Source organism: Crocodylus siamensis, chromosome 4, assembly GCF_052110815.1.
Source record: "Crocodylus siamensis isolate JL-2025a chromosome 4, ASM5211081v1, whole genome shotgun sequence".
Classification (NCBI taxonomy): domain Eukaryota; kingdom Metazoa; phylum Chordata; order Crocodylia; family Crocodylidae; genus Crocodylus; species Crocodylus siamensis.
Window position 1 is genome coordinate 148,623,663 of NC_143398.1, and position 144,179 is coordinate 148,767,841.

Below are 144,179 nucleotides of genomic sequence, written 5' to 3' on the forward strand. Positions count from 1 at the left end.
AAATTTCAGCTGCATTTATTTATATTGATCTGGAAAGTATTTACTTCCAGCACTAAACAAATGTCTTTGTAAACATCAATATTGGTATAAGACTCATAAATATAATCTATATTTCATAATGTGAGCACTGAGCAGCTGTTGCCTTTAGGAATGTACAGACTTTCATTCATCACATCTTTTTTTTTTATTTTTCCCTTAAAAAATCTGCTCTGTGTAAGTGAAATAGCAGTGTTACCATGTAGATATTTTAATGCTTCTTAGTTTGCTACCAAGATGACAATGAATTTGGCTTTAACCAAAGAGAAGCATAGAGTTGGCTGAATCCGCATAAACAGTATTGCAGGAAACTGTTTAAAACATCAGGTCATTGTCATTAAAGCCCCCTGTTGTAGGCCATGACCCTAGGAGGGAAGGATGCATAGAAGAAGTGAACCAATGTATCCAACAGTGGTCCTACCGAGAGGGCTCCAGTTTCCTCGACTGCAACAAATGCTTCAGGGAGAAAGGACTCCTGAAAAGAGACAGCATCCACCTCATGCAGAGAGGTAACTCCCTGTTCTCAGCTAGGATGGCCAATCTTCCATATAGGGCTTTAAACAAAGATTGCTGGGAGATGGGGATACACAGACTGGAGCATGCTTGGGGACTGCCAGAGAAGAAAGCTCCATATTTAGGGACACTAGAAGAACCACTCTCTCAGGAACTGAAGGAACAGTTTTCTATCGGTGTGATAGGAAGTTGAGGGCCTCAATGGGAGGACTCAGGTGCCTGAACACTAACACCAGGAGCATGGGGAACAAGCAGGAGGAGATAGCCCTCCTACTCTCCAGTGGGTATTATGATCTAGTAGGGATTACTGAGACCTGATGGGACTCCTCACATGATTGGAGCATAGCCACTGATGGCTATGCCCTGCATAGAAGGGACTGAGTAGGGAAAAAAGGTGCAGGTGTAGTTCTCTATGTGAAGAAGCAGTATTCCTCCATGGAGGCTGGCATTGGCTCCAAAGAAGAATGATTCAAAACCCTTTGGGTCAGTCTGCTGGGGAGAGGGGGCAGGGCGAGAGAGAGATAACTGTAGGTGTGTGCTACAGACCACCAAACCAAGGGGAGTAACTCAATCTAGAGTGGGTTCAAGAACTGACAGAGCCTGCATGTGCACAGGACATGGTCATCATGGACAACTTCACTTACCCAGAAATCTCTTGGGAGGAACACTCGGCTAAGTCAAAACAGCTGCGTGCCTTTCTGACCTGCATCAAAGAACTTTTTTTGATTGAGGAGGTGGAAGGGCCAGCCAGAGGCAACACTCTTCTAGACTTGGTCCTGGCTAAAGGAGATGACCCAGTGACTAACTTAAACATAGAGGGAAGCCTGGGTGACAGCCACCATGAAAACATTACATTCACTGTCCATCACACAGCAGACAAATTAGATAGCAAGATTGAAGTTTTAGACTTCAAAAATTCAAATTTCAACAAGCTCAGGTCACTAGTAGGGGAAGTGCTATGGGACCAGGGACCAAAGGCAAAAGGAGTGCATGAAGAGTGGTCATTCCTTAAAGACACAATCCTTGAAGTTCAAAGGAAGTCCATTCCCATGCAGAGGAAGAGTAGCAAAAGGGTTGGGAAGCCCTCTTGGCTAAACAGGGAAATCATGGTCCTCTTAAGAAAGAAGAAAGAGGCATGCAAACAATGGAAGCTTGGGGCATGGCCCAAGGAGGACTATACAGCAATGACCCACACTTGTAGGGAACAGATTAGAAGGGATAAGGTTTCAACTGAACTAAAATTAGGAATGGGGATCAAGGACAACAAGAAATGGTTCTTTAGGTATGATAGGAACAGGAAAAAAATAAAAAGGAGTGTGGGACCACTGCTCAACAACTCAGGACAGTTGATTACCAGCACACAGGAGAAAACTGAACTCTTGAATGACTACTGTGCTTCACAGGGCCAACGGGAAAAAACATGCCAGATAGGGTACAGAAGGAGTAGGGTAGCAATGGCCATCTTCCTGCTATTGTTGAAGAACTGGTATGTGATCAATTAAAAAAAAATTAGACATATATAAATCAGTAGGCCCAGATGAACTTCATTAGAGGGTGCTGATGGAGCTGGCCGAAGTCATCACAGAAACCTTGGCAAAGCTCTTCCAAATCTCATGGAACTCTGGAGGGTCATTTTTCATCTGATGAAAACAAGGAAATTGCTGATATTAATGGATCACATGGGTTATCAGCTTCAGTGCCCCAGTCAGGAATTAAAAAGAGCAGGATGTCACAGTGAGTTTAATCCATGGCTTCAGTGAGTGAGGCATTGGGATTTTGGAGACATGGGCTCAAGTGCCTGCTCTCCCTAAATGACATTTGTCAAATCACTTAGGTCCAGACACTTGCTTAACTCCTACTGATTTCAAAGCAAGGATTGTAGAACTGGATTTCAGTCTCTCTGGGCCTCAGTCTCCCTTCAGTATGAAATATATCCCTCCCAAGTATTTGCTGAAACTGCATTTGTACAATAGAACTTTTCCACAATACAAATATGAATCCTCAGTTTTCTTGCGCTATTAACTTGGCTAAATCCCCCTTCCCTTGTCTTTTACCTATGCTTGGTTGTTTCATTTCCCATAGAAGCTAAATTTGAGGAATTCTTAGATCTCAAACAACACATGGAATCCATGTTTGCCAGTGCAGAGAAATGGCAGGATTCATTTGAGCAGGACTCAGACTGTCCTCTAAAGGCTAGCTCTTAGCTAGTACAAATTCCTTCAAAGAAGCACAAACCAGATTAAGAAAACTGGGTGGCAGCTTCCTGGATTTTTTGTAGATATAGTCTACCCAGAGGAGTGTTTAGCACTTAGAGGGGCTGACTGCTCAGCACAGGACTCTGAAAATCATGGTTGACGTGAAATGCTGAGGGATCAGTATCTGATAAACAAGAAGTAATTTGACAGAGAATATGTTGTGCTGTAGTTGAATTAAGATATCAGTCCAAAGTACAAGGCCCTGGAATCAGTGCTCAGAGGAACTGAGAGGTGAAATCAGTCAAACAATGGAATTCCCCCTTAAAAAAAAAAAAAAGATACCTGATTTTCAAATTTTGTTTGGATGAAAATACACAAAATCTAAAATTGTTCATAAACTAGAACTCCCAAGAAAGTTTTGCAGGGAAAATGTGAAACTATTTTTGTTGAAGTGTTGTCAAAACTCAGAACAAGATAAAACAACCTAAATGATTTCATTCTGAGTGCAGAAGGAAGTTCAGCTTCCTGCTGTAACTCAGAACACTTTGCAGGAAGCACTTTGAGTTACAAGGATTCTCCAGACCAAACAGAAGTTTACTGCTCATTCCAGGGGGGAGGGGAATCTACCTGCTTGCTGCCAGCCTGCAGTCAGTTTCTCTTCCCTCCCTTCCTGTGCTATTTTTGGAATGGGAGCAGGAAAAGGGAGCAGAGGGAGCTTGTTCTAGGGATTCCCCAGCTAGTGCTGGAGGGGGGCTCCAATCCACCTGCTCCACCCTCCAGCAGGGGCTGAAAAAACCCCAGACCAAACTTCCTCTGCTCCCTTTTCCCCCTCCCATTCTAAAAACAGCAACAGACTGTGAGGCAGTGCAGACAGAAGTTACTGAAGATGCTCTGTTCTGAAACATCTTCATCTGAACCCTTATGGGATAGGGACCTTTTCAAGTGCTTTGCAGCTATGCACTTCTCTCTGGTCACAGTTACAGATCACTTTCAGGGTCCAGATCCAATAAAAATTGTCACTTCTGTCTGCACTCTTTGAGTAACTCCTAACTTATTTTCACTAACATTTTTGTTGCAGTCAACACTGATGGGTAAATTTTTCCTTTTTTTCTTATCAGGAAAAAGGGTTTGCCAAAAAGGCTTTGATCAGCTGAGAAGAGAGAATGGAGCAAAATGTCCTACCCCACTGAGATATGAATGGCGACTATTCATTCGGGGATGGAGATTGGACAGAGTGTTGCCAGGTCTTAAATATGAAATTATCATATTGGAAGCTCAGAATCATTGTATTTGCTGAAAAACTATTGTACGTTGAAAAAATGCAAAGAAGTATGCAAAGAAGTATGCACATAAGTTTTCTTCTTCTTTACTTTATATTGCTCACTGTAAATTGCCAGTGAGAGAGTAAGAACTGGGTTATCCAAGTTGAAGCATTTCTTTAATTTGAGACAAGCAGTTGTAAAAAACTGTTGATAATAAATGTGAAAGTCAGTTGCTAAAACTTCTTGAGACTGACTTGGGTGTTGCATACGTTATATCAGTTAGCTTCCTTAAAATTGTCATACATTATGAGCACTTTTACTATTATTGATCATACATCATACAAGGGTTGAAATTGTCATACAAATATAATAATTATCATACACCTGGCAATACTGATTGGATAAGAAAGTAGTTGCTACAAAGAAATGCTTTTACGTTGAATCCTTTACCTGGGTGTGGTTTCTCCTTTGGCTCTGAGCTGAATCTGCTCCTGGGTCTCACCACTGAAAAGAACATGCTGAAAGTAGTTGCAACAGCTGAAGTAGAAAGTAGGAACAAGGAGGAGCTACATGTCTTGGTGTGAACTTTGTCCCTAGGGAACTGCATGGCCATGAGCATGAAGGACACCCTTAGAAGTGAATAGGGATGAAATTAATGGGGCTTTGTAAGTAGGTTGCCTAGCCTGCTGCCTTCTGAAGGCAGGTTTTACTCCTGGAGAAGCTCCTCCACCAGTCCCCCCACATCTAACATGATCTATAAGAATCAAATAAACAAAGAAATAAAACAAAACCCTTCTACCCTTCTCTTTAACTCTAGCCCCAGCATACAAGCCTGGTTCCTCCATCAAACAAACTGCTCAGCTCACAGCATGCTTCCTTTCTCCTTGACAGCTTTCTCTTCCTGTGGTATGTTCTCTCATTATCAAAAGGCCCCCACAGCTGAGTGGTTTCAACAGGGCTAGATGCCCTTTCTTAAGGGGACAAACCACCCTACTATGGGCTTATAGAAATCTCATAGGGTCCTTCAAAACCTGCAGAATTGTAATAGGAAAAGTGGGATATGCACCCTGGATAGTTATTTTCAGAACCCATCTATAAATGGCTGACATTCTTTGGCTTCTGTTAGGCAGAAGATTATAGTTTCTAGATTAGACCAGTAGTGCTCAGCCTTTTGGCCCCATGGGCCACATGAATGACACAGGGCCAGGCCAGAGACTGCATCTGACCCACACTTCAGGATCAGCTTGCGTGCCTAGAACCAGACAGTGCTGAGCCCACAGGGCCCTGCATGCCAGAACTGGGGCCCAAGGACCCCTCATTGCCTTGACCTGGCCTTGCACACCAAGATCAAGGCCCCGTACTGCCTCTGCCTAGTTCCATGTATAGGTATCTGGGCCCTGAGACCCTGAGCCATTTCTGCTCAGCCTTGTACATGGAGATTGGGCCCCAGGATTTCATGCTGCCTCTTGCCTGAACTTCATACATAGGGATTAGGGCCCTGGGATCCCTGTGCTGATTGCAGGGATCAGGCTCTGGGGCTACATGCTTCCCAGCCTGTCCCAGACTGCCTGGATCAGGCCCTGTGCCACCTTGAGTGCTGGATCTAGTGCACAGGGCCATGGCCTATGGGGCTCCCCATAGACCTGTGGGAAGCTTTGTGGGCTGGATGATAAGGTGCTGTGGAGCAAGATTTGGACCATGGGCTGGAGGTTGAGCACCCCTGGATTAGACTAGACTTTTTCTTCTTGTTTGAATATATTGCATGGTCTGCCTTCTTCTCTAATAATGGACCAGTTACATACAGTTTCTAAATACTATGCACAGCATCAGCAGTGATTTCTTGGCTCATGGATTTAAGACAAAAAGCAGGAGAAAGCAAACTCTTGAGAAAAATGTGCCAGAATAGAAAAGGCACAGCATTTTCATCTTTCAGGAGATGGGGTCAAACCCAAACCTGAGAGGACCACAAACCAGAAGTGCCATTACTGTGTGTGATAATTCAAAACTTATCTGTGATTCCTGAGGGAGAGAGGGCAAAAGCACAGGTCGAAAGCAGAGGGAGATTGGGGTGCCTGTGGTGTGATCTGTGATTTGCACTATGTTCATTTTTCCCTTTGAATGCAATGTAGCTACTTCAAAGTAACTCATTGCTGCTGCACAGTGGGGTCAAAAATGACCCATGAGCTGCTGGGACTGTGCAGTACTAGCCTGAGTTGATGAAGTTGGACTGGAATATCCAGGACTAGTGTTCTTTAAGTGAAAGACTCCTGGCTTTGGCATTGCCTTCCCCACACTTTTCTTTTTTGTGGGCTAATTCTGATGAACTCTGGGTCACAGTGACAGATCTGATTATTTTATTTATCATTGATGAGCCATGGTGTGGGGTTTCTTTGCTTTAATCTCTGTAACTAAAGCACCCACCTGCCATGAAAATAGCAGCAATAGAAATTACTGCTGTAGAATAGCCCCTTCCTCTCAGCATCCTTTCCACATTCTTTCAATGTTTTCATGTACAACACTCCAGCAGAAACAGCAGACTTTCCCTGCATGAGGCCATCTCTGAGAGAGAAGCTCAGATGTGATGAAGTTGCACGCCAAGTAAAAGGGAAGAGATCAGAAGGCAGAATTGTTTCATCTCAGTTTCTGATTAGTTCATTTTTGGCTGGATTTGTCCATGAACCAAAGAGTACAAACTCCTTGCCTCCCAGATTCCACTGACAGCACAGCCGAAAAGTGAGGAGCAAAAGGATGATGTATTGGAGCAGAACAGATGTGGGTTGTGTTTGGAAGCTGAAATAATGCTTTCCTGAATAATCTAAAATAAAAGCTTCTGATATCTTGGAGCAGGCACTGTTACTGACAGCTGGGCTAGGGTAGGGCTAGGGCAGGTGACCAAGCGCCAGGGACTCAAAGAGTAAAAGGTTAAGGCCAAAGTAAGAAGGTCAAAGCCAAGAAGGTTTGAGCTGAGGGGCTTAGGCCTGGAAGGGGACTGAAGCCCAGTACTGGTGAAAGACAGATGAGAGCCAGCAGGCCCAGGAAGAAGAGAACCTAAGCAAAGCCAGGGGTTTGGCAGGCTACGTGGATTAGTTGCCATCAGGGCTAGTGGACAATCTGAAGGAACACCTGCGAGGCATGGGTGTGTCTGTAGGGCAGAAAGAAGCCATCAGTAGTGCTTTAGGTGACTGGTACCCTGGAGGGGGTTCACTGCTAGTTGCTCCACAGGCAGATCAGGGTAAGGGGCCGAACCTTCCCCTCCCCTGATGTTCTTTCCAAATACTGTGCCTTGATTGCCTGATCAAAAGCTGCGGGGATGGAACTTGCCCCTGACCTGGCTCCAGGCTGCATATGCATATTTCCCCATGCAGCCCAGGGCTGGCTGGCAAGTGTCCCAGTCAGGGGCAGGTGATGCTTACCACACAGTAATTAGCTGTACTGTGCAATAAAGCATCTCATGTAGACACACCCCCTGGGATTTGAATTCAGGTCTTCTAAGTCACAAGCTAGCAAGTCTAACTGCTGGTACAGCTATCATTGGTAGTAGACTTGAGAGTAATTTTTAGGGATTCTGAAAAAAACCAAATGCAGCTTGTGGAACATAGTAAATGGCAAACTCCTAAGGGGACACATCTACCCATGCTATTACTACACATGCTATGTTGTAAGCTTACTGAACAGTAAAATACTGTGCAGTAAGCCTTCCCTGGAACCCTGCTGGGAGCAGATTTACTCCTAGTGAGAGCAGCCTGGTACAGAGCTGCTCCTACCCTGTTCTACCCATTTCAGCAGCCAGGACGCACATTGGTCCAAGACCATGTGGGCCTCACTGCACACCGGAGTCCCCACGCTAAGCATGCCACGCACAGGCTTCCATCAGGCCCAAAAGCCCTGTGCTGGTGGAGAATGGGCAACATGGACAGGGCTGTGATATCTGGAGGCCCCCAGACAAGAATTTGCACACAGGTGACGGATGCATGATGGTCATGATGGACATCATCCTTCACTTGGAGGGACTGATGATGACAACGATGATGACAAGTTGCTCGAGAGAGTCTAGAGGACAGTCATGCAAAAGAATAGAGGACAAGAGAGCAGGCCTTATGAGGAGAGGCTGAGACATGGAATTCTTCAGCCCGGAAAAGCGTAGGCTCAGGGGTGACTTGGTGGCATCCTATAAGTATGTAAGGTGTGTGCATCAGTAACTGGGAGAATGTTTGTTCATCAGGGCACCCCCTGGGAAGACTAGGTCCAACGGTCACAAACTTTTGGAAGAGCATTTTAGGCTGACCATAAGGAAAAACTTCTTTACTGTCTGAGTCCCCGAGGCCTGGAATAGACTCCCTCCAGAGGTGGTTCAGACATTTACTCTGGATTCCTTTAAGAAACGCTTGGATGCCTATTTTGCTGGGATCATTTGACCCCTGCTGGCTGCTTGCCCTTTGGGCAGGGGGCTGGACCTGATGATCTTGTGAGGTCTCTTCCAGCCCTGATGTCTATGAAATCTGTGATGTCTATGAGGTTTCAGTGAATATTAAAATGTCTTCCAGTTCTTTCAGTTGGTCCCCCCTGGGTCTTTTATTCTGGCTCCAGGGGTCTGGCTGACCAATCGGCCCTGACTCGCTGCCACATACCATGCCCACACTGAAACAAGTGCCAGTCCCAGCTCCTTCCAGCTCAGCCATTTTTTTTTCTCTTTTCTTTTTACTGTGGTGTCTCTGCCTGCTGTGGTTTCACTTTCACCGCACTCTTGTTTCCAGTGCGGCATCCCCCTGGCTTCGCTCCTCACTCACCCAAGGTAAGTCTTTTCCACACTGACATAGGCCCTAGTTAAAACTATTACCTAAAAAAATTAGAAGTTAACCAGATAAGAGAGAGTCAGAATCTGGTGTTGTTTTTAAGGTTATGGAAAATTTAGATTAAATCATTTTATCTTTTCTTTTTATGAAATGTTCAATATAAAAATGTAAGTTACCAATTAAAAAAAAAGTTTAAAATGATCTTTTTTTATTTTATACAGCCGTTTTCAATGAAGACAACTGAAATCCAGGGAATTTTTAGTTTCCAGACTTAAAAAAAATCCATTTTTTTAGTAAAATTAATATTTTTGAGAAAGAAGATACATTCACTGAAATTATGTTTTTTGGTGGGTTTTTTTTTTAAGCGTAATTTGCAATTGACAAAAGTTTAGGTGGAACAATTTTGACTAGCCAAACTCCAGACCTTTTGACATTGCTGTTCTGATTAGTTCTTAATGGGTGCATTGTTGGGGCTCAAAGGCTTCTGGGCCCAATTCTGTAATACTGGTGCTTGGCAGAAGTCCTATAATATATATATTGCTGCAGACCTAATCTGAGCTGCAACCAGCTGCAACCTAGCAGAGATCTGATGTATGGTTCACACTGACTGTGACCCATCCTTGGTGAGAGAGAAAAGAAGCCTGGAAATACCCTGTTTGGATGACCAAAGTCAAAACAAGAAGCGGACCAACCAAAATAAGGAATTTGGCTTGGGAGAATGGGAAATGATAAATAGCAAAACTAGCCCCTACCTAAAAATAAAAAGCTAATAGTAACTGGAAAATTCCAGTTGCAAATAATCATATATGGCAAACAGAAATAGGCTTATTAATATGCATTGTAGGGAAGAGTTTATGCTAATTTAGGAACCCCTTCTCAGAACACTTCTGAAGAAAGACTGAAGAGATCCTGTCATCGATCCAAAATCCTATCTCAACATCAGATGCAGGAACGAGGAGTCCCAGACAAGACTTCACGGCTTGATCAACCAGTGAAGCTGTGTTTGCAACATTATGGGGTAGTGAGCAGCATCTGCTTTAACTAGCTACAAGCTTAAAAGTTTTAACTGCTAATACTGCTTCAATTCTAATTAGAGTTGTATCTGTTAAGGTTCAATAAAACTGCTTTTAGTTTAGCATAACCATATCTTCCTCTCCTTGTGGCATGCTAAAATGGGGAAGCATGCTGCTTTGGTGAAATAGTTGCCAGTCAAATGTAGACTCAGGTGATTGCTACATTGCTGTAGTACACTGTAGGGCAATGTAGTAAGTTGCTACAGTGACATAGGACAATTTGTAGACGCCCGCTGTCACTGAAATTCACCTCTCTGCTAATTTCTCATACTCCTAGACCACCAGAATACTTCTTTTACAATACCATTTATCATTTTTGCTAGAGGTGCACTGATACATTGGTCTGTTATCAGATCAGGACCAATATAAAGAAAATTGACTATATTGGAAATCAGCCTGAAGTGGCCAATAATTTGGCCAATAAATGCCCGTGTGTGTGCAGCCGCAGCAAAACACATGGCAACAAGGAGCACAGCCTGGCAACTTAGTCAGCTATGCACAGCTGGTAAGTCTGTTGTGGTGGAAGAGGAGGAGGAAGGGAAGAGGCATGGAGGGGAAGATCAAAGCCCCCCATGGTGAGGGAAGGAATGGGACTGGAGCTGGGGTAGGTGCTGCCCAGTCAGGGCATGGCAGGCGTGGGATGGAGCCATGGCTTATCCAGAGGGCAGTGGGGGGTGGCTTCCATTGCCGCATGCAGCTCATCTAGTGACATGTCTGATCATCCAGCAGCTCCTATTGCTGCTCCTGCTGCTGCTCTTGCTGCTTGTCCAGGACAGCACGGGGTGGGGGGTGACCATGGATCTGCACGGGCTGGGTAGGCTGGGTGGGCTGCAGCTGTGGACTGGGACTGGGGGCCACATTCTTCTGTGCTGCACTCAGGGTGGGCAACAGCAGCACTGGGAGTAGGCTATGGGGGGGCTATGGCAAAATTTGGGGTGGCTACAGCCTCCCCCCATAGGATCCCTCCAAATGCAGCTACCACCTGCTCCAAGTGCAGCTTAATGCAGTACGACCCCCAGCCCCAACCCACAGCTGCAGCCCGCCCTGCTCTGCCCCATGTAGATGCTGGGGCATATGACCCCCCTGTGTCCTCCCGGACAAGTCATGGGAGCAGTGGTGGGATCCACGCCTTCCCCATACAACCCTGGATGAGCCATGGCTCCATCCTATGCCTGCCCCACCCTGGCTAGGCAGCACCTACCCCAGCCCCAGCCCCAGCCCCAGCCCCAGCCCCACTGCCTCCCTCACCATGGAGGGCATTGATCTAACTACCACGCCCCTTCCCTCCCCCCTCCCTCTTCATTACAACAGACTTCCCAGCTGCACGCAGCTGTAGCAGAAATCAGATCAGTATTGTTATTGGCTGATATACCTCCTTAAAAATCAACTATCAGTATTGGCCCCCAAAATCTCTAGTGGTGCACCCCTAATTTTTGCTTGCCATTTACATGTTTCTACCAATTTTGAATTAAAACTTATTGTGTTGAAGATTACACATGGGAATAATAAGTAGATGTATGAGGAGAGATAGGAGCTATTTTGTTTCAGAGAGGAATAGCTCTGATAGTGTTGAGTGAATGGTAACTTTAGTTGCTGTTAGAAGGTTGTGCATTTTTGTTCTATAGTGGGAGGTGAAATTCCAGTTATTGCAGTTTGATATAGAAGGAAAATATAAATATAGAAGGTGTGAATCTCTAGAGTTCTACATCTTTACTTACAGAAATGATCTTAATTTCTTCCATCAAAGCTTGAAGTAAACTGAGTGGCAAAGTTGCAGAAGGCAAGTTCATACACATCTTTAGATTTGCTGCATTTATTTAATTGGAAATCCTGTGGAAAAAAATATAGAGAGAGGCTTTCTTTTTTTCTTTTTTGATATTTTTGTGATATGTCTTGCCAAAATCTGAAAATGGAGATAATAAATAATAACAACTAACACATTCTCTGATTATTTTATAATCTTCAAATGTAGGAGTGGTTGCTTGATGAGGTTGGCTTTTTGGGGGGAGTGGATCTTCCTCTTAAAAGTGGAAGACATTTATAGGGAAAATGAGAAGTCAACTGTCCCAGATCTAATATGTTTTTCCAAGAGGATTCAGATGAATATTTACTTTCTCTGTCCATAAATGCCCTCTGTACTCTAATCAGTAACAGTTTGCACAAATGCAGAGCTCAGGTTAGGATTTAGGGAGCTCCTACTTGGTGATATTAGGGGTAGAGTCCTACTTAACTTTATGCACCAAAATGGCAGTTACCCAGAAGCATTATTGATGTTTTTGGCACTTATGCACAGTTTGCATATTCTGTGTGCAGTGTGGAAATGTAAGTATCCACATGGCTACAGAGTTGGTGTTGTTCTGGCCAAGCAGGTATCTGACTTTACATGTCCATGCTTCAGCATAGGTCCCCAAATCGTAGTTTGGCAAAAACCAAGATAAAATTAAAGTTGGAATTAGAATTTCCTGCCAAATGAAAATTCTGCATTTTGACCATTTCAATGCTGCCTTAATCATCTAAATGTCAGTTATTTCTAGGGATCCTGGTTTTCTCTGATAAAAAATTGCAAATTCTATTAGGAAAAAGCATCACAAATACTTTGATAAAACCCACAAAATCTGAGATTAAAATGAAACACCACTATATATATAGGAGCCAAAGTTTTATTGATGTATTTACAAGTTAAAAGCAATTTGGAAGCCTACCAGTGCCTCAATCACCATAATAAAACTGGCAAATTGCCCATCAAGAATGAGAGGGGAAGGGGGGTTGGCAGGGACAGAACCTGCATCCAGGCCTGAGCTCGCGGCCCTCTGCTTCTGGTCCAACCCTGATCCCCACTGCTCCTACCCACCACTTCAGGTGTGACCCTGCTTCACCCCCCACCCCATTCAGGTCCAAACCAGCCTCCGCCTTCAAGTCCAACCCTACTCCACCCACACTGCTTCAGGTCCAACCCTGTTCCCCCCACTTCCCCCTCTATGCTTTGGGTCCAACCCTGCTCCACCCCCTCCCTCCCCCACTTTGGGTCTGACCTCCACCCCCTTCGGTTCAGGTCTGACCCCATTCCTCACCTCCCCCACTGCTTCAGGTCTGACCCTGCCCCCTACATCTTATTTAGGTCCAACCCCGCTCCCCCTCCTCCCCCAACCCTTTGGGTCCAACTCTTCTATGACAGAGGGGCTCCCACTTTTCCTGAGCTAACCCCACCGCTTCTAAAGTGCTCTACCCAAGTTTTTTGGGGGGGCCTCTGTGGAGGTGGGGTGGAGGGACCTGCCATACCAGAGGCTGGTGAAGGAGGCAGGGCTGACATAGAGGCTCCCACCTTGCCTCGGCTGGCCCTGCCACTTGCAAAGCGCTCATGCTAATTTATTTTTTTTGCCATGTGTGGACGTGGGGCAGAGGGAGCCATGACACAGGAAGGAATAGTCTCTGTCTGAACTTCTATTATTGCTTCCTCTCCTAGTTTCCAGACTTCCCTGCTTCTTATCCCTTTCCTCAATCTTTCTGTCTGATCTGCCCCCAAAGTTCTCCTTTTTAGTAACTTGCAACTCTCTAAGACACAGCCAAATAATCGAGTTATTGCAGAACAAAAGCTATGAAGAGGACATGGAAAATGAACAATGAACTTCTGAGAAACACAGAACCCTCTGCCTGGGTAACAGGTTTTCCAATGATATTGCAGTGTGAGCTAGAAAGAGCTTGCTATGCAAGCATATCTTTCAACAGAAGCCATTCTGTCAACTGCTGAAAATAACATTAACCCAAGCAGAATTTTCCATTAGTCAGTCCAGGCATTATTTTTATCACCCTTGAGTGTGTTTTTTTTTAACAACAGATTAACTCACATATAAAACATTTACAAATAATTGATAATTACAGAAATATATCTGTAACCACCGGGCCTCGAAGAGTCACTCTCAGGCAGCTCTCGCTCAAGTGATAGGTGTTAAGCACCTCACAGGTTCATGCTCTCGCCTGAGCCCATGTCTTCCACCTGACTCTTCAACCCCATGCTCGCCTGCCACAACTTGTTGGACCTGGTGAGAGACAGGAGCCACCAGGCTCCAAAGCTCCTGGGCTGATCAAAGGCTCAGTGGCACCAGGTCCACAGCCCCAAGGAGCCCAGCAGAAATCTCCCTTACCCAGGTGTGTTGGGAAGGGAGGGGCAGAGAACTCTCATGCCGGTATAAAGATCCCGGGACAGGAAAGCTGGAGGAGCGCAGAACCAGAAAGCGGAGGAGGAGGAGATGGAGTGAGCCAACACACACTGCAGGGAACTCTGAAAGCGACGTGGAGTGATGGTAGGAGATTCTGGTAGACAGTAAAAACCCCAGCTGGAGTTTAGAGCCAAGTCTACTGGACCCTGCGGGGAGTAGAACTGTTTGTTTACGGGGAGCTGGTGGAGCCCGGCAGTGAGAATGGTATCATAATAACACTATTGACTTTTGTGGTACCGTAATGCATGTAATAGTGGCACAAGCCAATAAGATGGACTCAAGGTGCTAAAAGAAATCATGGCAATCTCCACAGGAGGCTATCAGAGAAAGAGAGAGAGAATAAAAATAAATAAATAAATAAATAATAAAAAAAAATAATGGCATTAAATGAAACTTTAAAGCCGCAAAAAATTGGGCACCGAGAAGCCAGGAAATTCCAATGGTTCAGTTCTCAACAAAATGTTCACTTACTCGAATCACACATACCAGACAATTTATATTCCCACTTTCCTTGTTACACATGAAATTCCACATATTATTGCTTTTATTATTAGCACATTACCATACGATTTACAGAGTGACTGGATTAGCATGGAAATCACTTTACTGGATCATGCCAGTGGTCCATCCAGTCTAGTATTGCATCTCCAATAGTAGCGAGTGCTAGCAACTTCATAGGAAAGCGCACAAAATCCTGTTTGCCGAGGGTTTTGAGTGCAATCTTTAACAGATAGAGACTGTCACAAATGCTGAAACATGTCAACCAAATGTGGGAGGGGTCTAGGATGTCAACTCTGAGTCACGTTACCTGTCCAATCCCTCCATGATCTTGCTAAATTCTTGGCTTCAGTAACAGCCCATGGCAGTGAGTCCTGAGGTTTAGTTATGCGGTGGGTGAATAAAGCATTTCCTTTTATTGTTTCTAGATTTGCCACCCCTCAGTTTCAGCAAATGGCCTCCTGGTCTCGTCTTCTAAGACAGGAAAAACATAGGCTTCTTCTCTAGGCAAGTTACTCCACCAAAACCTTTCACAATCCAAATGTCCTGGCCTTAGGGCTATGTATTTAACATCAGATTCTAAGAGGGGACAAGCATTTGCATCCCAGTGAAGCCATTAAAAAGGGAATGTGCCTAGAACAACAGGGGTCAGGCTCAATTAACTATCCTGGGATCTCAGAGCAGCCTAAGGGAGACTTTGGTGGGGTCCAAAAATACCCCACTGCAATACCTCTATGTGCTTTCCAACGGGCTCAGCCTACCCATCAAGGGGTGAATTCCATGATATGCCACAGCTGGTGAACTGCCCATCCACGGGAACCACTAACACTCAGCGCCCTGGACAACAGATATACGAAGAGAAGGGAAACAAAGTCTCTGCCCCAAGCAGAGATGGTGAGTGCTGCCCAGAGCTTCCCACAGTGGGTGATGTTTCAGAAACAGGGATGGGACACACAAGACGAGCAGATCTGGCAGAGTCTGAGAACGACACAGAGGAAGGGAGAGCTGAGGCGGAGCAGCTGGAACTGGTCATAAACTACTGCGAGACCATTTCAGGCTGGACATAAGGAAGAATTTCTTTACTGTCCGAGCCCCCAAGGTCTGGAATAGCCTGCCATCGGAGGTGGTTCAAGCACCTACACTGAACGCCTTCAAGAGCAAATTGGATGCTTATCTTGCTGAGATCCTATGGCCCCAGCTGACTTCCTGCCCTTTGGGCGGGGGGCTGGACTCGATGATCTTGCAAGGTCCCTTCCAGCCCTAATGTCTATGAAATCTATGAAATCTATGAAATCTAACAAAGAGGGACTGGCCACACGAAGGTCAATTTTGGTTTAGATAGTGGCTGCAAACAACAGGAGCAGTGACACAGGCCAGGAGAGCCTTCTCTGTTTTCTTGTTTTCTTTTTGGTCTTTTGTTGATTGTTTGATTGGAACAGAGGACATGTGGCTGGACCAACTGGCTGGCCAGCACCCGGTGGAACGGACGAGGGTGTAGGGGTGGCGGAGCCCTCAGGAACGTAGGACCCTGTGGGACGTCGGTGGGACTACTAATTGGACTACACATGCAGGTATATGAACCAACTCCGTTAACATCAAGTCATGGCAGGAGAAACGTGGGCATGTAGATCATCAATTAGTACCAATAATACCCTAGTTGAGTGACAGACGACGCCATACAGGTCCACAAGGGATGGCAATACATGACAGACCTCAGTGTCCGGGGTTGTCCTTCGACTGCACTTGTTGGCCCGTGGCTCACCTGGCGGTTACTCACAGGGCTCCACCACCCCTACACCCCAGCCTCACGCCTCCTGTGGAGAGATGTCCATCTAGCAGCCGCCCCCTTCTTTGGGGGGGGCAGAGAAGAGGCACACACAACTGGAGCCTCGTATTCCTAGGCTTGCCTAGCCATCACCCTTCCTTCGAGGGAAAACCTAAGGACAGGACCCTCTGAGACTCCATCACGGCCTCTGGACCTGGGGACCCACTTCCCCTCCTGTACACTCGGAACCTAGAAAGATAACCAAAAAAAAATTCCTCAACAAAATCACTGGGCAACCTGCCCTTCTAGCTTCCCTTCTACCCCTCCCAGGTCTCTGAGGAGAATGGGTAGTCTTTTTCCTCCCGTTGCCTCAGCATCTGCTCTCCCACCTGCTCAATGACCCATCTAGGTCTGGTGGTGATATCCGCCCTGACAGCAACCCCTCCGGGGTTCTCCCGGGGTCCTCTTCTCCCTGATAGGACTTCTTCAGCGCCCCGTCATCCCCTCACTCCAACCTGTGGTCCGCTTCTTCTCCCCAGGTTGTTCTGGTGATGTCCTCAGACGGCGTTCCGGATGTTCCCTTGCCGTCCCATGTGAGTTGTCATTGAGGGGCTCTGCCTCATTCTGCCCATGCTTTCTTCAGCTGGCTCCGACCCCTGGGTCCTGTGGGGAGTGACTTCTCTGCTGCCGGCATCGGCAGCAGTTCTTCTCCGTGACCCTCCACCGCTCCACAGCGTGTGCCATCATTTTTATTCTTGCCAGCTGGTGTTTAATGCTGATGTCACTGGCCAGCAGCAGCTGACGAGCTGCGCGGGCTCTTCCTTCCACCCCTCATGCACTGCGCTCTGAGCTGCCGGTGAGTATTCCTCATTACGTTGTTTCCCGGGACAATATCATTGGCGTGTTAGAGTCAAATTGTAGCTGTGATGGTCTAACAGATGTGCAAGAGACAAGGAGTTTTTGTTGGGGGTTGACATCTTTTATTGGACCAACTGCATAGAACAATGTGTTCTATATGCTGTTCTATGTTTTACTTAGCTCAACCTGTGTCTGCTTCTATCCCAGACCTGGGGAAAGGTACATTGTGTCTGAAAGCTTTTCTAAAATCTCTCCCAACTATGCAATTGGTTAAAACATATATATATAAACCCCCAAAAGATCCTTGTCTTCTGTACAAATATATGAATTATTTAGTAAATACAAAATATTTTATATTTTTTTATTTTAAAATAATTGCATACATGTTCTAATACCTAAAAATATAATTAACTTTTGTTTTAATTATTCTTTCTGGCGGCTCTGCCCCAACTGGTCCCTACCCAGCCTCTCACTGCCCTGGGAACAGTGGATGCTACTTCCTGGGAAAAGAAATTCCAGTCTAGCGGGAGGCAGGTATTGAGAAAAAAGCTGTTGTTTTTTATTAGGCAGCCCCCAAACTGTGTGAATAGAGAAGCTCCTGGAAAGGGATGATGAAGATTAGGAAGCACCAAGATCAAGAAGGCACAAGCCACCTCTGCTCTGTGCTTGTGCTCCAGGCTATACTAAAGTAGGTATATCTCCATGCTGTACAGGGGGATTAGACCCTTTCCATTTTCTCTATTAAAAATGCACACCATTATCTGATGTGCTGTTTATGGAAGGAAAGCAAAAAGAATGAGGAATTGCATCCCTGTTCTCAGCCTCCCCCGACAACATGCACCGGGCCTCAGTTAGTCATGATATAACTCCCAGGGCAAATGCAGACCAGAAATGTTCAAAGTTAAAGAATGGTAATATGATTCATTAGTAGGGGTGTGCAAAGCGGGCCTTATTTTATTTGGATTTGGCCTGAATCAGAAACAGTGATTCAAGTTGTTGATTCAGATCACTGTCCCTGATTCATTTCAGCCAAATCCACATCTGAAAATTCAATGCTGATTAGGAGAATCAGTGAGTCAGATGTAGACACAGCTTTAAATGTTTTTTCTACATAACTCAAGGTACCAGCGTGGCTGATGAACACTGCTGTGCTGGGGCACATGGAGCATCCCACAGGAGCATGGTGGGGGGGGGGGCTCCATGTGTTCGTGGCAAACCTGGTCCACTTCTGGGTCCACTTCTGGGTCTACTAGGAGGTGCACTGTGGCCTCCCCCCAGCTTGGCCATTGGCCACAGGTGGAACCTTGGGTACCCCCCCCCCAAACCCAGGAGGCACCAGTCGCTGAGCCAGGGGGAGCACAGGGGGGCCCTGCGTACTCCCCGGTGGACCCGGATGTTCTTCTGGTCCACTTCCAGGTCTGTTACTGAGCACATTGGAGAGACCCCTGTGCTTCTGTGGTACACTCCATCAACCCCAGCATCACAGCACTCATGAGCTGCCTACCTAGAAGTATGTCTATACTTTTAAAGCTGTGTCTATGTCTTAATTTTTCCAAATCTCTCCAAATCGATTTGGAGGGATTAAAGGCTCTCCTGATTTGATTCAGATTCAGAGATTTGGCCACCGAATCAGGTCGAATCTCCACCAAATCAAATCAGGGACCGAAGCTTTGCTCAGCCCTATTCATTAGTTGCTGGAACTGTCACCTGGTTAACTCCATGACTCTGGGCACGTTACTGTGTCTTTAAATGGAATGCGTTTTGCAAGAAGTGCTTTGAGGCAGGAAAGGGAATTTGGGGCACAGAAGTACAAGTAGAAGTGCAGAAGAAAAGAAGAGAGAGAGTGAGCAAGAGAGAGAACTGTGTGTGCTGCTGAAAGTAAATTTGCTCAGCCTTCCTGTCTGACAGTTACAACTGAAGGCAGTGTGTGAGCCTTATAAACTGGGCAGATTCAAGATATTAGAATCAAAGTAAGTGGAGAGTAGAGAGAGTGGGATGCCTAGCCATGGGATAAAGGGAAAATTCTGGTCTTACCTCAGCTAGGAAGTGAAAGTTTTTATTATAACAATGGTGGATCTTGTAGAGTCTGCCCTGAGCCCTCTGGCCTTGAGTGCCTTGCGAGAATTTGCATTGGTTGTAACTACATCAGTTTAATTGCACTGGAATACCACCTTCACCTTTCATGTGGTTGTGAACTTTTTGTGTTCCTTTTGATAGAATACATGGGTTCAGAGGATTTTAGCATTAAAGCTGATCATTAATGTTATGATTAGGCAGGTTTCCATTGAGTGTGGAAACATTTTTTCAGGAATGTACTATTTTGAAGCATTTGTAGAGAGAATTTTCTCATCACCAAGATGGAGCTTCTTGGGAAATGAAAAACAAAACTCACAGCAGGATAGCCAACAGCCTGGTAGTGGGGCAGTTATCTGGACAGTGGCAGACTGCCCTACTGTAGCCTAAGTTGAACAGAACAGGGATTTGCACCTGGGTTTCCTAATCCCAAAGCTGTTTGCAGATTTGTTATTGCTTCTTGATTCTACATGAAACACTTAATAGGCTGTGCATCTGTCCTCAATGTGGAGCAGGGATGTTCTTGTAATCTTGAGATTTTATAGGGCAGGAAAACTGTTTCCACCCCTATTTGACTTGGTGCTGTCATTGTACAACGCTAGACAATGAAATGTGTTTTGGAGGCCTCAGACTGAGACCTTGGCCCGATTAGTTCCACGATAAAAACTATGATTAAAAATTATACAAATACAGAAAATGATGGAAACTTAGTTAAAGAATGAGAAGTATTAAGCAGTGCTTTCCTTTTCACAGGTTTAATTCTCTTTTCCTTTAGTTGCAAAGTTTTTATAAGCTTTCCTCTCCCCACCAAGCAACAGTCCTTTGGATTATATTACCAAATCTATACTGTTCTTTAGGGAGAAAAGAGAAAAGATAGAAAAGATCATTGAGACAGGCTGGTTGCTATTGTTAAACACAGATCCTGCTTCGTTTAAGGCATAGTGAGACAGACAAAGGAGGAAAGGAAGGAATAGCACAGGTACAAAATGCAGATTCTCTCTCTGGCATTGATTTGGGTTATGTCGACATCATACAAAGCAGTGCAGCATGGAGATACCACTGCTAGTTCTAAACTAGCTAGCATGTGTACTAGGGACATGGTAAAACAGCATACTTGCAGTGTGGTGCTACTGTAGTTATTGCTGCTTCTTCCCAAGCTAACTCTCAATGCTGGAAAATTTCTAGCCCAGAACAATGTCTTATGAGCACCTTGGAGTCAGCATAGGGCTAGCTGTGGTACCTCTCCTAGACGCTTTTCTGGTTATGGGCTCAAGCAGTTTATAGCTCAGGCTTTTTTTTTTTTTTAATAGAAGGCAAAGACAAAGTGATAAGAATGAGAAAAAAAAAAGATGTGGAAGGAAAATGACCTCAGACAGAGAAGGAACATCCTGAAACCAAGCCTCTGGATACTGTAGGTCTAGTTCACGAATTCAGCCAAAGCAAGATCCTCCATTTCTTTCATTTGGTCCAACCCAGACAGGGTCCCTCTCAGAGTCAGGACAAGGAAGGTCCATTGTGTTATGATGGATCCCTGTACACCACAAAATGGTCCCTCTCTTGGCCATCTGTGAGGCATGGGACACAGTATAGGAAAGGTCGGAGCTCTGTATATAAGCCCTTCACATCAGGTCAAGTAAATGGGCAGCCTCCTGCCTTGTTATCATTTTTTAATTGTATCATCAAAGATGTGCCAGGTGAGGTAGGTAGGCAGTTAGTCCTGAGATGGGTGGGCAGGCCAACGATTTGACTGGCCCTGAGACACCCACTTGTTACACTTACTCACCTAAGGATTGCCGATTTCTGAACTAAGAAAAAATATTGTTTTGCTAAGGAGCATCTATGTTTTTATAAAGCTAGAGGTCATTCCTCCTCACAACAATGCAAATTCAGAAACACTCTGATGATTCAATTTGCTAGACAGTCCTGTGCTTAAGTAGCTTCATTGCTCAACTCCTTCCAGCACCATTATTGCTACTATTCTCATACAAGCTGCAGGATCTGCTGATTGTGGGATTTCATCCTTTGGGCCCAAATCAGTGGGGAATCATTGCTGCTGTCACCCTTTATGCAGGAGTGATGAGGTGAGACATACATCTCCAGATGCCTTCCTGCTGTGATAAGATCATTAGTAGGACCACTCCCTTGCTAGCCAGACCATTACGTTAACTTCCATGTAATGTGAAGGTGCAATAATACAGTGGTGGACACAATGAAATAAGTGACTTGCTGAGGAGTATCATGTGCATTATTCCAAAGGTATTTGACATACCCAATTCTACTCACAACCACCACAGGAGTGGCTGCAGGACTTCCAGAAGTGGCATGGCTGCTTTTTGGTGAGTGAGATCAGCTGTGGGGGCCCATCCAGTCAGTGGGACTGGCTGCAGGGGGATCCTCCCCACCAGTTAGTGGGATTGGCTGCTGTGGGACCCCCCACCACTCCCCCCCGGTCACTGATTGGTATCAGGCACGTGCCCCCCCTACTCAAGAGGCACCGGTCACCCGTGACTATATGAACTGCCTTACGTAGAGGCCCCGGAGTATATACTGTGAAAGAGGAGCCATACAGTGCCTTGCTTTCAGTTACCCTGCCTGTACCTTTAGATTCATAGGATTCTGGCTGGAACCTTGTCAAGCACCAGGGTGGACACAGAGCCTGGGGACAGCACCTGTGCTGGCCTCAGCAGTATAAAAACCTGCCTTGTGCTGGCCCCAGCAATATAAAATCTGCCCTAGTGAGCAGCTCAAGGCTACTTACCCTCAGGAGCTTCTGAGGCCCGGCCACATGGTATCTGGGGACACTACCCTTGTGCCAGCTGGACTGCTGAAGCAGCCTTAACCTGTTGTGGCCTCTGCCCGCTCTACCCACTGCAGCAGTCTGGCAGTGGGGGCTGCTGCCTGGCCGTGACCTGCTGACATCTGCAACAGAATCCCCACTCCTTCAACCTGTGGCCCATGGCTGCGTGCTTGCCAGACCTGGCAGCCTAGGCTGTGGTATGGGCACTGCAGCAGAGCCTCCTGCACCTCTGGGCCAGCTGCCAGTGGGCTATGGCTGCACAGCTGGCTGTTGGACAGCACTACTGTCATGTCTCCTGGTGCTCCCACTCTGCCATCTGGGAAGCTGTTGCCCAGAAGATGTGCTCTTTGCAGTGGCATACTTTGAACTATCAAAGCATTTCTTCCTGGGCTCAAATGGCCAAGAGGTCATCTACCTTGTTTGCTCTCTAGCTGGATCCCCCATGCTAGCCCTGGACAGGTCCCCTGCCCGGGTCTCGCCACTTGTCTCACCAGCAGAGATCCTGGTGTTCCTGTTTAAAAATTGTAATTTATCTGATAAGAAACCCAAATTATCTCATTAAAAACCCCAGAATCTGTGTTCTTTCATCATTAAAATGAAATGCCACTATATAGAGAGTGATCAGTTGGGTAGTGTTTTATTTATCTATTTACAAGTTTAAAGCAATTTGGAAGCCTACCAGTGTCACTATCATCATAATAAAATGGATTCCAAATGTCTATACAATTTGTCATTTACTTAGGGGTTTTTTGTCATAGAAAAATTAGAGCTGCCCCTACCCCTTTCGCTCACCAGCATGTGCAGCGCTGAGCAGCACTGCTATGCCAGTGCCCTGCCCCTGCCCTTGCCCCTCACTCTCAACCCACAACCCCCACCCCCCAAGCCCCTCACCCCTGACCCACAGACCCCACCTGCCTCCACTAGCTCCCTCCCAGCCACAGCTCTGTTCCAGAACCAGGACATGAGTCCAGCTGCAGCTGTCCCACATGCTGCTTTCTGGCTCAGGGACCACACAGACCTCCTGCAGGACCCAAACTGCTTTGAGATGCTGCAAGAGGCACGTGCATGCTTGTCTGGATGCGTGTTTAGGTTTTCTTGTTATCTAATTGTTTTTAGGTTTCTCGTTCTAATTCCCATTCTCCCCACTCCAGTCTTTCTGGTGAAAATTTCCATTTTGACTCAGAAGATACAATAGTTCATTGCACAAGTATTTTGCATGAATAAATATTTTGCCTAATTTGATTTTTTGGACTGTTAAGGTCAGAGTTCTAGGATTTAGCCTTGGAATTATCCAAGGATATGTCTATATTTTGTTCCCAGTGTAGCCAGGGACACTCCCAAGTTTACCCTACCCACCCACTCTCCCCTGCTTGTACCAAGCCCCTCTGCAGATGCTTTCAAGACCTCTATCTATGTGTTTGAGAACACAGATGCATTCCTGGGTTTGGCATATGTGAGTGGGAGAAGGGTTCTTAGGAATGTCCCTTCTGGGGACAGCAAGGGGCACTATGGAGATGGGTACTAAAGTTAACAGGTCTAAATTGCAGGAAGACTCTCTCTTAGAGTCTGTTTGATTGCAGTTAAAAATTAAAACAAGGCCTCCAAAACAACTCTTTACCAGGAGAAGCAACACATTACTTTGACCCAGCTCTGTAGCATCTGTATGGATTGGATGCTTCGGCAGGACTTTTTAGCTGAGTCAATCAGCTATTAGATAAAAACACCAAAAAGCCCCACTGAAGTGCCCAATCTCCGAGGACATTGGGTGAGCCAGGTCCAATTAATGCACTGCCTCTGCTGGGTATGTGCTGGGCATGGTGCAGAAGTGCACCAAGTTTGAAGTAAAGCGCCATTTTAAAAAAATGTCTGCAAGCAGCCAAAAAGGCTAAGCAGATGTAAACCCACTTCTGCATGGAGTGAACTCTAACACTTGAATAGCTGACTTCAGACCACAAAGTGTAGCTTGCTTACTCATATATTCTGTCTTGGCCCCACAGTCAGATGCAGTTAATGGCTTCACACACATGAAAAGATCTCGCTTGTCATAAAGTATAAAATCGATACTGTCTAATAAATAAGGGAAGTATTTTTGCAAGTACAAATAAACAAGCCAGACAGGGAAATGAAAAACCTTTCTAGCCAAAGTATCAGCTGTCACTGTGTCAATAGCAGGGTTGGATCAAAAGAGGAATGAATCAGAGAGGCAAAAGGATTTCATTTTTTGTGACCTGCTGGGTGCTCAGCTGTTGCACAGTACTTAGTCTTCACCACAAGTGCTTTACAAAGGGCACTCTTTGACTCCACTTTACATATGGGAACCTGAGACAAGAATAGATTAAGAGACTCAATCAAGGTCTCACAATGAGTCACTGACAAAGATAGACATAAAGGCTGCTTGCAGACATTAAAACAAGGCCTCCAAAACAACTCTTTACCAGGAGAAGCAACACATTACTTTGACCCAGCTCTGTAGCATCTGTATGGATTGGATGCTTCAGCAGGACTTTTTAGCTGAGTCAATCAGCTATTAGATAAAAACACCAAAAAGCCCCACTGAAGTGCCCAATCTCCGAGGACATTGGGTGAGCCAGGTCCAATTAATGCACTGCCTCTGCTGGGTATGTGCTGGGCATGGTGCAGAAGTGCACCAAGTTTGAAGTAAAGCGCCATTTTAAAAAAATGTCTGCAAGCAGCCAAAAAGGCTAAGCAGATCTCTTAAATTCTCATTAATAGGGTCACTTACTAATCACTAATTGTTGCGCTGTGGTGTCACTTCCTGTTTACTGGCAAATGGCGAGGGAGGCACTCTCCTGTTTTACACCACAGAGAGCACTCTGCTATTGGCAAACAGGGATCAGGTTGGGTCACACTGGCTTGGGCTGAGTAGTAACCTGTGGCCTAGAGATGAGGGTCTTAGTTTTAGCTCTCCAGCCTGCTGAGATCTCCAGGCTCAGCTCTCCATTTAGTTTGAAGAGAAAGAGCAAATTGCTCTCAGGTTGCGCCTACATCTGACACATTTGCATTCAATAGGAGTATTTACAACCAAACTAAGTGCCTGAAACTAAAGACTGACGATGAAAGGGCTGACACTGCTCTTCCTTCTGCACCCACTTCTCCCACCCTTCACCAGTGATTAACGCTAGTTCTGTGGAAGCTCTGTGATAGCCTCTCTGATCTGTCCTTCCACCATAGACAGCCAGACTAGCTCTAGAGACTCTAGCAGTGTGGCTTTGGTGTTCTCAGTTTTGAAAATGCTAGAGTGAAATAATTAACAACTACTACAAAGCCTGGGACAGCCAATCTCTCTTAAATGAATGAGTTTGCTGTGTAGAGACATAGATCAAGGTGAGGCATAAGGAAAGCGGCAGGTCATGAGAGAGGAGGAACCTTCCCTGCTTGCCTTCTCTGGGCCGTGACAGCTCGACACTCAAACCTTCTAACCCCATCTCCCTTTGTCTTTCATTGTGAAATACTGTGCCATAAGATTTAAACCAGTCATAGGAATTTTGGCTGGACTGGCACGGAGTCAAAGTTCACTTAATCCAAAATCCTGTCTCTGCTTCTGGCCAGCCCAAAATGTGTCAGAAGAAAGTGTCACAAAATCAGCAGTGGGCAGATATGAGATAAAATGCCCCAGAGAAAGTCTCATCCTAATCTGTGTTTGAGTCTCAAGGGATGAGAAGTTTTCTTCCTTTCAAATTCCTTCTTATTAGAGAAAACAATGATAATCCAGGCTGTTGTTATTAACAGATGTGTCTAACCCCTCTTTAATTCTTGCTAAATCCTTGACCTCAGTGACACCCTGCAATAGCAAATCCAACAACCTAATTCCTCTGCATGGGAAAAAAAAATTCCTTTCATCAATTTTGAATTTGCCACCTATAAGTTTTAATAGTTGTCAACTAGCCCTCATGCTATAGAACAGGAAAAACAGAAGCTGCCACCTGTTTTCTTTAGACCAAGGATGTCAACGATACAGGCCATGGGCCAGAATCCAGCCTTTGGAACCTCATCATCTGGTCCCCAGTGTTGCCCCTGTGTCTAAAGTTGACCCACATGCTACAAGCAGCACATGCTGGACCGGTCCCATACACAGCACCTAGGACTACACTGCATGCGGTAGTCATTCCAGCTGGTCCAGGACCCATGTTGCAAACAGCACCTGTCAGGGACTGGCTGGGGTGTGCTCTGCATGCAGTGGAGGTCCCCATGCAGCTACAGCAGGTGCCTTGTGCAGTGCAGTCTTGAATTGACCAAAACAGGCACTGCCTGCACTGAATCCAGAATGCAAAGGAGAGGAGGGTGGGGGGAGACAGTGGACCCAATCCAGCCCATGGAGCCAGCCCCACACCATTCATCCAGCTCATGAGGCAGATGAGTTTGACACCCCTGCTCTAAGCCATCCATGCAGGGGAATCTCCTTTGCATGACACCTCCTGACAAGTTAAGGGAGAACCTTTCTCTGAAGCAACTGTTTGCCTTTGGACACTGGACACAGTGGGTACCAGCAGGAGGAAGAATATTAAATCAGAGTGATTAAATAAATTATTTAAGTTGCTTGAAAAAAAGTCATTAAATCCAATCAGGCTGAGGCCTTGTGCAACTAATTTGACTATTCTATTTAAACTTTAAATTCTAATTTGGGGAAATAAATGACAAATTTGGGGTTGGGGGGTTCTTTTCTTTTTTCTTTTTTTGGTTAATGACACATTTGCCGTGTTTGAATTTTGTCAAAAAATGTAGACCAGAATAATTCAAATGAAAGTGCTGATCTTTCAGACATTTAAGCAGGCAGATAGGTTTCCTCGTGAGTATGCTATTCATTTCAGTGGGACTAGCCATCCACTTAAAATTCATCACATGTATAATGTTGACAGCATTAAGTTTTTTCCTCTCAGGCACTTAGATGAAGGATTTTCATTAGCATCTGAATTATATGGAATTTTAAATACCACTGATTTCACACCGCAAACCATGATGGAGGAATACAGCTTGACTCAAGTGTTTCAGCTCTCTAAAGTTGTGGAATGTCAGTATATCAGAAGGTGGTGTTTTGGTTTCAAAGACAGAACAGGCTATTTTCTTATCCACTTAATGTTTGGAATTATGGTGCTGTCAGAGTGAGATTATTAATGGTCCCCTGGACTTGTTTTTCTTAGTATAGGTGGTTATTTTAAAAAGAAAACTTCTTTACAGCAGAAATCCATCCTCAATATGCAATATGACATTCTAATATTTAGGAAGTTAATTAAAGAAGCAAAGTGCCCACTTCAGTAATTTAAAACGATGTGTTGGGAGGAAAATAAAGAAATGGCAATGTGCAAGTAAAATATATTACTTCAGTGTTTTGCTTTTTTAAATGCTTAAATGCAAAAACAAATCAATATTGAAACAAAAATGAAATTTTATTTTCTTAAAAGCATTATATTTATCCACCCTGAATCACATTATGGTTTTTATGGTGCTGTGCTTGGGAGTATCATATTTAGAAAGCAGAAGCAATAGCATATTGACTTAAAGGATCAGTCACACAGCAGTAATCGTGAATTGTGAGTAGTGAATACTCAGTCATAGAAACACAAGTATGCAAGTAAATCCGCTGGCTCCAATATATTCTTGCAAACCACTCATCAAAGAGCAGCAGCTCCTGAACAAGTCTGTAAAAAGTGAGAGTTGTTTGCAGTGATCAGAGAAAGAGACTGAAATGATCAAATAACTAGTTTGCTGTAAAATGTTCATACAATTCTATTATGAGCAGAGAACAATTTATAGAAACACTTTCTCTCCTGAGCTTCTCACTTCAGGCCTAAGTGCTGCCCTTTGGCAGGCGAGACAAATTGGTTGATTACTGCAAGTCTGTACCCAATCTATGGGTCATTACCATATGTGAAGATAAAACCTAGGACAATGCTATATCCTTGCATGTGTACAAAACTTCAGGCAGCCTGTCACACAGGCCTGGCCTGGCTCCTCACCAAGACTTCATCAGGGATAGCTGGGGGGCACACATGACCAAGGGGTCTTCCTTCCTCCACCCACTCCCCCCATGCAAGCATCTTGACACCAGCAGAGTCTTCCACATCTGGAGTGGGTTTGGATAAAAGAACCATGTTGCACCAGCTCTCTGTGGGATGCATTATTTTCCCACTTGCTCAGGGAAGCAGTCTAAGGCATTTAAAACTGAGCACATTAGGCAAAATACATTCCTCTAAATACTTGTTCCAGTTTTTATCAGAACACACTTTGTCACCTACAGTTCACACACTCTAGACAGAGAATGAACTTTGGTGGAGAATATCATGTGCAAAAAACACAGTTAAAGTCATCTAAGCAAGTATTCATAATGGAAATGAACTATTTCCCCAAGTATAATTCAGAAAAGATATTGCATGCTTCTCTGAGCACAGAAACACAGCTCTGGTTTTGTATGCTATGACCGGGCTACAGATGTGACTAAATGTAAAAGTGAATGAATCACAGGAAATTGCAATCCACTCACGGATGAGCCAAGAGACTTTCCATCTGTCAGAGAAATTACTGGGTATGAATTATTCACTCATTCCTGGGGTTTATATTGATCTATAAAGCCCTGCATGATTTGGGCTCTGCCTAAAGAAAGTGGCTAGTAATGTTTTCTTCTCTGCGTTTCTCTGGGCGGCAATGCTGTTTTCTCAGTGCAATTCTATATTTCTTTGTCAACTCCAGGCTGAATTATTGCAATACCTTCTAAGCAGGATTCTCTATGAGTATCATTTACAAAGTTCAGTTGATGCAAAATATGGTAGGCACCTTATCTAGCACAGGGCTGTTCAGCTTATCAGGGACCACATTCCACATGGGTCACATCAGTATAGGCCAGATGCCCTCCTGGAGCTTCATGCTGTATGAGCGCATTATGCACTTCAACTGATCTATGCATGGGAGTACCTCCTCTCTCCCACTGTGCTTCACAGTGCCAAACACAGGCATTCCCTCCCTCTCCCCTTCCTCTTCCCCCACTGTGCTGAACAGTGTCTTACACAGACACTTCTGACCCCAACTGTACTGCACTGAACAGTGCCATGTGTGGGTACTCCCCATACACAATGCCCCTAGGCTACGGGCCACACTGCCATACCCTATGTCACCCTGGGGGTGGGAGTGGAAGTAAGGGGATGGGGATTCTGGAGCCTGGGTTGCTGCTGCTGGTACATCCAGAGTAATGGGAGAGAGTAGCTGCTGGGGCCATGAGTTAACCAAATCCAAGTGGATTTCGACAGGCTGGGGAGGTGGGCGGCACAGAATAGGACACAGTTTAACAAGGATGTGTGTCATGTGTTGCACCTGGGGAGGAAGAATCATCAGCACTCCTATAGTCTGGGAGGGACTGTTTTAAGCAGCACAACTGCGGAAAGAGACCTCGGAGTCATAATCGACTCCAAAATGAACATGAGTCACCAATGTGATGAGGTAATAAGTAAAGCAGTTACTGCACACTTTCTTGCAAAAGTAGGTGCATCACAGCCAGGTCCAGGAGGGTGATACTTCCCTTAGATGCGACATTGGTCAGACTGCAGCTGGAGTACTGCGTCTAGTTTTGGGTGCCGCACTTCAGGACAGATGTGGATAACCTGGAAAGGGTTCAGAGGAGCACCACGCACCTGGTTAGAGGCCTACAGAAAAAACCCTAAGTGGACCAATTGGGAGACCTGAACCTCTTTAGCCTCCACAAGAGGAGGCTGAGAGGTGATCTTGTGGCCGCCTACAAACTCATCGGGGGGGGTCAGCAGGAAGTGGAGGATACAATGTTTACCAGGGCAACAGTCAGGGTAACTAGAAACAATGGACACAAGTTAAAAGAGAGCAAATTCAGGCTGGACATCAGGAAAAAGCTCTTTACAGTGGGAGTTGCCAAAATATGGAATAGGCTTCCAAGGGAAGTGGTGTTATTCCCTTCTTTGGAAATATTCAAAAGGAAATTGAACAGACACCTGGATGGGGTCATCTGACCCCAGCAATCTTTCCTGCCCAGTGCAGGGGGTCAGACTTGATGATCTAATAGGTCCTTTCTGACCCTAATAATTATGAAACTATAACACCTGGGGCAGCATGCAGCCCATGGACCAGAAGTTGAACTTCCCTCTTCTATAACAGCATCTTTAACCAGGTATTATGGGTGAGTGAAAGTTTCCATTACAGCATTTATTTAATGAAAAAGTGAATAATTGGTCAATCAAATGTTTGTGGGAAATAGTTGTTTTTAAAAGTTTTGAATTTTTCATTGGAACTGAAAACATTCCATTGGTTCTATTGGTCAGCCAACAAATAATATATACATATATATTTTTAACCTTGTCAGGCAAAACTATTTGATATTTTAGATGGGAAAAATGGTTTTCAGTAAAGAATTAAAATATTCTGCTGAATGTGAAATAATTTTGGTGTTGCTGGCAACATAGTCCATGGGGGAAAAAAATCAATTTCTTAATCATCTCTGTGGATTATACCAGTGTTCCAGAAAAGGTTCCAAGTGTATTTTTGGATGCAATTCAAAAGGCTGGTTTTTGCTAATAGACACCTTTTTAAGATGAGTCCGAGATGCCTAAGACCCTCACTTTGTCTCTCTCCCATGCTCTGCCTAACCCCAATTCATCAAGGCACTGAGGTGCACAGGTTTAACTTGAACTCTGTGCCTACTTCTGTTGATTTCAATGAGACAGCAGGTTAAATGCTCTGAACTCAGCCCTCTGTCTCTTATTTAGTCACATGTGCTCATCTGTGTATCTTGAGCTGAGAGGCCCAAAGCTAGTACCTATGGGGAGTTTTGCCTGGAGGCAAAACACAGGTTTTGGATTTTTTTAAATCTCTCCTCACAGAACCTCTCCAGGCCTTTAATAAGATCATCGCTCCTCTCTGATTTCCTTCCAGTAATTCTATGTTTTCTATGTGTGCCACTCTGAAGGACTTACGTAGGGGATGTTTTCCACACATAAAGAGCCACTTCACTCCAAATGCTTTCCTTTGACTACATGTAGACTTGACACAGGAGCCCCTGGGTAAATTCTGTGCTCTGAACACATTGGGGTAAGTGATTCAATCAGTTCCTTCTGGCTTTCAAATCCAGGGCTCTGAAAATGAACATCACTTTACCTTGAGTAAGCCAGGAAGAAACTAACCAGCTAACAGACAAAAGCAGAACAAAAGTAAAGATCCAGTGGGAGAGGTAGTAAACAGCACAAAAGATTTTATTCAAGAGCAGTAAACAACATACCATTACAGAACCTATGTCTATAACATCTACTCTGTGCCCTTGGGTCCCAGGGATGGGGTACTCACTGAGACCTCCATACCTTTGGGGTTCTGTCCTTGAGTCCCAGTTCAGCAGAGACTGGTGGGCTGGTAAACTGCTTTATCTTTATTAGGAACAGGATTCATCAACTCACATGCTCACAGCTTGCAAGGAGAACTACAACTACCCACCACCACAAACTGCACCCACAGGGCATCAGGGGGAGAGACTGGGTCATTCCACTGCTGGCCCCTTAAAAGTACATCCCATATACCACAATGTCTGTCTCTTAATGATAGCTACTATCTGTCTAGCTAACTGCTGCCAAGCCCCAACAGGCAGCCCAGCAGTAGCCCAGGAAGGCAGGATGTACTGAAGGAAAAAAAACCAGCAGCACGCCTGATTTTTTTCTTCTTCTTCTTCCCTAGAGCCTGCCTGCCTACCTGAGCTGTGCAGGGTCCTGGTGATTCCCTCTGCAGATGTGGTGCTCCCTGGGGCTGCCCAGGCCAGTTGCCTGCCGGCAGGTACTGCCTGGAGGGAAGCACCAGCCTCCCCACTTTCCTCCACCAGCTTAGGGACTACTCAGCCTGCTGGCAGCTCACTCTCCCCTCCCCACCTCTGGAGAGGCAGGTAAGGACACAGGTGTACATGACATGGGGGTTTACTTCACCCTAAATTGAAGCAGTGTTTTTTTGTTTTGTTTTGTTTTTTTTAAATCAATTTAAACCCCAGTGTTGTCTACAAATGCCCTAACAAACCAACTCCCTATTTCCAGCTCCCTCAGCTTCCTGTTAGGAAGCCTAAGTTATAACTTCTGTCACTGCAGAAGAGAGTGCACTTTTCCTCCAGAGTGTGCTTCACTGACTGGCTCACAAAACAGCCACCATCTTCACAGATCTCAGGCACCTGCAAGTGCCAAACACAAGCAACACATTTATAAAAGTTACATGGTTTACATGCATCTCTAAAATAGAGACAGGAAAAGAATTGGGAGGGATGAATGCTACCTTTTCCTTGCCCAAGGTAGAAGGGCAAAGGGATTCGATATGTAAAGATGTCTGTGTCTGAAAAGCATGATGAGAACAAAGGAAAAAAATCCAATATGATGTGACAAGAACACTGAGACAGAGCAGGTATGGGAAGCAAAATACTGTCTGGAGGATCCTCCAGGACTGCCTGACTGTCTCAGGAGAATCATTTCAGGAAATTCACTCAAAAAAATGAAGTTGGCCAAGATGGAGGGTGGGGTGGGGATGTAAAACACAAATCCTAAACATTTCAGTTCATTATTTATTAGATGAAACTTTTATACTTCATCTTTTAAAATGACATGTTGTTGTATTTAAAAAGTTACCAAAATGAGGGGAAAACATTAAAAAGGGTGGGGAGGCTAAAGAACTTGAAATTAAAAATAATAACTAACAAGAAGATATTTTGTATTGACCCAAAACAATTCTTTTTCACCAAAATAACTCCATAATTTCTGCTTTACTTCAATCTAAGCTAGATTTTTTTTCCAGGTTTTTGTTTTGGCTTCTGACCTGCAAATCCATCATATACCCAGCTCCGTTGGAGGGCAGGGAGGATAAGGGTACAGACACAAGGCTGTGATGGATTATAGGTGAGCCCTGATCTCAAATGAATGGAAGGAACTATGGAGGCAGCTTCAGGGGACAGAGGACATCTGGAAGGAGGAAGGCATGGACAGAATTAATTTCCTGCATGAGTGCTGCATGGGAACTGTCAACTCCAGACAAGGTGAACCTCTGATTTAGTCTGGCAGGTCTTTCAGGCTCACCTATGTAAATCCAGCCCTGTGTCTTGCTGAAGAATAACACAAATTGAGGAACCCACATTTTTAACCTTGTACATCTTTGACGTATAAAATCCATTAATTCAAAAGGGTTTTAAATGAACACTTTTCTTTGTTCTTCTGAGTGACTCAGGAGAAGTAGCTGCTGTAGGCAGGAGGTAGGCACCAGCTGGCAGGAGGGAATCTTGTTTGCTCCAGACAATTGTATCATCTTTAGTGACTCACAAAGGAAATCTGATATAGACTAAATGCTGTAGAAACTGCTCTTGGTTTCTGCTGATGTATACCCTTTGGCCCTGACCACTGCAACTTGCCCAGGTGTAATCATATGTTGTTGTCTGGAGCAAGGAAAGAACCAAAACCTTTGGAACTGAGCAAGCGACTCTACTGCCGCAGCAAAAGGACCTGACTCTTCCAGTGAAGACTGCTTCCTGTGCACCACACTGATACAGAGCTTGCTTTCTACCAAAGCAGAGGCAGACCACCATACTGACAATGCTAGGAGCAAGCCTGCAACCCCCCTCCAACACCTTCTGCACTGCACCAACTATCAGCCTGGTCTTTAGAGCCTGTTTCTCTTTTCTAATCTAGTGTTGAGGAAGGTTATGCCATATTACTTTTTTACATAAACCCATGTATACCCCAGCTCCCTTAGGAAGTACCTTGGCAATACAATTGCACCACTGCCATTGCATGGCTGCCAAACAGAGGCTGGCAAGTCACAAAACTTTTGGAGGGTCTTTTTGGACGGCAGCTTTGATGACTGTATAATTATCTCAGATATTTAGCTGGAATTCACAAGACATTTTTGGGTTTAGGGTGCCAGGCTGTAAGAATTGTCACAAGGATTACCTTTCCTATTAGTGGAGATTCATTGTTTTTCATACTGAGTCCAAGGTAGAACCCAGAATTAAAAGAGGTAGGTACCTGGGAACTGAAGCCCACAGAGGAGTGAAGTGAGCTTTTTTCAATCTCAGGAGAGATCCAAGGAGTCTGAAGGAAAGAGTCAGCTTGGGTCTAAGTTTTCTGGAGTGATTCACACATCCTTATTTCCATTCTGATTTTTAACTTTGACAGCACAGCCACACATTTTATTAAAGTTCAATTTACAACAGAAGATTAATAAATGAATATTCGGTGCTTTAACAATCGTTTCATTAATTCTTCCAGAGTTCACAAAGCAATAGTTTGTTCAAGTCCTTCCTTACAACTTTACTTCCCATGGTACCTACCAAAAACTGTGAAAACAGTTAGGCAGATGGTGTACCTAGACCAGCAGCTAGCACAATGCAGTCCTTGTCCGTGACTGAGGTTCTAAGGTCCTAAGACATACAGATAATAAAAGCTCACAACACATTCAATTAGTGTGCTTGGAATTATTAATAACACATACAAGGCATGCTTGCAACATGCTAATAATAGCTATTCATTATTTACTACCACACCATAAACTGTATGTAAATAGAGCCTGACATTAAAGTGTAGCCAACAACACAGTTCCAGCTTTTATCAGGAATGGGGAATCTGGCAGTGCTAAAGGAAAAGGAGCAACTTGGCCAAAAACAAACAAACAAAAGCAGACCTGAGTTATTACAGCCCCCAGAGGAAAAAAGAGCCAGAGTTGTCATTAAGCTTTGGTGTTACTGTCAGATATTATGATGATGGGCAGCAGTATAAAACTCCAAAACAGGCAGAAAGGAGACTTGTCAGGCAATAGGATGGTATATAGAAATTAGAAGTATGTTCCTTATGCACCCATGCAGTCAGACCAGCAAACTCGGTGTAAGGATAGCAGAGGGTTTGATGATCTCCAGTTTGTACCTGGCGAGTCATTTCTCCTTGTGCACAGCAAGTGTAAAATGGTGCTCCGCTGTGGCAGCATACTACACCTGCTGCAAATGTTGACAAAGGATAAGAATTGACCTTCTTTTCCGTGTCTGATGTAAGAATGGACTTCCTACAAGGAAGGCCTTGGAGCAGCTGCCTAGGTGTGAAGTTTTTTTCTGGGACCATGTATAGCCTGGGCTTTTATCATGTTAAGTCATGAATGTGGCCCCAGCAAATTAGCTGGAGTGTCATCTTACTAGGAGCCAAGGGTCTCCTTGCCAGGTTGTAAAAGCCCCTAGTTCTCAATGATTTTAATGGGGCTGACTCAAAGCTTTGAAAGAGTGAGTGAAGAAAGGAGGGCAAGTTATGGGATGGCATTGCCTTTGTCACTGGGATGGATCCCACCTGCTTACCAGAAAAAATAAACTCACTGCAACCATTGCTCCATCCCTGCTACAGTACTTTGCCACCCTCCAAAACTACCGAATTTTTTTTTTGGAATGCTACATGGCTGGTGCTGTAGGGATGAAATATTCAGTAGCACTGCTATTCCTGCCTGTAAGAGTAGGATGTAACAGGCAAGATAACATTATGGGGAGTCAAACTGGGCTTCTTCCAACCCTGAAATTTGACAGCTTCTATGCAAATTGTCTTGTCAAGAGGACAAGGCACATTTTATCATCTGTGGATCTGCATGAATATTTCTGTCTTTTTTATCAATTAACTCTACAAAACAGCAGTGATTTATTTCTCTAGATCCTAATCAGAGGCATGTGTGAATAATTGATACAAATTATCTTATTTTTGCAGCCATACAATGTTTGTCATAAACCTTTCCTGCCTCTGTGAGGGTGACATGCTAGAAGATACTGTACATTGTGTCTTACCAGATGAAAAGCATGTCAGCCCTAACCTAGTGCACTTTAAGAATTGTACTGAATTAATTTCCCCCAGGCTGGCTCTGTGCAGTGTAAAGTCTGTCTGGAATGCAAAACAGCCCTGAGTTTCAATGGTGTATTAAGAGGTCTGGGAGGGAAAGTAATGATCAATAGCATTTAAGCTTAAATCAAATTGAAAAAACATTATGCAGTATAGCATGATCTTTAATTGAGCAATTGGAGTAAAATACGAAAAGGCAACATTACAAGGTTTGTTGGGCAGTGTCACGGTTTTGAAATGCTTTTCTTTGAGAAAAAATGATAGATGTTTTTGATGAGAGAGAGATACTGAGGTCAATGCTCACCCTAGTTTGTTTTCAAGAACGTGGGTTGATCATTTTCTAGTCCGAGGTGCTTTGCAAACAGCTGTGCAAGTTGTAAGTAGTGAGAAACTGTGCAAAAGGAAGTTTTCTCTTTGGATTAAAGGAAAGATGAAAACTTGCTTATTTGTTGCTGCTTATATCCCATAGATAAATTATAGTCCTTATGAACTCTTCCCTGTAAATCATCAGCTGTTAACAACCCAATAAGGAGCTTTCTAACAGGTCCCTTTTCCTTTATTACTTTATTAGGGCTTGGGTTTTTTTTGTTTTTTTTTATAGGAAATAACACAAAACCATTTCTTTGTCCCACCCCAAGTAGAAATTCCTCCCAAAGTTGCATAAGTCTGACGCATAGGAAAGTCATTATTCAGCCCTGTTTTAAAAACATATTTAAAGTCCTATTATTAATACGTGAAAACTATTTTATATCATGTTTTAATCCTAACATGTATTACTTTTAATGTTTTTTTTTTCTTTCCACAGCTGTAGAGTTGGATTCAAATTTTGGAGCTCTTGATTAGTTTTATAGGAAGAATGAAAATAGTCCTAATAAAAACATTTTATAAAGTTTCTAAAAAGCTTCAGTAAAACAGGCAAGTAAATAAAACATAAGATTGTTAAGAAGAAAAGAGGAAGGTTTTATTGCCATTTGATAGGGAAATGACTTGCGCAATCATTTGACTTTATCATGCACATTTGCTACTCAAATAAAAGACGTGTCCTTGTCTTTTACATTTACTTGCATGGACCTTCTAGGAGAACACATTTTTAGCAGCAAGGTATTGAGGAACACTGAACTGGGAGTGAATGTTAGGAAACAGTCACAGAAAACAATGCTTTATTTTAGAAACACTGGAGGCATCTACATGTGCAAGTAATCTGGGATTGGTTTGCTCTCGAGTAAACTCCTCTTAAGTAAACTCTCCTGGGAATGTGTGTACAGATGCAGGGACACAAGAGAAGATCTCCCTGTGCTGGCCCCATGACTGCAAAACTGGTGCTGGGAGAGAAGGATCTTCCAGCCTGTTTCCCATGACCATGGAGCTTAGGGTGGGAGATAAGGATCTCCCAGCCCTGGCTACATGACCATGGGACTCAGGCTGGGAGATAAGGATCTTCTAGAACCAGCCCAACAATTGTGGAGCTGGGAGCTCCCTGCTGCTGGGGCAAAAAGATATTGTTCGCACCTGGGTCCAGTGACAGAGCCTGCCCCAGCAGCAGGCAGCTCCCGGGGCCAGAGAGCAATTTCCAGCCCCCTACTGCCTGGCAGAACAGAAGCAGGTCAGGCATCTACATGTGCACTACTGAGCAGTAAGTAATTTAGAGTAAATTTGCTACCTATATTTTCAGGTAGCAGAATTACTTACAATCAGAGCCTATTACTGTGCAATAAGCATCTGCATGTGTAGATGTGGGCACTTACTAATTTGATCTACTGCCCAGTAAAGCATCTATGTAGATGTGCCCACAAAATTATGCACCAGAAGACTAATAATACTCTAGACCTAGACAAGCTAGCAAGTTGGGTGGATCAGAACCTCATGAAGTTCAACATTGAGAAATGTAAAGTGCTCCACCTCGGGACAAGCAATCCCCAACACACCTGCAGGATTGGTGGCACCAAACTGATTAGCACCACAGATGACCTGTGCGTAATAATAGACCACAGTATGAATATGAGCCGGAAGTGCAATACTATAGTCAGTAGGGCAAATAATACTTGGGCGTGCATCAATCAATGCATCTCCAACAAACCAAGGAGGTGTTTCTTCTGCTCTACTCAGCACTGAGGAGACCACAGCTGGAGTACTGTATCCAGTTCTGGGCACCACATTTTAACAAGGACATGGACAAGCTTGAGGGAGTCCAAAGAAGAGCCACCTATATGATCAGAGTCTTACACAGCAAGCCATATGAGGAAAGACTTAGGGATCTGGGACTCTTCAGCCTGAAGAAAAGAAGGCTGAGAGGGGACCTGGTAGCAGCTTACTGGTACATCAGGGGGGTACATCAAGGGCTTGGTAAGCAACTGATCACCAGGGCACCCAAGGGAAAAACTAGGAGTAATGGCCACAAACTCCTAGAAGACTGATACAGTCAGGAAAGAACTTAACATTAGGAAAGAACTTCTTCACAATCAGGGCGTCCAGACTGTGGAATAAGCTCCCTCCGGAGGTGGTGTAATCACCTACCCTGTAACTCTTCAAGAGACTAGACAGTCACCTTGATGGGGTCACCTGACCCCCAGTTATCTTTCCTGCTTAGTGCAGGGGTCTGGACCTGATGATCTTCCAAGGTCCTTTCCAGCCTTACAATCTATGAAACTATGAATAATCAATGATCATCTTAATTAGGGGACTGCTCAATCCTTGGGTACTTCAATCCTTGGGTACTCAATTTAAGACACATTTCCTGGATTATAAAGCTGGATTCCCTAAACCATCCCAAATGAAATTACAAAGTGGTAAATTAAAAAAATCCCAAACATACAGATGAACCCTTTTCATTTAATTTCTGTATGGATTATGGAACTAATTTCCACAAGAAGTCATTCAGGCCAAGAATTAAGGAGCCCTCAAAAAGGACTTAGATAGTTTTATGGGCAGCAAGAGCATATAGAGATATAATAGCCTGTGCTAACAGAATAGGCAAACTATGTGTGTCAGGACTTAAACTAAACTCTATATAGGAAGGAATATGAAAACACTTATTGAGGGAGATGGATTATCCTACCCCTGCTTTTTGTAAAGTTCCTACTTCTTCTGAAGTATCCAGTCCCACTTCTTAGTGCCACATCAGACAAAGGACTGGATGGAAAGTTACTCTGACTTAATCTGGCAGTTCTTATATTTCTAAGTAAAATCACTGGACCATAGGAAAATGTCCCTATTCCTTGTTATTTTTTCCATCATAAAATGTCTTAGTTACGGAGAATATTTGCATCATATTGTATATCATGTGCCATTGTTCAGAGCCACAATTTGAATATTCGGTAAGATTTTATCCTCTGCCTTGGCTCAGGTTACATTATAATAGAAATTCCTCATTTGTGCAATGCCCTCCAGCAAATGAGTTGCTAATGGTAAGCAGAGAAGCTTCTGTTCTAATTTAAGGGATAAATTTAATATGCTTTCTCTCTCTCTCTCTTTTCTGCATGAAAGCAGAGAAGAAGCACTTTATATAATTACATATTTTTGTAACTGCTCTTCCTAGATCCTCACGCTCTGCTTTAAAAACTTTGCCTCACAGAACAAAAGCCTATCCATAAAATTATGCTGTTAATTAAATCAATGAGTTTAAAAGATTTGTATTGGACATGTCAGTTCTTTAAGCTCATGTTGTACGGAGGTGAAGCTTGAAGTGAAAGAATATAGTGTTCCATAATGGTATCACATTGGACTGGGATTCACAAGACTTAGCCTCAATTTCTGATTTTGGCAGTGATGGATGACCTTGAACATGCCACTTATCCTACCTGATTTTACCATTCTACCCATATACAAGGTTATTCCAAGCCTAGATAGGTCAAATATCAGATACGGGAATGATGTGATTGGCATCATGTATGACCACCATTCATTTCTAACCCAGGTATCACTCATACTTGAGTTGATTAGGAGTACCACTTCCTAAGTAGCTGTGAGGGTTCAAGTGTGACATAAGCAGCTGCCCTGAGGGTAGGCCCTGAAGGATAACTAGGATGTCAACTAGGTGGGGGTAAAGGTTATCAGGGCATCAGGTCATGGTCTGGATCAGAAGAACAGAGCACACAAGTATAGGTCCCAGGAGAGCCAAGAGGGAGATCTGAGAGAGGTAGTCCAGGGTGCAAACAGAGATCAAAAGCCAAGTGAATTAAAGAGCTAGGTACTGAATTCCAGGAAAGATCCAAGAGCAGGGTCAGGGAAAAATGAAGCCAAGACAGAAGCCAGAAGAATCAGGGAGCTGAGTGCCAGGTTCCAGGGAAGATCCAAGAACAAGTTCAGGGAAAGCTGAAGTTGAGTCAGGAGTGAGGAGAACCAGAGACAGCAGTGAACAGAAGGCTTGCCACGGAAGATTAAGGTTTTTGTCAAGGCATGTCTGCAGCCTGAGACTGCATATCTGATTAAAAGGGCTGAGTGGTGCTCTCAGCAGTCAAACAGTTACAGAGAACTGAGGCAGTCACCTTGGCCCAGGATCAAGGTCCAGTATGGAAGCTTTAGAGCTCAGTCCAGCTAGGCCTGACTGGCAAGAGGCTCTGACAGTAGTGCAAAGTTAGAAAATAAACACAATATGATTGGGACTCTTGATGGGTCCCTTGGCAGAATATTATTTAATCCACGGGCAGGCAAAATACACCCTGCGGGCTGGATCTCACCTGCCAGGTGATTTCATCCACCCTGCAGGTGCCCACCAAATAATTGTACCTCATCCAGACCACATGCTTTGCTCCCACCCCTGTGTGTGGGAGGGCCCCAGCCCTGGCCCTGATCCTGACCCTAGCCCTGGCACTGGCCCTGGCCAGGATGTACAGGTTCCAGCCGGAGTCACTGCTGCCACTGCTATAGCCTCTGGAAGACCTGCTCAGATGCACCAACCTCCAGCAGCTCCTTCTTGTGTCCTTGCCTTGCTACAACTCTCACTCCAGGCAGCATGTAGGGAAGCGGCAGCAGGAGCGTAGAGCTGGAGCTGGTGGCAGCACAGAGCCTGGGCTCTGGGCCTATGCCCAGCAGGACAGTGGGAGTACAGAGCCTGGGTCAGCCCATTTCCATCATGTGGGGCTCCCTGCAGTTTAAATGCAGCTCCTGGGACTTGTGCACTGCCAGGGAAAGCACCACATGATGAAGCCAGCAGACTTCCCTGCTCCCTGCCATCACATGCAGATCCCGGGACTCCACTGGAAGTGGCAGGGAGATACACTCCCTGATTCCTGGTGGTGTCCAAGTAGCTGCACATGGTGGCAGGAATCAGGGTAAGGCCACCGACTTTATCACATGTGGCTTCTCCTTGGTGGTGCATGAGTCCCAGGAGCTTCACATGAGCTGCAGGGAGCCCTGAGCGATAAAGGCAGGACAGCCTGGCTCTGGTCCTTGCTGTTACATGCAGCTCCTGGAACTGGTTGGAGCCCATGCACTGCCAGTCAGCTGTGCCAACACAGGCCATGAGCACCCCAAGGGTCTGCCAGCAGCAGGGACTGTGCGCTATGAAGCAGTATGTTGTGGGGGTCTTCATACCTCCCCCACCCTCCCTCACACCAGACAAACTCCAAACACCCACACCCATAACCATACGTACACCCTGCCCACATAGCCCCCACAACCTTCCCACATATACACCCCCTCACACCTCCAACATATCCTACACCTCCTACACACAGCCACACCCCTTCACAACCCCCCACAGACATACCCACACACCCCACCATACATACATTCTTACCCCCGTACACCTCCCCACACACAATATACAAATGTAAGATTTTATTGTCAAGCTATTATGCAATTACCTCTCTATACACTATGCAAACACACATAAATCAGGACAATTTTTTTAAAAAAATAAAATTAAAATATGTTATAATGGATATTTGATTTTTAGTATATGATTTGGGTTTTCTTCAGTTCCAAGATGGCAACCTTCCTCTCTCTCAAAAGGAGTACTTTTGGGGGCAAAATTCAGGGGGGTTAGAGGAGGGGCTTCTGGTCCTAAGACGGTGACTGGGGATGGGGAGGAGGTGGGGGGTACCTGTCAAGGAGGGGAACTATCCTTACAGGCCTTGACAAATTACTAAAACTCATTAAGTGGCCCTCCAGCTGAAATAATTGCCCACCCCTGATTTAACCAATTGCTAAATTGCTCCACAGGGAGCTAATATAAACGGAAACATCCAACATGCCTACTGGGATTCTTCAGGGCAGAGAAGTAAGTAGGTACTACCTGTTTGATTGAACAAATAGCACTCCAGAGGAAAACTATGTACAAAATCAACATACTTAGTTGATAGAAGACAGTTTGTTGCTTATTAAAAGCTGGTATTGCTACCAGTTCTTCATCTAAGATAGAAAAGGACAGAGTAATTAATGTCAAGATTTCAATAAGGGCTCTACAAAATATTACTTTAAACAATTCATTTTCTTCTCTTATGAATGTCAGCAGTATAATGTGCAACTTAATTTCCCAAGAGGGAAGGGGAAAAAAAAGTTTTAGAATGTCTTCCTTTCTTTTCTTTCTTTTTCTTTTTTATTGTTTCATTAAAACCTTAAAATAAAATAAAAATCTGATACGGTTCAAATTGCTTTTGCAGTTAAAACATCTGTGCAGTCTTTAGACTTCTTCTATCCTAAGTTAAACCTTCCTCTTTCATTATGGTCAGGGCCATGTTGGAAATTTCTGTACATTTATCTCAATACAGCACATATTAACCGTCTTCCAACAGGGTGTATAAAGTTTGCAAAGGAATCATAGCCTCTTGTGTGTTCTCGCAGTCATTTTCCCTAGGTAGTGGTAGTTGATATCATTTTGGCCATTTTTTTAAATGAACTCAACAAAAATATGATCTGTTATATGACAAAAATGAGAAGTCTGGAAAATTCAGAAGGTTCAGAAGAACATTGAAAGTATAGAGTAAAATTGCTCATAATGTCTGTCACAGTTAGATCTATATCCCAGCCCTCCTTTCTGTGAGCTGTTGAATTCTCCAAGGCATGTGGCACTAACCTGTGTCAGAATCAGGGTACTAGACTACATATATCTTGGGTTTGAACCAGTCTGACAATTGCTGTGTTCACAAGGACCAGAAAGTTAAAAGAGTCCAAAAAGATGTGAGGATGTGAACACCACAAAAAGAAAGGAATTGTGTAGGGTAGAACAAGGGGCTATAAGGAAGAGGAATAGAGTGAAATTTAACACTGGAAAAACTAATCCAGTGAGATATTCTATGGTAGATAACCCAGTCTTAAGGCAGCTCAGGGGAACATACTTGTACAAACATTACAATCCAGGCAACCAAAGGATAGATGATCTAATATCTCTAATGATATTTTCAGAATGCAGCAGTGTGTCCCTAGCTCTGTGTCATAGTCCTACTAGGGCCTGTGTAGACATCCTGCAAGGTCTCCAAGAATTTGTTTGTTCCTTAGAAGGGCAACTGCTCCATGACCCTTTAAAGGAAAAAACAAAAGCAGGGTAAGCCTTTTTTGTCCAGTGGAACGTAAGATAAATTTTATTGCGTGGGTTGATGGAAAAGCAGGGACCAGGATAAAGCAACAGTGCCAAAATTGATAAATATGCTGTACTGAACATCTATCTATCTTTTTTTGTAGATGCTTCCACTTACTACACAGAAGGAACGATGCACCTCATTTCTTACCTCCACTATAATCACACAACAGGCCGCATTCCCATCTGTGTACCTCATCCCTGAATATTCATTGTTGCTAAGGTAATAATTAAGGTTTCACATTATATTGTAAGGGAGATTGGTACATTTGCTTATCAGGCAGCAACAGAAAGAATTTGTGTGTGACTGTGTGAAATTTATCACTACCACTGAAAAGTGCTATGATGGCACTGGTTAGGCATAGGAGAGGTTGTAGAGCTTGACATTTTCTTGCCTTTTAGAGTTTTTATTTTGGGGTGCCACATTTGCCCTGGCCTCAATCTCTTTTAAAGGACATTTTGCTTATGCAATATTATCTGAGCCTGGTCACCTGGGTTTACCTCTGAGTTTCTGCAGGCAGGATTATCAGGAAATACTAGGTCAGAGACAGTGAACAGACAGGGTGACAGAGAATAGTATTTTAAATGGAAGTATGCATGGATATCTTCAGTATTCATAAGCTGTATTGCAGAACACCATTGCTAAACATGAGAATGTGCAAATATTGCAGTCTTCAAGCACAGAAAGATAAGAGATGATAATACTCAAGCATTCACTTTTTAGTGTTGGAATGGGAAATTCTCTGCCAGAAATGATTTTTTCTTATGATGTATTAACTTGGCATTACAGGAGACTGATAGTTTATCTAGGCAGGTGAAGAACACCTCAATCACTCAGTACTACAAGAACTTTGAAGGCCTCAAACATAAACTGCACTCTGTGATACCAGACTGCAAGCTGTGATTTCATCATGCAAATCTTCTCTAGCAGATCATTCAAACTCACTACCAGCTAAGGAGAAAAAAGCAGAGTATGAACCTTAAGGAATGGATCCCCTAAGGGTCAGTGCTAGCACCAGTACTTTTCAATATATATATCTCAGACTTCTAACATCTAAGTGATACTTGTACTCTGACAATGTTGCCAGAGTAGCCCAAGGCATAGACATGACAGAACTTGAAGATACTGAGATATGCAACTCTACTGATTATCTCCACAAGTGGCACTTAAGGTTGAGCATCAGTCAGTCGGTACCACTAGTCTTCTACCTAGATAACTGTCAAGTCAAAAGCATGCTGAATATCAGAGTAGGCAACCATAGCTTCTCCCACGAACATACCCCAACTGTCCTAGGAGTCACATTAGGTTGTTTTTTCACTTATAAAAACAATATTCAGAACATCTGCAGTAAAGTCTCTACATGGGTAGCTCCCTTAAAATATACAGCCGGCATCATATGGGGTGCCAACTTTAAAGTAAACAGAACCACTGCAGTTGCAATGTTACATGCCCCAGAAAAATATTCTGCTCCTGTATGGTCCAGAAGTTAACCACACTAAAAAGCTTGATGTACTTAACACAACTGGCTGCACAACTTATACACACATAGATATACTTCCTGTGCTCTTGGGCATTAGACCAAGTGACATAAGAAGATAGACCCTAACATCATTACTGGCAATAGAGGCAAGAGATGATGAAAATCATCTGCTTCATCAACTAACTGGGTGCATCTACACAAGATGCTTTACCTAAGATTAGAGCTAATTACTGTGCAGTGGGTGCATCTACATAAGATGCTACATTGTTGTATCAATGAGCTATGATGAATAGCTCACTGCTATGGCAATGTAGCGCTGGCAGGCATAAACCGTGATGCCACTGGTACTGTGCAATAGCAATGAGCATTAGGGCTCTGCGAAATTTTGCCACCAGTTTAGTTTCGACTCTGTTTCAACACTGTGAATGTTAAGTTACCACAGGGTGAAATCTGCAGGCCTGCTAGTCCCTGCTGAGGCCATGAAGCATGCCAGCTGTCAAGGAGGCTTCTGGGTTCTGGGGCCCTGCACCTCTAGCTGCTGACAGGCAAAACTCGTGTCATGGGTGCTTGTGCAACTGACTGTCTCTGTCTTGGTGCAGAAGCAGTTCCTGGCTCTGTACTAATTCTTTCCTCTCCTTAGTCCAGAGGCAGGCAATGATTTTGGGTGGAGAGCCACTTACTGAGTTTTGGCATGCCATTGAGAGCCACATGACAGGCAGCCAGAGGCAAATAACTATTAATTTTCTAAATTTTTTAGGGGCCCTATGGGCTGGATAGAATGGCTGGCGGGCCATATCCAGCCCACGGGCCACATTTTGCCCACCCCTGTCTTATTCTGTGGTTTTACAGGTGTTGATCCTTGCTCATTAACTCATTATTCTGGCTAGCTACTGTGTATTGAGCTGGTCCCTGAGTGACTTATTGCGTAACACTAGCTAGCTAGCACAAGCACCTGTATCATGAGTTTTGCCTGCCAGTAGCTAGGGGTGCAGGGTCCCAGAACTCCCCTGCACCTATCACCTTAACAGCTGGAAGGCTTTTTGCAGCCAAGCCTGCAGTAGTTTCCTCCCTCCCCCTGTGCCCCAAGTCAGACACAGTCCCACAAACACCCATGACACAAGTTTTGCCTGTCAGCAGCTAGAGGTGCAGGGCCCCAGAACCCAGAAGCCCTTGCACCTATCTCCTTGACAGCTGGAAGGTTTCCTGGCCTCAGCAGGGGCTAGCAGGCCTGCAGTTTTCACCCTGCTGCGCCTTAACACACACAGTGTCACCCATGTCACGAGTTTTGCTTGTCCGCAGTTTGAGATACAGTTTTCCCCAAACCCCTGCACTTACCTCCTTGAAACTTGGCAGGCTTTGTGGCCTGAGCAGGGGCTAGCATGCCTGCAGTATTGGCCTCACTGTGATTTAACACATACATGTGACATGAGTTTTGCTTTCAAGAATTTGGGGTGCAGTTTCCCCCAAGCCCCTGCACCTCTCTCCTTGAAACTTGGCAGGCTTCATGCCCTCAGATGGGTCTACCGTTCTTGTATGTTTCATCCAAAGCAAGCCAGAAATGACAAAGTTATATGCTGTTTTGTCCTTCCCCATTATATCCTATGGGTGAAATGTTGAAACAGTTTCGTGGCTTCGACCCTGTTTTGACGGAACAGCTGTTTCGAATTGAAACAAAATTTGAAATGAAATGCTGTTCTGTTGAAATGTTGAAACACTGGTCAAAATGGAATGCTGCTGTTTCACACAGTCCTAATGAGCATGTTCCCGTGACCATGGAGCTGGCGCTGAGAGAAAAGACTATCCCAGGGCAAGCCCCATGACCGTGGTCCTCAGACTGGGAGATAAGGTTCTCCTAGCCCTGGACCTGCAATTGCAGAGTTGGGGTTGGGAGCTCCTTGCTGCTGAGTCAGGGAGACATTCTCCCCACCCAGGCTTCAGTGGCAGAGCCCACCCTGGCAGCAGGCAGCTCCCAGGGGCAGAAAGCAATGACCCAGTGCCAGCCAGAAGACAGCTGTCTCCTGGCCCTGTGCTCCCTGCCAGTCCCTGGGCTAGCACTCAGGGGAAGCCTGGAGCTCCCCCTGGAAGATGCAGAAAATCTGTTCCCATGCTTCTACATATGTAGATGCATGCCCGGGAGAGTTTACTCTAGAGTACATTACTCGAAAGTAAACTGCTCCCAGATTATTTGTCCATATAGACATGCCCTCTGAAGCCACAGACAGATGGGTGGCTTAAAAGGCTTTAAAGTCATAAACCATGCCATCATGAAGGGCCCAAGCTCCTGGAAGATATTGGGGGTGCCAAAACCAAACCTATGGGCAACAACAGAGTGGCCTGATCATTGGGAAAGGCCAGACCTATTGGTACAGTGTTTTATACCAACACCAATCAAGTCCCCCATTGGGCGCAACCATAAGAGAGAAGCATGGGTTGAGCTTAACAGACTGAGATCTCAATCTGGATACTTGAAAACAACACTTCATAAGCTGGGCATCTTGGATGGCCCCCTGTGTGAATGCAGAGTCCAACAAACAGAACAGCATTTAATTGAAAGCTACAATCTCTATAAATCCTGAGATGGAGTAGATGGAATACACACATTGTGTGATAATACCAGACAATGATTCATAGATTTGGAAGTTGATATCTGACACAATATGAAAGAAGAAGAGAAGACATATTAAATTGTTCAGGATTGTGCAATATGGTTTACTGGACAAAATATAGACATATACCTTCAGTTCATCTTTAGATGCATTATCAGTATGTAAACAAGTAATCCTAATAAAGCTAACTGAGCAACTTAAATAGGGACTTAATGATTCATGGACTTTATGGTTCACTTCGTGATACTAGAGACTTGATTCTTCTGCTTAGGTTAGTTTTCTCCATTTTTTTTACCTGATTTGTATTGGTGCAAATGAAAGAAGAATAAATATTCTTGCTTTCATTTGGGACTGGAAGGATTAGAGAACAATTAACTCCTGGAAGCAACATCCTTATTGGAAATGAACCTAAACACTTTCTAGCCCTGAGGTAAATGCATTTTTAAAGGTTCTCTTTTCCCCAGGTTTTGCTCAGTGTCTAGAGAATTGTAGGGCTTTGATAAAACAGTCTTTGCAGTTTTCTCTCCCTTGATTGATTCAGAATTCACAATCCTAAGTGCTATTTAGACTTAATTAAATTGTGTCGGTCTCTAAATGAGAAAGAATTGACTGTTCAGTGTATTTTCATGATTCCTTTTTTTCTATAGCAATCAGGCAACAAATATATAGACTGCACATCCATTCTTTCTTAATTAATATAGTTACCAGTAGTTTCACTGCATATAAATTGCATCTTTAAGGGCTGTGGTCAAGAAACCATAACACCAACAAAAGTTCTCATTGTCCACACTACTGACGGGCAGGTTTACAACAAGCAAAAAGGAAGTTCTTTTTTACACAGTGTGAAATTAACTTTGGGAACTTGTTGCCACAAGCTGCTGTAGAAGCTGATAATTCAACCACATTCAAAAACGGATTGGACAAGTACACACAGAATAGGCTCATCAGCAGGTGTTACAGTACATGACAGTAGGGCTGCAAACTCCAAATAAGGACTTTCTAAGCCTCTGAATCTGGGAGATTATAGGGGAAAAAGGGTAGGGAACAGATCAGTATGGACAGGTCCTGCACAAATATTCTTGCTGTTAGTATTCACTCTATGACACTTTGAGATGCTGAGTAGATGGAGCCATGGTCTGAGCCAGTATGGTTTTCCTTATGTACTTATGACTCATGGAAGCAGCCTGGATTTTCTTCTAAGATGCAGCTGTTTGACACAATTTTCCTTGGGCTTTGTTTCTATGTAAGTATATGGCAGGTGGAAAGCGTGAGCACTGCCACCTCAACCGCACTGTTACACTTGCATAGTCCCAGCATCATCCCAGGATGAGAATGAATATGCTTATAAACACGCTGCTTCAAGAAAACCTGTAAGTAACATTCTGGCTCCATTGCAGTCAATGATTGCTTTCAGTGGGGTCAGGATTCACAAGAAGAGCACAGATCTGATGGTGGGTCACTACCATGAAGTTCTGGACTAACACTCTATTTCTACTATATACTGCAGTTAGGAGACTTGGTTGACTAGTTTCATAAAGTGGCTGAGATTGCCAGAGCACAACAGAACCCCTTAGGGCATCTTTACACATGTTCCGGGGTTTGTTGGCGGGGGGTGGGCTTTAATTAGAGCTGCTCTAATTAAACTGCCCACAGCATCACATGTATTCAGCATTCTGTACTTATAAATGGTGGCAGGGACACTGGGTGCAGACAGAAGTGCAACTCCCAGCTGCAACTCAGAAGGATTTTTGCAAAGCATTCTGAGTTACAACCTTACCCAAAACCAAACAGAATTTCACCCTTGGTTCCAGAGGAGAGCAGAATCTAGCTGTGACTGGGAGCGTGAAGCCATGTTCTCATAGCAATGGCCAGGGCTTTGCCAATGCTCGCTGTTTTCAGAATGGAAGGACAGAAAGGCAGAAAAGGAGCTCATTCTTGGGGATCCCCAGCTGGTGTTGAAGGGTGGGGTGGGTGAATTAAGTAACTTCACTGCCAGGTCTGCCTGCCACTAGGGTGCTGGCCTGAGTTCAGCCCCAGGAAATATCCAGGGGTTGGGATACTGGGCACCTGCCCTGGGGCCCTGCCCCCTAGCTCCCCTGCCCCACAGCCCCCCACTCTGGGCTTGAAGACCCATAATATTGTATATAGTCCCCCCTTGTATATAGTTTCCCACTAGTAAATCTTTTTTTTTTTATTGACGGTCAGTGGGAAGGGTGATGGAGGGGCTCTGTTGGTTGAGGGGGAGGGAGTTCTGTTTGTTGAGGGGGTAGTGGGGACGGATGGCTTGGATGTTGTGAGAGTAGTAATTTTCTTTTGTTTCACCTATGTGCATGTCATGCCAGTGGTCCTGGGGGTAAAGCACAGGTAGGGGGTGTGTGGGTGGCAGGGCAGGGCAGGCGGACTGGAGTGGGAAGTGCAGGAGGAGGGGATCAGACAGGGACTCCCACACCCTGGCCCCCTCTGGTGGGTGCATGGCTGTCTTGGGGCCTGAGTGGGGGGTGGGGTCGGTCTTCTGGGGCAAGCCACCATACCGAGCAGGAGCTCAGGGTGCTGGTTGTCACTGGCATGGAGTGGGCTGGAGCAGCAGGGTGCTGGACATCACTGGCAGGGGCAGAGGCAAGGGCAGGGGGAAGACCTGGAGCAGCTCTTGCATGGAGAGGCAGGGCAGGCAAGGAGTGAGCTGCCACGTGCTGTCCCTACACTAGGCATGCGGCTCCTGGGCAGGGGACTGGCCAGGGATCAGAGTTTCCCAGATGGCTTCCAGATGCTGGTAGCTGGCTTTCATTTCAAAAAGGCTTCCAAGTTCTGTCAGCCATGGGGTCAGAGGCTGAAACTCCCCACCACTGGCCATAGGGTCATATGGCAGCGCTGCAGGGAAATAACTTTAGTTCCAAGTTCAGGGACTTGAGACTAACTCTAATCTAGCAGCATGTAGATACCTGGCAAAAAATGCTCAATGCGCATTAGCTTAATGTGCATTAAATTTTGTTGCACTTAACTGAATGCGTATATGCACCCATTGATTGCCCATTGATAGGGCATCATCTGATGAGATACTTTTAATTGCATGCTGAAACAGCAGAGAAGCTGCTGCTGTGATTTGAAATGAAGTCATATGTAAACTGGATCCAGTTTTAATTTGAATCTTTCTATGGAGGCAATGGAGACTTTGGCACCAGGTTGCCATTCTATCATATCAAAGTTGCAGGCCTGTTGTGAAAGGAGACAGATGAGTCTGTAAAGGAAAGCTCATAAGAAAAAGTTGAAAAGGAAACACATTTTCTGATTACAATGATAATTCAGAAGTAATATAAAATGAATAAAAACATGAAAGTGTCCACATTTTGAGAGCCTCTTCAAGTGCTGATAGGGTTTTCAAAGTCAGCAGTATATGTCCTTTGCTTGCTGGCAAGCATTTTCATTTCTTACTCAGACTGAAACTAACATTTGAAATGCAGGGAACCAAGCAACTTGGGAACAGAAAAAAACAGAAAAACTTGTGGCATGTTGCTAACTTCATGGGAATGTTTGAAAATAAACTTGTGCCACTGAGGAAGCTGTTCTCAAAGCATTTACAAAGAGTGTATAAAAACCCTTTTACTGCAGTGTAGGAAGTGTGTTGGACTTAGGAGCAGTACCACAAAGCCAGTGGTGGAATGAAAAGTTAAAAAGAAAACCAAAACATTGCTTAGGACCTGAGTATAAGACTTCTTACAACCCTACAAAATAATTTCAAGATCAAGAAGATCGTAGTATGGGCAACAAGCAGGAGGAACTCACCCTCCTGCTGGCTGACACCAGCCCGGACATAGTGGGGATTACAGAAACGTGGTGGGACGAAACGCATGATTGGGCGGTCAATGTCAAGGGCTATAGGCTGTACAGGAGGGACAGGATAGGAAAGAGAGGTAGGGGCGTGGCGCTCTATATTAAGGAGGAATACACATCCTCGTCAATTAGCAAGGAGTCAGGGGAGGGGCACTCTGAAGTGCTTTGGGTTAGAGTACAGGGCAGTCGAGGGGAAAGGGACTTAACGGTGGGACTCTACTACAGACCTCCCAACCAGGGAGAAGAGCTTAACCAGGAATTCTTGGGTCAGCTCACAGAGGTAGTGAAGGCTAAGGATGTGGTAGTCATGGGGGACCTGAACTTCCTGGACATCTGCTGGGAAGAGCAGTCAGCCAGGTCTGACTGCTCACATAGGTTCTTGGCCAGAGTGCAGGACCTCCATCTAACCCAGGAGGTGCACAGCCCCACCAGGGGAGACACCGTGTTGGACCTAGTGCTGGCCACGGGTGATGACCTGGTGAGGGGGCTGCAGGTGCTCGACCACCTGGGTGACAGCGATCATCGCCTGCTGGAATTCACCATCCAGCGCAAGGTGGCAAAGGCATGCAGTAAGGCAGCAGCCCTAGATTTTAGGAGGGCAGACTTCAATGAGCTAAGGAGGATAGTTGGAGAAGCGCTGAGGTCCCAGAGGGGAGGGGAGCCAGGTGTCCAAGGAGAGTGGGAGACGATTCTCCAAGCCCAAAGGAAGGTAATCCCAATGAGGATCAAAGGGAGCAGGAGAGCACACAAGCCTCCGTGGCTCACCAAAAGCATCCGGGAATGTCTCCTTGCTAAAAAAGAGGCTGACACCCAATGGAAGGAAGGGGTCATCACCAGGGAGGGCTATTCTGTAGTTGCTCGGGGATGTAGGGGGGTAGTTAGGAAGGCCAAGGCAGAGATGGAACTGGGGCTAGCTTCCCAGATTAAGGACAATAAGAAGTCATTTTTTAAATATGTAGGGGGTAAAAAGAAGGTCCCGGGTAATGTGGGGCCCTTGCAGGACGCGATGGGAAACTTGGTCGTCACACCAGACGGCAAAGCTAACATGTTTAACTATTTCTTTGCCTCCAACTTCCTAAGTAGGGACCAGAACAGCCACCTCCCTGCTGGGCCCCACTCAGGCCCCGGGGGAGGCACACCTGGGCCACGGGTTAGCGAGGATTTAGTTAGGGAGCTTCTGGAGGGGTTGGACATATTCAAGTCAGCCGGCCCGGATGATCTTCACCCTAGAGTTCTAAAGGAACTGGCCGAGGTTATTGCAAGTCCCCTGGCACGGCTTTACGAGCACTCGTGGTGCTCTGGTAAGGTACCGGAGGACTGGAAGAGGGCCAATGTGGTCCCCATCTTGAAAAAAGGCAGGAAGAAGGACCCGGGAAACTATAGGCCGGTTAGTCTCACCTTGATCCTAGGCAAGCTGTTTGAGAAAATTATGCTGGCACACATCCAGGAGGGGCCAGCAGGGGACTGCATGCTTAGGGGCAACCAACATGGGTTCATCAGTGGCAGGTCCTGTCAGACCAACCTGGTGGCCTTTTACGATCAGATCACCAGATTGTTAGATGCAGGGGTAGCAGTGGATATAATCTTCCTGGACTTCCGGAAGGCTTTTGACACTGTCTCTCACCCTGTTCTCATTAAGAAACTGGGGGGGCTGGGGTGTAGACACCCACACAGTCAAATGCGTTGCCAACTGGCTGGTGGGTCACACCCAGAGGGTGGTAGTGGATGGGTCCTTCTCAACCTGGAAGGACGTGGGCAGTGGGGTTCCGCAGGGCTCGGTCCTCGGCCCTGCGCTGTTCAACATCTTCATCAGCGATTTGGATGAGGGGGTAAAAAGCACCCTGTTCAAATTTGCTGATGACACTAAGATGTGGGGGGACATGGGCACATTGGAAGGATGCAACAGGCTATAATCAGACCTAGACAGGTTACAAGGGTGGGCGGACGAGAATAGGATGGGCTTCAACACAGACAAGTGCAAGGTGATGCACCTCGGGAGGAACAACCGGCACCATACCTACAGGTTGGGGAACTCCCCTCTTGTCAGCACGGAGGGGGAAAGGGATCTGGGGGTCATCATTGATTCCAAGATGAACATGGGCCGGCAGTGTGGGGAGGCAGTCAGGAAGGCCAACCGCACCTTGGCATGCATCCACAGATGCATCTCAAGCAGGTCCAAGGAGGTGATCCTCCCCCTCTATGCAGCACTGGTCAGGCCGCAGCTGGAGTATTGCATCCAGCTCTGGGTGCCACACTTCAAGAGGGATGTGGACAGCATGGAGAGGGTCCAGAGGAGGGCCACTCGTATGATCAGGGGACAGCAGGGCAGGCCCTATGAGAACAGGCTGCGAGACCTGAACCTGTTCAGCCTCCAAAAGAGAAGGCTGAGGGGGGATCTAGTGACCTGTTATAAACTAGTCAGGGGGGATCAGCAGGCATTGGGGAAGTCACTGTTTCCCCAAGCACCGCCAGGAGTGACCAGGAATAACAAGCTGACAGAGGGTAGGTTTAGGTTAGATATCAGGAGGCACTACTTTACAGTCAGGGCGGCTAGGGTCTGGAACCAGCTTCCAAGAGAAGTGGTGCAGGCTCCTACCCTGGGGATGTTTAAGAGGCGGTTAGATGAACATCTTGCTGGGGTCGTCTGACCCCAGTATTCTTTCCTGCCACGGCAGGGGGTCGGACTAGATGATCTGCTCAGGTCCCTTCCGACCCTAGAAACTATGAAACTATGAAACTATGAAATGAGCAGGATTGGAGCTGGCCACATCTGTCTAATGACATTAAATCATATACAGAAGTTATGATTCAAATGGTAAATGCTTGAGGGAGGAGGCTCTATGGTTGTACATGTACTACAATAATAAGGTCCTGATAGAATCCAAGGAAAGTAGACCTAGAACCAGCGCTGTCTCTAAGCTGCACGGTGTGCATGGCCATGCAGGCACTCCTGGCAGCATGGCATAAGCATGCCTGTGCAGCCATGCACATCACACAGCTTAGAGGGAACACTTGAAGGGACCTGACAAGGTCTTTTAGCCCAACCCCCTATTCAACGAATGTACTATTCCAATCTAAATTATTTTAGACAAGTGTTTCTCTAACCTATTCTTAAAAACTCATGAACAACCAAGTCACGCAAATAACAGACAAAATGCCCAAAATATTGTGCCCCAGGTAAAGCTGGAGAACAAGAACACTACCAATGTTCTGTCAGTGCAAGGGAAAGAAGCTTTTATTAAAGTATGCTCCAGAAATCAGAAGTTGGTTGCTGCCATCACATCAACAACAGTACTACTACTACTACTACTACTACTACTACTACTACTGCCTTATAGGTGATGACAGATGTGAGGGGAAAAAAAACAAACACAAAAAACAGCGCTTTACTGGGAGAGACAGCACATTAGTTTAACCCAGCTCCACAGCATCTGTATAGATTGTATGCTTCAGCAGAGCTTTTTTGGCACTTTTATCTAATAGCTGATTCAATGAGTTATTAAAGTGCCAAAAACCCCCATAAAAGCACCTGATCTATACAGATGTTGAGTGAGCCAGGTCCAACTAATGTGATGCATCTTCTGGGCATGTACTGCACTCAGCGTGGAGTTGCACTGGGCTTAAAGTCCTGGTTCCCCCCCCCCCCATCTGTAAGTAGCACGTGCGCTTGCAGCGGCTCAAATAGAAGGAGTACAAATTTGAGCTGGGGCTTTTTGCCTCAGCGCACATGCTCAGACATGCACTGTGTTGTGGAGCAAATTGTGCCACTTGGGGCAAAATAACCCTGCTTCACTCCTCCTGGATCTTCATCCAGGGGGAGCTAGAGCCCAGGGCCAGCACCTGTGCTGTCCCCAGCAGTAAAAAAAACCACCTTGTCTTGGCCCCAGCAGTACAAAACCTGCCCTGGCCAGCAGCTCAGGGTTACTTGACCTCAGGAGCTTCTGGGACTCAGGCAATTGGTATCTGGGGACACCACCACTTGTGTCAGCTAGACTGCTGAGGCAGCATTCCAAATTCACTTTTTAAAATGCCCCAAAATCCACATTCTTCCACAATTAGAACAAAAGAGAGAGAGAAAGGGGGATTAATCAGATGGGTAATGTTTTATTGTTATATTTACAATGTTAAAGGGATTTGGAAGCCTATTGGAAGCATCATAATAAAATAAATCCTAACTATCTATATGTTTTAATGTTTGCTTTGGGTTTCCTTATCACTTAGTGGGTGTGTGATAGGGGTGTGTGGGGTTTGCAGGAGGGGGTGGGAAGGGGGCTGGGGGGATGTGGGGTTGTGGAGGGATATAGGGGGATGTGGGTGTGGGGGTTGCTTAGGAGGGGTGGGTCCCCTGCATGGACACCGCATGCCCCCAGTGGCTGGAAGGGCACAGAGGCACTGATGGCGGTGGGAGCATGTTTGGCAGTGGTAAGCAGGGAGCTCCTGCAGATGCCACCAGGACTGTTGGCAGTGGGGAGAAGGGTGGTGGGTGGCAAACACCCACAGACACCACCGGCAGTGAAAGTGGTGGCCAGCAGCGATTGTCAACTGCCCACAGACACCACTGGCAGTGGGGGGTGGAGAGTGGCAACTGCCTACAGGACACCACCGACAGAGTCGGCGGCACCTTTTTTGAGAGGATGTGCCCCCCTACGCATCGCCAGTGGTACCTTGCCCTCTGCAGGGCAGAGCCCCCGCCAGCACATGTACTACACTGCCTGCAGGGTCCCAGGCCCCCCCAGGTGTGACAACTTCCTCCCACCCCCACTGGTCTTCAGCCCCCTGTTCATTCCCCTGCTCTTCTCCAGCCTCTGGAGGCAGCGTGTTTGAGGTGCGTGGAAAGGGCCAATCATAGGGATGCTTTGGCACTCTGCTAGCGTGTCTGGAGGTCTGAGTCTCCAGTTGCATCAGGGCATGGTCTGGGACCATGCCCTGACTTTGTTTTTTCCCCCAGATTTGTGTTTGGCCCCTGGATATCCAGAGGTCTCATTTTCTCCTGCACTGCAAGTTTGCAGCACGGAGAATATTTTTTCATTCCTGCACATGCCTCCTGTCATTGGCAATATGTCTTTAGTACAGAGAAAATGGACTTAGAGTCATTAGGAGCAGGTGAGATCTTGCCACAGATTAAAACCAGGTCATCTCAAACTACTCCCCAACAACACACTTAATACTTCCCAACAACACACTTAATACTCCTTCCTGTGACCCATCGCCCTTCCAGTTACCTGTCATCATAGCCCTACAGGGAGTAATATAACTTTCCTGTAACAACCACAGCCATTGCTTGCATAAAGCTGACCTGTTACAAAAGGACTTAACACATATTTGACTTCTTCCCATGTAACTTTGTGATTATAAGTAAAGAAAAGCTGGCTCCATGAATCCAATAATGTTTTATTTGTCACCACCAATGCTTGGGAACCTCTGAGTTAGATCTCAAGAAAAAAAGAATCAGAGAAATGTTCAGAGAGGCTGTGGGGACAGTTTTAAATAGATAATATATTCTCTTTCTGTCCAAGAAGGCAATCTTGCTAAGGTCAAGTGGAATAGGCTGACAGTAGATGCATGTCCACTGTTGTGCAGGTCCTCCATAATATGGAAATCAGCTGTGCCGTGTTTTATTATGTGAATCCCATTGCTCAGTGTTTTGACATCAGGTTTGTTTGCAGATATCCCAGTATATGATTCATAAGGATGATGAAGAATTTTCCCTGATAGTCCATGAGGCCTAGAGTGACAAAATGTCCCAGCAAGTGTCTAGGCTGATAGTAGCAGAATGTTCAGTACCAAACATTACCTCCATAGAACACTCTTTCCTGCCACACAAGCTCTATCGTACACTGTTGAGCCTAGATTCTTATCCTGTCCTCATCCTTTCAGCATCCAACTACCTGCCCATCATTGCATTTAGTGATATGTCTAACATGTCTGTAGGAGAATTGACCTGGGGCCCTGAAGACCCCAGTTTTGATAAATTCCAAACTCCCAGCAACTCACTCGTTTAAATTGAAAACAAGTGGTTAAGCCATATGAAGCTTTGTGAGCTGAACATGTTTGCCAAGCTTCTTACCAGCAGTTACTTTCTCCGTTAGTGGCTTTTCTGCACCTTCACTTAATATGCATTGGAAAAAAAATGGATCAACATCAGGTGGACAGTTTATTCCCCACTTGTCCAAGTGGCACTGGCAGAGGTCAATGCAACAGCGTCTGAAGAGGCCCTCAAATTGACTGAAGCCCCCTTCCTGAGCCCTGAGTTAAACTGCACAGAATGACCTTATCTTTATTTCACAGCTAACTCAGAATTCAGTGGCTTAATTGTATATGTGTGTGCATATATAAGTATATAAATGTATATATTTTGCCATCACCTTCAAGGAGGGTACCAATGTGTTCTCTTAACCTTTGAAGTTCCTGAAAAAAATTCTCATTCTCCATGGATGGTCTGTGAGGTTAATGACTACCCTGAGGGAAGCTGTGAACAGTGCCATGGCACAGAAGTGAGCCAGCAACTCCTCTGGTAGTGAGCAAGGAATAGGCCTTTTGGAGAATGCATGCAGTGATTTATATAGTGATTTACAGACACTACCACAGCCTTTAATACAAAGATTGTGAAATGGATTATTTTGTCCCTTATCATAAATTTAAAAGATGTATAGTATCCAGAGCCATATTTGCTTTTGCCAGCAGCACCTGTGGCAACTTCCATGATGGACAGCAGATCTAAACAGCCAGCATCAACAATTCTTTCAACAGAAGAAGGACAAACACTAGTTAATGCTAATTCCCTAGGCCCTAGCAGCCCAAGCCCCGGCTCACTGATGAAAGTAACTTTATAAAAACAGCAAAAACATGGAGCTCTTATCCACAGGAGGAGACATAACTTGTTGAAAGGGGAAGGTAATGTGACCAATTTAAGGTCATTTGGTAGCTGAAAGCTAGAGCCAGAAATAGTACTGAAGGTCTCCTCACTCCTAATCCAATAACTAAGCCACTGAACTGCACTGCTCTTTGAATTTCAGAAAATACATAGAGGTGGTTAGTTGCCTTTTGTTTGAGGTCAGCCAAAAGTTTGGGCACCTTAGAGACTAACTGGTTCAGAGATGCATGACCTTTTGTAGGCAACAGTCTGCTTTGTCAGATGTACAATTTATAAGCACATTCTTACTGCTACATTTTGTACCATGCACAACAAACTGATTGAACAGGGGCAGTGTGGTTTATTGAGTACATCACTGGGTGAGGACTCAGGAGACCTGGGTTGTATTTCTGTTCTACTGCTGGTTTACATATTGATTTTAGGCAAGTTCCTTCACCTCCTTGTGCCTCAGCTTCATCATCTAGAAATGAGGATGATGACATCAACTCCCTTTGTAAAAGATACTGACATCCACAAAGCAGACAAGGTGGCTCATGTTCATCTTGTGATTAATCATGACCCCCAAGTCTCTTTCAGCCATGGTGCTAGCACTGATGAGCCTGTAAGTATGACATGGGTTCTTTCTCTTGAGGTGGAGTACCTTGCATTTCTTTGTGTTGAATGTAATTGGGTTTTGATCAGTCCACCTTGTGAGCCTGTCGAGGTTGGCCTGAATTCCCAGCCTATCTGCTAGTGTGACCACACTTCCCCATAATTTGGTGTTATCTTAATTTAGCAGGTCTGCTTCTGGCACCCAAATCCAGATCATTTATGAATATATTAAAAAGTACTGGTCTGAGTACTGAATGCTGAGGGATGCCACTGGTCACCATGCAACTTGTTGACTCGGTTCCGTCAACTATCACTCTCTGGATCTGTCCACATAGCCAGTTCTCCAGCCATCAGACTGTAAGGTTGTCAAGGCTGCAGTTCCCCAATTTTACCATGAGGACATCGTGGGAGACAGAGTCAAAGGTTTTTTTGAAATCCGAGTATATGACATCCACCTCCTCTCCCTTGTCCAGGTGATGTGTCACCTGGTCATAGAAGAAAATGAGGTTGGTCAGACAAGACCTACCTGCAATGAAGCCACGTTGGCTGTCTCTCAGATTGTTGACTTCCATTATCCTGTTGTTGATGGATTCTTTGATATATTTTTCCAAGATCTTTCCAGGGATTGAAGGCAAACTGACTGGCCTGTAGTTCCCTGGATCCTCCTTACTTCCTTTCTTGCAGATAGGCACCACATTGACCCTCTTCCAATTTTCTGGAACCTCTCCTGAGTGCCATGAGTTCTCAAATATTCTCACTATTGGTTGTACTGTGATGTCAGCCAACTCTTTCAGTACTCTTGGGTGCATTCTGTCCAGGCCAGCTGACTTGTGGATGTCCAACCTCTCAGGATGTTCCCTCACAAGATCTTCATCAATTATAGGCATATGATCTTCCTTATCTTGTGTGGTGGAGCACCAGTGGGCTGCTCACCACTTAAGGGCTGTTTCAGGCTCTGAGTGAGCCTGCTTTGTGAGCAGCAGGGTAAGCCTGCCCAAGGAACCATTTTAAGGGGGAAGGTAGGTGGCAGAGCACCTCTGTTGCCTGCCACTTTAAAGAGGAAGACAGGCAAAAGACAAGTGCAGGCCAGCCCTAATGAGGCAGCCATTTTAAGATCCTGGCTTTCAGGGCTGTGGCAGTAGTTTGCTGCCAGCAGTCAAGGAGTACACATCTGGCTGAGATGCTGATCAGGGAACATCTTGGAGGTAAGGGCAAGAGTTATTGCGGATTGCAAGAGGCTCCTGGTCCTGGATGTGACTGAAAAGTGCACCCTGCTGGGGAAGGGTGGTCTGGTGGGGCTGTCAATGGCAAGACAGCCCCAAGAAATACCAGGCCAGTTACTTCCCCAGTGAAAGGTGGGTAGGGCTGCCTCAAAACCCAAGCCCCCACCAGTTTTGTGGGTTATAACATTGGAGGGGAGTAGGGCCAGGCATGCCTAGGAAGGGGCACCTGAGCCCAGAGTGGATTGTGGGGCCAGGCTTGCCCATGGGTGGCACCTGACTCCATAGGGGTATACGACCCACAGGAGTAGTAGGTCCAGGCATGTCCATGAGAATGGCACCTGAGCCTGTGGAGGTGTAAGGCCCTGGGCAGTAGTGGGGCCAGGCACGCCCAACTGGAGGCACCTGAGCCCAACAGGAATAGAGGGGCCAAGCACGCCCATGGGAGGTACCTGAGCCTGTGGGGGTATAAGAATCCAGAGCCCCTGAGAGGAGTTAAGTGTATTGATCCCCAGCAGAGAGGGCGAGTGTGTTGAGGCCCCAGGGAGGGAGGGTGTGCATGTAGTCCTAAAGTGGTGTGAGTGGGTTAAGGTCCCATGAGGACAGGGGCAGAGAGGCCCAGGTCAGCCTTTGGGCACCTGAGGCTGCAAGTGGGTCTGAGGCCAAGTGAAGTGGCATAAGGAGAGCTGTGAGTGAAAGGGGGTGAGTCACTGACCCCAATAGGAGACGAGGTGTTACCCGATGAGGGGTCAGGGGTTGAGTTAACCTAGTGTTTGGTTAATTGCCCGGCCGCTGAGCAGATGAGGGTCATGGGAGAGGCCCAAAAGGCTGAGCCAGAGCTGGCCAGGGACAGCAGAGACAAGCCTGATGGCCTACGTGGTCACGCAAAGGAGCAGACAGAGTGCTAGAGGCCCCAGCGAGAGTGGGGAAGTATGTGTGAGGCCCTGAACAGGGCAGTGTGAGAGAGGCCTAACAATGTGCTGACTTGGGCCTGGCCTCAGGTCAGAGCATAGCAAAACACACAGAAACATCTGTGAGGCCTCACAGCAGAATGAGGGTGGGGGGAGGGACCCAAGCACTCCCTGTCTAGGCTCAGACCCAGTGCATCTGGTGTTGAAGCAGGGGAAGGGGGAATAAACTGTTAACAAAGACCCTCTCACTTTCTCCTGCTCCAGGGAGAACAAAGAGAGGGAGCTCAGCCTCAGAAGGTGCTAATTGCCCTTTTTAAAATGTATATCCTTCCTTGTGGCAGCCAAGGTTCTTTTATATGAGATGTGATATCTTTTATTAAACCCAGATACAAGATGTGATATCTTTTATTAAACCCAGCAAACCTTCCTTATGCAATCCCAGCCAGCACAAAAAGGAAAAAAAAATTCTGCAGCTATGATGCTGCATTCAGTCAGGGGGAGGGGCAGAGTAGGGGATGAAGGTGTTGTAACCAAGGCCAGGGCAAGGCTGGGGCAGGCAGGGGCAGGGGTGAGGATGTGTGTCTGATTGTGAACTGATATGGCAGCTAGGGGTCTACCTGCAATCTCTATATAGTGCCTTGACACATGTGTGACTTATAGGTACCCCTTGGGACCCTGTGGGCCACACTTCTAGCCATACCCATCAGTACATGGCTCTCTTTTTACCTACAACCACTTTTGGTGCTCCTCTACAAAGAATTTTGCCAGGATGGCACCAGTATGTCAGCACCAATTGATACATTTCGTATAGAAAGGAGACGGGAAGAGGAAGGAAAATTTTCAGTTTTCAAGCTCTCTGTTGCCATGAATCTGACTGTAAGGAAGCCTTCTTTGGGCAATCCCAGCCAGCACAAGGGAGAAAAAAAACATGGCTATGGTGCTGGGTGCCTTCAGTCAGCAGCAGGAGCAGATGATGGGGTCAAGGTGCTGTTGTCACCCTGGCCAAGCCAAGGCAGAGGCAGGCAGTGGTGGGAGGGGATGGATGTTGCAAGTGTGTGAGTCTGAGGATGTGGGATCTGTGAGCTGAGACTTTTTGAGGTCTTTTGCCGTATTTTGTTGTGTGCTCTTTTGGCACATTGTTTTGGCACTCTTTTGCAAAACAATTGCCAGGATGGCACCATCATGTCTGCACCAATGGGATTTTTTGCACCAAAGTGGGGTTGGGGTGACCTTTTCCTGACCTGCTGAACAGCAGCCCTATAAATTGCAAGAGCAGTGGTTAGGGCACTTGTACGCCATATTGATCTGAGATGTCTGAGGCTGAGGAGAGAAGACAGCAGACCAGAGGCAGAAAAAGCCAGACAGGGCATGTAAGACTAGGGCAATGTGGCTCTCTGAACAGGGGCAACATGTAGGGGGTGCACATGGGTGCATGAGCATCCCCTGAGCATGGTGGTGTACCCCCTACAAAAAGGTGCTGCCAACACTGTTGGCAGCATCTGAAGGTGGTCCACGATCACTGCTGGCCACCGCTGGCTGCTGCTACCACAGCTGGCAACACTAGCTGCAGGTTATCACTGACCTCTAGTCAGTGCTCACCACCACCTCCCCCACAACACTGTTAGTGCCGCACCTTCGGGAGCTCCTCGCTCACCACCTCTGTGGTCCTACTCCCACTGTTGCGCTCCCACCGCCGCCAGCACAGCCATACCCCTGCAGCTGCTAGTTGTTGAAATGTGAATACAGCATGTTGTAAGTGCCAATTTTTCTACAAGAAAAAATTGCTCAGTTTTCTACAACTGTAACTGGGTCACTTGGTTCCATGTATTTACTAACCTGAGGAGTGCTTACTGCTTCTTGCACAGTTTAGCTTGAAAATTCTCTAACAGTTGTGTTGTTATTTATGTAAGTTACGGTGAATAAATCATTGAAGGTGAATTATGTAAAAGAGAATTATCTGCAACCTTTTCTTTTGTGTCTGCTATCTATGCTCACTTGCAATTAGTTTGAAACAGCAGGGAAGGTCGAAACCCAGGGAATCCCCAAGAGGAAGCAGCATGGCACATGGCAGGGAGGGCAGAGATGGATTAAGATTTCTTGAGGCCCTGAGCTCCCTGTCCTACAGCCTGGGGCCCTCACCCACCCTGTGAACTACCCGACAGCTGTGGGCTTCATCCTTGGCTGGCACTGCAGAAGACCTGGCCAAAACCCAAGCACTATAAATGGCTAATGGAAATTTCAAACTTGGGCAGTCTCAGTAGAAAGGAGTGGGGAGGAGCAGGTAGAGGTGGGGTCTGCTGCAGAATTCAAAGCCTGGGACCCAGTTGGACATGGGTTTTGGTTGGGGGGAAGGGGACAAGCAACAGCTGCACTTAACTTATATCTGCTTGCCTCACTACCACTGCTGCTGCCTCTACCATCGCTGTTGCATGGCCAGCCCCACTACAGCTGCTGCTGGCACTACCATCACTGACATGTTTTGTTTCAAAGAGAAGGGGAGAATACTTCAAAGTCAAAAGGAGTTAGTGAGTGACAGATTGCTGTGCCTCTCTGCCACTCAAAATGCTGCTGCTGTCCAGATAGCTGTTCTGACCCTGCTAGAAGAGTAGTAGGAAGGCTCTGAGGCCTTTATTTTGATCTGACATATTCATAACTCAAAGCTGGGAGTGATTTTTAGGACAATTTACTCACCAAGATATGTGGTATCAGGGCCCCTCAAAGCATCTGCAATTAGCTGCCAAATTTAGAGAATAGTTTTGACAAAGAAAAATAATCTGTAAAGCAGTGGTCTCCAAACTTTTTTGATCGTGCTCCCCTATCAGTAAAAAATTTTGGGGCACGCACCCCCAATAGATGTATATTTATTTATTCATAAATTATATACATGTACTACTGTACTAATATATTATGTACATTATAAAACATACACAAAAAATAGAAATTAAATCATCGTTTTTACCTCGTAATGTGGCTGACGAAGAGCTCATACTAGGAGTAGGAGAAGTGTCAGCTCTGCCATTTTCTTTTTGTTCACTTGTGCTCGCATTATTAGCATTATCTTCAATCCATGGTTTCTTTGCAAGAATCTTTTTAATCCACTTGACCATTTTGTGAGGGTTAGTTTAGTTAAAACTAGATAATATAATCTGTAGATCCACTTAACCGGGCACATGTAAACTGCAGTATGTTGCAATATGCTGAAAGCGAACGAATGCTTCTTCCCTCAGGATACCTCACGTACCGTACATGACACGTGACCATCCGACATACGGACTGAGTGAGGGCGCCAGTGTTAGAAATGGAGTATTGTTAGAAATGCACAGTTTGCATCTTGCGCCTGATAAGAAAGAAACACTGCCAAGGACTTTTTTTCTTGGCCAGCCTCGCCACAGTTTTTCTTAAATCACAGACTCTCCCCCAGCCTCCCCCTAGCTTTTCTCATGCAGATTACAGAAGCTGGAATTCAACTGACTGTGTCCTTGAAAGGGGGGGGGGTTTAAACTCTTGGTGACCTAAAGAACTTTCTGAGCATGCGCAATTAGCTGATGCATATTTACTTCTCCGCCCTGCATACTTAAGTAGTTAATTATAATGTACATGCGATGGATGTAGTGATGTAACCACACATATGTTTGTATGAAACGGAAATGAGCTGTAAGAGTTCCTGTTTCTGCACACGTGCCCAGGAGGAAGAAGGATAAATACAGCCTGCAAAAATTCCTCAGGGGTTCGGAGTAATCTGAGTCTTTGACTCTGCTCTAATCCTATTTGCAAATACACCTTTTGTGCTGCTAATGAGTGTGTGTCTATGATTTTGGTGGCCTCCAAGAAACGGACCGCAATCTTTTGCAACACCAGTGTCAATCTGTATATTAAATATTAGTTAAGCTTAATTTCTTTCTTATTTTTTTAGATAAAAAAATAAATAAAAATACAAGTTTGAATTTTCAAGTTTACAAATTTTCAAGTAAAAATACAAGTTTCTAATTTACAAGTTCTAATTTTCTTCATGAACCTCCTGGGATCATCTCACGCACCCCACTTTGGAGACCACTGCTGTAAAGTACAAACATTTGTTCTGAGGTTTGCAAAGCAAACTGTTTCAGTCTTTCCAAATCTTTCAAGATCAAATTTGCCCCAAATTTATTAAAATATAATAAATAAATCAATATATAATGAACAAATGAATGGACAAAGTAAAAAGGAAATGTTCAAGTTTATCATGAGTCAAAACTTTCATTTGATTCAAAATTACATTTTTTTTAGTCTTCACTTTCTCTGAGGAACCAATTCTGTTTTACTGTATGTTGAAATACATTTTTGCCTTCCCTTTTTAAGTTTATAATTTTACTGGTAAACCAACAAAACAGAACAGAACAGGAAACCAAACCTATCACCCCCCCCCCAATATTTATACAGTAGTACACAACTCTTCTGTGCCTATGGGAGCCACTTTAATTCATAGTGGTGATACAGATAGTAGGACACCCACCAGTATGTGGTTTGTTAGGGGCCTCCCTCTGTACGTAGTCTTCAGAGGATACAAATAACAATATAGCCTGCCCCTGGAGTTTCCCAGTTCCTTTGCTGGTGGTATCCATTATGGGGAATGTTTACAATCTCAGAGAACCCATATTCCTGTAAGTGAAACCTGTAAGTGAAAGGATGTTTGCTTTTTCCATCTGCACTTCCAGCTTAGTGTGGGCTCTAGGATCCATACTAGGTATTTTCCTGGTCACGCAGCCTGACCTGGGGGGAAAAAAAGATTCTTCAGGCTGAAATTTCTGTCTCCAGGAATGCCTGTGCAGTCCTACAGGTTTGCAGTCACAACAGAGTCTAATTCAGGAGAACACTTTGCGATGACTCTGAAAAGCCAACCATGGTAAAAAGTGAGGAAAGGCTTGGTCAGGAGTATTTGCACAAAGTACTGGAAGGTACCTTCTGGGTCACCAGGTCCAGCTATTGCAAATCAGAAATGAAGGGCCCTGATAGAGCTGTAAAGACAGGACAAGCCTTTATCCTAAGGGATGGTTTGAGGTCAGCACTGAAGAACACAGACTCAGGCCCATACTTGTAGGGCAGTGCAGGAGATCAGAATAAAGATATTTTTGCAGAGCAGTGCATAATACAGTAGAGGGCTGCTTCAGAACAAGGCCCAGATTCCACTTCCTAGCAGCTGGTGCAGGCCTGTAAGAAGCAACCTATAGAGCAATACCTCTACTCTTGCTACTCTTTCAATTTGTCATGTTTAAGAAAGCTACATCCCTTCCCATGAGAAAGAAGAAACTGCTATCACCTATAAAACACCTCAGTCTCCTCCAGCGATATACACACCTAGCATTATCTATTGTTGTTGGCTTGACCATGTGAGTTATGTCGCCCCTGTTGAGAGTAAAAATACATAATGAAGTTAAAATCAATTATCTTGTTGCTGAGGCTCCTGCAAAGGGGGCTTCTGGGATTAGAAAGTGCTGTCAAAGGAAGACACAGTTCCTTCCAATGACTAAATCATCTTTAACAGCGTTTGCATATCGCAAACTGATTTACCTCTATGGCAGAGTGCTACAAATAAGCAAAAGCACCTATCAGGAAATCATGCCAGCTTTCTGGCCATCTTCTAAGGGGTTTTGCAGCCTGTAGGAAGCCCAGCCAGTACATTTTGACTAAGGATGCTGCACCACAGGTCTATTTTGATACACACTATCCACTAACGAGGATACATGTAAGTAGCAAAAACTCCCTATTTTCCAACAGTGGACTCTTCATTGTTTCTGTAGCTAAGATTGTTTAGCCATAAACAGTGGCAAACAGGTCAAAAGAACCCCTAGTAGCGTTGTCAACTTTCAGACTTTGTGGACTACATTTCCTTAATTTTCAGCTTGAAAACAGGATATCAGTGACCGTGCTTATACAAGATGCTGACTGGAGTAGCCTGATACTACTGCACAGTAGCATCATGTGGCAAAAACCATTATGCGACATTACTTCACAGTACTATTAGGCTACTGCACAGTAGCATCACAAAAAAAGCATTTGTCAGCACTACTGTGCAGTAATTTGCACATTCATTTAGTCCTTGTTTATAGAAATACTAAATAAATGCACAGTAACAACTGCACAGTAGCATCTCATGTAGATGCAGCCACTATGACCTAAAGACTCAGAGAAGGGGAGGGAGGGCACCCAAAATATATATAAAGAATCAATCCTCACAATTTTTAAACAAATAATGAGAATTTTTTTCAGATTCTCAAGGAATGATTTCTAGGTACTTGGGGGTAAATGTATACACCTACTGCCAGACTATTTACCAGAATGGTCTTAGCTTAAGACTAACTTATACCATAGTTTCTACAGAGTGGGTGTGTCTATACAACACTCTAACTATGCAGTAGTCTAATAACAGTGCTCCGTAGCATGCTGGGCAAAACTTGTGCTGTGCAGTAGTATTCGGCTACTGTACAGTTAATATCTGAAAAAAACAATGTGCTGGTGCTACTGCACAGTAGTGCAAGTTACTGCACATTGCTTTAGTACTTGGTTATTCAAGTACTAAACTTAGTGTGCAGTAACTACAGCTCATTAATGAACGTGTAGATGCACGCAGTATCACTCTCTTGTGGTAGATGTTGCCTGAGTTGGGGGAGAATATAGAGGCAGGGTGTTCTGTGATGTTTAGATTAGTGGAGTCAGATTCAGGACTGTGGGGAGCACTGGCCTTGTAGCTATGAGCCCTGCAGTGCACTAGGGTACAGAACATACTGTGTCAGTACTGCAAGAGAACAAATCCTTCCTGCGTGGAGATAGTGTGTCTGGATATGTATATCTGGGGCACTCTAACTATCAGAAAGAAGGACAAGTTGTCATAGGACACATGTATATGAGATGCTTTATTGTGCATGAGATTCATTTGCTACACAGTAAAGTGTCACTGTTTACATGTACATGGCAACTAGGGTGCAGTAAACTAATTTACTCCACTGCCAGATATTCCTGTCAGATACAAGTGGTATCCAGCAGCACAGTAAATTACTAAGCTTAAACACACACGTAGATAGTGATGTCAAGATTAGTTATGTCAAGATTAGTTTAAGTGGCTCAAACTGAGCTGGAGTATATTCAGATGAATTAACTGCATATGTACACACACCCAGGGAGGCTGTTTTTCTATCTCAGGGTCTAACTGTTTCAGGATTTCCATTCTTGGGTATGCACATAGGTCTGATGAGTGGAGCAGGGTCTGCAAGGCATTGAAAAGAAGGAAGAACCAAGGTTTCTCTGATGTGTCCTCTTCCCTGAGTCCAGGAATTACAGAGATGATTTTTCAGTCAGTGAAATGGATCAGGAGGAGGATGTACCTCTGTTTGTACAAGCTTGTCCATCACCTTGAAAATGCACTTGGTAACCAAAGTTGGTGGCACTGTGACTTTGCTGCTATCAGTAACTGAACTAGAGGGTGTGCGTCTACATGCATGACAGTTGCACCACCAATATCATGTGAAAAAAGGCTCAAGGGTGTCATTAATTCTACTCCTTTTTTTCCCCTCTAGTGAAGGCAAATCCAGCCCATCGCAAAGGAAGGGATAGGACTGGGATGGTTCGGTCATGGATGATCCTACCTTGAACAGGGGGTAAAATTAGATGACCTCATGAGTTCCCTTCCAGGCTGTAATGGCTAGAACCAGAGTGATTAATAAGCAATAAATATGTGCTTCTTGGAGGCATTTGGTATTTTGCTTAACAGGTAATATTAGCTAATATAAAACTTGTAAGTTCATAACCCACAAATGTAACTTGTCTGTCATAAGTTTAACCAAAATGATAAAACTGTTTGTATTAATTGTGGAACTGACTGGGCCCCAAAGGCAAAGCTGTAGCTGCAAGATTAGCTGACCTAATGCTTTTTGCTCAGGATTCAGCCTCGATGATAAAAACTGGATCCAACTGGCTGGCATACTCAACACATTCCAGGAAAGCACATCCCAAAAAAGCATATTCAGAAAAAGCTAAAAGCATTGGGCTTAGTAATGTCAATTTCAAACCTGAAGATGCTGCATTGTAATTTGTTTATTGGATAAATCTGGGCCTGGGTAGTAACCTTTTATGATAATTTTTAACACCTTTCAATCCCATAGAGTAACAGCTATAAGGCAAGATTGTGAGTGGCTCTAAAGACAACAGATTAGTATAAGACTAAAAATCCTGTGCGTCAGGTGACCAGCAGAAAGGAGGAAACAGAACGGTCATTGCTGTTCAAAGCCTGGATTCTAGACTCCCAGTGTGTGACGATCAGATCCTAATCAAGGGACCTTCCCTGGTAATCCCTCCGACAGCGTCGATGGGAGACACCTGACTTCACTGGAATCACTTGGTATGCACCTGGCATCAAGGAACTGTTGATAAGTTGCCAACCCATGTCTGTCTATCTGTTGTTTTGAACAGCCCAGTGGCTGATACCCTTGCAGTGCTCAGTTGGCCTGCGACAGAATTGATCCACCTACCTGTTGTCATTATTTACTATTAGCTCTTTAATACTGCATTATCAGCTTATCGCATTTATCTTTCTGTTAACTGTTGTGTGTGTAAGCTATAATAAATTTGCCTTTGCTTCACTCCTAACTTTACCTCCTTGATCCGAAACTGAACTGAACAGCCCAGTGTCTGATACCCTTGCAGTGCCTAGTTGGCCTGCGATAGAATTGATACACTCACAGCGCCCCGCTGGTCTGTGACACAGGCCTACTTTCCTATGATCCTATGACTCTGTGAACTCACTTCAGCCATGCCCTATTCTCTGGCTATGTTAGCCAGATCTTGCCTTAGATTTTAAAGTTGAAATCATGACACAGGGACAGCCAAGAAAACAGAACAAAGCTTAAGATCTGTTCCAGTAAAATGAAAGGTGGTTTACCTTTCTATTTTGGGAATACTGGAGCCAGTTTGGCCCCCTAGAGGAAACAGGTCTATGGGCATCATAAGGCCAAAGAATCACTGAGGTGTAACAACATCTGATCACACTCCATAATACCCCATGCCCCTAATAAGTGAAGAAGCCCCCTGCATCAGATAATTCCTTGTAGAAGGTTATCCTAAGTTCCATTGCACGAGTTTATCTACTATAAAGGCAGTATAGGGCACCCCCAAATCCAGCTTCTGGAAACTTAAGTCCTTTATATATAAGTCCTATAATAACAAACTGGACTAGCCTGAGCACCATGTTGTGAGCTGCCTCCTCCATGCATTGTTCCCTCCCTCACTCCACCCCAGAGGCCTTCTTTTCAAGACACCATTTTTCCCTGCTATGGAGGATGATACAGAGAGCAGTGTTCTGTTTCTAAATTCATGTGGCTGCTTATAAAAATGTGGTGTGGTGTGGTGTGGTGTGGCATGTCCTGGAATGGGAAAGACAGGGCATAACTGAGGCACCTGTGAACAGAACTTGGAAATGAAGAATGAGCCGGAGGAAAAGGTGGGGAGCCGGAGGAAAAGTGGGGAGCCGGAGGAAAAGGTGGGGAGCCGGAGGAAAAGCAAGGGCAATGTTGGACCCCTGCTAAACCAGATGGGGCAACTGACAACTGACGCCCAGGAAAAAGCCAACCTTTTAAATAGGTACTTTGCGTCAGTCTTTCATCAGTCACACGGGATGCCCATGCCTGCTATGGGACAGGGAAATCTGGGTGAGGGGGATCCCCTACCCTCCACCAATGCTGACCTCGTGAAGGAACACCTTGAGAAGCTGGATACCTTCAAGTCAGCCGGCCCTGACAATCTGCACCCCAGGGTACTCAAGGAGCTGGCGAGCGTCATAGCCCAGCCCCTGGCACGGGTCTTTGAAAACTCCTGGCGCTCTGGTATAGTGCCCGAAGACTGGAAGAAGGCCAATGTGGTGCCGATCTTCAAGAAAGGGAGGAGAGTGGATCCGGCTAACTACAGGCCCATTAGCCTGACTTCTATCCTGGGGAAGATCTTAGAAAAGTTTATTAAGGAGGCCATCCTTGAGGGACTGGCCCAGGCTAACATTCTAAGGGACAGCCAGCACGGGTTTGTTGTGGGTAGGTCTTGTTTGACCAATCTCATTTCCTTCTATGACCAGGTGACCTATCACCTGGACAAGGGAGAAGAGATTGATGTCATATATCTTGACTTCAAAAAAGCTTTTGATCTGGTATCCCATGATCACCTCTTGGCCAAACTGCCCAGTTGTGGCCTTGGCTCCACCACGATCCGCTGGCTGGGAAATTGGCTTCGTGGTCGGACCCAGAGGGTTGTGATTGATGGCAGTCAATCATCATGGTGCCCTGTAACCAGTGGGGTCCCTCAAGGCTCTGTCTTGGGACCCATACTGTTCAACATCTTCATTAATGATGTGGACATTGGAGTTAGGAGTGGACTGGCCAAGTTCGCCGATGACATCAAACTTTGGGGCAAAGCATCCACACCAGAGGACAGGCGGGTGATCCAGGCTGACCTGGACAAGCTCAGCAAATGGGCAGATGAGAACCTGATGGTGTTTAACACCGAAAAATGCAAAGTTCTCCACCTTGGGAGGAAAAACCTGCAGCACCCTTATAGGCTCGGCAGTGCTACGTTGGTTAGCACTACAGAAGAAAAAGACTTGGGGGTCATCATTGACCACAAGATGAACATAAGCCTCCAATGCGATGCTGCGGCTAGTAAAGCGACCAAAATGCTGGCGTGCATCCATAGATGCTTCTCGAGCAAATCCCGGGACATCATTCTCCCCTTGTACTCGGCCTTGGTGAGGCCACAGCTGGAGTACTGCGTCCAGTTTTGGGCTCCACAATTCAAAAAGGATGTGGGGAAGCTTGAGAGAGTCCAGAGGAGAGCCACGCGCATGATCAGAGGTCAGGAAAACAGATCTTACGATGACAGGCTGAGAGCCATGGGATTCTTTAGCCTGGAAAAGCGCAGGCTCAGGGGTGATCTGATGGCCACCGATAAGTTTATCAGGGGTGACCACCAGGATCTGGGGGAACATCTGTTCACCAGAGCGCCCCAAGGGATGACGAGGTCGAACGGTCACAAACTCCTGCAAGACCGTTTCAGGCTGGACATAAGGAAGAATTTCTTTACTGTCTGAGCCCCCAAGGTCTGGAACAGTCTGCCATTGGAGGTGGTTCAAGCACCTACATTGAACACCTTCAAGAGTAAATTGGATGCTTATCTTGCTGAGATCCTATGACCCCAGCTGACTTCCTGCCCTTTGGGCAGGGGGCTGGACTCGATGATCTCCCGAGGTCCCTTCCAGCCCTAATGTCTATGAAATCTATGAAATCTATGAAATATTTCTGTAGCATTGCCTGTATTCAAAGCCCTTCACTGATAGTTCTCTGACTCATGCGTCATCACTGCTTCCAGCCACCTGTTTCAAGTGCTGTTTTGAAGATGTCTTTTCTTCTCATGTGCACAAATACATCAAAGACTGTATTTATCCAAATGTTGGACTTTCCTTTTTTTCTGATGCTTCTTGTTTTGCAGAAACTTTCCTTTGAGTGGTTCCACTTGATCTGGCTTCACAATGGTATGTAACAAACATGTACCATACGGTGTCTGGCAGGGACACTTTCTCATCTGGGACGCTATTTATGGCTTATCTTCACAGAGAATGTTTTACCATCAGTTAAGGGTGGATGTACAGGCCAGAAGCTAATCACTTCCTCTTGGATTTTGAGTAGTATTCTGTATACACCCAGCACTTTTTATTAGTGCAATTTCATGCTAATGTCCTACTAATGTCAGGAGCATGGGGAACAAGTAGGAGGAGCTAGCTCTCCTACTCTCCACTATACATTATGATCTAGTAGGAATTACGGAAACTTGGTGGGACTTCTCAGACAACTGGAGCGTAGCCATAGAGGTCTATGCCCCGCATAGAAGGGACCAGGTGGGGAAGAATGGTGAAGGCATCACTCTCTATGTGAAAAAGCAGTACACCTTCTTGGAGGCTGACATCACGTCCAAAAATGAGCAGCTTGAAACCCTCTGGATCAAGTTGCAGGAAGGGGCTTGGTGTGAGAGACCTAACTGTAGGTGTATACTACAGACCACCAAACCAGGAGGAAGATCTCGATTTGGAGTTCACTCAAGAATTGACTGAGGCCACATGTCCACATGACATGGTCATCATGAGTGATTTTAATTACTGAGACATCTCCTGGGAGGAACACTCAGCCAAGTTGGATCGGTTGCAATCCTTCCTGACCTGTGTCAAGGAACTCTTCTCGACTCAGGAGGTGCATGGGCCAACCAGAGGTTATGCTCTGCTAGACTTGGTCCTGGCCAAAGGAAACAACCTTGTAACCAACTTAAATATAGAGGGAAGTCTGGGAAACAGCGGACATGAAACCATCATATTCACTGGCCGATGTAAGGCAGACAAATTGGATAGCAGGATTGGAGTCTTGGACTTCAAAAATTCAAATTTCAACAACCTTTGGTCACTAGTAGGGCAAGTGCTATGGGACCAGGAACTGAAGGTGAAAGATGTGCATGAAGAGTGGTTGTTTCTTAAGGACATAATCCTTGAAACACAAAGGAAGTCTATTCCCATGTGGAGAAAATGTAACAGAAGGGCTGGGAAGCCCTCTTGGCTAAACAGGGAAAATACAGTCCTCTTAAGAAAGAAGATAGAGTCTTATAAACAATGGAAGCTCGGGGCAGGCCCCAAGGAGGATGATTCTATGATGGCCCACATTTCCAAGGAACAGATAAGAAAGGCTAAAGCAGTGACCAAACTTAGATTAGCAATGGGAATCAAGGATAACAAGAAGTCCTTCTTTAAGTACATAGGGAGCAAGAGGAAAACAAATGGGAGTACGTGGTCATTGCTCAGCTACTCAAGAGAGCTGGTTACCAGTACCCAGGAGAAAGCTGAACTCCTGAATGACTATTTTGCCTCAGTTTTTCACCAGACTAAGGGGAAAACCATGCCAGGTAGAGTAGAGGATAAGCATGGTAGGAATTATCACCTTCCTACTATTGCCATATATTTGGTATATGATCAATTAAAAAAATTAGACATATACAAGTCAGGGGGACCAGATGGCCTTCATCCAAGAGTGCTGATGGAGCTGGCTGAAGTCATTGTGGAACCCCTGGTGAAACTCTTCTACAACTTGTGGAGTTCTGGAGAAGTTCCTGAGGACTGGAAGAGGGTCAATGTTGTGCCCATCCACAAGAAAGGCAGGAGGGATGACCCGGGTAACTATAAGCCAATCAGCCTAACTTCCATAGTAGGGAAAATCTTAGAAAAGTTCATCAAGGAGTCTATCTGCAATAAGCTTGCAGAAGGTAAGATTCTGAATGACAGTCAGCTTGGCTTCATCGTGGACAGGCCTTGCCTTAGCAATTTAATCTCCTTCTGTGACCAGGTAACTTGCCACCTGTACATGAGAGAGCAGTTTGTTATTGTATACCTTGACTTCCAAAAGTCCTTTGATCTAGTATCCCACAATGTCCTCGCCAGAAAACTGGAGGATTGTGGGCTTAACTCCAAGACAGTCAGGTGGGTTAGAAATTTGCTGCAGGATAGGATCCAGAGAGTCACAGTGAATGGATCTGTGTCATCCTGGTGAGAAGTGGCTAGTGGTGTCCCATAGGGGTCAGTGCTGGGCCCAATACTTTTCAACATCTTTATTAATGATTTGGATATGGGGGTGAAGAGTTCACTGGCCAAGTTCATGGACAACACCAAGTTGTGGGGGAGCATAGTCACATTTGAAGATAGGCTACAGATACAGGCGGACCTAGACAGGCTAGCAAGTTGGGCAGATCAGAATTTGATAAAGTTCAGCATTGAGAAATGTAAAGTCCTCCATCTCAGAATGTGCAGCCCTCAACACACCTACAGGCTTGGTGGTACCAAACTGACTAGCACCATGAATGAAAGAACCCAGGGGTAATAATAGACCATAGTATGAATATGAGTGGGCAGTGCCATGCTGTAACCAGTAGGGTAAATAATACCCTGGGATGCATCAATCAATGCATCTCCAGCAAAACCAAGGAAGTGATTCTTCTGCTCTACTCAGCACTGGTGAGACTGCAGCTGGAATATTGCATCCGGTTCTGGGCACCACACTTTAACAAGGACATGGACAAGCTTGAGAGAGTCCAGAGAAGAACTGCCTGTATGATCAGAGTCTTAAAAGGCAAGCCATATGAGGAAAGGCTAAGGGATCTGTGACTCTTCATCCTGCAGCAGATAAGGCTGAGAGGGAACCTGGTAGAAGCTTACTGCTACACTAGGGGAGTACATTAAGGACTCACTGAGCAACTGTTGATCAGGGCATCCAAGGGGGAAACTAGGAGTAATGGCTACAAACTCCTGGAAGATCGATTCAGGCTCAACATTAGCAAAAAATTCTTCACAATCAGGGTGTCCAGACTGTGGAATAAGCTCCCTCCAGAGGCAGTGCAATTGCCTACGCTGGAACTCCTTAAGAAGAGACCAGACAGTCACCTTGCTGGGGGTCACCTGACCCCCAGTTATCTTTCTTGCTTGGTGCAGGGGGCTGGACCCGATGATCTGAGGTCCCTTCTGGTCTTACAATCTATGAATCTATGAATTTAAATGTATTCACTTTCATACTCAGGACACTGGATTTTGAGCCTCGCTTCTGACTTGCATTGAAGGCAGCTGCAGGTGACTTGGATATAGATAGACATGTGGGTCACTCAGGTTGGGGAGTCAAAGGTGCTTGGACATAATGTAAATTATAACACTCCTTTCACTACCATCAGCTACAAAGGACTCTGTGCAGCCCAGCCCCTTATGATAGTGCTGTGTGTTATATTACTGTCTCCCAGTACAGGCTAGGGCACCTGGGGTTCAACTCTGACACTCAGCACAGCACTGAGAAATGGATACTGCTTCAGTCATGGAAGTGGCTTCTTTGGCCACTTGCCAAATGGCAAATTGCACAAAGTACAATTCTATTAACTTTGCTGTGTAGATATGTAAGCATATGTGCATAGATGGCCTATGCTCCTTTTGAATCTAAGCCATTATCCCCTTCACAGCCAGCTTCAAAAGGAAGGCTGGAGAAGCTCCTGGGAAATGCACAAGCTAGGCTAGAATGCTATTCTTGGAGGTTTGAAAGACACAGGCTCAAAACTTCTGTTGGTGAGGGGTCCCTAAAACATGGGTTTCTTTCTTCCTGGAAAAGTGTGCAAACTACTAGAATATTGTGGTTGTAACACAGGAGGACCCCTTCTCCTTTGGTAATGGATTTTTGACATGAAGGAGTCAATGCCAATTCACTAATATGACACTGCTGTTGCAGAAAACAGGGTAGATATGCACTTTATACACTAACTGGGCACATCTACACAAGATACTATTGTTCAATGGTTACTTCACATTTATTAAAAACTTTTATAATAGAGTACTAAATAAATGTAGTAGGGAAATTGTTTTTCAGATATATAGAGAGTAAAAGGAAGGCCCAAGGTGGTATAGGACCATTACTGAATGAGCAAAAGCAATTGGTGACAGACAGGGGGGACAAGACTGAACTCTTCAATGAGTTCTTTGCCTCAGTGTTCCTAAACAAGGGGCAAAACAAGTCTCACAATCCGATCATAGAGAGACAACAGCTGGGTGCCAGACTACCAAGTGTTGACCCTGAGATGGCACAGAGTCACTTGGAAGGACTGGATGCATTTAAGTCGGAAGGCCCGGATGAGCTCTGTCTGAGGGTACTGAAGGCACTGGCTGATGTCATTGCACAGCCACTGGCAAGAATATTTGAGCACTCATGGCGCACAGGCCAGGACCCAGAGGACTGAAAAAGGGCCAATGTAATCCCTATTTTCAAGAAAGGGAGGAAGGAGGATCCAGGCAACTACAGGCCAGTCAGTCTCACCTCCATCCTTGGTAAAGTCTTTAAAAAGATTATTAAGGCTCACATATGTGAGAGTCCAGCAGAAAAAATTATGCTGAGGGAAACCAGAATGGGTTTGTAGCAGGTAGATCATGCCTGACTAATCTAGTCTTTTTTTATGACCAGATTACAAAGCACCTGGATGCAGGAGTAGGGGTAGATATCGTTTACTTAGACTTCAGGAAGGCCTTCATCCCACCCCATACTGGTGAACAAATTAAGAGGCTGTGACTTGGATGATTACACAGTCCGGTGGGTGGTAAATTGGCTAGAGGGTTGTACCCAGAGAGTGGTGGTGGATGGGGCAGTATCAGCCTGGAAGGATGTGGGCAGTGGGGTCCCGCAGGGTTTGGTCCTTGGACCGATTGTAGCCACCGGGCCTTGACCAGTCACTCTCGTGCAACTTTCGGTCGAGTAACTGGTGTTAAGTGCCTCACGGGTTCGTGTCTCCACCTGAGCTGGTGTTTTCCACCCGAGTCTTCAACCCCGTGCTCGCCTGCCACGACTCATTGGACTTCAGCGTCCAGGGTCGTTCACCGGATGTGCTCGTTGACCCGCGGTTCTCCCAGTGTTTACTCATGGGGCTCTGCCACCTCTACACCCTGGCCTCACGCTCTGTGGAGCGGTGTCCGAATGGCCAACACCTTCCTCCTGTGACCCCTTAAGACAGGGCCACCCCAAGGGGTCTTCTGCACTATCTACTGACTTAAGGACCCACTTCCCTCCTCTATCCCTGAAGCCTGGGCAGACAAGTCACAGAAGGAAAAAAAAAAACGTGTCAACACAATTCCTGGACTCCCTGCCCCTTTAACTCCCCTTCTACTGCTCCCGGGTCTCTAAGGGAGCCTGTCTGGTTCCCTGCCTACTCCAAGGCACCTCCAAATCCGGCAGCGATGTCCGCCCCGATGGCAACCCTTCTGGGGTTTCCCCGTAGTCCTCCTCTCCCGGGTTGTACTTCTTTAGGTGTCCCACCGTCCCTGCACTCCCACCTGCAGTTCACTTCATCTCCCCAGGTTGTTCCAACACTGCCTTCGGGTGATGTTCCTAGTGTCCCTTTGTCGTCCCATCCGAGGTGCCATTGAGGTGATCCTCCTCCTCCTGCCTGCACTCGTCCTGGCTGGTCTTGCTCCCTGGGTTCCATGGACAGGGGTGCCTCTGCTGTCGGGGTAAGCCGCAGCTCTGCTCCCTGGTTCTCTGCCGGCTCCACAGCATGTGCCACCATTTTTATCCTCACCGGCCGGCGTTCAGTGCTGATGTCACCGACTGGCCACAGCTGGATAAATGGGTGGCTGACAAGCCGTGCAGGCTCTGCCTTCCACCCCTCGTTTGCCATGCTCTGAGCTGCTGGTAAGTGTTTGTCCTTACGGTGTGTCCGGGGACACCGATACTCTTCAATGTCTTCATCAGTGACTTGGACAAGGGAGTGAAGTGTACTCTGTCCAAGTTTGTGGATGTTACAAAACTGTGGGGAGATGTGGACACACCGGATAGCAGGGAACAACTACAGGCAGACCTGGACAGGTTAGACAAATGGGCAGAAAACAATAGAATGTGATTTAACAAGCAGAAATGCAAAGTGCTGCACCTAGGGAGGAAAAATGTCCAGCACACCTACTGCCTAGGAAATGACCTGCTCGGCAGCACAGAAGCAGAAAGGGATCTCAGAGTCCTAGTGAACTCCAAGATGAACATGAGTCGTCATAATCAGCAAAGCTAACGCCACTTTATCATGCATCAGCAGATGCATGACAAACAGAACCAAAGAGGTGATACTTCCTCTCTGTCAAGCGCTGGTCAGACCGCAGTTGGAATACTGCATCCAGTTTTGGGCAGCACACTTTAAGAGGGATGTGGATAACTTGGAGAGGGTCCAGAGAAGGGCCACTCGCATGGTTAAGGGCTTGCAGGCCAAGCCCTATGAGGAGAGATTAAGGCACCCAAATCTCTTCAGCCTCCGCAAGAGAAGGTTGAGAGGCGACCTTGTGGCTCCCTATAAATTCATCATGAGGGCACAGAAGGGAATTGGCAAGGCTCTACTCACCAAGGTGCCCGGGGGTGGGGGGGTCACAAGAAATAATGGCCATAAGCTAGCAGAGAGCAGATTTAGACTGGACATTAGGAAGAACTACTTTACAGTTAGAGTGGCCAAAATCTGGAATGGGCTCCCAATGGAGATGGTGCTCTCCCCTACCCTGGGGGTCCTCAAGAGGAGGTTAGATAGGCATCTGGCTGGGGTCATCTGAACCCAGCACTCTTTCCTGTCTATGCAGGGGGTTGGACTTGATGATCTATTGAGCTCCCTTCTGACCCTAACATCGATGAATCTATGAATCTACGAAATGCATAGTAATCAGAGTTACTGCACAGTAGTGCCAATGAACGTCTTTGAAGTGATGCTATGGTGCAGTAGCCAAATAATACTGTGCAGTAGAGTATTAGCACTGTCAGTGCTGTGACATGCTACTGCACAGTATTATTAGACTACTGCACAATCGGTGTCTTCTGTAAATGCACCCACTAAAATATATAGAGAGAACAGAGGGCCATGTTTGTTGCATATCTTTGTGAAGCCAGAACAATCATGAACCCATGTTTACTTCATCAGATGCAGTGAAAGGATGTGCAGAAAGCAGAGTATAAGAAAGAGAAAGAAACTAGAATACAAAAGACAAAAGAGGAGGGAGAGGGACAGAAAGAGATAAGGGAAGGTGGTATTGCTAGGAGAGAAAAGCAAATCAGCAACAAATACATAGGACCAAAAATCTTACAAAATCAAATCTCGGCAATAAACATCTGGTCAGAAAAAAGATGCCAAATCAGCCAAACATTTATCCCAGGCTCCATTTATGTGTCTACCAGTAACCACTTCCAGAGATTTCAGCTTTCCCCAGCTCTTTCACTCAGCTTTTGAGAACCCAGTCAGCTTGTCTCCAATTTTATTTACTCTCTCTGAAATTAAGGGAAACAGGACTCTTCATAGAAGCATGTGATGAATGAGAACGTGTTCTCTCCGGGAGCTGTAGCCACACATGCAGGTAGAGAAGTATGTTACACTCATTTTCCACATGATGCTGAAAGAGCAGTATTCTGCCTATTTCTATAATATACTTCATTTCTCTCTGTTGAGATGTTTGAAGGGTCTCCTCAACACCATCATAGCTGGGTCCTGGCACTGCTGCATGGTGATGTTTAGGGAGTCATCTTGTGCCACTTGGTAGCTTCCTTGTGCTATCATAGTTACTGTTGAATTAAGATCTGCCACCCCAAGTGTGGATTATAGTTCAAATACTTTAAGCCAGAAAAGACATTGAAGTCAGATAGGCTGACCTTGCTTTATCTCACAGTCCTTTATATTTCAACCAAGTGCTTCTAATCCAGGGATGCTCAGTCCCCAGTCTGAAGGCCACATCCAACCTGTGGAGCCATGGCACCTGACCTGCTGGGATGTCCATGAAACAGGAAATTTGGTAGTGGAAATTACTACCAATTACTGCTCTTCCACTGCCAAATTCCCAGACCCCTTGTGGCTGGGCTGGTATTGGGCCACACCCCTACCCCCTGGGCAGCCGGGTTGGGTCAAACCATAGATTTCATAGATTTCATAGACATTAGGGCTGGAAGGAACCTCGGGAGATCATCGAGTCCAGCCCCCTGCCCAAAGGGCAGGAAGTCAGCTGGGGCCCCAGGATCCCAGCAAGATAAGCATCCAATCTACTCTTGAAGGTGTTCAATGTAGGTGCTTGAACCACCTCCGCTGGCAGACTGTTCCAGACCTTGGGGGCTCGGACAGCAAAGAAATTCCTCCTTATGTCCAGCCCGAAACAGCCCTGCAGGAGTTTGTGACCGCTCAACCCCATCATCCCCTGTGGCGCTCCGGTGAACAAATGCTCCCCCAGATCCTGGCGGTCACCCCCGACAAACCTATAGGTGGCCATCAGACCACCCCCGAGCCCACGCCTCTTCAGGCCAAAGAGTCCCATGACTCCCAGCCTGCCATCGCAAGATCTCCCAACCTCCGACCATGCACATGGCTCTCCTCTGGACTCTCCCAAGTCTCCCCACATCCCCTTTGAATTGTGGAGCCCAAAACTGGACGCAGTACTCCAGCTGCGACCTCACCAAGGCCGACAAGGGGAGAACGACATCCCGGGATCCGCCCGAGAAGCATCCATGGATGCAAGCCAGTGCCTTGGTCGCCCTACCAGCCGCAGCATCACACCGCAGGCCCATATTCACCCTGCGGTCAACGATGACCCCCAAGTCTCCCTCTTCTGTAGTGTTATCCAACGTAGCACTACTGAGCCTATAAGGGTACTGCAGGTTTTTCCTCCCAAGGTGGAGAACCTTGCATTTTTCAGTGTTAAACACCATCAGGTTCTCATCTGCCCATTTGCTGAGCCCGTCCAGGTCAGCCCGGACCACCCGCCCATCCCCTGGCGTGGATGCCTTGCCCCAAAGCCTGGCGCTATTGGCGAACTCAGCCAGTCCACTCCCGACTCCAATGTCCACATCATTAATGAAGATGTTGAACAGTATGGGTCCCAGGACAGAGCCTTGAGGGACCCCACTGGCCACAGGGCACCACGACGAGTGACTGCCACCAGCCACAACCCTCTGGGTCCGACCACAGAGCCAGCCCCCCAGGCAGCGGACCGCGGTGGAGCCAAGGCCACAACTGGCCAGTCTGGCCAAGAGGTGATCATGGGACACCAGATCAAAAGCCTTCCTGAAGTCAAGACACATGACATCAATCCCCTCTCCCCCGTCCAGCCGATAGGCCACCCGGTCACAGAAGGAAATGAGATTGGTCAAACAAGACCCACCCGCAACAAACCCGCACTGGCCATCCCCCAGAATGTCAGCCTGGGCCAGTCCACCAAGGATGGCCCCCCTAAGAAACCCCTCCAAGATCTTCCCCAGGACAGAAGCCAGGCCAATGAGCCCGCAGTCAGCCGGATCCACTCTCCTCCCCCTCCCATAGATCAGCACCACACCGGCCCCCCTCCAGTCCCTGGGCACTACACCAGAGCACCAGGAGCCCTCAAAGATCCGTGCCAGGGGCTGGGCCACGACACTCGCCAGCTCCCCGAGCACCCTGGAGCGCAGACCGCCAGGGCCGGCTGACCCAAAGGCATCCAGCCCCCCAAGGTGCTCCCCCACGAGGCCAGCACCCATGGAGGGCAGGGGACGCCCATCACCCGGATCTCCCCATCCCACAGCAGGCATGGGCGTCCCATGGGACCAATGAAAGACTGACGCAAAGCACCTATTCAATAGGTTGGCTTCTTCCTGGGCGCCAGCCGTCAGCTGCCCCATCCAGTCCAGCAGGGGTCCAACTGCTCCCGCTCCTCCTCCGGCCCCTCACACATCCGAAAAAGGACCTTTTTTTGTTGTCCTTGATGCCTGAAGCCAGCCGGAGTCCAGTTGCAGCCCCGGCCCTCCTGGCCCGCTCCCCGCAGGACCGGACCAGCGCAGAACAATCCCCCCTGGAGGCGAATCCCACCCTCCATCCCCTGCAGGCCCTCCCCTCCAGCCGCAGGAGATCTGCTAGGTCCCCGGAGAGCCAGGAGGGCTGCCGTGCCCCCCTGCTGCCTATAGGGAATGTTTGGCACCTTGTTCTCACTACACCACTGCAAAGTGCAATGGACCTAGGAGCCTTGGCCCACTGGGCACCTGCACCGGGCATGAGTGCTATAAAGGCCCCTGCCTGTTGCTGATGCCACTGCATACTGTGGCTGCACATCTTTGGGTATTGGGGGGTCCCCACACCCCCACCCTCCCTGACACTGCCCAGTCGAGCTCCGTGCTGCCAATGCCCCCTGCCCCTGGGTGCAGGCTCTGCACTGCTACCAGCCCCAGCCCCATGCTCTGCAATCCTGCTCAGCGGCAGACCCTGCTGCTTCCCTACCTGCTTCTCAGAGACAGCAGGAGACTAGGGAGCAGAGCAGGGCACCAGGGCCTCCATCTGCAAGCTGCGTTGACAGAGCCAGGTCCTTCCACCCACAAGGGTGCAAGTGACGTGCAATAAGGGATGTTTGGGCTTCGTGTACACATAGGCACCTCGCTCTCACCCTCATCGGTGGAAGGTCTGGGTGGAGCACATGTACCCATGACAGGTTGTCTGCGTACCAAAGACTTGGACCCACCGTCATAGAGATGATGTCCCAGACCTCCTCCCCCCTGTTGGGACCCAGAGGCCTTCAGGCCTGGGTTTGACCTTTGTGCTTAGCTCAAGCTGCATGCTTAGTTTGAATTGTTGTGAAGACCTGCACTCAGTGAAAGGAGCAGATGGAAAAATACTGACCTGGAAGGATGTGGGCAGTGGGGTCCCTGACTTAAAGCTAATCAGGAACTTGGCTAACTAAACTGAATAAATATAACTTGGGCAAAAGAGAAACAGTCAAAGCAAAACCTACCCCCATCTAAGAATGAAAAGATTACCTCCAAATAGAAAATTCCAGTTAAAGGCAACCATATTTGCCAAACAGAAGCAAGATTATTAATACACTTTAGGAGGAAGGCTTAAGTTAATTTTATGTATTAAGAAATGCAAACTATATGGTATATCAAGGCAGGTAAGACAGTGTAGTCTTCACTCCTCAAGAAAGCCAGAAAAGATAGTGTCACTGGTCCAAGATTCTGTATTAACAGATGTGGAAGCCAGGAGCCCTGGACAAGACTTCACAGCCTGATCAACCAGTGAAATTGCATTTGCCACATTTCAGGGTGGTGAGCATGTGTTTTGACTAGCTACAAACCTAAAAAATTTAACTGCTACTGCTACTTCAGTTTTAATCAGAATGGTATCTGTTAGGGTTCAATAAATTCACTTTTAGGTTAGGACAACTGTGCCTTAGTCTCCTTGCCTGGTATAAGACCCATTATTGAATTACAGGGATGCTACACCCCATATGGCTGGATCAGGGTTGGGCTGCCCCCACTCCCTTCCAGGTGGCTGAATTGGGCCCTGCTCTGCCTGCCCTGAAAATTAGATTGGACCTACCATCCAGATCTGTCCTACAGATGGCCCAGACACTGCCCATCTGGCCCGTGGGGTGAAAAGGTTGAGCACCATCACCCTGATCAAGGCCAAAGACTCAAATGAGACATGTCAGTCTTCAAGAGACTAGACTACATTTGTCCAGTAGGGGAAAGGAGAGACCTAAGTGCCACCAACATCTGAAATTCTTATAAGGGCAGAGATTTAGTTAAGTGAGATATACCCAGATAAACCCATAAAGTAAACTCAACTTCATGCTACAGAGGAAGGTAGAATCAAATTCCCTGACAATCTGGTATAACACGGATAGCTAAATGGTACCAGGTAGTATCATATTTACTTGAATATAAAATGAGGTCCACCTCCCCCTTCCAGTCAACATGGGGAAAAAGGCCCTCATCTTACATTCACATACAAATAAACTGCATTGAATACATTGCCTACCTTTAAACTGCTGTTAAAAGCATGTGTGCTCAGTAATGGAAACCAGCTGCGAAGTTGAATAAATGCAACCAACAGAGTATGACTTATAAAATACAAGGCCTATATGGGGCAATCATGTTGAAGGGAACATTTTCTGATTTAGTTTTGTTTTTGGGGGAGGGGTTTGTCCATTAAAAAAATGGGCAGTTGCTCCCAGTGGCTCCCCCAGGAGGAGAGATGCAGGGGCTGGAGGCACTACAATACCAGGCTGGCACTTGAAGAAGCTGGAACAAGGTCCAATACACTCTCTTGGTACCAAAAACACTGATTTGTTTTTAAATATGTATATCTATATAGCTGCACCTCTAACAATCAGTCAAGTGACCATTGTGTTTTACTCAACATATCAGAACACACTTTACCATTTTTGTCCTGTTACAAAGTTCACATCACACACCCACGCACCCATCACCATTCCAGTGCTTGTAGTCATCATCATTGTATTTGTCCTCATCATCATTGCTGTCCTCTTTCTTGTCCTCATCTTTCTCTTTGGAGGTCTTGCCTCTTAAAAGTCTGTGCCAGTCCCCTTTTCCATATGAGGTCCACCATCTCTTTCCCATCATCCTCTTCTGCTGTCCTGTAGTACCAATACATTTCACCCAGCCCCGTTTTAATACAATCCTCAACTGTGGGACCTGAGTGTCTATTTATGAGCAGGTTCCTGGCCTTCTACAGAATGTACTTGAAGCAGAAGATGAACTGGCCAAAGCAGGCTATCAGGGCCCCTTGCTGTTTAGACAAGTTTCCATAGAGGACTGCTTTCCTGGTCAGGATTCTGAAACCTGTCACCACCAGGAGGAGTGCACACCTCTCTGGCATATGGGCAGACACAGACAAGGTGGCTGATTGCTTCTGCCTGGCACTGGTAGGTTGGTCTTGTGCAGTTCAATGGACCTCTGCCCTGCACTGTTTTTCCGTGCTTGTACAGGGAGAGCTCAGTGGCCTGTCTGCCAGTTCAGGACTCTGTGCTCTTTCTGCAGGTCCTTGTAGAATATTTGCTCTCACATGACCTGGTAACAATTACTAGACAATAAAAATGCTGATAAATACCTACAACAAGGATGGGTCAGCAGCATATATTTAAAGAAGAAGGTGATAGTCACTGAGCACACTCCCCCTCAGCGCCAACACTTTTTAAAATCATGATGAGCCACTGCACTGATTACATTTTTACTTCCTTTTCACTCCCACAGCTGAGCTGAACTTTTCTTTCCCATTTCCAATCATTCATGTTTCTTCACCAGCCTTAAATGTCTGGCATACATCACCAAATAGGTCCCCAGTTTACCCAGAATCATTCTGTCACTCCCTTTCTCAGCCTGTTGCATATGTGTAGGGGTGACACCAGACCAGGTTGCTCTATGCCTCATCGGCATGCAAATTTTTTAAAGATCCCAGGACTTATAACAAGAACACCAGGTTGCAGTCATGAGGGGGGAAGTTAAATAGTACATAGATCTTTTGTTGCAAGGTATCTGGAATGCACACACATTCAGAGCAGTGCTGAGCTGTGGGGTCACCATGGCTTGAAATGATGCTGACTCTTCTGGGGCCTAGCCCAATGCACTGTATGGTAAATCATGAGCCTTTCAGCTTTAGACTATCTGGCCTTTTGGCTCAGCTCAAGTGGGGGCATCTGAATCCCAAGATCTCTGGGCTTGGGCCTGCACATAGAATGCCTGCCAGTGGATCTGGGAGTATCTTTATGGTCTGCAGAGCACAGGACATACAACCATGGCCAGCCACAAGAAGATCCAGAAGGTGGTGAGAAGCAAAGACATCATGTTGCCCATGGACCTGCTTCCAGGCGACGGTTGCCAAGCCATGTGGGAATGCATCTCCCACAAGGACAAGTGTAAAAACCACAGAGTCGTGAACTGGTTGATAGTCCACTGAGCCCTCCGGTGAGGTCCTGGAGACATAGAGAGGGGCAACTAGGGAGAATGAGCTGCCTGAGGGCAATCTGTAAAGGTGCCACAGAGACTATCAACCACCTCCTATAGCTTTGCTCATACACCAAGGAGGTATGGAAGAAAAGAAAGTGACTCTGTGAAGAGTCACAGGGATCAAACAGCTGTCAAGAGAGGCGGAACTGTACGGACACCTGACTAAGCACCAGGGGAGCTTTCCTTGGAAACATCTGGACCTAGGCACCCATTGGTGTCATGGACATGGAATGAGTTGGCCCATTATTCTAAATCAGTATGTTCCTTGTGGTGACACTGACACGGTAGATTTCAGTGCTTCAGACACTGCATGATACAGCACAGTCTTTATATATAAGTAATGCTTGTAGTCTCATACCGAAATCATTAGCAGGATATCTTTATGTATGCGTATAGTGGTTCCTGTTACTTTCAAGGCTTTTCTTCCAACATTATGCAGTTAAGCATAGTATACCAATGGGTATGGAAACAAAATAATAAGAAGAAAACCCAATAAAAAATAGATCATATATGGATAGCATTATTTCTGATCATAATGCAGTACTGCACTGCAGGTTACTCTATGAACCTCTTTTTAATGAAATCTTAGATTTGCTGGAAAATAAATTGAAAATTATAGCAATTACGGTTCAGTCACATCTTATGTCCCATTGTGCCCTTACACTTGACCTAATGCATGTAAATAATGAAAAAAAAATCCCAAACATAGTAAACCATTTTTCTTTTTCTGCAGAAAGAATGATTTAAGATAGCCAGTACATGGTTAATGACAGGAAACCTTTTAAGCATATATCAAAAAAGGAAATGTGTTTATTCATTTATAAAAAAACATGAAGTCATATATAATCAATCATAAGATTTCACACATATTTCATCATTTGAGGCATTGTGATCAATTGTTGGGAGCATACATCTTTTTCCATGCACCATTTAGACTTTGAGTTATTTAACTGGCATTTTTTAGTAGTTTCAGCTTGCACAATAAGCTGAAATATATTACAATACAATATGCAAATAACCAAACAAAATTTAATTGAATGCCATATTTTCTTGCATACAACTCGCACCTTTTTTCCAAAAATCACCTGGTAGAAACAAGTGTGAATTACATGTGAGAAATAGGGTAAGAGCAATATCTGCCATTTACCAAGCAACAGCAAAATCTTCATGTTATACACAGGGAGCAAAACAATGAGCAGTCTTTGTTCTCTAGCTGCCGCTATTCAATTCTTTACTATAAGGAAAGACCAATTTTCCTTCATTCTGCCTTTCAGAAACAAAGTGCATTTTTTTATTCTGGGACACATTGTATGCAACAAAATATGGTAGACATGAAATGTATTTATCCCAGATGAAATAGCTAAATGCAAATAACAACAACACGTGAATAACCAATGAGTAATAAAGTGGAATTTACTGCATATATATTTGAAAGTGTCTGTGCATGTGAATACATGAATATAGGATGGATAATAAATAAGTTAATTGAATAATTCATGATTGGAATGGCAGATGAGTATGTTTTTAAAGATAACTAATAGGAACAATAAACACAATACCAGAAATGGATATTACCCTGTTTGTCAGACCTGAGGCAGGCTTTTTATGAATGTGCTTGGCACTCTTTCATTCCAGCACAAACTGCTGCATGCCCCCAACCCTGAATTCTTACCCCACAGTGGGTGCATCTATATATGCACTTTAATGCACAGTAGACTATTTTACTGCAAATTAAAACACTATGTAAAAAATTGTGACATTATGCTAATACACAGAAAAATAGTCTACTGTGCAATCTGCCCTTGGGCACTTAGCCATGGAGATTTTGATAAAAAGAAGTGGTTAGTCAAAAATGCCCTGAAGTTGAAAGGAAGTAAAATTGCCTTTCTGATAGTGCAAAACTCAACTCTTAAAGCTCTGCTGTGGATGGAGAATGAGAGTATTGAAATCAACTGAATTTGAGACAGAAAGTAAGATTTGGAAAGTAAGATCAGATGAGAAAATTGTTATTAACTGAAAATAATTGGAATAACTGGGCATATCTACACATGCCTCTTTTAAGTGGGCTTATCCTAATATCACTATTTTTAAGGCACATTAAGTGTGCATGTCTATATGTGCATGCCCTTAATACACATTAAAAATGGCATAATGCAGGTATCAAATTTAAGCGCAAATAACTAAGTTGCATTAGCGCACATGTAGATGAGCTAATGTGCGTTACTGCAGTGTGCATCAATGGATGCACACCATGTTAATGCAGATTAGCACATCTGCATATGAGCTAATGTGACTTAGCTATCTGTGCATATATGTAATGTGCTTTAATGCTCATTAGCATGTTCAAGTGTAGACAGGTGCATAAATCACTTTAATGCACCTTAAATAAAGGCACATTAAGTTTAGGCATGCATAAACACATGGAGACACATCCACTAACTATAGACATAATAGGTGTGGCAGAAATGAGAGGGTTAAATCAGGGCCATTCAACCACTATCCAGGGCACACCATGATATACTTGGAAAAGTGTGAAAATCATTACCGAGGAGTGACTGTTTAGGTAAAAACATTACATGCCAATGAATGATTATTTTTTGTGAGTTTTGTTGTGACCCAATCAAATGTAGTGATGGTACAGGTCTATGCCCTGACCATAACAGTTGTGGAAGAGGAGGCAGACAAGTTCTATGAGTGGTTGCAGGAGTTAATTTGTTTGACTCCCCAAGGGACATCCTTATGATTTGTGATGACTTCAATGCCCAAAATGAGGAGAACAAATCCATCAAGGGAATACTAGGTTTTTTCAAATTAGGAGAAAGGAATGAATTGTGCTAGTGGCCATTACACCTGTGCTGAAAAAAACTGACAAGTACCCAATATGCTGTTTACTCTTTATAGTCAATAAAGGCATACCTGGGCATCACACCAGACCAACAACTGACAACTGAGAAATCAGATTGAGTCTGTGCTGGTATCCTACAGATGAAGAACACTGATCTGCAGCCGTAGAATTTACTAGGGTGCATGCTTTAGCTGCTTGTGAGTTTAAAACTGAAGATGTGTGTACTGAGGTTCAGCTTCAGTTCACTGACAGAGCAGCAATGCAATTAATGTCAATAACAGATTCTGAGCACTGTCAATGTTGAAGGGAGAGTGAGGCCCAAATGTTAAGTGCCAGTCTGTTAAGACCTTGATGAAGGTAGCTAAGAATACATTAGGAAGAAAGAAAAAGACCAAAAAAGAAGAACAGATTTAAGATGAGGTCTTGAAGCTGATCTAGACACCAGGAAAACAAGATTAGATAAATCAAGATTGAGTAAACAATTCTAAAATTTAGATAAGATTAAGAAAAAAAGATGAATTGTATATGCCAAGAATAGGAAGACAGCAATAAGAATGGTGATTCAAGAAAGATGTTCAAGATACTAAGAGAGGCAATGATTTCTTTGAGTTATATCTTTTATTGGACCAACTGCAAGGTACTAAGGTAACTGGCCAGAGTTTTCAAACTGCAAAATAAAGTTTTTACATTGAGAAAAAGTGAAATGTTGAGGAAAAAGCAAATGACGGCAAAATGGAAAGAATATTGTGAGGAACTGGGTGAGCCTAAGAGAACTGTTAAATTAAAGTTGAAAGAGAAGCACCAACCTCAAAAGCAGAAATAACATGCAGTGAAAAAGGCCAGGGATGGATAAATGATGCTTAGAAAAGTTTAGGTGATATACCCATAGAATTTCTCAAGCTGGGGGTGGAAGCGGAAGTAGACATGATGGATCTGATCTGTGCAGTGGTGCTATAGTTAGACCTGCACCACTAAAATCTGTACAACTGTGGTGCTGTACATAGAGTTAGAGTGCCACTGAAGCCAACAGGCATTTGCCTGTTAGGGATGGGGAGGAGGGGGACCTCAGAGCCTGCCTGCACCAACCTACGATAGCAGGTGGGGGTACTCTAGCAGCCCCCCTACAACAGACTGACAGAGGTGTCAGTCAAAAAGCTGGTGCAGGTTCCTCCCAGGATGCAGCAAAACTGGGCTAGCACAGGCCTATTTGTGACTGTGAGTGGTAGCTGGACTATGGCCTGTCCGGCTATAGGACTATGCAGTTTAAAAGGCAAACACGCAGCACTCCTGCAGGTGAAGGCCAGGCATGTGGGATACGAATTCTAATAGGCATTGCAGATGTAAGACAGGCCTCTGCACAATATGGGTCTACATGTCAGTAAAAGTAGACTGTTGGAGAAAGCCGTACTATTAAGGGACTTTTAGTAACAGATTAATAAATTAACCATTGTTAGTCCAAATAACCACTCTGCAATGGAAGGTTAATGTGAAGTAATGTGCAATAGTGTGTACTCTCTTTGGCTATCTTCCTCTCCTATTATGTCTTCTGTACACACGTGCGCGCACACACACACACACACACACACACACACACAAAACCAACTTTACACATTTGTTTTAAAGACAGCTGGTTGGAATCTACCCCCTCTCCTCCCCAACAACTTCCCCATGACCTTTTTTTTATACAAAAGGGTGCCTCTACACCAGGATTGTACAACATATGGCCCTTGGGCTCCCATGCAGCCCTCCAAGCTGTTTTGTGAGACCCCAGGTGCTATGATGGGAAATGAAAGTAAACACTGTACTTTTGTTTCGGCGGGGGTGATGTGATACCGCTTCCTGTGAGGTCTTTGAATATGGCTTGCTGGCCTACTGGGTGATAAAAGTTTATGATCCAGCCTCGCAGTCAAAAAGGTTGGACACCCCTGCTCTACATGTACTATTAATTCACATTATTAGGCTTAGTGCTCAGTAAATTGCTGCATAGTAAATCTTCCCTGAGAGCATGCCTACACTTGATCCCTATGGGTGTGTCTACAAGTAAATTAATGTGCCTTTTTAAAGGCGCATTAAGTCTAGCACCTCCAGTGCCCCTGCTCCCCCTCTGAAGCTTCCAGATGTACACTATGCAGAGCTGCTGTGGGGGCAGGAGATGGGTTCCCAGTCCCTGCTTGCCCTCCAGAGCTGCCAGGTCCACGCTGAGAGCTGGGACCCAGGACAGGGAGCAGAGAACTCCCCACTTCTTGTGCTGACTGGCTTCCAATAGCACATTTGCATGCTTTTTTAGTAATACTTAATACTCAGTAGACTATTTTAGTACATATTGATGTAATGTCATGGTTTTTTACATGATGCTATAATGCACACTAAAATAGTCTACTATGTATTACACCAGACATTTAGATGCACCCTGTTTGGAGTGCTAGCCTGGGCCCTGACAAGGGGCACAAGGCTGGTCCCGATGTACATGGGGCCAGGAGAGCTCTGTAGGCCACAGCAACAGCTGCCTTCTGACCCCGTGCACATCAGGAGGTGACCTGACTTGCACAGGTCTGAGAAACAGCTGCTCCTGTAGCTGGCACAGATCTCTTGGCCATGTGCCCGTTGGGACACAGCTGACAACAAGCCTCCTGCTAGTCAGGGCTTCCCTGTCCTGCAGGGATATACCAGGAGTTGTCCCATCTGTGGGGCAACTGGTGGTGAGTCTCCTGCTGGGCAGGGAGGCAAGGGGAGGTTCCTAGTCCCTGCTCACCCTTTGGAGTTGCCAGCTCCATGCCACATAGAGCTGCTCTGGGGACTGGGGTGGGAGCTGGGTTTCCATTTTCCAGGCCCTGCTAGCCCTCCAGAGCTTCCACCTCCACACCGCACAGAGCTGCTCTGGGGGGTTGGCAGGGGCTGGGTTCCCAGCCCTGCTCACCCTCCAGAGCTGCCAGCTGTGTGCTGGAATCCAGGAGACAGAACAGGAGGCAGAGAGCTCCCTGGTTCTGGCACTGACTGGCTCCCAGTTCCTGGGGGGAGCCAGGAGCTGAGCAGCTCCAGACTGGGGACAGAGAGCTCCATATTCCCTGTGGCCTCCTGCTGCCTAGGCTGAACAGGAGCAAATTTGCTTCCAGTCAGCATCTGTACAAGCACTACTGCACAGTAACATCTGCACAATTTATCTAGTACCTGTATTTACAGGTACTAGATAAACTGTGTAGTAAATTAATTGTGCAGTAAGCTAACTGTGTAGTAAACTAATTTACTGCACAGTAGCTGCTATGCAAGGTTACATGGGGATGCCTTACTACACAGTAAATTAGTCTACTGTTCTGTAAAATGTTTCATGCAGACGCGCCCAATATCAGATATTCAAACTTGAAACTATGTGGGAATGGGTCAGCATTGACAAAATCCCTGACGGGAATGTTTGAAAATTTTTTGAAAGAAAATGTTTTTCTTTCAAAGCTGTTTTGACATTTTCCAAAGAAAGCATTTTGGTTTTCCCATTTGACATGACTTCCTTTGTTTAGCAATATAAAATAGTTTTAAAAAATCTAAAAATAAAACCTGTTCCAAAATTATTTTAGCAAAATATTGCTGTTGATCCAAACTTTTTAGTTCGTTGGTTTGTGAAAGTAATTGAGATTTTGAATGTTTGTCTTAACTTCGGACAAGAATAGTTTCTTGAAATTTTGCGATGTGTAAAGGGAGTAGAAAAGCATTTTCTTTCCAGCTTTAATTCTCAGGGACTTTTGTTTTGGTTTAAGGGGAAATCAGTAGTGTAATTTAGAGTGGTTGAGCAGGGCATGAGCCCTCACCTCTGACTTACAGGGGGCACCAGAATGGCAAACACCCAAGGACTATCTCCCAACAGAAGCAGCCCGTCACTGCACAGAAGCAGCCAAATTGTAGCAGCCCTGCAGCACGGCAATAACAGGCAGGTGTGAAACACCACAGCAGGAACAGCTGAGGGCAACAACACAGCCCTCAGTGTCTTTCAGTCCTAAGACTAGGTTAGACTGACCCTCCTTCCTCCCGCCCTTCCCAACAACTCTCCAGCACTCAGCAGTCACCCCCTGCATTGAATGCCTACGTGGATCAAACCAATAGCCAAAGGCATAGCATGTGTATCTGTCACCTTGGTGTGTGCTACCTTCCTTCTCACTTGATCCATGGAGGGAATGAATCTGTTGCAGGTTGAGTCTGGCTTTTAAGCCCAAGACTTAGGGTTTATCTAGCCATTTGATGCAGTAAGGCATGGCATGCCTGACCTGTACACACTACATTATGACATGGATGTAATATATAAATGTAACCACTTTAAGATGACACTGGGCATATGCCAGTAAGATTATCCAAGACCGAGCTTATTGCCAACTTGCCCTACTCTAGGGCAGCTACAATACATTCTTTTTGGGAATGTAGATTTACATTTACAAGGGTCATCTTGTATTTGTGTAAATATGGTAGTTTCTTTGATACATTTTTATCTTTGGGGTAATTTTCTTACCCTTGCCTTTTCTCTTTTTTCAGACCTATGCATAAAGTTACTGTGCTTCTTTGCTTTGGGTGAACTCTTGGTTGCACTGAATTCACTCAGTAATTTGCCACTGACTTCAGTGAATTCAGGATGTCATGCATGAGTGCTTCCCAAAAAGGATCCCCTTTTTGGATGGATCCATGCATTATCAAATAAACCCTGCCAGAAAAGTTTGTGTTTCTGAACAACCAAACCGTCATAATTCTTGCTGGCATTCTGTGGACAGAGCTACTTTATAGATATTAGGCTTCTGATGTTTTCCTAAGTGACTTGGCAATTTTTCTGTTTTCAAAGAGCATTTCCTGGGAGATATTGGCTTTCTGAAGCACAAAGCTGGGTGCCATTTTATTTCCAGGCACAAGTAGTACCTTTCCAGAGAGCACTGCTAAGGAGAAGAAGCTTCTCCACAAGAATTTGTCATGGAAGCATTGTCCATCAAATAGTTTCTTTCCAAATTTTGGGTAGGCAAAACCCAATCTTCAACTTAGCAGCAAGCCTTGAAAATACCATCAGATTGGACCTTTACTGACCACTGTTTTCTCTCCCTGTTCCTATCTCCATGACACATGAATACATTTATGCTCACACTCCCCTGGGAGTAGTCATTCTCCTCCCCTACACACTTTTGATAGTTTGGGATCTAAACCACACAGTGTGCATTTACATGAGACATTTACTGTGGAACTGCATAACTAGCACCACAGTAAATGTTTCAGCACCTACATGTGCAGCCCTATTAGGGTCAGTAAATTAATAAACTCTGCTGCAAGTTAATACTTGTAAATACAAATACTATCCTATGGTACAATTTTTTAGTGCTCTGCAGTGCACGGGTAGTGCACTGACAGGGCTGGCTGGGGCACAAGGGTGGGTGCTCTGGTGTGGGGGTTGCCTGATAGCTAACCCTACACTGGAGCACCCTTGTGCCCCAGCCAACCACTTTGCAGCATGTTGAACTGGGTTTCAGCAGCCCCACGCTGACAGGCTGACCCCCTGCGCTCCCTGCCAGCCAGGGCTGCTCCATCCTGGCTCCACATATTGCAGTCCTGGGCTGATGTTTAACCACGGTGCCCAGGAGCAATTAACTCCAGCATGATATGTGCTGAGTTGTATTGCTTCAAATTAATTGAATGTGTAGGCATGCCCAAATAGCTGCAAGTAATACAAATGCCTCCCCTCTTATCCACCAAAGCACTCCTCTAAGGAAATCAGTATCATGATCCCCATTTTACAGATGGAGAAACTAAGGTACTTTTACATTGTGGCACCTTAAAATGTTTACGGCTGTACAAAGGTGACATCTGTTTCCAACCACAGACTCATCAAAAAGTAGAGCTGGAAGTCCAACCTCCTGATCAAGGTAAAATCCTCCTTATAACCATCTGTCAGGGCCTCTGATGATAAGGCATGCCCAGCTGGGCCAAGCACCTGAACTGCCACACCTATCCCTGATCCCTGGCTAAAGTAACTGCTCCAGGTCTCTGCAACTGGATTGGAAGCTGAAAGCACAAATCACCCCTTATAAGCACACCTGCAGCCCCAGGCTGCAGACACATCTTCACACAGTCTCAGTCTGTTCTGGCAAGCCTTACAGTCTCTGTTTTCTGATTCTTCTGGTTCCTGACTTGACTTTGACTTTCCCTGACAATGACCTTGGATCTCCCATGAAACTTGGCACTGGCCCTGCTCTCTCTGGTTTCCCTGGCACCCTGACTAAGATTGGATTCCTTGATCCTGATCTTGGATCTTCCTTGGAACTTAGCACTGGTTCTCTGATTCTTGGCTCCTGACCTTGGCTTATGACATGAACTATATCACTCAGATATCCCCTCTTCGCTCCCCTTGAACTTGGTCCCACACTCTCCTCTTTGCCAACCCAGACCCTGACCCAACACTCCAGGAACCTGTGCCCCCACCATGCTGATCCCCAGGTTGCTCCTAGTGGTCTACTGCAGTCCTGGCCACCTATGCCCTCTCTGAACCCTCACAACAAGGCATGCCTGACTCACCCACAGTGGTATGGGGCAGGGGGTGGATTTACAACTGGGGCAGATTTCTGGAGTTGAGCTGCTGGAAGCTCTGCAGGTGTTATAAACCCAGGTTATAGCCCTGGAAGCCCGATGCACTCATTTCCAGGTCCATCAGGGCAGCCAGCCAGCCAGCCAAATTGTCTCATCCCAAACCTGACAAATTTGATGGAGACCCCTGCTACTTCTGCATGGATTCATTAATCAGTCACCTCATCTTTCATCTCTCTGCCTCAGAACTTACCTATCATATATGGAGACAAGTTGGAGTTTATCATCAGCCTTTTGGGTGGTGATACCATAGCCTGGATTTCCCTACTTCTGGAGTCAGCAGACCACATCCTTGACAAACTGGAAGACTTTATCTAGGCCATGAACAATATTTTAGGAGACCCATACCAGGTCTGTATTGCAGACAGAGCTCTCCAGACCCTCAGGCAGGGATGCCACCCCATATTGAGTTATGCCACTAAATTTAGACAGCTGGTTGCTGACTCTGAATGGAATGAGGCAGCTTTATACTTCCACTTCCATTTCTGCCAGTGTCTTCAGGGACACATTAAAGATGAGTTGGCTTGGGTAGAGCCTTGGGCAGGCTCATTGATCAGAGTATCTGCACTGATGTCCATCTTTTTGAGTGATAACAAGGGTATTGGGCCAAATATCTGCCCCCATGCAAGTAGACACAGTTAGGAAAAGACTCCCCTCAGTGGACAAGGCTCATCATTACTCCCAGGGGTCTGCCTATATTGTGCTGGGGGCCTTGACCTGTCTGAGGAGGGAATGCCTGCCTCCTTTTCAGGAAACTTCCCAAACTGGCCTCATTAGAGGGGTTTTGTGTGGGTCCTCCACTGACCACTAAGCCATCCCCTCTGAGTCACATTAAATGTTCAAATGCCATCAAAGATTCACCCTTGCTAGTCACTCTTTACCTGCAGCACCAGTCTAGGGTCAGCCTCTCGGTTTTGGCCCTCTTAGATATAGAGGCCTCCTGTAACTTAATGAACTTGACCCTCACAGAACAACAGCAGATACCAGTGAGGCCAAAACAGAACCCCAAACTCACAGAGGCTGTGGGTGGATCCCATCTTTCCTTGGGACTCATTATCAGAGAAATGGTTCTGTTAGGAGTAATGACAGTAGATAGGGGACCTCCAGGAGTTTCTTTGTTTTGATCTGATTCATTCCCCTCACTTTTTGTGTCATCCTGGGGACCCCTTGGCTATCCCTCCATAATCTGGACATCTCATAGGGGTTGAGGGAGCATTGCTTCAATTTCCCTACTATTGCACTCTTGCTTAGAGTGACCCTCAGCTGATATTCAGCTCTCCCTGCCAAATATTGAGACTTAGAAGACATTTTTTACAAGAAAGGAGTTGACCAACTCCCACTTCACCATTCTTATGATGCCCCATTGATCTTTTGCCAGGGACAAAGATCCCATCTGAGATCCTTCTCTGAACCAGAGTTCAATGCTCCACAAGGGGTTCATCAGGCTTTCTCCATCCCCATCTGGGGCCCTGATATTCTTTGTGGCCAAGAAAGAAGGCTCTCTGTTCCCCTGCATTGATTACAAGGCCCTAAGCAGGATAACAGTTCATAATCATCAGTTACCTGCTCATAGGCCTGTAGGTGGCATATCCCCTGGCCTGCTTGGTAAATATTGGTACATATAGCATCTTTCATTCCTTAGAGATGTCAGAACAGCAGAGACTCCCTATGCTTGAAGAAAGGTGATTGTACCCAAAAGCTTGCAAATAACCTTTTCCCAACTACTCAGTTGGTCTAATAAAATATATCACATCTACCCAAAACCTGGCCTGCATAAAAGTTAAGTCATTTGAGTAACAGTTAAGCAAACAATGTAGTGTTGCACATACCCAATGAGTTAAAAGAACCAGAAGATTTCAGAAATGATGAGTTTTTTACCTTCATGAGCTAATGACCCACTTTGGAGGTATGGGCACATGCAGCTAGTCATCAGATGTTTGCAACCAAAACTAGTTTGGAGCTAACATGCATTCAGTACCTTTTACTGAGGTGATCAAAGGTGTGATTGGAATGGCTGAGGACTGACAGGAGAGTGACAACACCTCTGGGAGAGTGACTGGCTGAGTAAGTGATTGAGAGAGGTGGTGTGACTGGAACCTATAAAAGAGCTTGCACCTGTTGTAGTGTGTGTGTGCGACTGGAAACATGGCTGAGGAGTGTCTGTGCCAAATGTGTGTGTGAGATGTGTGGATGTGAGACGAGTACCTGTTGGAAGCGTAAGGTGAGACTGAGAAGTGCAAGACTGGGGTTGGATTGTGCTACTATTGTGGTTGTGTCTGTAAGGAGCTTGGATCTGCATGAGTTTTGCATGGAGCTCTGAGGAGAGAGTTGATTGTGGAGTGTGTATGTCTGTCCAGGTGGAGCAAAGCTCCTCAGTGGCACAGGCACAGGATCCTACACAGCAGAACAGTCCAACACCCCCCTGGATGGTAAAGTAGCATCCTTTCTTTTAAAAAGCAGATGGAATACCCAAGGGGGAAAGCTCCTGGAGAAGTGGGACATGTTGACAGAGTTCACTGAGGATGGTGCTTGAGGGTTTGTTCATAGTTTCATAGTTTCATAGTTGGTAGGGTCAGAAGGGACCTAAGGAGATCATCAAGTCCGACCCCCTCCCATGGGCAGGAAAGGATGCTGGGGTCAAATGACCCCAGCTAGGTGGGTCCAGCCTCCTTTTGAAGACCCCCAAGGTAAGGGTGAGGACTATTTCCCTTGGAAGTTGGTTCCAGCTCCTAGCGACCCTGACAGTGAAGTAGCGCCTCCTGATATCTAGCCTGAATCTACTCTTAGTTAACTTATGGCCATTATTCCTTGTTAAATCCTGGTAGTGCTCGAGGGAACAGGGACTCTCCCACTGCCTGGTGGTCCCCCTTGGCAAGTTTATAGGTGGCCACCAGATCCCCTCTCAACTTTCTCTTGAACAGGTTCAGGTCCTGTAGCCTGTCCTCATAGGGCTTGCCCTGCTGCCCCTGCCCTGCTGTTCAAGTTAAGTTGTTTGTGCAACTGTAACTTCATTGCAAGTGGACAGATTGAGGGTCTGCTCTCTACATTTTCCTTTCTGTTTCTGCATTTTCTCCTACCATTGTAACATAGCTCTTGCTGTTGTTGTTGGTTATTATCATAATGCAGTCCTGTGATTTTCAATTAACAAATGAGTCTGTCTGTTTTGTACTAATTAATTTTGTGTTAAGGTGGAGCCAGGCTGTAGGTTTTGGCCTTAATGAAAGTAAGCTGCTGCTATTAAATATCCTTTCCTGGGCTGAGCTTTGGAGGAGTAACACCCTCAACCTTACATAATCAATGAATTAAAAGTTCAGCCTCCAACACGCTGCCTTTAATGGATGAGAGGCTTCATCAGGTCAAGATTTTTTTGAAAATGGATTTGTGGGGCAACTGCAGCCTAGTCTGTATACAGGAGGGGAATGAGTAGAAGACTACATTTCGGTCCCACTATGGGCATTTCAAATAGCTGGATATGCCCTTTAGACTCTGCAGTGCCCATGAAACATGCCAGCACTTTGTAAATGATGTGTTTCAAGATATGCTAGACAGAGTTCTTATAATTTATCTGGATGACATTTAAGTTTCCTTTGATAACCCAGCCCAGCACTCAGAACCTGTGCATCAGGTCCTTCTCTGGCTCTAAGAAAACTGATTATATGTTAAGCTGGAGAAATGTGAGTTTGATAAAACCTCAGCTGAATTCTTGGGTTATATAATTTCCACCAAGGGCCTAAGAATAGATCTACACAAAACAACCACTATCTGAGTGGACTACACCACACAATATTGAAGGGATCCAGCGGCTTTTGGGCTTTGCTAAGTTTTATAGACATTTTATCAGGGAATTCTCAGACCTAGGAGCCCTGCTTACCACCCTTCTTAAGAAAGAGGTACCATTTTAAATAGTCCTCAGAAGCCTAAATAGCTTTCCAAATGCTAAAAAGGGATTTTTCCCTTGTGCCCATCCAGGTGCGCATGGATCCCATGAGATCCTTTATAGTGGGAACTGACTCCACAAGCTGCACTATAGGGGCTCTCCTGTCTCAGGCTTCAGATATGCTGAACAAGTGGGGCCCTTGTGCCTTTTTCTCCTGGGCACTGACCCCACTCTGAAAGGAATTACAACATTTGAAACTGGGATCAAGGCAGCCTTTGAGGAGCAGTGGCACCTTCTGGAGGGGACACACCACCCCATCCAGGTAATAATAGACCATAAGAACTTGGAATACCTCCAGATGAACTGGAAACTGAATTCATGACAGGTCTGTTAGTCACTTTTCCTTTCCTGTTTTAATGTCATAGCTGCATATCATTCAGGAGTCAAGAACCAGAAGGCAGATGCTTTATCTCATAAGGACGAACCTTCTGCACTAGACCTATAGCCACCCACAACTGTTTTCCATGCTAAGAATTTCATTTGGGGAACTACTCAACAAAGCCTCCAATCAGCCATCCAAACATCCCTTGTAAAGGCCCCACTTGCTAAAAAATGGAGAAAGTTGGTGGGGGCCATCCCAATCTGATTTTTGGTGGTTTGGGGGGTTTCTTGTTTCTGACAGCATCTGGACATCCCAGGTGGTCCCATAAGATCAAGAATATTATGACTCTGTCATGACTCACCTCCAGTAGACCACTTGGGATGTACCAAGATCTAGCTCTTAGTCTCTTGACAATTCTGATGGTGGCCCCAAATGATGTTAAATGGTATATCTATTCTTGTGCCACATGTGCCAGACAAAGAAACCTCAAACCAGGCCAAGTGGGCTCCTTCAGCCATTATTCACAGCTACACTACTATGGTCAACCCTTTCAGTGGATTTCATTATGGGCCTCCCCTTTCCCAAAAACTGTTCCACGATCATGATCATCATGGATTCATTAACTAAGATGACCCATTTTGTCTGTGCCCAATATGTCCCCACTGTCATTGAAACAGGCAACCTGTTTCTGTGGCATATATTTTGCCTACATGGTTGCCCATTTCAAGTGCTCTCCAACTGTGACTTCCAGTTTATTTTCCACTTCTGGTATGAGTTCTATAAGGCACTGGGTGTGGAACCTCTTCACTCCTCTGCATACCATCCTCGGAGCAATGGACCAACAGAGTGTGTAAACCAGGCACTGGAACAATACCTCATGTGTTTTCTAAACTTTACCAAGGATAAACGGTTGCCCTTGCTCTCCTAGCTGAATTTGCATACAACAATGCTGTTCACATTCACACACCAGACCCCCTTTTTCTTCAAATATGTATTTCATCCTCAGTTCCATCTAGCACTGCCTACCTTCCCACAGGTGCCCATGGTGAATTATCTTGTATCCCATCTCAAACAGCTTCAACATGAACTAAAACTCATTTTGATGCAACCAAGAGCACATATAAGGACCAAGTGGAACAAAACTGTCAACCTGGCCTCATCGTTTTGGTAAGTGACAAAGTCTAGCTCTCCTTGAAAAATATCCAGACTACAAGACCATTAGCTAAACTGGACCACCGGTTTTTGGGCCTATTTAAGGTTGTGGAACAAATAAGCCCTATTGCCTTCAAGATCCAGCTGCCAGAGACATTGAAAGTACACCTAAATTTCCATATATCCCTAATCAAACCTTTCATGAAGAACCCCTTTCCTAACCATCTGCTCCCCCACTCCGGTGATAGTGGAAGGTCATGAAGGATATATATCATTAAGTAGGTATGAAGAATATATCATTAAGTAGGTATTAGACTCCAAATGCATCTGAGGCAAATGCCATCACTTGGTTGATTGGTAGGACTATGCTCCAAAGAATTATCTTGGGAAATGGCCAACAATGTTCACACACCCAAACTAGTACAAGACTTCCACTGGAAGCACCCAGAAAAGCCAGATCCTTGTCTTCCTGGAAGATTCCCCATAGGAGTGAGGGTACAGTCAGAGCTTCTAATCAGGCATGCCTGACTAGGCTAAGCACATGAATCATCACACCTGCTCCTGATCCCTTGCTATTGTGACTGACCCATGTCTCTGAAACTGGATTGGCTGCAGAAAGCACCACTGACCATTTAAAAACATACCTGCAGTCTCAGACTACATATATACCTTCACAAAGTCTTAGTCTGTTCTGGCAAGCCTCACATTCTGGCATGCTTCACATGCATTCTAGTTTTCCTAGCTCCTAACTCAACTTTGGCTTTCCCTGACCATGACCTTGGATTTCCCCTGAACCCTGGTGCTTTCTCTGGTTTCCCTGGGATCCTGACTCAGCTTAGATTCCTTGACTCTGATCTCAGATCTCCCTTGGAACTCAGCAGTAGCTCTCTGACTCCTGGCCCCTGACCCTGGCTTATATCACTTGGCTCTCTCCTCTCGGCTTTCCTGAAACTTGGTCCCATGCTCTCCGCTCTGCCAACCTAGACCCTGAACCAATGCTCTGGTAACCTGAGCCTCCACCCTGCTGACCCCAAAGTTGCTCCTAGTGGCCTACTGCAGGGCCAGCTTCCTATGTCCTGGCTGAAGCTTCAGGATTTGAGGACTATTATCAAATCCTACCCTCAGTCTTTTCTTTTCCTAACTGCATAATCCCATTTCTTTCAACATTTCTGCATAAAGAAGTCTTATTTCTTAGATTTCTATTCATTTTTGTTTTTCTTTGCTGGACTTTTTGCAATTTGTCCATATGTGTCTTGAAGTGTGGTACCCCAAACTGAACATACTCTTTCCTCCAGGTGAGGTCTTAGCAGTGATCATCATATGTCATTCCATCTCTTTGGTATCCAAATTCTTACAAAATTACTGTATTCCTTCAATCCACTATTTGTACAAATCAAGGCATTCCACTTCATGTATTGTGGTTGATTTCAATATCCAAGGTTCAAGTAAGAAAGACTTATCTCAGGGCTCTTGGTGAACACTGCTACAGAGTCCCAATTGGTCCATACAATTTATTTCCCTTTCCCTAGTAATGCCTTTTGTTTCTCTTTTTCTCTTCCTGTCAAGCCAGTGCCACCTCAGTTTTTTCATAAAGAGAGCATAGGCTGGGCTTCCCTGAGAGTTCATTGCTGCTGTTATGGCAAGAAGCCATCCAGAAAGTAGGCGGCATGCATTTTAAATATTAATGCTGGGAAAACAAATGGATATTCATTAAACAGTGTCACTATCAGAGGAAAGGCTAGGAAACAAACCACTGCGATCCTTAACTGTTGGCACACAAATGCCATGTAGAAATAAAAGCTTTACTAGGATTTGTCCTAATTATATACTTAAAGTTTTCCTCTGCTTCAAAGGTCTTCAGAAAGCACCCAAGCAAGCAAGACTATTCCCCAAAGACAGAAGGCAAGGTAGATTTGCACCAAAGGGCCTTATAGTTTCATAGTTTCTAGGGTCAAAAGGGACATGAGTAGATCATCTAGTCCAACCCCCTGCCATGGCAGGAAAGAGTACTGGGGTCAAATGACCCCAGCAATGTGTTCATCTAACCTCCTCTTAAACACCCCCAGGGTAGGAGCCTGCACCACTTCTCTTGGAAGTTGGTTCCAGGTCCTAGCCGCCCTGGCCGTGAAGTAACGCCTCCTGATATCCAGCCTAAATCTACCCTCTGCCAGCTTGTGACCGTTATTGCTGGTCACTCCTGGTAGTGCTCGGGAGAACAGGGACTCCCCCAATGCCTGCTGGTCCCCCCTGACTAGTTTGTAACAGGCCACTAGATCCCCCCCTCAGCCTTCTCTTGTGGGGGCTGAACAGGTTCAGGCCCCTTAGCCTCTCCTCATAAGGCCTGCCCTTCTGTCCCCTGATCATGTGAGTGGCCCTCCTCTGGACCCTCTCCATGTCGTCCACATCCCTCTTGAAGTGTGGGGCCCAGAACTGGATGCAGTACTCCAGCTTCGGCCTGACCAGTGCCGCATAGAGGGGGAGAATCACCTCCTTGGACTTTGTCTAGCTTGTGTTAAGAAGTGGGGCAATATGCCACATGTTTCTTGAGTAACAATCATCCTGTGCCCCTCTTGGCATAGGTACTAAGGCATGTCTACGCTACCATATTATGGAGCCCCACAGTATAGGTGCACTGATCTTCAAGCTGTTACCTGAAACAAGTGTAATTCAGCTGCAATAGAGGAGTTCTGAACACATGCTAGTAGGTATATCCTAGACAACAAGCATATTGTCATGTGCCCAGCTCAACTCTAGGGTACCTATGTGACATCTATTTTGGGATATAGTACACATAGATGCAGTTTGCCGTGCTCCACTGAAGTGTACGTAGATCCCAGGCAGCACATCTTTATGAAAAGGTATTTGCACTCAAATTACTTCAGACTCCCAGACCATGTCTACACGTTAAATTTGCTGTGACAGGCAGTGGAGATCTCTGGATCTCAGTGCTGCTGCAAAGAGGCTGCCCTTTGAAACAGAGGCAGTGTATCCATATTTATGAGGAAATTCGAATAAGTTTAACACAGCGATATACTAACTGGCACTATCATTCAGCAGAGCTAATTAGCATACCTGTAGCCACTGACTTTTGACAAAAATTGAACACTAAACTGCCATGGGTGTTTTTGTAACACTTCCCCCTCAAAGCCTACATTTCATTGGGCACATCTACACATGTCATTAGGGGCCAGAAATAAACTGTGGAGCTTATTTATCTGCAGTCTATTGCTTCCAGGAAGCTCCTGGGCACATGGTTTGCATGTGTGCCTGGACCACAGCACACTGAGTCAGGTCACAGTAGCCCCAGCTGGCGGGGAGCCTGAGGGGTCCCAGCCAGCCAGTCAGCATCTACACATGCACTGCTACACATGAAAAAAACTCCACAGCAAGGTAGTACTTGTATTTATAAGTACTACCCTGCTGTAGAATTTATTAGTTGTGTGCACCCTAATAGGAATGTACATGTAAACTCTTGAAATGTTTGCTGCACAATTAATTAGTCAACTGTACAGTAAACATCTTGTATGGCTGCACCCAGCAAGACTTAAGCTGATGCATCTCAGAGTCTGAAATTATTAACTCCAATTGAATTCAGTGGAAGTTTACTCCTATGTACAACTGAGGATCTTTAAGGGTTAAATATCTTGATATCTCTTGGAAATGAGGGTATTTCTACATTTCAGTCACTGTTGTAGCTTTAAAGTAGCTGGCTTGGGTATTGATAGTAGTTTAGCCACTGCATCTGGGAGCTCAGGCCTACCCAACAAACTATTTACCTAGCTTCTCTGGTAGGCTTTGCAGCCCATACTGATCTCCAGGCTGCTATAGCTACATTGCTAGTAGAACCTAAGTTAGCTATTTTAATAGTAGCTCAGGTCTGTCTACCCAAATGCAATCCCAGCTACAATTACAGTGTAGACGTGACCTAAAACTTTAGAATCTAGATTTTGTAGCTTCTTTGGAAAGTGTAGCTAGAAGGGGGATGCACCAATAAGAGATATTGGTTCATACACATTGGGTGCACCTACACTAGACATGTACTGTGGAGTAGATTAATTAGCTCCTCAGTAAATGTCTCACATCTACACATGCGGACCTTTTAGACTGGAACTAATTAACTCCACAGCTGGATATTACTTCTAACATTTGTAAATACAGGGGGTGTGTAGATGAAACAGGGATCCTACATTGAAATGGTGGGTTTTAAAAAACACTGCTTCAATTTAGGGCTGATTAAACCTCTGTGTTGTGCACACACCCCATTGATTTACCTGCCTCTCTGGCGGGGGGGGCGGGGGAGGTGAGCTGCCAGCGGGTGGAGCTGTCCCTGGGCTGGGGCTGGGGGTGGGGAGGGGGGACTGGTGCTTCCCTCCATGGGAGTGGCAGCCCTTCCCCAGGCGGCACCCACCCACAGGCACCTGGCTTGGGCAGTCCTGGGAGGCACCACAGCTGCAGAGGAAAGCACTAAGCCCCCGCGCAGCTCAGGCAGGCAAGCAGGCTCCAGAGGGGGAAGAAAAGAAAAGATCAGGCTCCCTACTTTTCTTGGGTGGAGTTACTTTCTGGGCTGCTCTCAGGTTGCCTGCAGGGCTTCCTGCAGAACCATGGAGGTGCATGGAGCCCCTTGCTTCACTCCGTGGCTGTAGGGGCAGCAAATTCAAACTCCTTGAAGGAGCTTTAGTTTGCTGTGCCCTGAGCCATTTAAGGCTCGTTAGGCTGCTGAATTTCCTACAGTAGCTGGAATTAATGCACGATATGTTGCCGAGGTATGCAAACACTGACACCATTAAAGCAGTGCAAAAGCATTTAGTCTGCTTTAAAGTGTTGTGCACATATGCCTCTTGTTTCATCTACATACAGCCACAAGTACCATCCTGCTGTGGAGTTTTTTACTCTGCAGCAGCACATATGTAGAAGCTAACACAGCTGTCTGGACCATGAGGATGCTTCAGTACAGGGACTGCCTGCTGGCTAGCCCTGCACTGAAGCACCCTTGTGCCCCAGCCAGCCCTCTACAGCATGTTGAGGTGGGTTAGAGTAGCCCAAGACTGGCAGGCTGACCCCCCTGAACCCTGCCAGATGGGACTGCTCTGATCTAGCTCAAACTGCTGTGGTCCTGGATGCATGTATAGATCCAATGCCTAGGAGCAATAAACTCTGGCATGATAGGCAACAATGTTTATTGTGTCACCTTAAGAAACAATTTGGAAGCCTACCACTGCTTCAATCACTAAACTAAAATAAATTCTAAATACCTATATACTTTGTCATTTGCTTTTTTTTTTAATCACAGAAAATCAGAGCTCCCACTTCCCCCTTCACTCACCAGGACACAGGTACAGCTGTGGCTGCCCCCTCTGCTGCTTTGTAGTGCTGAGCAGCCCTGGTACACTTGTGCCCTGTCCCTGCTCAGGTGGTTGCCCCTCATGCCCAAGTTATACCCCTTTTCTAGCCCTGCTCGTGCCCCTCATTCCCAAATAGCAGACCTCTGGCCCTGCTGGTGCCCCTTACTCACTCCTGACCCAAAGCTCCCCACACCTGTTGGTTCCTCTCACTCCTGACCTGTAGCCCCCTATTCCCACCAACTGTGCTTGAGTGGGGGCCCCAGCTGCCCCCCCACTCCAGCTGTCTCTAAGCAGACTCACAAGACTTCAAAGGGGGAAAGGGGCAGAGGGTCCTTCCAGGGTGACAGAGAACTGTGTAGCCCTGCCAGCAACAAAGTGCTTCTGGGCTTGCTGGCAGCACCAAGCACTGCCTCAGACCCACCCCCCCGCCCCATCCCTCTGCAGCCCCATCATCTGGAACATTGCTAGCCAGCACGGGGAAGCCCATGGTTTCCTGGTTCAAAGTGGAAAATCCACTCTTTTTTTTTTCCTTCAAAGGGGAAATCCATTATTTTCTCTTTTAAAAGAGAAAATCTCCATTTTTTGCAGGAAACAGAAAACCTGGACTCCTGATCATCAGGGTGTGCCCCTTGCCACTTAGGCTACAGTACTAGCCATATCAGGGGGGCATACAAGGTAAGTGCAATTCACTGTGCTATGAACCAGTCCAAAAAGTACACCTAATACACAGACTGAAGCAGTTCCATGAACAGCTCCTAGAATATAGGATATAGCAAGGAACAGAGATAGGTCTAGGTAATTTGAAGAAACACCCATGAATGGTACGTGTCCCCAGAGGATGGGGGTGGGGGGCACGGCTGTGCTGGCAGTGGTGGAAGCATGGCAGTGGTAAGCACGGAGCTCCTGCAGACACCACTGGCACTGTTGGTGGTGGGGGCAGTGGGGTGGTGAGCGCTGATCGGGGTCGGCGACAATCCACAGGTGCCACCAGCAGTGGCGGTGGTGGCCAGTAGTGATCATGGACTGCCCGCAGACACCACCAGCAGTCACAGCGGCAGGGTGGCAAGTGGTGAATGCCTGCAGGTGCCGCAGCCCATGTCAGTGGTGCCTTTTTGTAGGGGGTGTGCTACCAAGCTCAGGGGGTGCACGTGCACCAGCATGCACCCCATACGCTTTGCCCTTGGAAATACCATAGCTAAATAAACAGGGCTTTTCTCTGTTGTGTTAGCAAGATGGTATAGCATGAGGCCAAGGCCCCTGTTAAGAGACGGGGAAACAGTAGGCAAGAGCTACATTCTGACCAGGACAAGGAGGTTAGGCCAGTTACATTACAGAAAGCATCTCAGCTGTGCAAGCTGCACCAGTGAAGAGCAGGTGGCTCCTTGAGATAAATGGGAGCCATATGACAGGAAATGGGTAGAACCCAGGGGGCTATAAACTTAGCCATGAGCCAGAGAAGGGAGGTAGGCCCTTATCTTGTAAAGGAGAGGAACTCCTGTTTGCAGGAGTGATTGCAGAGAAGCTGGAAACCTGGAGAGGAGTTTTGAGTATGTAAAAACCAAAACTGGGCAATGACATTATATTACAAACTACTGAGTTTATGCTTGGGTTCTGTGTTGAAGTTTAACTGGAGGTATAGGTTGTGTCTGTAGGGATGGGTGGAGGTCATGGGGGTGCCTGGACGGGCACGTTGTAATAGCATCTGAGCCTGGGTTCAAGGACCTAGAGAGCTATGGGCTGTAGATAGTCCAAAGTGTTGAGACCATGAGGCCTCTATAATGGAGCTGGACCACAGAAGGGGCTGCAGCCAAGTCAGGGCCAAGGACTTAGAGATAGTCAGAGGCTGTGAAAACTAAAGTCTGGGTTCAAAGGCTGAAGCCTGAGAGATGATAAAGCCAGAACAGGACAAGGGGCCCAGGGAGACAGGCTAAGACAAAGGGCCTGGTGGAATGACAGACAGACAGGGCTAGAAGGCCCAGATAAATTAATCCAGGGTAAGACCTGCAAGGGATGAGTGTGGTGATGGGACCACAGTTAGATCCCTTGAGGTATGATTAGTGCCAAGGAGTCCACAACCAATGGCCTAAGGTGATTAGGGTCTGTAGAGCCATGATCAGTGCACAGAAGGCCATCTTAGAGCCAGTAGGGCATGAATAGTGCAAATAAAAGACTCATTTTGTTAACAGATTGAAATACTGGTGACAATGAGGACCAAGGATGTGTCTGAGGAAGTGAAGTGAAACTATGGTCAGTACCACCTGGATCACTTCAAGACTCTGCAAGCTATGTGCTATAGCAGTTACATCAAGGTATAGCAGGGAGAGCAAAAGAGAGTAGTCTGAAGAGCTGCAGTGAGGGTCATGATGAGTTCACCAATGAGAGGGCTCCATGGCCACCCTCGGGTGCTGGTCCTGTTACAAATGAGTTCTATTTCAGCTGGCAATCCATGTTATCTCTCAATATGGTGTGAGACCTTGCTGAATAGGACCTATATTTGGCTTTAATGTTAGCCAGCAGAAGAGGCTGGTAACTGAATGAAGCAAGCCTAGAATTCCTGATTTCCATCACTTTACTGGCCTGTACTTCAAGTGTTCTTATCCTTGGCTTGTAAAGAACATGGGAGGAGGAGGGCTCTTATCCTATGCAGTACCTCCAGAGATAGAGGAGACTTTGAGAACCCTGATTTAATTCAACAAGGCCTTGCCTTATCAGTGTTAGCCACCATCAAGAGCTAAGCTGCCTATCTTCCAAAAGACATTTACTGCAGCAGGACCTGGCCTTTGAATGTTAAGGGATTTGAGTGTGCTGCTTTAGTTATGTCCAACAATGCAAGACATAGATGAGAAACAGTGATATGCTGCACCTTCAGTCTCAAACGCCTCTGAACAGATATTCCTAGGATGAGAAAAGGTACTTTCTGTGCTTGAAGTGGTATTTCTACTCTTCCCCTTCCTGCCAAAGCTCAAAGACTGCTGCATAAATGGAGGTATTGGAGCTTTTCAGAAAAAGTGTGTCAGGAAATGGGGCAATGAAATTTTAGACCCTTAAATACAGATAGTATTCCCAGCTCCCTCTATAATATACACACACATATGTGTTGGTGTGTGTAAATTCTCAGGGAGCAAGAATGTCTTGACAGTTTTGGAAGCATCTCTTCTGGGTCCCTGTTTAATACATACTACTTTTTCTGTAGCTTAAACCTTCTTATAACTGACCAGGATGGACAGTTGGCTACAAGGCAATTGTACTCACTTCCCCAAGCTTATGAGTTAGGTTACAACTACGTAAAGTTATTGCTTCATTTATTTGTGACAGCTTCTTACTGCTTAGAAGCTGAGCGGTAAATAACCCAAAGGGATTCAATTCTACTCAGTCTGAGACCTGGAAAGGATGCTTTACTGACTTGGTATGTTTTTCCTTATTTTTTTCTGGGAAGTTGCCGTTGTTTACCAGGCTTATTATAAACTAGGGAAGACAGCAAGAAAGATTGTGTTTCACAAGCTAAAGAAAGGAATTTAAGCCATGAAGTGAAGCAGCCAATTGAGGGCTCATTGCAGGGAAGATGGGAATTCACTCCTTTAGAATTTCATGTTTATCATTCAAGTGAATTTCCCACTTCAAAAGATACTGGCTGGACAGCTCAGGAGCCTGATGGATTCTTATTCTTAGGGTGGGAATAGACAGCACCTTTCATTGCCTTTGTGGCACTATAAAAATTTTTATGGTGGCACAAAACAAAAGCAAATAAAAGTCCATACCCTTTGTCATGTGGGAAGCCCCCCGCGCTCCTGTGGGATGCTCCATCCACCCCACAATCACAGCATTCATGGGCTGCCTGGTATCTTGAGGTATGCAGAAAAAACATTTAAAGCTGTGTCTACATCTGAATCACCGGATCTTTCCAAATCGATAAGGAGGGTTCTGATTCTATTTGGAGAGATTAAAGGGCTCCTGATTTGATTTGGATCCAAAGATACAGCCCGAGGGTGTGTGGTTCTTGCGTGCAAAGTGTGACGCAGGCAGCGCTGGGTTCCAGGGAGCTCAGGCCGCACAGTGCCACAAAGGGGCTCTGCCAGTAGTGGGCCCTGAGCATCCTGATGGCCTCTGCTGTTGCTGTGTCTTGGGGGGGGGGTGCACAGGGTGGGAGGGGGACCTACCTCTCCCACAAAGTTTCCCCCCCACACACACTCACAGGCCCCTCCCCCAGGTGTGGCTTGGCCCCATGTAGAGCAGTGTGGGGTACCCACAAGCCAAATACAATCAGTTGGCAGGCCAGATCTGACCTATGGGATGTATTTTGTCCATCCCTGCTCTAGAAGGAGCTGGGGTGGATGGAGGGGAAAGAAATGGCTGCTGCAGCTCACTCTACTACACTCTACTACACTTGGTCTGTGAGGGCTCTGGCTTCAGGGCTGCAAGTCCAGCACCTCTCCCTTCCGGTCTTTATAAACACCAGTGAAAATTATACAGTTTTTAAAATTTGCTTTGAGTTACACAAGCTTTGCCTAGGAGCCATTACTCACCTGCTGTTAACCTGGGGAGAAAACAGCAGGGAGCTTTTTGTCCCATAAATATGTCCGCAGGTTGAAGTGTCCCCTATTCCATGCTTAAGCATAAAATCACAAATATCCAGGTCATCACAGCATTTTGACTTTATTCCTCACTCCATGCAAGTCATCTTTGTCTAAAAGGAAGAGTTTTTTATAGTCTCTGATGCTATCTGGGGGAAGCATACAATAATATACCCTAGTGGAAAGCTGTTCTCTTATTAACTGTGCTGCAATGGGTCTTCAGAGTTTCTTCTGTAAAGAAGAAGGACCAAAAGACAGTTCTTGCCCCACAGGCTTCACTATCAAGACTTTACAACAAGCCCCTTCTTCATGTATCTCTGCCTCTTGGGTGTAGTTGGCTGAGGGCTAACAGGCCATGAAAAATGCCCAGACATTTGTCCTGTTTATTTTAACAGGATTCCTAGAGACTTTGGCCCAGATGCAATGAAAAAAATCAGTTCTCACAAAAGTGGGGTAGGGAGGGTTGGTCAAATGCCTGCTTCACATTAACTTTGTGGGGCTTATGCAATAAAAACTCAACCCTGTGGATTCCAACCCTTTGAGACATCAGTGGCTTGTGTTGCTGCTCGGGTACAAATTGTCTTAATCCCAGAGGAATTCACTAGGGAGAATGCCAATACATTACACAATTAATAAAACCCATTATTGACTGTACACCCTCATCTCAAAATACAGATTGCACTCTAGCAACACCACTTGCTAGTGATGCTCAAAACAATAACCCTATCTGAAGTGGAAGCTTCCTCCTGCTAATGCCTGAAAATGGAGAGTATTAAATGTTTGTCTGGAATCCCCTGTTCAGCACTGTAAGAAGTGCTATATGTATATGTTGTTATAGGCACACTGACTGCATGCATTTCTTTTGACTAAAGTTATCATTAAAGTATAAAATAAAAGCAAATTATGCATAATAAGTATGTATCACTTAGGACAGAAATTTTATTATGGACAGAAGATAAATGGCAGAGAGCCCAGTGTGGCTTTAACAGCCACAGATGGGAGGGTTGGGACAAGCTGCATAGTAGCAGGACTTGAGTGAGAGCATGAGAACAGGGCAGGCCAGCTTTTCTGTTCCTCCTTCCAAAGTGGGCACTTCAAATTAACTTCCTGCTCTGATGCTAAATATTGGCTTATTGAAAAATGATCCACAAAGCACAACAGTTTAGCTAAGCCAAATAACAATAAAGACAAATAGGGGTGTAACTTATAGGAGACCCATACATTAGCTGACCCAAGTTGCCTTGTCTTCACTGCTGCATTAGCCTGAATTAAGAATGTGTCTCACTTTGGAGCATAGACTTACCCCATGTCACAGATATACTTCCCTGGACAGAGGGAGCTCATACCAAGCACCTGCGATTTCCAGAAGCTTGTAACAGACATGGCTTAACTCCATAGTCATTCAGTATGTTCAGCTAAGAAACTCCTAGGAGCAGGAGAATACAGAAGGTTGCAAATGTTATAAAGAAGGTTTATTAATGGGAAAATATTCCAGCAATTGGGCACTGGGTTCATTTTTCTTCTTGCTCACAGTTCCTACATACCACTGGGCAAATCATTTAATTTCTCTGGATCTCAGTTCCCCCTCTGTAAACTGGGGGCAGTAATACTGTCTTCCTCACAAAGATGTTATCGGAAAATCATATTAAGTTGGGAGGTGCTCAAAACCTGTGATAATGGGGCATATACAGGCTGCGTCTACATGAGACGCTGAGTGTGCATTAGTCCAAGACTACTGTGCAGTAGTGTTGAATGGCAGAAACCATGACGTGATGCTACTGCACAGTAGTCTTGGGCTACTCAGCAGTCAGTGTAAAAAAAAAAATTCACTGCCACTACTGTGCAGTAACTCCAGTTACTGCAGTCATTTAGTACTTATTTATACAAATACTAAATGACTGCGCAGTAATGACTGTGCAGTCAGCATCTTGTGTAGACGTGGCCATGGATATTTAGATAAGTGGATGGACAAAACCTGTAATCTGAAACAGTAATTCTGAGTGTCCAGCCGAAGGAGCTAGATTAGTTATTAGTATGATTTCTTAAGAACAGTCTTTTAGCTAAAACAGCAAGGATAAAAAGCTGTTCACTGCCTCAAAACTGTGTCAACTCAGCTGCATCAAGATGAATTTTTGGGGAAAGTGGAACATTCGTGCATGGATTTCTGCATTTTTATCAGGACTGAGCCATTGCATCCTCCAAGGCTTCCCTGATATTAGTGGTTGCTAACATCAACAGGCAGACTCAGTAAAGAGGAGTGACAGAGATACAGAAAAATGTATCTTTTGTGGTAGGTTGGAGGTTCACTGTGGGGAATATCATACGAACAGAGATTTCTTGTTTAATACCCATGTTGAACCCACAGGCACTCCAGTGTATTTTTAGCATCATGAATTAGAGGCATGCAGGCACAGGACAGAGACATATGTCTTTCTTTCATACATCAGGACAGAAGATTTATTTTAAAAGCATAAAAAGATTCATGGTTTTGTTTTCTTTCAGCAAAACAGCTCAGAAAGATCTTAGCCCCAGATATGCAGGGCTCGCTGCTGAGCTGCAGTTTTCTGATACATTCATTTTGCCTGAAGAGAAATTCAATAGATGAGACAGACTTTTGATCAATACTCGAGTAAGAGTAGAATTGGTGTGCTGCAGAGATGCCATGCTCAGAAAGGGCCTGAGACCAGCGAGAGGATGAGGCTCCACTCAGTCAGATAAAAGAGGCTTGCAGGTTTCTTCACTATTGGCATTATTTGTTTCTACTACCACAGTGCCTAGGAATCTGGATCATGCACCCAGATACTACCGTGTTAGGTGCTGCACAAAACGAAACAAAACAAAAAGGTCCAGCCCACAAAGCGCTAACAATTAAAGCATGAAATTAGATGTCAGACAGATATTAAGAGAGGGGAGAGCACAAAGAAATAACAGGATATTATTGGTCAACTCACTGCAGTCAAGATCTTTTGGAGGCAGCACACCAAAGGAGAATTTTGAAGAGAGTTTCCATCCAAGTGGGGGGCAAAGCACAAAGGTGCTTGTTTGAGGATCCCTTAGACAGAGATAGGCAACCTCCAGGCACTTACCAATTAGTGGCACGTGGAAACATTTTCCCCAGAATGCCAGGAGGTGTGTGAGAAAATTGTTTAAAAAAAAAAAAAAGTTGCTGCTCTGGGCTCTCCCAAGCAACCACAGGTCCCACTGGCATGGCAGGCACCAGAGGCAGAGTCCAGGGAACACAGGCAGGGAGCAGTCTGTGTTCTGCTGATCACGCTCCCCGTCCCCAGGCTGTGCCCTCCAGCCCAGCCAGGCCCCTGGAGGGAGCTGGGGCCGAGGCGTGGGTAGGCACTATGTAGGGCTGCTGCACTGGAGATTCCCAGCAGATTGGCAAGCCCTGGGCCCAGCCGAGGCTTGGGCAGGCAAATGCCCTGTCCCACCCAGGTGTGGGCAGCAGTGGGGCCAGGCACTTGGGGCAAGATCTGGGCAGTGAGGGGAGAAGCAGGCATGGAGGGAGGCTCTGTGGGCAAGGTGGTCCGGCTGGCCCCTTGGGAAGATGGGGACTGGGTGAGAAGTGCAGCTGTCTTGGAGCTCTCTGGGCTCAGGCCACAGCTGGTGAGTGGGGGCACCCAGCAGCACCTAAGGTGGGGCCCAGCTCAGCCCATGCAGTTTCCACAGGGATGAGGCACAGTCACTCTTCCACCGAGGGGATGCTTCCTGGCCAGGGCAGGACGCTGGGCTCAGGGGCTCCCAGCTCTGCATGCTGGGCACAGTGCAAGTGGGCTGGAGCTGCCTCAAGTGCAAGGGCCTGGCTGCAGGAGACCCCTGGGCCTGGGAACAGCTGCTCTTTCTCTTTCTTTTTTCTCTCTCTCCTTTTTTTTTAATTGTTTTTCTTTCTCTTCTTTTTTTCCTTTCTCTTTCCCTCTCTCTCTATTCTCTCTTCTCTTTTTCTGTTCTTTCTCTCTTTTTCTGTTTTTCTTCTTTATCTCATCACAACATGGTTAACAAAAAAGAATACACAGGAACAAAGGTAGTATATGATGTTTTATTTATTGGCACCAGGTTTAGAATTTTTGAAAAACTGGTATTTATTGTAATAAAAAGCAACATTTATGATTATTAACTATATTAGTATGCAGTGCATCCTACCATGTACCCCCAGCCCCAGTTTAGTTTTTCTGGCATGCCAGCACTCGGGCACCTTACAAGGTAGACATTGTGGTTTTTCGGCACTCCAGCCAAAACATTGCCTACCCCTGATCTGGGTGATGGAAGCTGGTACTATGGGCCAGAGGAAGGCACCCACACGTGGAGACCAAATGGATGTTTGATAGAGATAGGCTACAAAGGGCCTCCAAAGCAAGGATGTACTGCTGATATTTGATGGGATGGAAAATGGGGAGCCTGAAGTATGTAAAGAGAAGTTAATTTTGGTCAAAGCAATGGAATATGAACAGAGTCTTTGCAACATGGTTATGAGCAGGCCAAGTCTGACTTGTCATTTATAGCCACTTCCTTCTTTCCATCTTTTGTCCCTTGGAATGTGAGCTTAGTTGAGACACTTAGCTGGGTAGGAAAGGACTTATACAAAAAAAGCAGTGCAGAAGGAGTCTGCAAAAATAGACAGAACCTGAGGTGACACAAGAAAGGAAAATGACACCCAGTTAGTATCAGGATGTGACCTTGAACCCAGGCCTGCCCTGCCAAGCACAATGGCTTACCCCAGTCTGCTACCTCTGCAGTGGAACATGGGGACATACACAGGTGGCCAGAACACTCCTTCTGGGTCTAGGCACATGCCCACTTTCGGATACCTAGGTCAGTTGACCTCTCACTCCTTCCCATATAAACCCCTCGCCTGGAAGGTGACGCATCCAGGTAATGAGGTCCAATTTTGTATTTAGGCTGCTGCACCCTTGCATTGTACTGCTGCTGACTGACTAATTCTCTGGATACCTGACCCAGATATCCTTCTGACCTCATATTCTATTTGACCCCCTGGATACTTGACTCTCCTCTGGTCTGAGTTCCTCGCTACCTGACTTGGTTAGATTTCATAGATTTCATAGACATTAGGGGTGGAAGGGACCTCAGAAGATCATCAAGTCCAGTCCCCCGCCCAAGGGGCAGGAAGTCAGCTGGAGTCATAGGATCCCAGCAAGATAAGCATCCAATTTCCTCTTGAAAGTGTTCAATGTAGGTGCTTGAACCACCTCTGCTGGCAGACTGTTCCAGACCTTGGGGGCTTGGACAGTAAAGAAATTCTTCCTTATGTCCAGCCTGAAACGGTCTTGTAGTACTTTATGGCCATTCGACCTTGTCATCCCTTGGGGCACTCTGGTGAACAAACATTCCCACAGATACTGGTGGTCACCCCTGATAAACCTATAGGTGGCTATCAGATCACCCCTGAGCCTGCACTTTTCCAGGCTAAAGAGCCCCATAGCTCTCAGCCTGTCATTGTAAGATCTGTTTTCCTGACCTCTGATTATGCGCGTGGCTCCTCTCTGGACTCTCTCAAGCTTCTCCACATCCTTTTTGAATTGTGGAGCCCAAAACTGGACACAGTACTCCAGCTGCGACCTCACCAAGGCTGAGTACAAGGGGAGAATGACATCTCGGGATTTGCTTGAGAAGCATCTATGGATGCAATCCAGCGTTTTTGTCACTATACTAGCTGCAGCATCGCATTGCAGGCTCATGTTCATCTTGTGATCAATGATGATCCCCAAGTCTCTTTTTTCTGTAGTGCTAGCCAGCGTAGCACTGCTGAGCCTATAAGGATGCTACAGGTTTTTCTTCCCAGGGTGGAGAAGCTTGCATTTTTCAGTGTTAAACACCATCAGGTTCTCGTCCGCCCATTTGCTGAGCCTGCCTAGGTCAGCCTGGATCACCCACCTGTCTTCTGGCATGGATGCTTTGCTCCAGAGTTTGGTGTCATCGGCAAACTTGGCCAGTCCGCTTCTGACTCCAGTGTCCGCGTCATTAATGAAGATGTTGAACAATATGGGTGCAAGGACAGAGCCTTGGAGGACCCCACTAGTCACAGGACACCATAACTATTGACTTCCATCAATTACTACCCTCTGGGTCCAACCACGGAGGCAATTTCCCAGCCAGCAGATCATGGCGGACCCAAGGCCACAATTTGCCAGTTTCCCCAAGAGGTGATCATGCGATACCAGATCAAAGGCTTTTTTGAAGTCAAGATATATGACATCAATCTCTTCTCCTTTGTCCAGGTGATAGATCAGCTGGTCATAGAAGGAAATGAGATTGGTCAAGAAAGACCTACCCACAACAAACCCACTTTCCTCCCTTTCTTGAAGATAGGCACCACATTGGCCTTCTTCCAGTCTTTGGGCACTACACCAGAGCGCCAGGAGTTTTCAAAGATCTGTGCCAGAGGCTGGGCTATGATGCTAGTCAGCTCCTTAAGTACCCTGGATTGTAGATTGTCAGGGCTGGCTAGCTTGAAGGTATCCAGCTTCTCAAGGTGTTCCTTCATGAGGTCAGCACTGATGGAGGGCAGGGGATCTCCCTCACCCAGACCTCCCTTTCCTGTAGCGGGCATGGGCATCCCATGGGACTGATGAAAGACCGACACACAGTACCCATTTAATAGGTTGGCCTTTTCCTGGGTGTCAGTTGTCAGTTACCCCATGTGGTTCAGCAGGGGTCCAGTGTTGCCCTTGCTTTTCCTCCAGCTCCCCACATATCTGACATTTGTTGTCTTTTTTACTTGAAGCTAGTTGGAGTTCCGTTTCAGCCTTGGCTTTCCTAGTTTGCTCCCTGCAGGACCAGAACAGTGCAGAATAACCCTCCTTGGAGGTGAATCCCATTCTCCATCCTTTGTAGGCCTTTCTTTTTAGCCTCAGGAGGTCTACTAGGTCCCTGGAGAGCCAGGGGGGCTGCTGTGCCCTCTTGCTGCCTTTCCTTTGAGATGGAATTGAATTAGCTTGTGCATTGAGGATCGCTTCCTTGAGGAGCAACCAGTCTTCTTGAACTCCCCTCTCCCTGGGGTCACAGTTCCTTAGGGCCTTACTGACAAACCTCCTGAGCTTGTCAAAGTTGGCTTTCCTGAAGTCAAAGACTTCCGTGTTGCTGACTGACTTGCCAGCTTTACGGCGGATGGTGAAGGTGATCAGCTCATGGTCGCTGTCACCCAGCTTCTCATCAATCGCTAGGTCGCCAGTTAGTTCATCCCCAGTAGCCAATACCAGGTCGAGCAGCACTTTACCTCTCGTTGGCCTGTAGACTTCTTGAGTCATATAGAGGTCATCCACGCATGAGAGGAAGCTTTGTGACCACTCGGATTTTGCTGAGTGATCCTCCCACGAGATGTCCGGGTAATTGAAGTCACCTGTGACAACCGTGGTCCTGGAGCATGCAGCCTCAGCCAGTTCCTGGGTGAACTCCTGGTAAAGCTCTTGATTTTGCGTGGGAGGTCTGTAGTAGACTCCCACTGCTGTGTCCCCTGTGCCATGTTTCCCACAGATTTTATCCCAGAGGATCTCCAGTCTTGTGCTCTAAGCTTGTGCTCTACTTGATCCCCTGGATCTCCAACTCATTTCCCTGGACAGATCTCTGAGCTTCTGCCTTCCTAGCTTCTCTGGACCTTGAGGTAACCTCCAGACCTGGCCACCCATAGCCCAGTGTAGCAAGTTGCCTAGACCACCACACGTGGCAAAGGGGGCTTCGCATGGAGGTGGACTCCATACTAATGCTCCTAGACCCACTCAGGCCAAACCAGCTAACACCAATGGCCTTTGCCTTGCAAGTGCTAAAAGAGCAGGTCCAGCACTTGTTGGCAGAGAATCAGACCCTCCACTCTGAAGTCTCTCAGCTCAACAGTGATGCTTCCATGCACCAGCCTCCACACCTGGAACCGACTTGCCCATCCCTTTAACTTGGAGTAGAGATATGAAGGCCCAGAAAAAAAACCAGAAAAATTCAGGGAAAAAAATCCTTTTTTTTGAGCACTTTTTTTGGTCTTTTTCTGAAAAATTGGAAAAATTACAAAAGACCTCTTATGAAATATTTTCTTTTAGAATGATGAATAAAATCTTTAAGATGAAGTGTTCATATATTGGTACCCTTTACTCCCCCAAAATGTTTTCTAATAACTATGTAAGAGGAAGACTTTCGTATAAGACTATCTACAGTATCAGATCATTTCAATTCCTGTACACCAAGGACAAGCAGTACAGTACAACTCTCAAATGCAACAGCAAGATGCATTTCTGTCCCCAGGGGGCACTGCCATTTTCACATGAGAAGGAAACAGGATTCAGTGCCTTCTTTGCTTGTGAACTTACTCTATTGTTTACTTTTGATTTGGAGATTGGTGGGTCTGCTCCTGTCCTTCTAACTAGGCCTCAAAGGACTCGGAGTGGACACTGGCAGCATTCATTCATTCGTTCCTGTAGAGATTGGAAACAAGGAGCTTATTTCTCTGCTTGATTAAAAGCCTCAGGAGAGGAGACAGAGCAAATCTAAAGGTTTTGGAGTTGGAAGGAACCTGCTCCTCCTGGCCCTGTGACCTTGAGATCCACAGAAGTACAGAAGCAGCACAAGGGACCTGAAAGAAAATATACTTCTTTATTGAAAGGTAAGAGTTTAAATGTATCTGAATTCAGCATATTAAACTATATTTTAGCTACATTAGTATATTCTTATAAGCTATGTAATTCATAATTGAATTCCTACTAATCTGATGCTTTGTGACACATCATCCAACCTTAGTAGTGAGGTGAGGCCTGTAGGGCAGGGAAGTTTTTCACAGTTAACTCTGAGGAGACCTCTCCTCCATCCATTACTAAATTTGTACATGCCATAGCTTAGTGTTTATATATGCAACCTAGCTACTAAATTACATTTTTCTTTTTTCTCTCTCAGCAAAATGGTGTGACCAACTTCTAGCATATGGAAGTATTTCCACACTGCAAGTTATTTTAAGAAAAAAAAAAGTGATTTGCAAATACTGTCAAATGAAATATGCATTTCCAAATGCTGCTAGGATGACCAAACACAACCATGTATGAAAGAAGTGTCCTGAAGACATTAAAAAATCCTTCATGGGTATAAGTGAGGAGGAGGTAGATCATGATGATTAAAATGCAAGTACCTCTTTCCAACATTCTCGATCCAGAAATTCTCATACTGCTGCTGCTACTTCTTCTTCTATAACATCAGCATTGCAAAGGGATGCCCAATCAACATCCTCAAGTAACCAAATATTGCAACCAACTATATGCAGAAGACTCTCAATAGCTTCATTTGTAGACAGTATATCACCTGAAAATCAGGAAAAAATTGACCAACCTCTTGCAAGACCAATATATTCTTCTGTAACTTGTCAATAACTGAAAATGCATACTGGCAGGAAGCTTCTGAATTACTAAGACCATCATATCATTTGACCAGCAGACATTCTTTGAGCAAGCCTCTTTAGAGTCAGAATATGAACATGTAATGCAGTCTGTGCAAGGAAAAATCAATGAAGCACTGTGTCTTGCAATACTTTCAGTTGGATGGAAAAATGTGCAAGGAGAAGGAATCATAAACTTTGTGATAACAACACCTCAACCATTTTTTTACGGAAGCATTGAAACAGGAGAGAACAGGCATATTGCAGTATATTTCAGTAATAAAATATGTGAAGTCCTACAGAAGATTGGGAGTGGTAAAGTATTTGCTTTGCTGACTGACAATACAAGTAACATAAAAACAGCATGGGAGATCATAATGGATAATTATCCACATATTACTGCAACAGGATGTGCATCATGGGCTAAACTTGCTTCATAATGACATCATGAAGTTGGGCACTGTGCAAAAGATCTATAGAAGAGCAAAATAAATTATCAAACATGTAAAAGCTACTGATATTATAGCCACAGACTTTAAGAAGAAGCAGGAAGAAAAGAATGCAAAGAATAAAATAGTGACACCCAAACTCTGTAGTAAACTAGATGGGGTGGAGTGGTGATCTCATTTGAAAGTTTACTAAAAAACAAAGAAGCTGTTAAAGAAACAGTAATAACTGAGGATATTAGAGTATCCAGAAGTGTAAGGAACACTGTACTTGATGAGGATGTCTTCTGGGTTCAGCTGCAGAACTTCTTGAAGATTCTAAAGCCAATTTTGTCAGCAATCACTGCATCTGAATCAGACAGTGTACTTTCTCAGACATTCCTTACCAAATGGCCCAGATCAAATCAATTGTTTTTGAAAATCTAAATGTATCTCTGCTTACGAGTACAGGAGAAAGAAAAGTGAAAGACTTTATTAACAGACAGGAAGAATTTTGTTGCCAGTCAATTTATGCTGCTGCAAATTTCTTGGATCCAAAATTCAAAGGCAAAAGTGTTAGTGATGATAGCACTGTTACTGCATTTGAGTAGATTACAAAACAAGCAACACACTTAGGACTTGATGTTGGAAAAGTAATTTCAGATATTGCAGAATACAGAACATCGTTAGGTGTTTGGTCCAGGGATGCAGCCTGGGACTCTGCTAACCATATACTTCCTGCAACATGGTCTCAAGGCCTTTGCAAAACAGCTTCTGACTCCTCATGTTTCTTGCCTGCTTCAGATTCCTCCATCTTCTGCAGCATGTGAAAAAAAAAACCTTGTTTATGTTTGGAAATACTCACACGAAATCAAGAAATAATCTAACATGTTAAAGGGTAGAGAAGCTTGTCTCATATGGGCAAATCTTCAATTTTCAGAAGTCCATAAAGATGATAAAAATGAAGGATCAGAATAAACATGAGAAGCAGGAACTGCTGATAGTGATATCTCAGAAAATGAGACTGGTTAGACAAAGTTTCGTGTAGCAAAATGTTGTATTCAATGAGTCTTAGTTTTTTCCCCTTTTTTTCTCAGCTCTTTTTCTAAAAATGAGTGCTTGCTGTATCTACTTGACACTGTGGAGGAGACTAAGTTCAGAATACATAATAACTTTCTTTGTTTTATGATTATGTTGATGGTTTCTTCTATATTCAACTTTTTTTTTTTTCCTGCTTCTCATAAACTGGCAGAAACTAAGAGCTGCTAAGTTTCTTAGAGGTCAGCAGCTTACAGCTCCATTTGTAACAAACATTTAAAAATGTAATGTAAATTCAATTAGTACATTTGTAATTATTGTCTGAATAAACTATACTTTTAACAAATATAACAAATATGATATTTTTATGAGCAAGCCAAGTAATACATAATACATTTTATGTTCTTAAATTAGCAAAATGAATTTAGATCTGTAAAGGTTGCTAAGAAAACAAGTATTAGATAGTTTTCAATTTTCCCAAAAATGTCTGTTTTTTTCCAGGGGAAAAAAAAGGGGGGGGGGGAAGAGAATGTGTTTTTTCCATGGCTTCAAACTTTTCAGAAATTTTACATCTCTATCTGGGAGGTACAATGTAACCAGTTACATTTCAATGGGTTCCTCATGCAATGCCCTGTATTGTTTGTAGCCCAACCAGAGCTCTACTACCAAGACTCAGCAAGGGTGAGCATAGTGGTTAGTCTCATAACAGGACATGCTCTGAAGTGGGCCACACCTTTAGCAGACCACAATAGTCCAGGCCTCCAAGACTTCACCAGGCTAAGTGGCAATGATTGTGCTATATTTGCTGCATCAGCAGAAATATTCTGTTACGGCTTATGATTACCTCTTCTGCTGCTACACAGCAGACACCCAGTGTTCCTGGAGATGTTTTAGCCCATACTTGAAAAAATGGTGTTTCTTAATTCATCACTTTGCTCCAGATCTCTTGCTTTTAAGATCTCAGCTTTTCTTGGCACCTCATCATTTTGACCTAGGAATGGCAGATCTTATGATGGAGATCTCAGGCTGAATGTCTAGGTTCTAATTGATATTTTGGGAGGAGAGGGGGTTCATGAGAAGGAAAAGGCAATCCTATAGTTATGTCCTTGTGCTGCTTTTCACTTCTAGGTCATTGTGGTCAACAGTATCTGCACTGGGGACATTTTACCATCTGAGAGCTCCCTGGTGGCCTCTGTAAAACAGCTTAGTCTTCAAGAGGCCTAAATCATAGTCAGGTGGTCTTCTTGCTGACAACTTGAGCTTGAGCCCTGGAGCACCAGAATGGAGACAGGGGCACTTGAGCTGCAGAATAGTGTTGCAAGAGAAGTTGTCACCACCAAGAGCTGGGTTAACATTTCCCTGGCCCCTCTGTCTTTGTTTTATAGCCAAAACTCTGAATTCAGTGCTGGCTGCAAGGCCATGGAGTGGTTAACCTGGCTTTTGGTGGTAACACCTGACATCTCTTCTCCCAGCAGTGACTTGCCCCTGCTCTGCTTCATGGAGCACTTCACTCTCTGCCTCCATTCTGGTGCCTCCCTTTACTGAAAGTTTGGGGTTCATGTCACAAACAAAAGCTGCCCATGCTACTTGTCATACATGTGCCATAGGTTGGCCACTCCTGTTGTAGAGGCTAATAGTAAAGGTGCTCACCTCACTGCAAAAGGACACTTGTCCATCCCTGCTCCAAAAAAATATTCAAACATTTTATATAAAATTGAACAGCTTCAAAAAGACAGGGCAACTTACTGAAATTTCTCCCATATTCTATAGCCCTGTGGCTTTGGCTCTTCCCTGGAAGGTTTGGGTTCACAATCCCCGCAGCCAGAGGAGGGATCCAAACTTGACTCTCCCACACCCCAGGTGAGTAAAAAATTAAGCATCCATACGGCTCCTCTAGCTGCCCTCTGAAAGGCAGACCAGACCTGCTCATCACTAAAACCTAGCAGAATGTTGACAGCTCTGAATCTCAAGCAGAGGTAGGTGCTGATAGTCTTTCTGGGTGGTAGGGCATTTTTTTCCCTTTATTGACACGTCCAAATGGTTTGTGTAAGGGCCCCCACTCCAGGCTAGCTTTATGGAATCCATTCATTCCTAGGTACCTTATTTCCCCCATATAAGAAATTTTGGAAGTCTGTCACAGGCTTATGAATTCTACTATGCAACAGAGAACCTGAATGTCCTTCTGAATTTAACCTCAGTGCTTGTTCAGTGATATAGTCTCTATGCCAGGTATCTTACCAGCCCTGGTTGTGCACAGAACATGTAAGTACAGGCTTCCATGATTTAGCAAAATCCAAAAAAGACCATTCAGAGGCGCTGGAACCTGAAGCAAGCATATCATTGCAGTTTTCTACTTACACAATGTTGTACACCACAAGGAATATCTATCAGACTTGGCAAGCAAGTTAACATGCAAAAAACTGAAATATATATTTATTTAAATATAAGATGCTTTTCCCCGTACCCATTGTAGCCTTCCAGATCCATGAAAGGAAAATACCAACTGAAAAATAAAATACATAAATCTTTCAAAATAATCAGCTTGCTGTTACAAGACCTGAGGTAAATGGAGAAGTGGGTGACCTGGAGAAAATGCGAGGAGGGGGGAGCAAGGGAGGCCATCTCATTGTTCCTGATAAAGTAGGGAAATTGGCTGCTTACCTCAGGGGCTGTGCTCTTTTGCTCACAACTGGAATAATTGGTGGGAAATGTAGAAGTGGATGGCAACTTGGACAGCACTGAGTACACAGTGATTGAGTTCAGTATCATGAGGAAAGGAAGGAAGGAGAGCAGCAGAGGAAGGAATCTGGACTTCAGAAAAGCCTTGAATTCACTCAGGGAACTGATAGGCATGATCCAGTGAGAGGTAAATCTGAGGGGTAAAGGAGTCCAGGAGAGCTGGTTGTATTTTAAAGAAACCTTACTGAAGGCACAGGAATGAACCATCCCGTATATGAAAACAAGCAAGTATGGCAAAAGACCAGCTTGGCTTATCAGGGAAATTTTTAATGAACTAAAACACAGAACGGAAGCTTACAAGAAGTGTCCCGCCACCGGTTTTATGCCCATTTTGGCGGGCTAATCACCTGAGCTTGTCTTAGGTTTGTAATTTTCCCCACCTGGCAGGGTTTGTCGTCGGGTCAGTCTGGTCCGATCTGGCCTAAGTAACAGGGCTCCTGCCTGAGTCCCTGTTATAATTTTCATCAATGACTTTGAAGATGGGATAGAGTTCCTCCTCAGGAAGTTTTCAGATGAGACCAAGCTGGGGGGAGTAGTAAATATGCTGTAGGGTAGGGCTAGGATTCAGAAAGACCTCAACAAATTGGAGGATTGGACCAAAAATTTCTCATGATTTTCAATAAGCAGAAGTGCAAAGTCTTGCACTTAGGACAGAAAAATTCCATGCACTGGTACAGGCTGGGGACCGACAGGCTAAGCAGCAGCTCTGCAGACAAGGACCTGAGGGTTACACTGGACTGTAACAGGATCAAGACTTCCCAGTTACACTAAGGTAGGAAGTAAATCCAGGGAAGCCCTGGCTAGGAGGGCCTATGGAAAAAATGCTTAATCTGCAGAAGGGTAGCAAGGAAGAGCCCTGCTATGGACAATAAGGGCTTTGCTGGAACCACAGATGTGAGTTGCCAGGAAGATTGGCAAGGCCAGGGCTACCTAGTCACCTAACCAGAAGGGGGAATGGTTGGGATAAGATATAAGCCAGGGCCTGAGAGAGAGCACTCAAGTTTGATGGAAGAGGCTAAAGGAAAAGATGCACTGGCGACATGTAGGGGGTGCATGTGCAGCCCCTTAGACTGGCCACCACTGCAAATGCTGTTGGTACCAGCAGGCAGTCAGCACTTGCAACCCTCCCCGCCCGCTGCCAACACCACCAGCAGCATCTTTGGGCAGTTGCTAATAGCTGCTGGATGCTGCTGAGATTGCCTACAGCACCTGTGGGTGGTCACTGATTGCTCGCTGGTGATTGCCATTCCTCCCACTCTACCGCTAACACCATTGCTACTGCCTAAGGACAGTCCCCACTCAGCCCGCCCACATCAGCACAGCCACCTGCAGGCAGTCCCCACTAGCCACTGCCATACCCCCGCCACTGCCATCGCTGCCACCACCTGTGGGCAGTCACTGTGCCCCCCCAACCTTGGGAGGCACAAGGCATTCATGGAAAGATGTGTGGTCGCAAGACTCCTGGTGAGGGGATCCTGGTGCGGGCAAGCTGGAAGTCCTGGGCGATGTTGAAGCCTTGCCAGAAGAGAGAATAGAGGTATGGAAGAGGCATGGTAGGAAGCCAATAGCCTTAGAATTTATGCTATAGCCAGAGGCCATGTACTCATCATAGATTCCTAGATTCATAGATGTAGGGTTGGAAGGGACCTAAGTAGATCATCAAGTCCGACCCCGTGCCTTGGGCAGGAGAGAATACTGGGCTCATATAGGTAATTGTCAAGCCTCCTCTTAAAGACCTCCAAGGTAGGACCCAGCACCACTTCCCTTGGAAGTTGGTTCCAGATCCTAGCCGCCCTGTGAAGTAGCGCCTTCCAACGTCCAGCCTGAACCTACTCTCAAACAACTTATGGCCATTATTCCCTGTTACTCTGGGAGGTGCTCAGGTGAACAGGGCCTCTCCCATTCCCCATTGGTCCCCATTTTCATTGAATTTAAATCCAGAAGATTGGACATTGGGTGTAAGGAAATGAGGAGGTCCTGATTTGGGGTGCTCATGGGCATGGGGCATCAGAGAACACCAGGGACCACACTTGGGTGAAAGCAGAAGAAGGCGATTCTCTGAATTAAGCCAATGTAGCCTGCTGAGCCATGGGAGGCTGTGGGTGACAGGAGGGCCTTTATAGACTGAGAAGTCAGGGGATTGAGGTCTTAAAGGTGCAGAATCCAGATAACAGATATAGGACTGGAACCATGAGCCCACTAGATGGGCCAACTGATTAGCAAATTGAGACAGAGACTATGGTCAAGGTCCCCAAGGGATATTAATTGGCAATACCTATGAGACATGGGCATGGTCTGAGGGAAGGTTGGAGTCATGAAATGGACCTCTAAGATCCTGTTTTGCCAGTCATTAATTGGCAGCAACACAGTGACCATCTGGGAGCCTGGGCAGCCTCCTGCTCTCTGGTAAAAAAAAAAAGGATCAACAAGATGTGCCAGATGAGGGCAGACAGTAGAACAACCAGGGGTTCCAAGGGGAGCAGTAACTAAACAGCTCCAGGGGGTGCCACCATGGATCCTAGAATGTAGGCCTGTTACATGTATGATAAGCTGAATATGAGCCAACAATGTGCCTTTGTTGCCAAGAAAGCTAGCAACTTATTGGGCTTCATAAGTAGGAGCATTGCCAGCAGATCAAGGTAAGATATTCTTTCCCTCTTTTTGGCACTGGTGAAGCCACATCTGAAGTAATGTATCCAGTTTTGAGCCCTCCGCTACAGAAAGGATGTAGATAAATTTGAAAGAGTCTAGTAGAGAGTGATAAAAATGGTTTGGGGGGCTGGGGAATAGGACTTAACAGGCTGACAGAGCAGGGCTTATTTAGTCTGGACAAGTGAAGTCTGAGAAAGGATTTAAGAATAGCCTTCAACTACTTGAATGATGGTTACAAGGAGGGTGGAAGACTGTTCTCAGTGGTGGCAGATGAAAGAAGAAGGAGCAATAGTCTTAAGCTGCAGCAAGGGAATATTAGGTTATATATTAGGAACAACTTACTAGAATGGTAGTGCAACACTGAAGCAAGTTACCCAGGGAGACTGTGGAATCTCCATCCTTGGAGGTTAAGACCCAGCTAAAAAACCTTGGATAGAATGATATATTTGGGGATGTTCCTGCTTTGAGCAGGGGGTGGAACTAGTTGACCTCCAGAGGTCCCTTCAAATCTTAATTTTCTATGATTTTATGATCCCCAGAGATTCATGGGCCCAATAGGATTCCCGAACTCTGTAGGTGACATTTCCACTGACTTTTATAGCCACTCTGTTGAAAGCCTGGTCAATTTGTGGAATAGTAAGCTGAACTTGGCTATAGGCATAAAAGGAGTGACAGTTAGGTGTCTGCTCCCATCATAGTGATAACATAGTGATTCCCTGGTACATGGGAAAACAGAGGCAGCTAAAGTATGAGGTTAGGCAGTTAGAGTGCAGGCTACTCTTGACCCATGTTGCAGTCTTCCAGTTGTGGCATAGATCCTTCTTAAAGGACTATGGAATGACAGTGATGGTGGTGAAGAGGCTGTCTTCCTTCACTTCTATTGCACTGGAAAGATGCCATCCAGTGGAATTCTTCTGGGTGATTAATGGCTTGGTTAACTCTGGCTGTCTCTGCCCAGAAACAGAGACTTCTACAGTCAGCTGTGATGAGTTTGCCACCTACTTGGCAGACAAAATTGTTTCTATCTGGTATGGCTTAGGGATCACTAATTCTGATGCAGAGTCACAATTTGGGGTTGAGGAAGTTCTGTTTTGTTTGGTTTACATGGATTAGTCTCAATGCTGTTGCCTAATGACTTAGAGGATGCACTCAGACCTGACAGATGTGGGTGACCAGGTGCAAATTGGACCTTTGCCCACTTAACTTATCCATCCCCAGATGGGGGAGACTAGGACTATTGTTGGGGGTGGGGGGGAGAGGTTGTCAGTCACTTGCTACATGAAGGCAGGGTGCCAGATGTTCTGGATCCTTGTCAGTCTTACTTTTACCTGAATATAGTATGGAGACTGTGTTCGTAGGCTTGGTTGGTGATCACCAGGAATAATGTGTGCCCTGCTGATGGTACTAGATCTTTCAGTGGCCTTTGATAAAGTTGATCATGAGGTGCTGTTAAAAGATTTGCATGAACTGGTGGTTATTTGTGGGACCACTCTAAATTAGTTCTGCTTTTTCCCAGCAGAGAGGTCCCAGATGATGACCAAGCACCATTGTCCCTTCAGGACCCTTTCTGTAGGCTTCCCCAAGGCTCCATTGTATCACCTCTTCTGTTCAATGTATATATGAGACCACTGGGTGTGATCATGTGAAAGTTTGGAGTGAGGGGCAATCCAGCTCTATCTTTCTTTTTAAACTAATCCAGGCCCTGCTGTCTTAGTCCTTTACCAGTGCCAGGCAGCGGTTCAGGAATGGATGTTGGTGGTGAAGTTGGTGGGCAGATTGCTTGATCTCAGAAACTAGGGTAGCTGCCCTTGATAGATTTCATCCTTTCATTATCAGTCAGGTTCACAAACTTGGAGTCCTCTCAAATCCTCTACTATAGCCAGATCTTCAGGTGGTGGCTTCAGCTAGAGGTGCCTTTCACCAACTCTATCTATTGAAAAGACCACAAACTTTTCTTTCAGATGCAGATCAAGGCACCATCTTCCATACCTAATGGAACAGCAGTGGGGTAATGCAGATCAGAGATAATCTGATCTGGATAGCAGTATCACTTTGAGCCACATAAGGAATAGGCCTGTGTGAGTCAGCAGAGATCCAATCCAGCTGCGGATCTGGCTGCTTCAGATGCTAGGGATCCAATCTGGAGCTCCAGACCAGGTTTTTGCTTTGATCCGGCCAAAATGGCTCTGAAGCTTTGGATCTTCTTTGGAGATCAGGCCATAGGGTATAATGGGGAATCAATGAAATATCCATAACTTTGTTGTTTATTGTATGATTTGGATGAAATTTTCAGGATTCATAGACTCTGCAGAGAGGATGAAGCCTGCCAAGTTTCAAGAAGATCAGTGCATGGGTTTGGGAGGAACTGTACCCCAAATTCTTGAAAGCAAAATTCATGCCACATCTAGGTGTTATAACACAGGGGGCTGAAAACTAAAGGTAGCTAACTAATGGTAGCTCCTGGTGAGGCCAAAAAGTCCACTATGTTTCAAGAAGATCAGTCCAGGGGTTTGGGGGGAACTTTTTCTCAAGCTGTGGACAAGCAAAACTCGTGACATGGGTGACACTGTGTGTTAAGGTGCAGCGTGAAAGCTGAGGCCTGCTCACCCCTACTGCGGCCACGAAGCCTACCAGATGTCAAGGAGATCGGTGCAGGGGGGTTCTGGGACCCTGTACCCCTAGCTGCTGACAGACAAAACTTGTGACATGGGTGCTTGTGCAACTGACTGTCTCTGTCTTGGGGCAGTTGATTGTGTGTATTGATTATTTCCTCTCCTTGGTCTCTCCTTTTGTAGGTGTTAATTGATGGTAATTAACTGGCTACATTAGCTAGGTATTGTGTAGTGAGCTGGTCCCTGAGTGAATCATGATTGATTGGTAACTGGTAACACAGTAACTTAGCAGCCAGGCCTGCAGTGGTGTCTCCCATGCCCCAAAACAGAGACAGTTTCCCCCAATCCCATGCACCAATCTTTTTTAAACTTGGCAGACTTCATGCTTTCAGCAGGGGCTACCATCCCTTCAAGTTTCATCCAAATCAGACAAAAACTAACAAAATTATAGTTATTTATTTTTTTCCCCTTTATACCCTATGGCTGGATCTCTGAAGCGGCTCCAGAGATTTTCTGAAGCACTTTGGAAGCTCTGAACCACTTCAGAAAGCCTAACGAAGCCACTGCTTCAATCCGGACATGTTGCTTTGAACAGCGAAGCATCCAAAGCTTCTTTGGATCCGAAGCTCTATCTGAAGCCTTGCACAGCGCTAATAAGGAGTACTTAAAACCACTTTAAGATATTAATGTATAGACAATGCAGTGGTTCAGAGCTCCAGGACCTGCCCAAGATTACCATGTGACACATCTCTAAGGAAATGCCTTCTGTTTTATTTTCTATTGCAATCCCTAAAGTCAGCTAAGAACAACTTCCTACAAGTACTATTGATACATCAAGTTTACTTGACAGAAATGCATAGGAAATGGTTCTTGTCAGTAACGCCTCAGCTGCCTCCCCCTTAAAGCCTATCAGAACCTAATCCTGCATATTTTCCAGAAGCTCTGTAAAAACTTCCAGTTTTGGTAGTTGCTTACCCAGCAAGCCTTGGTTGGGATATTGTTGCTTTTATAAGTTATTTTGTTCTCTTGTTCTTTTGTATTGTAAATTTTCATTTTATATGCTATTTTGTTCTCTTCCTGTAAGCCACCTGGAGCATTTTTTGTTGTAAAGGGCAGTCTATAAATCTAATACATAAATAGAAGTATCTAGGTCTAGAATAACATGGGGTATTTCTTCCAAGGATAGATGTACATTGGCAGGGTTGTATTTGGCTATACAGAGAAAGGGACAGTAACATTTATTGTGGATGTCAGAGCAGGGGACTGGGCAAAGCTGCATACTATATCTCTGGCTCTCTCTGTTTCTATCATTCCCTCACTTCCAGGAGCACTAAATTCAATCATGCTTCACAAGAGGGGGGTGAGGGAGGTTACTCACATTTAAGCTGAATGGAAAACCTGTTCATGCCACCTGCTACATTTGATGTGAATACTCATCCTGGATGAATCAATAAATTACGCTCTACAGCAATTAGGCACGATGTACTAAAACATCCCATGAATGGGCAAAGTGACCTCTCTCAGTCCACTTCATATTTTCATCAGCACCCACTCCAGTACTTGTTTCTTTTGTTCTGCCCCCAATCACTTGCTACACCCCAGAGTTGAGCAGTATGGAAGAGATGGGAGGAACAATGCAGGGAAAGTATGCTCTGGAGCCCTTCTCTTTTGTCTGGTGAAGGAACCATGGTGAAGAGGGCTGAATGATTCCACTTTACTTTTTCCAAAGGTATCCCTGAAAGGATGTAAAAGGGGACCCCTTCCCCTGTTACTGGAGACCCGGGGAGGGGGGAGGGGGAGAGCAGAAGAAGCCAGTAAAGTAAATTAAGCTTGCGGAAAACCTGGCTGCAAGGGGCAGCAGATGTGAGTAACCTTGGTTAAATTGAGCAGCAGGGCCCAGTCTGCAGACTTCAGGCAGCAGACTGCAGGGCTGCTGATTAGGAGGTCAACAACATCTGGTCTCTGTAGGCAGAAAGCTGGTTCAGGTGCTCCGTGTTTTGAGACGTGTTCTGGGCAGGAATGTGAGAGGCTGAGACAAAGGAGCTGGTGTATGAGGCCTGAGGTGGAAGTTCTCAGCCAGATGAAAAGCCAAAGACAGGAAGGCATGCACAAGGGTTTGAGGTCTGAGGGGCCAAGCTTGTTGGATGCCTGCGGCCTCACTGAAATCGTAACTGAGTGATACCTGGAAGTCATGGGTGTGGCTGTGGGGATAGCTAGACACCACAAATTACAATCCCCAAAGCATGGTTGGGGCCAAGGGGACATATTTAGGGTCTTTCAGAGCCACAATTTATATTAAGTTAGAGAAGCCCTAGTGAGCTGTCTTAAAAGGGCAGCACCCTTAGAGAAGTATAGACATGGGACTGAGCAAGGAAGCAAAGGGTCCCTGGGGACTGAGTTTGGGAGTGGAGATGCCCCAAGGATGGAGGCAAGAGGGAAACCAGTGAAGAACCTGAACCAGCCTTTAGAATCAGCCTCCCCAGTGCATCATTGTTAATAGCAAATGTGTGGCAGGTGAGCAGCAGGAGGTGAGGGAGGTCAGAGAGTGCAGCAGGTGAGTCTGACCACCAAGGGGTATCAGACACTGGGGGTAGATCCTTGACCTGCTACAAAAGGAACATGCCCATCTCTCATCCTTTAAGACCCTACTGTCAGTGCTTCTTAATTCCCAGAGAGCAGTGTTCCTTTTGGGACAATTCTTTATTTACCAAGGAGTTATTTTAAAACCATATACTTGGTACCCCAGCTCTTCAATACTTTCCATATTGGACCAGATTTTCAAAAATGAAATTGGCCAGAACCTATTCTATCAAACAGGTGTTTAAGTGGACTTAGTCCCTAAGTGTGATCCTGTAATATATCCCAAGAACCTGCAAAAACGTTAACCTGATGCTTTTAGGCCAAAATGGTGGTTTCTTGCAAAATGAAGTCATAGAAAGCTTGGAGCAGGAGGAGGACCCACGTTGCCTTTTGCATAGACTGTTTTTCAGGAACATGAGCAGGGTGGAATGGAGTTGCACACAGGTTCCTAACGCCATTCAGAAGAGCTTTCACTCCACTATAATAAACATCCAAACCCTTTCTGAAACTTGCCAACTTCATGGCCAAATAATATCCTAGGGTTCTGTGACCAAATAGCAGAGCATGTAAAAAAAATTATTCCCTTGCATAAGTTTTGAATTTGCCATTTCATAATTTCATTAACTACATCCCTTATCCTAATGTTCTAAGAGGGAAGAAAGATTCTATGAACATGATATTATGATGATACTATGAAAGCATGATAAGAGGGAGGAAAGATACCATGAAAGCATATTCCTAGCACTATCAACCCAACCTTGTTTTGAAATTATTTCCAAAGAAATTGCCCTCATGTCCCAGATTACTATATATAATAAAAGAAGCTATGACTTTATAACACCCATGATCATTGATCAAAAGTCATCTGGTCCCAAGTGGCCAGGAGGTCAGCTACCTCCTGCTGGGTCCTGCATGCCAGCTCTGAATAGGCTCCTCTGCCTGGGTCTTGCCTCTTGCCTCCCCAGTGGGAATTCTGGTGTTCTCTATTTCAAAACTGCAAAATCCCTGATAAAAAAATCTCAAAGTCACTCTTTAAAATATCCCAAAATCCATGTTTTTCCACAAGTAAGACAAATGACCACTGGGCAGACATGTATATATATGTAGAGAGAGAGAGAGAGAGAAAGCAAATCAGTTGTGCAAAAATGTATTCATGTATTTATAATTTATAAATTTATAAAGCAATTGCGTAGCCTACCAGTGCCTCCATCATCATAATACAATACATTCTAAATACCTATACAGTTTGGCAGTTACTTTGAGTGTTTCCGTCAGAAAAATCAAAGCTGCTCCTACCAACTTCTCTCACCAGGATGTGCAGCATTGTGCCCTGCTCCTGTCTTCGCCCCTCACTTTCAACCCACAACTTACTGCCCACCCCATTCCCCTCACTCCTGCTCCACAGGGCCTGGGTGAGAAATATGTGAGGGCGGCTTGGGAGTGTGGGGTTTGTGGGTGAATTGTGAGGGGACTGTGGGTGTGGGGGGGACTATGAGAAGGGGCTGCTCAGGAGGTGTAGTTCCCTTGTCCCCCACAGGGTGCACCCCCCTGCACACCTCATATACTGCCCCCCCCCACAGGGGCCACATACACCCCACAGGCCCACAGAGGTCACATGCCAGATAAATAGGGGGGATAGGAGAGGGAAGGGACTACTGAAGGTGTGGGGGACCATGGGAGGGCAGCTCAGGAGCAGTTTGTCTGCTGGTCACCCTCTGCATGGCTCCAGCACCCCCGCTCAGCCTGCACCCAGCTCCAGCCTCCCCACTTGCTTCCCTGCTCAGCTCTAGCCTCCCCACTTGCCCTGCACTCGGCTGCAACCTCCTTGCTCACCTCCATGCTTTGCTGCAGCCTCCCTGCCCAGCTCCAGCCCCCCCCGCCTGCTTGGCCCATGCCCAGCTCCAGCCTCCTCATTAACCCTGCACCTGGGTCCAACCCCGTCACCCTGCCTGCAGCCTACTGGCAGCAGCTGCCAAGCTTTTGGCCTTGTGGTACAGCCCCCTTGTGTGGTGCCAGGCAGCAGGGGCCAGCCTGGCTCAGCCCTAGCCACCTGGCACTTGTTCTGCCTCTGCCACAGCACGCTGCTTCCGCCCAGCTTGGCATGGTGCTGTGTGGGTCTGCGTGCTTTTGGCCAGATCTGGGCTCCCACCCAGGGCTGCACACCACTCACGAGGACCACCAGCCATGGCAGCCCAGGTCCTGTGCGCATAAGTCCTGTGCCGGCTAGTCGGGCAGGTGGTCCCTGTGAACAGGCAGGGAGCTTATTAGTTTTCTGGAGTAAATTAGTTTCCTGTGGCCTAAAAGGGCTGCACGTGTAGATGCTGAGATGTTGACTTTGGAACTTATTAGGCAACTGCGGTAAATGTCTCATGTAGACATGCCCATAGGGAACAGGATTAGAAGCAATAACCTCAAACTTCAGCATGGGAAATTTAGGCTGGAGATTACAAGAAACTGTCTGACTATGAGGGTACTCAAGCATTGGAATAGGCTACCTAAAGAAGATATTCAGTGCCCACCCCTGGAATTTTTTAAGAGCAGATTGGACATAAATTTGGCTGGGATGATTTAGTCAGGGATTATTTTGCCTTCAGCAGAGGGCTGGACTAGCTGACCTTGTGAGGTCCCTTCCAGTCCTACTTTCCTATTATATCACCTGTTGTAACAATGTGTCAATCTGATCTTGCCTTTCAAGCAGAACTAACACTTTGAAAGTCCTGAGGCCCATTCCTCACAGGTTCATATTGTTCTTTTGAATACTGGGCCTACTCATTTTTATTGCTGTATATGCCTTTGCTCTAAGCTACTAAATACTTTTCTTCTTTTTGTATTTTTGACCCAGAGTAGGTGTGTTATCAATTCCAGGGATTCATGGTGTGTGGCTGTCATCAATCTCTGCCAAGGAGCTAATATTTCCACAGTCCCTTTAAATGCCAAAATGTACCAAAAGGACCCGCATCATCTTCCATCCTGGGAGACACATTATCTCCCTTCCAAGCAATGACCTAAATTCATCTTGTTTTAGCCTAAAGAGCTGATACAAGTGATATACCTTGTATTTTTTTTCTCCCAACTGCTTTTGCTATTGTAACTCACATTTGTTTGAAAACATTCAACATTCACATTATTTGAATACATTCTGTCCCAAGTTGGCCACTGTATCAGAAAATTTGGGATTTTTTTTTTTTTATCAGAGAAAACCAGGATCCCTGGAGATTACCATGAACTCACTCCAGTGGAGCTCACATACTTACCATTCCTACTGTCTGCCCATCTAATGTCTATCTGCTCCCCATCCCTGGACAAAACAAATCCACTATGGGCTTGAGCTATTGCTTTACATTTCCTGCCATATCACACACTCTTTCTATATATGCTGATGACATGTGTTTGTTGAGCTACATAGCTGGGGCTACTCTTGAATGTGTAAATAGACTGTAAGTTTGTTGGGGCAGGCAGTGTGTCTTTCTGCCCATCTACACAATGTACTACAGCGGAGTCTTATTTGCCTAGTTATTTTGGCACTGCTGCAGTATAATCTGTAACTGTCTCTTTGCTCTTCTTCTGTTGGTGATGAATATATTTGATAGAGATTACATAGATAAAGTCTTCATCATATCTCAGATTGGATCTGAAACTTGTTTCTTGTTCTTTTGCTTTGCTTTTCATTGTCTCTCTGTCTCCCTCTTTCTCCTTTAATTATTTAAGTCACTAACAACATTAGCTCCAGAGTTGTATTTAAAATAGCATTTGGAGGAGAAGTAACATGAAATAAATTTGTGCTGACTTTAATGATATCTCTTATCTTGGAAGCAGCTATACTTAATTTGTCAAATGTTAGAGAGAGAGGGTGTGATTCTGATCTCCCTTGCATAGATATAACTGAAATATCTTTCATTAGCACTGTTCTAAGTGAGAGGAGAATTCGATTCTTACACATTGGTCCTACTGTATGTTTGTGCAGTGCTTTCAGGGTAAATTGGAGTGCCAGGAGTTGGGTCTGGGACTTATTATACACTAATTGCCTCCCAGTGTAAAATCAAATGTCCAAGTCACTAAAATGTCTTGTTCTGTTTTCATAATAGCCACTTAATTCAATGGACAGAAGTGCAGAGACCTTTTCCCGGGAAAGGTAATACATGTAAATTGAAAAATATAATGGGAGCCTGGGACACATTTATACCCAGCAGATCTGCCAGATGTGATTAAACTCACAGTTCTATTATAAGAGGATAACAGGGCTGGAATAAAATCCTCAATTGTTTTTATATTAAGGGCTAAAGTTGGACTTTCACCTTTGTCCACAGAAAGGCTTAGGGCTCTTATGTCCCGCTGGCCCAGGAAAATTCTAAGCCATGTCACAGTCCATAACAGACTCTTGCTTAGCAGCCAGACAAACTTGAGCAAATACTAAAATAAAATAGACTTCAGTTTAAGATGAGTAACAATTCCCTGAGGTTTTCCTTCACCTTTCTCACACAGTGCTCCAAGCCAAGGATTTCCAGAAGAGCCCTTCCTATACAATAATTTCTTTCTTTCCCCTGTTCTGGGGGTTAATCCTGTTCTCTAGCTCAGCTGTGATCACCAGCTGTCTTTTATAAGGACCAGAACCCAGATCCTCAAGGTTATTAGGTGTCTAAGCCTTACTAAAATCAATAGGAGTTAGCTGACTATGAGGATTTGCGCACAGATGTACTCCAAGCATGCATGTACACATGATGATTTGCCCATGTACATGTGACAAAATGTGATGAAAACTCGCCGTTTGGCTATCATCATCGCATCACCATGTATATATGCACAAGGTTTTTTCACTGCAAACTTTCACAGTGTGCCAACTTGTATTTCAGTTTTATCATGGGAAATTTATCAATGTATTTTAATTTTATCATGGCAAATCCATTATATGTAAATGTTACATACATATCAACCTGCCAATTTACATGTCCTGCAGCCCCTTGCCCACCAGGTGCTGCTGCAATTCACTGGCACTTCCAAGTAATTTGCAGGTTTCTTGTGTAATGAATGTTTTAGCGCACCAGGTGTGGCTGCAGAGCTCAAGACGGATCAATCTTCTGAAAGATCCATCCTCCAATACTAATAATTTCCTTAATTAAAATAAAAGATTTTTAAAAGAAACATTTTCTGTTATTTGTCTCCAAATTCACTCTGACTGCTAGGGCATACTAGTATGTTGAAGATTGGGGTGCTTGGACTATGCCAGGCACCCTGTAGCACAAGCCCCCTGATTTTACAAGATACTCCCTCTGCAGTAAAATTGTCGTTGCTTGGCAGAAGTCTTCATCAGCTGAACCTCCAGTTCAGGCTGTAGTGAGAACCGTGTCATGTTCCACATACCCAATGTTTTAACCAGGCCCAAGATTAAATTTCCAAACCCAGAATTGCAATGTCTCCTAGCATCCTGTTTACAACAGATGCCATAAGTGGTAACACCATGTAACTGTTCATCAGAACAGTTCAATGCCCAAACCACAAATTTAGGCACCAGACCCTTACATTGAAATCACATGCTGTATACTATGTGACATCCTTCATGCCTGACCCCTGCAACACATACACACCAAACAGAAACCAGTTCCCCACCCCCTCAAGGGAGACCCACATCACCACCAGCCACAAGACATTTGCCACTGCATACATTGATTGAAAACACAGAAACTCACAGGAATAAAACTTTACTTCCTTTATAAATAAATAGCACAGTCAAAAATACCCATTTTCTCCCCCTTTCCCATCATAAATGTCTCCTTTGTCTAGTCTTCTGTCTTTTATCAAAAAGACTTCCAGCAGGGGCCCCTTTTGCACAAGTGCTGTGTGTTCTGCAGGGGAAGAAAGAAAACATTGGGGTTTTCCCATACTCCCAAACCTAAATTTTCTCTCCTCCCCTTAGAGAAAATTTCCTGAGTAATATGTCCCCAACCCTTCTGTGAAATTACTTATGTACTCAGTGCCACTAAGCATCCATCTGCAGAGGTCCGTGTGCCTGTGTCAGCTGTCAAACAACACACAGCTGGAGGGCAGTTGTGAGAGATACACAAGTTAACCTGACTTGTTCACACCTACCCTAAACTATGCTTTCATTAACTCCCCTATTACCATATCCCCAAGTCCACACCCTACCCCATGGCACAGAAAACTTGCCACCTGCTAAGCTTCTGCCCCTGGATTCGGGTCTGGTCCTTGCTGCTGATGGGGTGGGGGTGGGGTGGTGGAGGATGGAATTTGTGTTCTTGAAGGTAGCCGTGGGTGGTAAAGCCACACCACTGGACGTGTGAAATATAAGCACAGTGGGTGGTGAGAAAAATGACCGCTGTGGGTGGCGGCAGCTTCACCACCATGATAATAGTGTGTAAGAGTGTAGGGTTCAGCAGGAGAAGAATAGGGGTGGGTTTGTTGAGAATGGTGATGGAAAGATATTCTTATTTCCTTGGTGGATCTGACCTCCTTGCTATGGCAGTTAGAAAGCAGGGTTCTGTGAACCTGCTTATGGACCTTAAATTGGATCAGGTTTATGCACAAAGAGCAATTGTGCTGAGACACAGCCCCCCCCCCCCGCTGTTGCTCAAGCCAGCCTGGCCCCAAACTGACCCAGTTAAACCCTTCAGTCTGGCACAAAAATATTGAAACATTTGCAAAGCATGTCTGGTCTTCAAACGTTGCCCATGCACTTGGGGGCGGGGTGGAGGGAGGAGTTGGGTACTGCAACAGATCCTCAACTTAGGCTTTCAGTTGGTACTGGTGCTGTCCAGTTTGTTGCTGGTGACCCCTGTCTTAATTGGTCTCTTGACACTGCCAGACCTAAGCGCCTCTCTTACTGTTTCCTGATCTCTTCTGCCCAGCATCTTCATTTTGCATGCAGCTTCCTCAGCACCGAAAAATGGGGGAGTGCTCAGTGAAACATATTCATAAGTGGTCCCTGACTTTGGGGTCCACTGGGTACTGCATTTGCAAACCTTTACAAAGATGAGCCATGACTTAATAGGTTCTTTTGATGCAAAACTGGCAGTGGGATTCTGATGTTGGGTTCTGGCACAAGTCTTGGTGTGACCTGGCCATGGGAAGTTCTCCACTTTGCCCCAAACCCATGGTGGCTTGGTTTGGAGAGATTAAAGGGTCCTCTGATTCAGTTTGGATTCTGAGATTTGGCAACCAAATTGGGCTGAATCAAATCAGGGACTGAAGCTTCACACAGCCCTAGTAACCATTCTGTTAATACAGTGTATGGACCTTGTGTTGTCATATACATGTAAATTGATCAGATGTGTCCACAAAACCTTGCTCATGGAGGCCTTTAAATAAAGTTGTCAGACACCTTTTTGAGAATAGACAACAAAACTTATTTTTGACAGGAAAAAGTTTGACTAGCATGCCTTTTATTTTATCATGACAAGACCAAATCTTGGAGATCATTCATGGTTCAGTTTTAGGGGGGAGGGCTAGGAGGGGAGGGAATGGGGCTGGGGCTGGGGCTGGGACAGGCCCTACACAGCCCCAGCCCCTATCCCTCCCTCATCAATGCCTGTGCACCTGTCCCCACCCCTGCTGCAGCCACTCGGGACTGCCTTGTGGCCCTACTGCTTCCCCACATTTGGGAGGGCTATGCTCCATTACCTCCCCTCTTCTACCACCTATCCTTGCTTATCATTGACATTTCTTTGAATATTCCTTTTCTTATTTGCTTTAAGGAATTGGGGAGAGAAGAAAACCATTTCAGGGTTGCTATAGACTTTGGAGACCAGAAATTACATTCTGGTGCTCAGACCTCTTTTCCTTTTTCTCTCTCTGTTTTAGCATGTTGCCTGTCCATTTCCCAAGCATTCTTGGCCTTATCTTTTATTGAAATTGATTAGACACCTCTTCAGCACAAAAGATAAAGATGACACAAAGTACAAGCAGTTCCTACCTCAAAGAATTTACAGCATATGAAAAAATTGCAAAAACATTGCATGTTTCCTGTGAATTTCTGAACTACTTTCATTGTCCCTTATCCCACCCTCATCATGAGAGGATGTAAGGTTGTGAACACTTTCCAATAACCCTTTTCCATATGGAGCAAGCTGATCACCATTGATTTTGCAGAATAGCTATCTTGGTACAATTTAGGTATTCTGCAGTAATGTCCCCATGTGGAGATTCTGTTTTGGAATAAAAGTTATTTTATTTTGCAATAGTTTCTCTGCTTCCCTATGTTTCTACACTGGGGAGTTATTCCCCATGATTGTTGTGGAACAAATTATTCTGCAGTAACAATGCAAGTCAGTTGTTCCTTATGAACAAGGTCTAGATATATCATGTGAGGTTTGTTCTCTCTCTTTCCTTCCTCTCTTTCCTAACCTCCGTCCCAAATTCTAATGACAAACAAGGGCCTGATCAAAAGCCTGTTTGAAATGGAATCTACTTCCATTGACTTCAGTGAGTCTGGTAATAGCTCTGGGCACCCAGCACACCCGTCTCTTCAGGATATGAAAGTGGATTTTTTAATTCATTCTTTTAACAATATCCATTTAGCCAGGTTTGCTGCCTACTTTATGCTTTTGAGAAAGAACAAGCTAGCCCCAAAATGCAAATTACTGAAACAAGGCCAGACCCACACTAATCTGACTCCTTCCTTCAATCCAAGTTTATACTAAACTTTTGTACCATGAGAGATATTTAGGGAGAAAAGCACCCTGAGAACAGCTAGTGCAATTCTGGTTAAGTTGCATGTTACACTTAGACCATATTGAGGGAACTTAAAATGGAAGCATCCAAATGGTAAAGCTCATTATCTCTTGCCACATGCCCTCCAAGCATCTCAAAGTTATACCACGTCAAGCAGGGATTAACTCTGGGCCATGCTACCTATCTCATGTTGGAGTAAATTCAGTCTGTTCCATGGAAATACAATGAGCAATTTGCACTGCTCCCTGTCCCACCCCACCTCTCCCTACCCCCCTACCCACCAAGCAGGGATAGAACCCAGAGGTGCGTTGACATGAATGTGTATTTGCCTCTTTCAGCAAGAGAGAAAGATGTCAGCTGTTAATGCAACTGTAGAAATGGAAGTCACACTGACATCTTGGAGGTGAAACAGACACAAATCTTGGGATATCACAAAGGCAATAACAGTGGCTTTGAATTTCCTCTGAGGGTGGAAATTAATGTTGAGAAACTAATTAATTTTCTCATTGTTCATCATGGGCTTCAGTGAGCACTAAGTCCTTGCTGTTAGCAAAAATACAATTATCCTCCCCAATGGGAGATTAAAAATGTAGATGGGAACTTGGCATAAACAGAGAATTTGGGCAGATAATTAATGCTAGGAAAGCAAGGGGCATGCACACATGGGATAAGGCTCTAGAGAAGGTGATAGAAACCTGTATCCACAAGATAATTCCTTTTCTTTATGGAGACTTAAAGCCAGAAGGTTGTAGACAGATTTTTTTTAAAGAAGAAACGATAGTAGTTTTCAAAGTGATGCAAGGCAGCTAGGTTCCAACAACTTGGCACTATCTAAATCTCCTTTGGAAATCACAAGGTCTAGCTGGGTATGAACACTGGATCATTGTCATTGTGGAATCTCAACCATCCATTGTCTGCAGTACCCGGTCACTTCTTATCACTCTTCCCCAGCCCCATGTGTTCAGGCTGCTTGTATTGAGATGATACAGAGATACAAGGATGCAGGAAGTCTGCTGGGGTCAAATCATTGGCAATACGTCGGGGGTGCACCCCCTGAGATTGGTGCACCCCTTGTGGGTGGTTGCTGCTTGCCACGCCACCTCACCACCAACACTGCTGGCAATGTCTGCAGACAGTCCCTGATTGCCGCTGTCCACTGTCACCACTGCTGGTGGTTTCTGTGGGTGGTTGCCAAACACTGGTCAGTGCTTGCCACCCCAATCCCCCGCTGCTAACACCACCACAGCTGCCTGTGGGAGCTCCCCACTTGCTGCCACCATGCCCCTGCCAGAAACATTGACACCGCCACCTGTTGGTGGTCATCCTGCCCCCCCAGCCTCGGGGGGCACATGGCATTCATGGGTCAAATGATCCCAGCAGGATAAGCATACAAACATTTTTTGAATGAGTCCAGAGTAGGTTCTTCCACCACCTCTGGGAGGAGTCTGTTCCAGACCCTGGACCCTTGGACTGTAAAGAAGAGTTTTCTTATGTGCAGTCTAAATCAGCCTTCCAGAAATCTGTGGCCATTAGACCTTGTAATCCCTTGGGGAGCCCTGGTGAACAACTGTTCTCCCAGATCCTGGTGCACACTTAAAGGCTGCCACAAAGTCCCCCCTGAGCCATGGGGTAGGCCAGTAGGGGGTGCTCCTGCATTGAGTCACCCACCTCACTGTGCCCGACTACCTTCCAGGTTCTGAGTGCCTCCCTGGGGGCGCCTCACGCCTGGCCGACCCCCTTTCTGGAGCACACCCACCAGCCTGAGGGTTCCATTGCCACCACCCAGGGCTGGGCTTGATTCTGGCTCTGCACACCCTGGGAAACACAGGCCTAGTACCCCTTGAGGGTACTTGATTCACTTCAAGAACTTGGGATGCTTCCCTCAGTCAGAAGCACAAGTAGTGGTTTCCCTTAGTCAGCCGAACAAAGGGGGCCCCAAGACATAATCTAGACCCACTCCTAATAAGTCTCCCACACTAGGTACAAAGGAGAACTTCATTGGTTACCAGGGGTAGGGCTGGAATATGGTACAGGGTAGAGCAATATCAGAGAAATCCCATAGAGCAAATTCCCATGGCTGAGTAGCCTTTGATCACGCATCTGAGTTACTGCAAGCTATACATCTAGTTAGATCTCAGGTAGCTTACTCACAAGTATCATCCAGAGGTTGGTGGAGATTCCCTCTGGAGGCAGGCAGTTCCTTGATCGTAAGTTTTGAAAGAGAGAGCAAGTTTCAGATGGTTCAACTCTTCTCTCTCTCTGAGCCTTCCTCATGGCTGCTGCCTCCTCCTCCTGGGCAGTCCTTAACTTATATAGCCCTTATGACTTCATTTACCTGGTCCAATGGAGGCCAGCACCTGTTGGCTGTCAACCAACCAATTTGATATGCATCACTAGTTGCTGGGCAGACTGGCAGTTCCTAGCTCCCCAGGGAGCAAGCCCCTCACTCAGGTATGTGATGCCAGTCATGTAGGCAGAGGAAGCAGGTTTCCCCCCTCCCTCAAGAATGCATCCAGCTCACATTACCTAAAGAGATAGGGTAAGGTGTGTACCCTCTTCAGGGCCCATCTTAATCATATTGTCACAAAGCAGAGTTTATGGGAAGAAACAGAGGTGGGCTTCTGCCACAAGACTCTCTTCTCCAGTCTGAAGAGTCCCATGTCCCTCAGTCTCTCCTCATAAGGCTTGCTATCTTGGCCTTTGATCATGTGGGTGGCTCTCCTTTGGACTCTCTCAAGCTTATCCACATCCCTCTTGAAGTCAGGGGCCCAAAACTGGATGCAGTACTCCAGCTGTGGCCTTGCTAAGGCCGAGTAAAGTTGGAGGATGACATCTCTGGTTTTGCTTGAGATGCATTGGTGGATCCATGCCAGAGTTTGGCTTACTTTGCTAGCTACAGCATTGCTTTGGTGGCTCATGTTCATCTTGTGGTCAATCAAGACCACCAAGTCTCTTTTGGTTATGGTGCTAGGTAGTGTAGCACTGCTGAGCCTATAAGTATGATGCTGGTTCTTCCTCCCAAGG